At 42.7% G+C, this 144,179-nt stretch overlaps 4 protein-coding genes and 6 long non-coding RNA genes across 11 annotated transcripts in view; 2 read left to right on the top strand and 8 right to left on the bottom strand.

The window, feature by feature from the left end:
* LOC120717273 (zinc finger protein 99-like) overlaps positions 1–3,247 on the bottom strand; it is a 12,229-nt gene extending 8,982 nt beyond the window's left edge. Inside the window, exons 1-2 of the mRNA XM_040005205.1 lie at positions 3,225–3,247; positions 214–319 (exon numbers count right to left, since the gene is read on the bottom strand). Coding sequence (XP_039861139.1) covers positions 214–231 — 18 coding nt within the window. The 5' untranslated portion in view covers positions 232–319; positions 3,225–3,247. The remainder of the gene's footprint in view (positions 1–213; positions 320–3,224) is intronic.
* Positions 3,248–10,216: 6,969 nt separating this feature from the next.
* On the bottom strand, positions 10,217–23,796 carry LOC120717264 (zinc finger protein 91-like). The gene is made up of 4 exons (XM_040005189.1): positions 23,774–23,796; positions 22,171–22,276; positions 13,215–14,399; positions 10,217–11,464 (listed from the first exon to the last, which is right to left on the bottom strand). The coding sequence occupies exons 2-4, from the start codon at positions 22,186–22,188 to the stop codon at positions 10,775–10,777; spliced, it is 1,893 nt and encodes a 630-aa protein (XP_039861123.1). The 5' UTR covers positions 22,189–22,276; positions 23,774–23,796; the 3' UTR covers positions 10,217–10,774.
* A 27-nt stretch (positions 23,797–23,823) lies between these two features.
* Positions 23,824–36,801, bottom strand: LOC120717315. The gene is made up of 3 exons (XR_005692174.1): positions 36,790–36,801; positions 26,876–26,885; positions 23,824–24,015 (listed from the first exon to the last, which is right to left on the bottom strand). It is a non-coding gene; the product is annotated as an uncharacterized LOC120717315 (long non-coding RNA).
* LOC120717271 (zinc finger protein 616-like) lies at positions 30,766–40,514 on the top strand. The gene is made up of 5 exons (XM_040005203.1): positions 30,766–31,141; positions 36,280–36,374; positions 36,686–37,282; positions 38,864–39,999; positions 40,378–40,514. The coding sequence occupies exons 1-4, from the start codon at positions 30,907–30,909 to the stop codon at positions 39,425–39,427; spliced, it is 1,491 nt and encodes a 496-aa protein (XP_039861137.1). The 5' UTR covers positions 30,766–30,906; the 3' UTR covers positions 39,428–39,999; positions 40,378–40,514.
* A 10,526-nt stretch (positions 40,515–51,040) lies between these two features.
* LOC120717276 (zinc finger protein 99-like) lies at positions 51,041–81,064 on the bottom strand. Its single transcript, XM_040005210.1, has 5 exons — positions 81,019–81,064; positions 78,881–78,987; positions 53,490–53,752; positions 52,400–53,405; positions 51,041–51,976 (listed from the first exon to the last, which is right to left on the bottom strand). The coding sequence occupies exons 2-4, from the start codon at positions 78,896–78,898 to the stop codon at positions 52,418–52,420; spliced, it is 1,269 nt and encodes a 422-aa protein (XP_039861144.1). The 5' UTR covers positions 78,899–78,987; positions 81,019–81,064; the 3' UTR covers positions 51,041–51,976; positions 52,400–52,417.
* A 5,964-nt stretch (positions 81,065–87,028) lies between these two features.
* Positions 87,029–88,726, bottom strand: LOC120717311. The gene is made up of 2 exons (XR_005692170.1): positions 88,611–88,726; positions 87,029–88,234 (listed from the first exon to the last, which is right to left on the bottom strand). It is a non-coding gene; the product is annotated as an uncharacterized LOC120717311 (long non-coding RNA).
* An 823-nt stretch (positions 88,727–89,549) lies between these two features.
* On the bottom strand, positions 89,550–129,239 carry LOC120717299. 2 transcript variants are annotated; one of them, XR_005692156.1, is made up of 3 exons: positions 129,188–129,239; positions 127,402–127,508; positions 89,550–89,879 (listed from the first exon to the last, which is right to left on the bottom strand). It is a non-coding gene; the product is annotated as an uncharacterized LOC120717299 (long non-coding RNA). The 2 variants fall into 2 exon arrangements; XR_005692155.1 differs by lacking the exon at positions 89,550–89,879 and adding an exon at positions 117,546–117,875.
* LOC120717320 lies at positions 93,194–107,756 on the bottom strand. Its single transcript, XR_005692179.1, has 3 exons — positions 107,053–107,756; positions 101,806–101,808; positions 93,194–93,205 (listed from the first exon to the last, which is right to left on the bottom strand). It is a non-coding gene; the product is annotated as an uncharacterized LOC120717320 (long non-coding RNA).
* Positions 107,756–122,070, top strand: LOC120717293. Its single transcript, XR_005692149.1, has 3 exons — positions 107,756–107,769; positions 110,118–110,123; positions 121,953–122,070. It is a non-coding gene; the product is annotated as an uncharacterized LOC120717293 (long non-coding RNA).
* On the bottom strand, positions 115,035–116,952 carry LOC120717298. Its single transcript, XR_005692154.1, has 2 exons — positions 116,607–116,952; positions 115,035–116,233 (listed from the first exon to the last, which is right to left on the bottom strand). It is a non-coding gene; the product is annotated as an uncharacterized LOC120717298 (long non-coding RNA).
* Positions 129,240–144,179: the final 14,940 nt, after the last annotated feature.

Raw genomic sequence — 144,179 nt, 5'->3', positions numbered from 1 at the left:
TTTTTGCTTCTCATCCGTAAACTCTCTCCGTACTCTTTCACGTGATTCTTGCATAGGTGATAAAAGACAAAAAAATAAATATTGCTGTAAACGGTGTATATTGCAACACCACGAAACAAACGATAGCCCATAATATAAAAGACAGATATCGTCATTCGATATACATTTCATCATGTTGCACGGCCATAGATGTAACTGAGATATTTTTCTCACCTCCTGTGTTGAAGTCATCGTTTCCTCTGTAGTGGCTGAGCTGAGTCCAAATGGCTGAAACTGTTCCTCTGCTGCTCCACCAGACTCTTCTCCTCCTGTTACTCAGCTGGGACACAAAAGTATAGATATGTATTTTATCCCTGACAAGAAGAAGCAGAGCAAATAAACATTACTACACTCAGTGACAACAATACCTATGAAGCTTCAAGGTGAAACCCCAGAAGCAGCTACAAAAAGAAAGTCATCAGCTGCCTACAAGAACTTGAAAAAAGCCACTGAGCTCCCTGCATACCACCACCTTTACCCGGTGGATGCTGCACCCTGTATATATGAACTTCCATAGATACACAAAGAAGGAGTCTCACTCAGGCTCATTGGTAGCAGCATAAACTCAGCCACCTACAACATTTCCAAGCACCTCATCACCATCCTAGCTCCCCTTGTGGGGAACACACCCCATCACATCAAAAACTCTGCTGACTTCACCAACAAGGTCCACAAACTTACACTTGATCCAGATGAAACCAGAGTGTCCTTTGATGTGGTCTCACTTTTCACTTGTATACCTCCAACCGAGGCAGTGGAGACTGTCAGGAAACAACTACATCAAGACAGCTCCTTACAAACCAGAACCAGCTTCACCCTGATCAGGTCTGCACACTGTTAGACCTCTGCCTTACCACCACATATTTTAAATACAACGAGGGTTACTACAGACACAAACATGGATGTGCTGTGAGCTCCCCAGTGTGTCCCATTGTAGCCAAACTTTACATGGAGGAAGTGGAAAGAAAGGCTCTTGGCTCTTTAACAGGGACAGCACCGAGCCACATGATAGAGTGAAACAGGGTCTCACAATGGTTTCACTCAGGACCTGCTGATAATGACACACACATTTGCTCTTTTGATAAATCAATGGTCAACAGTGGGTCGATGACCCTTTCAGGGAACAACCCCCACGAGGGTTTAAATACCTGGGAGTCCACAATGCAAGAACTCCAGCAACACTTAAGGGAAGATGAACAACTTTAATAATTGACCAACGCGTTTCGGCTTGTGGCCTTCATCAGGGTCATAGTAAAACATTGTAGAAAATTGCTTAAATCAATCAAACCAATCGAAACTTCATAGATAGATCAACTGACATATAACAGGTAGGTATTGGTTAATTGGGGGCGGGCCCCACACTTTGGAAAGCTCTGGGTTAAGTCACGCTTAAGTAAATACTGGACTAGATCATTAATGATGATGACAGGGGGGAGGAGACATTATCCCCACCTGTCTCAAAATAACACGTGTGAAATACATAAGAAGAATACTATGAATATATACAAAAAAGGGACAAAAGGGCAGTATTTAATAATAAAAGGAGGTTGGTCCAGCAGTTGAATTAAAAAACAAGAGGACATCGTCACACGGGAACAGATTTGTTAAAAGGTCCTAATTTATGTCTCTAAAATGTAAAATCTCTAAAATGTAGACTTAAGACGAGCTGTCGAGAATCCTACTCCTTCTTTGGCTGAAAAAATGAATAAAATTAATTAAATAAACATTACCCATAAACATGCCATCTCACATTACCCATGCGAGAATAATGTAACTGATAAAATTAGAATAAAAACAAAAAATAAAAAAGGCTCAGTTCAGAAAAACTCATTGATAGAAAAATCCTCATTCAGACCTGTGGGGTGCAGACTCTTAAAGCGGAATATCCAAAATGCTTCTCTTTGTTTCCCGGATAAAATTAATATTACCACCAATTTGGTTTAGTTTAATGGCTTCAATGCCTAGAAAAAATAATGGCAAAATAAAATGCACGCAGGAATGAATTTTGTTCACTCAAATTCAGCTTTTCTTCACTCAAAATAAATTTCTCCTCAAAATGCAAAACTTGCACCAGCAAACTTTTTTTTTTATGTGCGCTCAGAATAGTGGCACAAAAATAACGCCATAGTCAGCCTCCAGTTAACAACAGTGGTGAGAAACTGCACTACTGAACCTCCACTGACTGAGTAACTGCAGTTTGGTGCTTCATCAGAACTTCATGGCAGGAAGTGTTTCAGAGTGGGGACAGAGACAGTTGCAAAGTTCAGCTTTAGTGAGGCTAAACTCCAAAACCTGTTTTCAGCTAATGACTCTGCTTCTGTCTGGAAAACAATCAGACGGTGAACCAACCACAAACCTAAAGACCCCACTGCACCAACCATTCACAGCTGAACAGCTCCTGCTGCGGATTCTACCAACAATGACGTGATCACAGTCTCTCCACCCTCCTTGGGTTCTCTCCATACATGACAGGTACATGACAATCGTGACTCTTACTCCCACAAAGCAACATGTTGTTTTCAAAGTGCTACATAAACAAATCATGGTTTGGTAAAGCAGGTGGACGAGAATCAGAGTCTCCATCATAAACCACAGGTGGACAAAAATAAATAAATAAAGTCCAACATTCAATCCACAACATGATTAAAAACATTCTTCTTCTCCCAAATCAAAAAGAGCTGCACATTAACCACCACAATATATTTTTATTCTCTGTGCTTTCAAATATGAACACTGTTTACTTTCGTCTGTTTCATTAGTTTTTGTTAACATCTTCCTGTGCATCACTTTACAGCAGCCACACTCATTAAAATGAGACTTTGTAGGAGTTCACTTCCTCTCATGTGTTCATCCACAGCAGCTGGACAATAAAGTTTATTGTGACCCTGATACTGCAGCAGATCGCTCTGGTTTCCTGTTATCACTTAAATAGAAACGAGGCTGTAGAGGTTTGGTGCAGGCAGAAAAACAGCTGCAGGGACAATGAAAAGACGTTTCTGCTCCAACTTCTCCCAGCATGCTGAGCTAATGGTTAGTTGGTGTTTTTCTCCAAACACTCTCTCACTCTTCTCTCAACGTGTTCACAATAAACTGTGAACAGACACCGAGGAGAGCAGCAGAAGACCTCATTCAGGAGCTAAACTCAACATGAACTGAACTCACAGTAAAGTTAGCTCGGTGCTTACCTTTAGATGAGCCCACAAACCGAGAGAAACTCCGCGATGAAGCTGCAACTCTTTCCAAACACAGGAAACAGATCAGGGAGCAGAGACCCACGTGGTTCACGCTGATCTCAGCTACGATCCAGGAGACAAGGGTGGGCAGATCGAAGCAGATATCGATCAGGACGTTGGTAGTGGTTTATGATCGATACTTCATTTTGTTTCTCTCCTCTAAGTTCACTACTTTACTCCCGTTTCATGAAAAAGCAGCTCTCTCTGCTCGGCTCCTCTCCTGCGCACACACTTTGCTCCGCCCCCTTCTTCCTGATCTGCTTTGATTCGAATCTGTTTGGACACGTGACTCGAAAAAGAGGCCGAGCCTGTTTTTTAAACGAATTACAACAAGAGAAATAACAAAAGAAAAGAAAGAAAAAGATGGCCGATGTTTTTTTTAAATAACCTTTATTTGTCAACAACAATATAAACATATAAGGCACTATTATTTATCCATGCATCTAAATATAAACGGTTGAGCATTACAACAAGAGAAATAACAAGAGAAAGAAAGAAAAAGATGCAGAATGTGAGAACATAGACACAAACAGTGTGAACAGAAAGGGAAATCATGATCCACATCTCAGATAGAGAGGAGGCCTCCTTTTAACATAAATAGAACTTATTGAATTGAAATATAAGTTTAGGGGCTTTCTTTTCATTTATGTGTTTCAGCGATGTGAGGGAAGTTGCCCTCCCCCCCCCCCACCTTCTTCAAATCCAATAAAAGTGGTACAAAACGTTTGTGCTACATTTGTGCTGGTTTGTGCTGCAAAAAAAAATTAGTTTGTGCTGCTATCATTTTAAAGATATTAAAGGAGGGTTGGCAAGATGGCGTCGTAGCGTGAACACCCGTCTCGCTGTGCTCCGGTGAGGTCCCTCGATTATCCGTCTAAAATACATGTTCACCTGGTGAAATGTTACAAATGTGCGTGGGAGTAACTCTATAATGAGTCTGGACGACTATTTTTCTAAAATGCCTAACGTCAGGTCTAAGAAAAAGACAGCTCCGGTTGTGCAAGCTAGCGACATTGTGGGTCCTATGGCGGCTGAGCCTGAAGAAGCTAACGCCAGCGACACAGAAATCTCCGCTGACGCTGAGGAAACTGGGAGTGATATCGACCCGAACATCCTTGCGGCTCTGAGTAAGATAACTGACAGCATTACAACTCTGTTGGATGTTAAAGTTGATACTGTGCTGGCCGCAATCTGTGAACAGACGTCTCGGATCCAGGCTCTGGCGACACGGGTGGGAGACGCCAAGATACGGATTTCAGGCGTGGAAGACACGGCAGGTGTATTGCAGGCGAAAGTGGCTCGACTCGAAAAACAAGTAACTGACATGGCAGACCACATGGATGATTTAGAGAACCGCAGCCGCAGATGTAACCTTCGCCTGGTCGGGCTTCCCGAGGGCACGGAGGGAAATGATGTTGTCGCCTTCGTGGAGTCATGGCTCCCCTCCTATCTCGAGCTCACAACTAAAAATGGGAAGATCAAACTAGACCGCGCTCACCGCTCTCTAGCACCGAGGCCGGGCTCCAGCCAGCGCGCCAGACCCATCATTATGAAGCTTCACAACTTTGCTGATAAACAACGTGTGATGGCCGCAGCTCGGCGCCTGGCTACGCAGCCGAACCAACCAACAGGTCGGATCAAAGTCTCCTTCTTTAATGATTATTCAGCGGCGGTAGCCAAGAAACGCAAGGCTTTTGACGAGGTAAAAAGCTGCCTGAGGAAGAAGAATGTGGATTATGCACTTCTCTACCCCGCCACACTGAGGCTGTTTGCCAACGGCAAGGAGAAGAGATTTAACACACCGGAGGCAGCTGCGTCCTACGCGGACTCGCTGCCCTGAATCCCCGTAACCACCAGAGTACTCCTTTTCTTCACACTATGCCTTATGAACCGGTGTAAGTACTTGCCGAATCTAGGCGTATGTGACTCTCTTTTTTCGTCCTCGCTGCTTATAAGCGACCAGGTGAAATCTTCCACCCCATCGGGCACCGGACGGACTGTGTTTTCGTCTATGGGTAGGCGTGAGTTATGCGCGTGCAATGCCCTTCGGCTTTCCCGACGGGCAGGAGGAGATTGGTTTTTCCCTACATGTTTAGTAGGGCTGTTGCCAAATCACTGTTCTTTGAATGTTCCGTCACACAGCTCTTTCTTGCCTTTTTTTTTCTTTTTTCTTTTTTGCTGTTTTATTTTCAACCAGGGTGTGGTGAACCCTTTGGCTCAATATGCTTTGTATGATACATGAATAAGTCTAATAATGAGTAGGCTGCAAATATGCACCTGGAATGTACGAGGGGTTCACAGCCCTATTAAGAGGAGGAAGATATTTACTTGTCTAAGAAAGGACGGTGTAGATGTTGCTATGTTACAAGAGACACATCTTGATAATAATGAGCACTTGAAGTTGCAACAAGGATTATATGGACAAGTGTTTTTTTTCATCCTTCACTACAAGAAGTAGAGGAGTGGCAGTGTTGATTAGGAAAAATGTACCTTTTGTAGTAACTGATTGCGTTAAGGATCTGAAGGGCCGCTACGTGATAGTTAAAGGGATTTTGCAAGGCCAAAATATTTTATTACTGAATGTTTATTTTCCACCTGCCCACCCAACTACCTTTCTTACCAAAATGTTTCTGGAATTAGCCCCATTTCTTCCTAACTCTACCGTTATTATTGGTGGTGATTTCAACTTAATGTTAAATCCGCTTATGGACAGATTTCCACATAGCATTGCAACTCCCTCTCCTCAGGCCAAAGCGCTTCACGTTCTATGCGACGAGTTTGGACTTGTTGATGCTTGGAGATATACCCACCCCTCCGATAAGCAATACACATTTTTTTTGGCTCCGCATAGGTCCCAAACTAGAATTGACTACTTTTTTCTCCCGAAAACTGACTTGGGTTCAGTAGTATCATGCGACATAACAAGTATAATCATCTCAGATCACGCTAGAGTAATCATGGATCTCGATCTTAAAGCTGCGCTTCATAGGTCCCGTCACTGGAGGGTTAATACCATTATTGTTAAGGATGAGGAATTTACCTCTCACTTCTCTGCCGAATTTAAAGCGTTTTTGGATATCAACACCCCCTCAGCTAGTACTGCCTCTGTTTTGTGGGAAACATGCAAAGCTTATGTGAGGGGCCTAATTATTTCGTATTCTGCGACAAAGAAGCGACAACGGATGGAGGAACAAAAATCTTTAGAGAGCGAATTGATGGATAAGGAGAAAACATATATTGCCTCCCCATCACCACCATTATGGCAAGAAATAACCGCACTCAGGTCAGCGCTGAATTGCCTTCTTACCAGAGATGCAGAGAAGAAACTTAAATACACCAGACAGCGGTTCTACGAGCATGGAGATAAGGCCGGTAAATGTCTGGCGTACTATGTTAAGAAGCGCGCAGAATCTAATACCATTGCAGCGATATCTGATGAAGGTGGCCACAAGATATATGAAAACAAACTGATAAACGACTGTGTTAAGAAGTTCTACAAAGCCTTGTACTCTTCTCAACAAGTCCCGGAGGGGGAGCAGCTGATGCATAATTTCTTTACCCAATTCGACTTACCAAATTTGTCAGAGGAACAGAAGACTGCCCTTAACAGCCCTATAACTAAGACCGAAGTGATTAAGGCTATTAAATCACTACGAAGTGGAAAGTCACCAGGGCCTGATGGCTTCTGTTGTGAATTTTATAAACAGTTTCGAGATATCACTTCCTGTCTCCTGGCTAGGACGCATTGCCCTGATCAAAATGAATGTGCTGCCCAGGCTATTGTATCCTATCCAAATGATCCCCGTCTTGTTCTCTAAGAGAGTACTGAAGGATATAAATGGTTGGCTTACCTCTTTCATCTGGAACAAGCGCAGACCCAGACTCAAGATGGCAGTGTTGCATCTTCCAAGCTCCAGGGGCGGCTTGGATCTACCTAATATTAGATTGTATCAGCTTTCTGCCCATTTAAGATTTGTGAGCGACTGGGTCAGGGGTAAAACCTCAATCTGGTCGGATATCGAGACAGCTCTGTCACAATGCAAACTGAGCGATCTATTATTCTGTAATGATTTTAACGGAATTAAGGCCCTTTGTACAAATCCTGTAACAATCAACACTCTAAAAACGTGGCGAATTGTCTGCCGTCTTGAGGGAAGATCGAGAATAACATCAACCTTTACCCCTATAATGAATAACCCTGCTTTCCCTCCGGGTTCCTCGGACCCCGGCTTTCAACGATGGTCTGATAAGAATATTAAGTCTCTTGGTGACCTTTTCTCGGGTGAGAAACTCATGTCGTTTGAACAAATTGCCAACAGTTACGGCTTGCCTAGACAGGATTTCTTTCGTTTTTTGCAAATACGACACTATATCACTCACAGTACAACCCTTGCTGAGCACCCTGAAGTATCTGATGTTGAGAAGATTTTGTTTAGGCAACAGCTGAAGGTGTCTCTGAGTTCATTTTATCATGTGCTTAATGCTTTGACTACCACTGATGCGCAGGGGATTAGAGGTGTGTGGGAGAGGGAACTGTCGGTAACCATAGATGAAGATAAGTGGGATACCGTTTGGTCTCTCGCAAAAAGGATTTCAATTTGTACTCGGACAAGAGCAATCCAATTTAAGATTTTACACAGATTGCACGTATCCCCTCACCGCAGACACCTCTTCAGCCGCTCTCTTTCCCCTGTGTGTCTTAAGTGCAAAACTGATGTTGGGACTTTAACTCACTGTTTTTGGTCCTGTTACAAGCTTCAAGAATACTGGGCTGACATTACAGGTGAACTGGGGAAAATCTTCCACGTTGATATAGAGATGGACCCTTTATCCCTGATTCTAGGTCTTCCAAGTGACCGCCTAAAAGCGGCGGCCAACAAAAGATTGTATAACACTCTAACATTTGCAGCCAGGAAAAATATCCTCTTACAATGGATCAACGATAGGACTCCCACTGTCTGTGGCTGGCGCAAAATAATTTTCGAACTGATTCCTCTGGAATACCTCACACACGTTATACACCACAGTGTGGGTCAGTTCTACGGGATGTGGCACCCCTTTTTGGACTATATTGGACCGGACCTTTCCGCTATCTTATTCAAAGGACTACTACGCACGTGATCATCACCCGGGCGCTGTAAGACTGACTCACCACCTCTTGTATGTTATATTTTGTGTTTTGTATCTTGTATTATGCCTTATTTAAGAGCTGTTGTGTACGTTTTGTGTTTGTACTGTTTTGTTGTTCTGTGTCTAATGTCGAGACACTGTCTTGTTAAAGGAAAATCTGCAATAAAAACAATGATGGAAAAAAAAAAAGATATTAAAGGAAATTTTTAGAGGTCATCGGAGGTCAACCAGCCACCCCGCATTAATTAAATCAAACAAAACTGGTGTTAATCAAGTGTGCTACGTTTGTGCTGGTTTGTGCTGCTAAAATTGTCGTTTGTGCTGCTTCTGCTTAAAGATATTAATGAAAATGTAAAGGCCAAAAGGTTAACCAGCCCCCAAACCCAAATCCCAAATCAAACAAAATTGATATCAACCATTTGTGCTACGTTTGTGCTGCAAAATATTTTGTTTGTGCTGCTATCAAGCATTGGAGGTAGTCCATAAGAGATTACAGGATCACCCCAACCTCAGCAACAGGACCACATTATTGCATTTTACTTTTATTTGCATGATTGTGCAGGGGGGGCGGGCGGGCTTTTGGAAAACAAAGGGAGGCCAAGTGAAAAATGTTTGGGAACCACTGAGTTAACCAACGATCCTCTTCATCGGTTTTATAATTCCCCCTGGGAATTTATTGAAACAAATTGCAACTCCTCCAGATCGATTAGAGCCATGGCTGAAAAGAATCTGATTTCCTGTGTACTCTTCTCATAAGTGATGATTTTCCACAACCACACAACTGAAATAATTTGGTAATATTGATTCATGTTTACGCTTCTAATTTTTCGCATTCAGTTAATTTACCAAATTAGACGGGGGATTATTCTTGTATTATGTTTAGCTATTGTCTCTGTGGTTTCCACCTTTGATGTTTAAAGTTGCTATATAGGTTGAGCTGTCTCTCATTTGTGCAGGTCACTTTGTTGAGTTATATTTTATACATTGTAGAATCCTGTGTACGGTCCCACTTAATTCTTAAAACAACTTATTTTCGTGATTGTGTATTTTTGAAGTAACCTTGTCTTTTTTGGGGTACAATAAAATCCACATTTTGAGAATTACCCCTGTTACATCCCCTGGCTAGTCTAAGGGTTTTGAAGGGACTCCCTGTCTTCTTGGCCGCTGACATCTTAGTATCTTGTTCACCAAGATTTTTCCAATGGTTAAAAGCTGAAAGACTGAGTAACATCACATGGATGTGTACTGAAAGGTTTTGATTTTTATGTTTCTACTGTTGGTGTTTTTTGTCTTTACCTTACCATATAAATGACCTCGAGGTAACTGTTGCTGTGATTTGAGGTTATATAAATACAATTAAACTGAAATTGAACTAATTTTCTCCTTCATATTAATAATAAACTATTCGTGACATTACCTGTGGATGGATTTTGTTCATTTGGTGCTACTCGTTGAGGTGCAGGTGATGTCGATGGGTGATCAGTAGATCTCTCCAGTGTGTGCCTCATGAGCTGCACATTCAGCAGTCAGTCGTCACTCTGCATTTTGTGCTTTGTCTTCACTGAGGAAACTAATGGTTTTAAATCTTGGATTAAGCAGTGTGGACAGTGACAGCTGAGCTCTCTAGGGTGTAGGGTCTTGTCAAAGGGTTGCAGACATGTTCTTTCCCAGTTGGTTTGCTGTCACATTGGTGGTATTGCCCAGTATTTCCTAGTGCCTGTTTTAGGTCAGCAGTCATGCTTGATCTAAAATAGGCCACCACTTTCTGTGCAGTTCCTCTAGGCCAGGTGTTAGTGCATGTGCAATGCACACAACATGCCTTATGGATACATGTCTGGCAGTGGCTGTCATATATTTCGCAGCATCACTTAAAAGGCAGATAATCTTTCCCTCAATGGCCCTGTACCATCAGAGACGTCTTAGCAGTTGCAAGGTTACACCTGGAGGACTCATTAACAGGGCACAGTTCAAAATGTTTAGTAGGTTTAATCAGCAATATGCAGACATCTGACAATAAAGAACGTGTGAAGGTGAGTGATTAAACAATGACTTAACTCAGGTATAAGTGCTTCTTCAGAGAAGTCTTTTCTTCAAGGAATAAGGCCTAGGAAGTAGGCTAACAGGTAGCAAGGCACTCAGGGTAAGTGCTATTCAGATAAGAGTTAAACAAGAATCAACAACTCTCCTCTCTTATTTTCTATAGGACAAACATTTTCAACATTAAAGTTTCTTTTACAGAATGAAAATCTCTCAAAGAAAAAAGAAAACACTTGATGTACACATCTATACTTGCAACTTCCCTAGTTTAACATCCAGGATTATTCACTGCAGGTCCAGAAATCAGAGCTACCTCATCAGATCCAAGTGTGACATCAGCTGACACTCTCTACAGGAGACTCCACCTGAACTCTGTGGAGCCTGATCTCAAGATGTTTAAGTCTGACCCTGAAACCAGAAGAGGATCTTTCTGTCTCGTCAGATTCATTGTGATCCAGCGATTTCAGTCCTGCATGATCACGCTGATGATTGCTCAGAGCAGATAATGAAGTGAATGTCTTTGCACATTGGTAACAGTGAAACTGTTTATTTACAGCGTGGGATCGTTTATGTTCGGAGTATGAACTGAGACTCTTGAAGCTCTTGTCACACTGGTCACAGCTGAAGTTCCCTTCAATGTGTGTATCTTCATGATCATTACAACGACTTGAATGTGAGAAGCTTTTGGCACAGTGTCTGCACTTATATGGTTTCTCTCCTGTGTGGTCTTGTTTGTGTGATGTAAGATGACCTGCAGTGAAGAAAGATGACCCACACTGGTCACAGACGTGGTTTTTAACCCCACTGTGGCAGAGTTTGTGTTTTTTTAATTCACTTGATGTGGGGAATCCTCTCCCACATTCTCTGCAGTAGTTCATTTTTTCTCCAGTGTGTCTGCGTTGATGTAGTTCTAGGCTTCGCTGATGAATGAACGTTTTTCCACAAAGGTCACAGCGAAACTCTTTCCCACCACCACAGCGGTGACGACAGGGTTGAGAACTGGATCCATCTGTGTCGCTCTGCTTCTAAACAAAGACACAAACACAGTGGAAGTCAGGGAATTCCTTCAACATCCTGAATGTCGCCTGAAAAAGGGGCTTTTTGTGTGTGTGTGTGTGTGTGTGTGTGTGTGTGTGTGTGTGTGTGTGTGTGTGTGTGTGTGTGTGTGTGTGTGTGTGTGTGTGTGTGTTAGGGGTGCAACGATACTCGTATCGATATTGAACCGTTCGATACAGTGCTTTCGGTTCGGTACGCATACGTATCAAACAATACAACATTTTTAATTTATTTTATCAACTTTCCTTCTGACGATGCTGTCTGTGTTGAGCGCTCAGTGGATCTGCGCTCGACAGTGCAGCCTAGGCGGAGTAGTCGAACGCAGATTCACTGAGCGCAGGGCAAGCTAGCGAGACAGAAGCTAAGCTCTCCTTGCAACATGGCAAATTGAACCTCCCCCACCCTCATTCAGATCTGGCCTTTGGAACTATTTTGGTCTTCATGTGACGTATGACCCTGAAGGTAAGCGCGTCATGGACAAAAGTAAAACAGTATGTCGGATGTGCCACGCAATGCTCAATTACATGGGTGGGAGCTAGTGCGTTAGCGCAGTTAGCTCGTTAACGCCGTCCAGCCCCATGCACGGGGCGATCCGCGGTAGCTCGTTAACGGAGATTTGCCGTGTTGTGGCTTTAACGTCATTTCAACGAGATTAACGCTGACAGCACTAGTGGGAACACAACAAATATGACTGCACATCTACGCCGACATCATCCTAGTGCAAAGACAAGTGGAAGCAGACAAAAACAACAAGCACGCATGCTACAAACTTTACCCGAGTCATTTAGACAGCCGTTAGCACAGGATTCTCCTTATGGGGACCTGATATGTTTAATATGCTGCTGAGAATATAGCCCAGAAGAAACGGATAGTATAGCTTTTATTTTGGAAAGAGACATTTCTCTGTAATAAACTCTCTTTACCAAAGATGAGTGATTCCTCCATCAGATATTTATTATTTTATTACTTTGTTGTTTCAGCAACATTAAATTTAAAAACTGTACTTTTGAGTTAAAATATATATTTATAATTTTAATAAATGACAAATTAAAAAAGCATGAACATTTTTTTGTATCGAAAAAATATCGAACCGTGACACCAAAGTATCGAACCGAACCGTGAACTTTGTGTATCGTTGCACCCCTAATATGTATGTATTTATGTGTATATATATATAAATTTAAAAAAATAAAATATTACAGTGAGGGGAAAGAAATTGGGTTCATGCTTGCAGTTTTGTCTTGGTATACAATATTTGAATAAAAAAACTAAACAAGAAAAGAAAACACTACATTTTTGATAATATTTGTGGTTGTTTTCTTGCATTTCTTGTACTACTTGACCACTAAAGTGGCCCTTCAATGAGATGACAGTGCCAGCAGTGGCCCACAGCTCATTTAAGTCATGTTACGTTATTCGTGCATGTATTTTGTAATCTGTAGCGGAATACATTTTGTGTGACCAATGTTGGTCACACGATACTAACCCCCAAGCTGCTCTCCAATGCATCCATCGGAGTGTGAATGTTAGATGGATAGAAAGGGGAGAAACTTTTAAAACTTTACTTTTTTCCCAACATCAGGAAAGTTTTGGGAGATCTATTTCAGATTTGACCAAATATTCTTAGATTAACTTTTCCTGTCTCGTTTAAGTTTGAAATGAAACTTAATTTACAAAATACTTCAACAAAAGTGCAAGTGCAAAAAGAAAAATACATACCTCACAGTAAGTGCACTTGTAGAGTTTCTTTCTGGTGTGAATCTGTTTGTGGACTCTCAGGTAACGTGGAGCTTTAAAAGTCTTCTCACACTGGTCACATTTATAAGGTCTCTCCTCAGTGTGGGTAAACATGTGCCGCTGTAAATGGTCGTATGCCACAAAGGTTTTGCCACACTGATCACAGAAGCAAAAATCATTTTTGGTGTGAATGCGTTGGTGAATATTACGGCTGAGTAGCCGACGAAAGGTTTTTCCACAAAAGTCGCAGCTGTACGCCTTAATTCCAGAGTGGGTAACTAGATGACTCCTTAAGCTGCTGCTGTGAGCAAAAGCTTTACCGCACTGATCACAGCTGTACGCCTTAATTCCGGAGTGGGTAACTTTATGACCTCTTAAGCCGCTGCTGTGAGCAAAAGCTTTACCGCACTGATCACAGCTGTACGCCTTAATTCCGGAGTGGGTAACTTTATGACCTCTTAAGCCGCTGCTGTGAGCAAAAGCTTTACCACACTGATCACAGCTGTACGGTTTAACTCCACTGTGGATGAGTTTGTGTGTTTTTAAGCTTGCAGCCAGGGTGAAAGACTTTCCACACTCATCACAGCTGTACGCCTTAACTCCAGAGTGGGTAACTTGATGACGTTGTAAGGTACTACTGCGAGCAAAAGCTTTACCACACTGATCGCAGCTGTACGGTTTAACTCCACTGTGGATGAGTTTGTGTGTTTTTAAGCTTCCAGCCTGGGTAAAAGACTTTCCACACTCATCACAGCTGTACGCCTTAACTCCAGAGTGGGTAACTTGATGATGTCCTAAGTTGCTACTGTGAGCAAAAGCTTTACCACACTGATCGCAGCTGTACGGTTTAACTCCACTGTGGATGAGTTTGTGTGTTTTTAAGCTTCCAGCCTGGGTAAAAGACTTTCCACACAACTCACAGCTGTACGCTTTAATTCCAGAGTGGGTAACTTGATGACGTTTTAAGTCACTACTGCAAGGAAAATCTTTACCACATTCCTCACAGCTGTATGCTTTAACTGCACTGTGGATGAGTTGATGACGTTTCAGGTCTGACTTCCTAGTAAAATCCTTCCCACACTCATCACAGCTGTATTTTTTTTCTCCCTTTCTTCTGTGAGGTTTGTCGGCCTCCTGAGAGCGCTGACTTCTCGCTCCATGTTGGTCCTGCAGTGACAGAGATACAAACAGAGGCAGTGAGTGAAATGCAGTCGTGGAACAAATGATCACTGCAGTGTTACTGAGAGTTAAAAAACTGTCTAATGTCTTGATGCATGCTCAATCATCGATGAAAATAAATCTCCAAAAGTTGATTCTGTCCTGTGGTTTTCCCAATGTTGTAAACCTGCAGTCAGCTGAGACATTTAACCGAGCTAGAAGTTAGCAAGGAGCTAGCTCGCTAGCTTCTATCTAAATATAACATACCATGTTCTGACAGAGATTTATTAAACAAATTAAAACGTACAGCTCTGCTATCACTTGAAACATAAATGAAGACAGGACAGTAAACAGCAGTGACGTTTGTTGGGTTACTGAAGTTGGGCTAACTGGTGTATAATGATTTGCTATGTGATCACTAGTGCAACAAGCTATGTTAGCATAACATAAGCAGTAAAGCTTGACGACGAACACTAATGAGTGGTGGACTTTTTTCCACTCGACAGAAGTTAATGTGAGGGTTCCCAATGGTTAGGAGTAAATGCAATCGCATGGCAGGATGCTGTAAACGGACCAAACGTCAGGAAGGAGAACAACTGAGATAATCCATCCACTACACGAGGTTAGGCATTAATATACTGCTGCGTGCGCTGGGCTGTAGCTACATCGTAAATGTTTAAAAACTGAGCTTTAAAATGAACAGTGGTAATAAAAACCGTGAGAAGGCGACAGTGATCACTGACTGTTTTTAGGGCCTTGTTGAGATTAAATAGAACAAGATGCAAAGCATTTAAACATGTTAAAAAACACAGCAGCCTTATTAAATGCAGAATACTTTGGGCAGGAAGCAGGATTCATCACTGTGGCGTGAATAAGGCACGGCGGGACCACGGAGCAACGTTCAGAGCCAACTTTATTTAATTCACGTCACACCACACCCACACCAACCCCTGAGTCCCCGTGTTTTAACACGGCGGGCGTGATTGCGGATGCCGTGCGGACGCACCTGCACGGCACCGCAAACCACGCCCCACCACATACCCCCATCGCCCGATTGAGGCCGGGGAGCAATCTGGCCGAACCTACTCCCCCCGCGAACTGGGGCGAGACTCGGCCCAAAACATCGGCGCCCCAGCCCCTAACCAAGCGACGGGGAAGCGTCCATTCTGGTGGCCGCCCGTGCATCCAGCGGCAACGGCGAAGCTGGTCCGGAGGTCGGCCGCGTAGGAAGCGGACACAGCCCCACAGGCATGGCCGTGAGCTCCTGTACACAGGCGGCTGGGCAGACGTCAGGCGCGCAGAATCGACTGGTGGCAGCGAGGCTGGTCTAGCCAGCCCACCGACCCCCGGCTTAGCGGGGCTGTCCCGCTCCTCTGCCTCCAACTCCGGCTGCGCAGGCTGCCCTGGAGCAGGGACCTCCGTCTCCTCGCACAGCTGCTCTGCCACCGCCTCCGCCGCTCCCGTTTGGAGCGGCTCCCCGCACTGCGCCTCCGCCTCCAGCAGGCACAGCCCCTCGTCCACCTCTGGGTGGAGCGACTCCTCTTCCTCCGGTAGGTGTAGACCCTCGCCCGCCTCGTCCTCCGCCTCCGATTGGAGCGGCTCCTCCACCGCTCCCGGCAGGAGCAGCCCTTCACCCGGCTGCTCCTCCTCCTCCGGCAGGCTCGGACCCCCGCGTGACTCGTCCACCACCTCCGGCTGCCGAGGTGCCCCACACGGCTCCTCCACCGCTTCACTGTCCTCGGGACACACTTGTGGGGGTGGCGCCCAGGCCCAGAGCAGCGCCACCAGCTCCCCAATCCTTTCCAGGTGGCGCTCGGACCGGTCCTGCAGCTCTTCCTGCTGGCGACGCACCTCCGCCGCCTGCTCCCGCTGGGCGGCCTCCATTTCGGCCACCCTCCGGGCCAGCTCCTCCATTCCCTGGCTCCGATACGGACCCGCTGTGCCGCCTCCTGGGTTTCAGCACCAATGTGGCGTGAATAAGGCACGGCGGGACCACGGAGCAACGTTCAGAGCCAACTTTATTTAATTCACGTCACGCCACACCAACCCCTGAGTCCCCGTGTTTTAACACGGCGGGCGTGATTGCGGATGCCGTGCAGGTGCATCCGCACGGCACCGCAAACCACGCCCCACCACAATCACATTATCACTTAAAGACTGGATACTGATCATGAGGCTAACAAGGGCTTCCCAGAGAACATCTGGATTAACACATACGGCTTCAAAGTTTTGGTGCTTTACAACAAACCTTCTCAGTCACCGTTGCCATTGGCAAGCAGTAGGCGCATAGACACCAGTAGTTTTCCCTCACTCTCTCGTCCTCGTGTGACAGATTGTGTTCATCTTCATCTAAACTAAGTGCTGGTTGACTATTTTCATTATCTCACTCGGTTCGCTCTGGTGTGAACTGGAAAGGTTGAACAGAAGCCATTTCCAGTGCGCTGCAAACTTGAACTGGATGCGGTACAACTGTATGACGTCCCTACCCAGAGTGCATTGAGAAGTAAATAACAATGGCGGCCTACTGGTAAATCGGTTTTATATAAAATGTGCTTAAAAGGAAAACATTTGGCGTATTTTAATAAGACATATTTTATTGAAGGCACAATACATATTTTAGCGCAAACATGTCTTAATAGCTGGGGTTCCCTTTAACATCTGCAGGAAGCTCTGAGTAGGGCTGGGCTATATCATACCGTTCACGGTAATACCGGTGTAATTTTGGGCAACGATAGGAAAATGAAATATCGCGATAGAATATGGGTAAAACGCACATGCGCAGTACCTTTGTTTACATACGCACATGGCGGCGATGCAGAATGAGAAGAGTGAAAGTGGATCGTTGAATAAAAACGGATGAACCAGAACTGGTTTAGCTTTCGTCCGTCAGATACACAACAAAGCACTATTTTTGGTAGCGCATGCTAGCGGGCCGTCGTTATTACCGTGTTGTTTGGAAAATACAGCACACTTAAAATCAATCCTTTGATTTTTCTGAAAGTCGACAGAGCCCCTTATAATCCCGTGTGCCTTATGTATGAACTCTGGTTGTGTTTACTGACCTCGAAACGATTTTATGTACACGGCGCTCGAAAAGCTGTCAAATGTTTCAGTACGACTTTGCTAAGCTACGAAGCCGCACCGCTTGATGGATTGTCTGAGCATTACGGCTATCGTAGGCGGAGCCTCGCGGAGTGATACGTACTGTGCTTCAACATAATGTTACCGTATTGTGTGTATGACCTCGTTTTAAGTTTTGTGGATATTATACATGGTTATGCTGAGGATATGTCGGCCAGTTTCCACTGGAAATGCCTTTTGGTTAAACTGTCAGCAAAGAATTTGCACTGTTACATTTTTATATAACTTTAATGCACATTAAAAAAAACAGCTGCTTGTTTAAGTGAAAATACATTGATGGGTTTGTTTGGTTTTTTTGCACTAATAAAGTTGTGGAGTTGTAAAGTATTTTGTCTAGTGTCAATTATATCGTAATCGCTCATTTTCAAATGTATATCGTGATAAATATTTTTGGTCATATCGCCCTGCTCTAGCTCTGAGGATGTTTTACTAGTTGCTGGTTGCTGGAGTACTTTTCTATGCCACGGTGTGCAGGGGGAGCAGCACAGGCACCAAAGGCACCCGCGGCTGCCTTTGGTGGTGCAAAAAGTTTCGTCGACACTGTTGTGTTTGTTGGGGAGAAAACACAACATACAGCACTTAATAGTCACACTACTAGCGATCAAAGATTTATGTAAATTTAACAAGTTGAATGCATTCTGTACTGTACAGGAGACACGGCACAAGATTGATTGACAATGGTCCTCAGCCAATCAGGAACATAATGGGCTGCAAAAATAAAAAAAAAATAAAAAAGAAGGAAAATTGCACAAATAAAAAAATTAAAAAAAATCTGCGAAGGTGAACCGCATTATAGCGAGGGACCACTGTATTGAAGAAATACTGATCACCGGGGAAAATCTCTTACTTTACGAAAAAATGTGAGTTTAACTGATGATATTGCTGTTTCGATGGGTGCTGATACAATTCAGAGTTGATACGCCATTTTCAGGGTCAAATTCAAGCACTTTTTATGCACTTTCAAGGTCCATTTTCAAGCTTTTCCAGCAAGTAAAAAAAGAATGCATGTTTCACTTTGTATCATCTGAGTAAGACCATGTGAAAATTAAAATAAACCATCAGGTTGATTTAAACCCCTTTATTTCCCTTGTGTTAAAACATAGAAAAATGCAACACACAAAAATACTGAAAAAGGTAATTCCCAATAACACCTACTGTAAGATGTTTAACCACGTTGCTGTCTGTATTATTGTTGAAGTCCTAATTGATCACCTCTAAAGTGTTTGTGCTAATAACATCATGTACAGTCAGACAGGCATGGAGAACAGCACTGACTGGGAGGCTTTGAACAGATGACACATTCAATTCAACATATAAGACTTTAAGAACGCACAAGCATCTACATAAAATCTATTAATCAGCGCGATCAGCAGCGAGGAAACCGCACACCCAGAGGCAGCGTTTATCACAGCCGGAGACTTTAATAAGGGAAACCTGAAGAAAGTCTCACCAAAACTCCATCAACACATCCTTTTTAACACACGTGGAAACCGGCTACTCGACCACTGTTACACCTCTTTCCGGGATGCGTACAAAGCCCTCCCCCGCGCCCCATTCGGCCAATCAGATCACTGCTCCATCCTGCTCCTGCCCGCCTACAGGCAGAAGCTGAAACAGGAAGCTCCAACCCGGAGGGCGGTGCACTGTTGGACGGACCAATCGCAGTCTGCGCTGCGGGACTGTTTTGATCACGCGGACTGGGAAATGTTTCACGTGGCCGCCAGAGACATTGATGAATACACAGACTCAGTCTGTGGATTTATCAGGAAATGCGTGGAAGATATCGTCCCATCCAGAACAGTCAAATCCTTCCCAAATCAAAAACCCTGGATTAACGGAGATGTTCGCGCGGCACTGGCGGCACGGAGCACCGCCTTTGCCTCCGCGAACACATCGGACTACAAACACGCACATTACCAACTCTGGAAGACGATCAAAGCAGCCAAACGTGAGTACAGGGACAGGGTGGAGCAACAGTTTGACAACCCGCGGAGTATGTGGCAGGGACTAAACACGATCACAGACTTTAGAGGGAAAACCAGCACACCGCAGACCACGGCCTCTCTGTGTGAGGATCTAAACGTATTCTACGCTAGATTCGACACAGCGAACACCATGAGACCGGACAGTGTGCGCACCGCGGATGACGTCAGTGCGCACACTGTGTCTGAGGAGGATGTGCGGAAGTGCTTCAGGAAGGTGAACGCACGCAAAGCTACTGGTCCGGACGGGATTCCCGGCCGCGTCCTCAGGTCATGCGCGGCTCAGCTGGCTGGAGTGTTCACGCACATCTTCAACCTTTCCCTCTCTCTGTCTGTAGTCCCAGCCTGCTTCAAAATGGCCACCATCGTCCCTGTACCCAAATCCTCCACCATCTCCTCATTGAACGACTGGCGACCTGTAGCCCTGACCCCCATCGTAAGCAAATGCTTCGAGAAGCTGGTCAGGGACTTCATCTGCTCTGCACTACCCGACTCACTGGACCCTCTACAGTTTGCATACCGCCACAACAGGTGAACTGATGATGCCATAGCCCTGACACTACACACTGCCCTGTCACACCTGGAGAAGAGAGACACGTATGTGAGGATGCTGTTTGTAGTTTACAGCTCAGCATTCAATACCATCGTTCCCTCGAAGCTGGACAGGAAACTGCAGGATCTAGGACTGAGCAGCTCCCTCTGCAGCTGGATCCTTAGCTTCCTGTCTGACAGACGCCAGGTGGTCAGACTGGGCAGCATCACCTCATCCCCCATCACACTGAACACTGGTGCTCCACAGGGGTGTGTACTGAGCCCTCTCCTGTACTCACTCTACACCTACGACTGCACAGCCACTAACAACTCCAACATCATCGTGAAGTTTGCGGACGACACTACAGTGGTGGGTCTTATCACCAACGGTGATGAGACGGCTTACAGGGAGGAGGTCAGCGCCCTGACCCACTGGTGTCAGGACGACCATCTCACCCTCAACGTCGCAAAGACAAAGGAGTTGATAGTGGACTTCCGGAGGTGCAGAGAAGTACACACCCCCATCACCATCAACGGCGCTGCTGTGGAGAGAGTGAGCAGCTTCCGGTTCCTTGGAGTACATCTGGCTGAGGATCTTACGTGGTCAGTACACACAAACAAAACAGTGAAGAAGGTGCAGCAGCGCCTCTTTTTTCTCAGGAGACTGAAAAGATTCGGCATGAGCCCCCGCATCCTCAGGACCTTCTATCACTGTGCCATTGAGAGCATCCTCACTGGATGCATCACCACCTGGTATGGCAACAGCACCGCCTACAACTGCAAAGCTCTCCAGCGAGTAGTGCGGTGCTCTGAACGGATAATTGGAGGTGAGCTTCCCTCCCTCCAAGACATCTACAGGAAGCGCTGCCTGAGGAAAGCGGGGAGGATCATCAAGGACTCCAGTCACCCCAGCCATAAACTGTTCAGACTGCTTCCATCAGGAAGGAGGTTCTGCAGCATCCGGTCCCGTACCAGCAGACTGAGAGACAGCTTCTTCCACCAGGCCATCAGACTGCTGAACACGTCATAGACACCTCAGCTTCACTACTGGAACTTTAACATTATGCACTCCACACTGTATATAAATGCCACTTGTTTTGCACATATTCAACTCTGTATATTTTATATTTTTTATTATTATTATTATTATTTTATTTTTTTTTACTATTTAATTTGTAAAAATGTGTATACACACACACACACACACACACACACACACACACACACACGAAAATATTTAGTATACACATCCAGAAATGCATACACTATTATATATTGTACATATATTTATTAGTTTCAGGTCGGCCATTCTTGTATTTTGCTCGTTTGTGTTTGCACATCTCTGTTGCTTGTGGGGCTCGCACACAAGAATTTCACTCGCATGTGCTGTGCCAGTGTGCCTGCACATGTGATGTGACAATAAAAGTGATTTGATTTGATTTGATTTAATCTGTCATCTGTGATATTATTATGTACAATTATAATGTATTGCTCATCTCCCTTAAATAAATAGGCATCATTAAAGTATGAAATATTCATATATAAAAACATATAAATGTGTCTCAGTGGGTGATAGTGCCCCACAGGCCTTAGTGTGAGCTTGAAGCCATTTATAATCTGTAAGTTGTTTAATTTGTAGGTGCTCACGACAAACAGATTTTAAATGAAAGCCGGGTAACTGAAGGCTGAATTGTGGACACACACATATTGTGTGTGTCCATCTTACGCTCTGTTAATTTTTTAATATAACAATAACAGTGCAACTAGGGCTGTGCAATATAACCAAAATCTCATATCCCGATATGACACATGTCTCATAAAAATAACGACATATATCACAAATGTGCATTTTCTGTAAATTCTTTGAATTTCACACAAGTCGACTTAAAGTTTAAGGTTCATTTCGATGGCTCTTTTTGCCTCTAAACTTTCTCTGTACCCTTTCATGTGATTCTTCCATAGGTGGGAGAAGAAAAAACAAATACTGCTATAAACAGCGCATTTTGCGACAACACGAAACAAACAATAGTGTATAATATGAAACGATAGATGTTTTTATATCGTTCATCTAATATGCATTTCATCATGTCGCACAGCCATAGATGTAACTGAGATATTTTTCTCACCTCCTGTGTTGAAGTCATGGTTTCCTCTGTAGTGGCTGAGCTGAGTCCAAATGGCTGAAACTGTTCCTCTGCTGCTCCACCAGACTCTTCTCCTCCTGTTACTCAGCTGGAACACAAAAGTATAGATATGTATTTTATCCCTGACAAGAAGAAGCAGAGCAAATAAACATTACTACACTCAGTGACAACAATACCTATGAAGCTTCAAGGTGAAACCCCAGAAGCAGCTACAAAAAGAAAGTCATCAGCTGCAACAAGAACTTGAAAAAAGCCACTGAGCTCCCTGCATACCACCACCTTTACCCAGGTGGATGCTGCACCCTGTATATATGGACTTCCATAGACACACAAAGAAGGAGTCCCACTCAGACTCATTGGTAGCAGCATAAACTCACATATTTTAAATACAACGAGGGTTTCTACAGACACAAACATGGATGTGCTGTGAGCTCCCCAGTGTGTCCCATTGTAGCCAAACTTTACATGGAGGAAGTGGAAAGAAAGGCTCTTGGCTCTTAACAGGGACAGCACCGAGCCACATGATAGAGTGAAACAGGGTCTCACAATGGTTTCACTCAGGACCTGCTGACACACACATTTTTCCACACATTGGCTCTTGTGATAAGATCAATGGTCAACAGTGGGTTGACGACCCTTTCAGTTGACGACCCCCACAAGGGTTTAAATGCCTGGGACTCTCCACCATTTGATTTTAGAACTGAAAAAGCCACTTTTGGATGAGAGGTGAAACGTTTAAAAAAGCTTACAGACGTCCAGTCACTTTCTTTCTAAGATCTTGGACTCAGAACAAAAGCTGTCCAGCTTTGTGTGTCTGTCAAAATGCTTTTTACAAATCCTGCTGGAATCAGTGTTGTTACAGCTGCAGTCAAAGCAAGATGGAAACAATGAAGAAGGAAAGTTCAAATCTACTCAGACTAAATGTCTTCAGTCAGTGTGTCAGCCTCCAGTTAACAACAGTGGTGAGAAACTGCACTACTGAACCTCCACTGACTGAGTAACTGCAGTTTGGTGCTTCATCAGAACTTCATGGCAGGAAGTGTTTCAGAGTGGGGACAGAGACAGTTGCAAAGTTCAGCTTTAGTGAGGCTAAACTCCAAAACCTGTTTTCAGCTAATGACTCTGCTTCTGTCTGGAAAACAATCAGACGGTGAACCAACCACAAACCTAAAGACACCACTGCACCAACCATTCACAGCTGAACAGCTCCTGCTGTGGATTCTACCAACAATGACGTGATCACAGTCTCTCCACCCTCCTTGGGTTCTCTCTCCATAGATGTATGAAAATACTGCAGCAGATCGCTCTGATTTCCTGTTATCACTTAAATAGAAACGAGGCTGTAGAGGTTTGGTGCAGGCAGAAAAACAGCTGCAGGGACAATGAAAAGACTTTTCTGCTCCAACTTCTCCCAGCATGCTGAGCTAATGATTAGTTGGTGTTTTTCTCCAAACACTCTCTCACTCTTCTCTCAACGTGTTCACAATAAACTGTGAACAGACACCGAGGAGAGCAGCAGAAGACCTCATTCAGGAGCTAAACTCAACATGAACTGAACTCACAGTAAAGTTAGCTCGGTGCTTACCTTTAGATGAGCCCACAAACCGAGAGAAACTCCGCGATGAAGCTGCAACTCTTTCCAAACACAGGAAACAGATCAGGGAGCAGAGACCCACGTGGTTCACGCTGATCTCAGCTACGATCCAGGAGACAAGGGTGGGCAGATCGATGCAGATATCAGGACGTTGGTAGTGAAGTATGATCGATACTTTAGTTCGTTTCTCTCCTCTTAGTCCACTACTTTACTTGCGTTTCATGCAAAATCAGCTCTCTCTGCTCGACTCCTCTTTTGCACAGACAAATGGCTCCGCCCCTTCTTCCTGATCTGCTGTGATTTGTTACTGTGCGATCACGTGACTCGACTGCAGATTTGCGTTACCGCGGTGTCGGTGGAGTTTAATAAACTCGGCCGTCTGCCATAAATGTTCCCTGTTCAATATTGTTGTAACTTTATGCAGCGTTGTACCAACTGCTGGTTTAACGTGGGTTGCGGTCAAAGTCAACTTTAGATCAAGCACAGAGGACTGAGACGAGGCTATGGTGGAGGTCGGGTCTTTTTTACTCAGCTCCCTTTCAAACACATACAATACCACAGTACCACCTACTGGTGGGAGATAGTAATAGCTGCTGCTTATTACAATATACCACAAATATCATGTGATTCTATAATAGACTGTGTCTATTTTGCTTTTTTATACGAACCCCCTGACATTGTGTTTGCTATTTTGTATTTGTATATCTGTATTTTGTGCTTTGTCAATAAAACGTATTCAAAAAAACAAAAAAAAAAAACAACTCGGCCATCTGCTCCTTGCTATCTAAAATATTAGTGATGGGATTCCCGACTCTTTTTAGAGAACCGGTTCTTTCGGTTCGACTCACTAAAAAGAGCCGGCTCTTTCGATTCCAAACCGACTCTTCGGGTTGCTTTGTTGCTTTAATTAATTTATTATTAACAATAATATAAAATTATGCACAAAAGGAATACTAAAGTAAAAAAAGTGGTCTTAGAGACAAAACACGTACAAACTCCAAAACACATTTCTAGCATGAACTGAACTTCCAAGACAGAGCTACCTAGATCACTTAAATTACACAATTGAAAGCATGAAAGCATATGTGTATTGTTTGTGTATTTATACACACACATTCATATATAGTCAAATAATTTAAAAAAAAAAAAAGTTCATTTACCTAGGTAAATGAACTTTTTAAATTTTTAAATTATTTGAATATATATGAGTGCTTCTTTTGAGTGTATTCATATAATTATTACTTTTTTTCTCTTTACCCCTGGTTTTGTGTGTTCATGTTCTGGGCCCTGTTTCAGGAAGCCGGTTTAGTGCAAACTCTGAGTAAGTATACCCTGAGTTAACGAAAACTCTGGGTTTTCGGTTTCACAAAGCGAGTTTAGATTAATTCTGAGTGAGTTACTATGACGACACACTCCGTGAAGCTAACCTGCCCCCTAGCAGGTTTACTTCAACTAACCCTGACGTTCTCCGCCTCTTTGTCAGAAACCTGACTGTAGGAAGTGTCAGACATGGCGTGCTCCTTCCTTGAAGAGCCAGTAGATGTTGAAGCCCAAATTCTCCGCAGAGCTCTCCGCCGGGAGAGAGTGATTAGAGCGCGTTCGGACATTTTATCATTTCCTGATGATTTCCTGTGTGAACGTTACCGTTTTTCAGCACAATCTATAATTTATTTGAATAACATCCTCAGGCCTAATATTACTCATGTGACACATCGCGGACATCCTCTCAGTTCTGTACATATTATTTGTATTGCACTTCGGTTTTTTGCAAACGGGAGCTTTCTGTATAATATTGGTGACGCTGAGCACGTTTCCAAGGCTACCGTCTGTCGGGCAGTCAGGAATGTTACAGTTGCACTGAAACCTCTCCTGTACTCGTTTGTGGTGTTCCCCGGTCATAGACCCACAAGATTTATCAAAGAGGGATTCCACAAAATTGCAGGTATCAGGATGAACAAAACTTAATTCATGATGTGGTGATACTTGGACTACTACTTAAATTTTACATTTATTCTCACGGTTCCCAGGCGTGATTGGCTGTATAGATGGCACTCACATTCCAATCATTGCTCCTTCAGTAAATGAAGGAGACTATGTGAACAGGAAGTCTTTCCACAGCATTAATGTACAGGTACATAGCTCCCTGTAGCATTTCAAACTAACAAATTATTTCATTATAGTAATGGATGCTAATTTGTGTTCTCTGCACTGTGGTGATGCTGCCAACATTATCACAAATGTGGAAGCCACACTCAGAAAAATTATGGTTCTTAAATGGTTCTTCAGATGTCTTCATGGTTCTTTAAAGAACCATCATACGTCAAAGAACCTTTTGATTTTGTGGATGGTTCTTCAGCTATTACAAATGGTTCTTTAAAGAACAAAGGGTTCTTCATCCTTAGCAATCTAAGTTTGATGGTGTAAATGGCATAAATATTTATTCACTATAACGAGGCTGTGAATTATACTGTGTTTTCTTTGTGTGCATGCGTGTGCGAAGGGGGAGGGCGGGTTACCTAGCAATTACCCTTTAAGAGAAGATGGTAGGAAACTGAATATTCAAATAAAAGTTAGAAATATTTGCTTAAAAATATACTGGTGGCAGGGGTGGGGGGCCAAAGCCTAAAGACCCTACTCACATGAACCTGTACTTTGAATTCTGTATGAGCTGTATAAAATACAGCTATGCATAAGTGTTTTGAATGAATAATTAGATTAGATAACTCTTTATTGTCTAATCGAATTATATAGAAATGAATAGAAATGTGACATGAGAAGGTGTGTCTTTGACTGTTCCTGCATAACTTAGTTTCGGACTAGTTGACAAGTTATGCTCCGGTCATTTGATGTTTCCAAGATAGATGTTCTTTTGTAATATAGTTAATTTTTTTGTATATTTCATTTACCCACCATCATACATCATACATACAAGCTAAGAAGAGGCCGTTATACTAACAAGAGGTATCAACGCTGGGCCAAAGTTCAGCACATGGTTAAAGTTTGTAATCCAGCCAGGGTGTAAATATCACTCAGCAGCCAGAGCTGAAGCAGGTAGCATCAACACATAAATCTACTCTACCCGGCTTAAATCACAAGAGCACCTCTGACCAAAAAGCTGTAGATTTTTCTTGTTTGCACAAATTAATCCAGAGTCACATTAACTGTGTTCACAGCTCCAACAAAATGAGGAAGAGGAGGGGGAGAAACACAATTAGGTTGAATTACAATTGGATGGAAGTTGAGGACAAGGAGAAGGAAGCTTAGGATGAGGAGGAAGAGAAGCAGCAGGAGCATCTTTAGGGCTCCCTATGATGTCATTGAGGTTTGTTTCATTAATATGGTCCTCTCACAAAGAAAGATGACTTGTTTTAGTTCACCTACTTCCTGTATTAAATAGTGATGTGCAAAACGTTGTGAAAAACCATGGAGCAGGTACGTATAGTGCATCTGCAGGTAAATGAACATCAAATCTCTAAGACAGACTGAAATCTGTATATTTATCACCCTTATGATAAAACCCACGTCAACCATTGGTTTATGGACTTTGTATTTTGAAGCCTCAACATTTTCTTTATTGCTGTTGCTATGTTGGGACCATATTAGGATGAGGGATCAGAATCTGGAGTCATGCACACTATTGTTTCATTTAGTGTGTATCCATAAGATTCGTACAGCAGATCCAAGTTGTGCCTTGAAAACAGGAAAGTCGTCTGCATAGAGGAGAACTGTAATAGCAGGCTTGTACAAAGTGAGGCTTTGTGCTCACATTTGCTGCAAACACTTGTTTTACTTCTGTCACCGTTTTGATGCAGATTTCACTTGAAATCAGGCAAGAACTGGACTTGTTTTTTATGTGTTCTTGTGAATTGATTGTGTATCGCATATGTTTGATTTGACTTTCTGCAAGACAACAGTCGTCCACTGGCCAAAAAAGTTTTCCAAATACCTCCACGTGATCTAGCCTGGATTTGGAAAAGAATAGCAAAAAAAAATCTGCTCCTCCTGCTTCAGATGCAATTTGTGTTTCTGTGTTCAGAGGCAGCGGCGAGAGGGGAGACCTCGGCTCATCCAGCTGGAGAGCCTGACCAGGAGGAGTCGAACATTAACTCAGCTCTTCCAGGGCACCCTGCAGACTCGGCTGCTGGCATCGGCGAGGGATGACGTGAACGCCAAACTGGAGTCCATCACAGGTCAACTGCAGGTATGCGAGTCAGACCTTCTGAGGAGGGTTTCACTTTTCTCTCTTCTTTATAATTGACTCTTTTCTCTCTCTTTCAGCTCCTTGTCTCAGAGTGGGAGGGATTTGAAGCACAAAGGGAGGAACTTGTCGTTTGGTTGGCTGATATGGATGTCCGCCTGAGTGAGGTTGACCAGCTGACAGGAAGCACCAGTGAAAAACTGAAACAACTGCAGGTGTGGGCTTGTTTGGATATGACATATGTTTGATATGAAACATACGTCAGAGAGATTATCCCAAACTGGACTAACAAAGGACCATGAGTACAACATGAAACGTACATTACATAGCGTAAGGCTGAAGTTTACAACAAACTTGTTGTTGAAATATTTTCACTGAACATGCAAACATCTGCTGATGAAAATGTGTTGATTTATTGGTCTGTTATGAAGCTATTTCTAATGTGTTTTATCACTTTCTGATCTTTTCTTAATTAAACAATACATGTATTAATTGTTGTGTTATCTGTAGCTATAGTATGTATGTATATATGTATGTATATATATATATATATATATATATATGTATATATATATATATATATATAGAGATAGATATATAGCAAATATATTTAATTACTGTTTAAAACACTAATATGCGACATGTATTAGTAGTGATGTTGTGCTGAGGGTTAAAATGCCTTTTTGTCTTTTGGTAACTACAAAATGACAATAAACCATTAATATATGTCTATGCTGTGCTCGTATTTATTTTACCCTACTCAAATTCAATTTATGATGCATTTTATTTTGAAAGATTTAAAATGGTTCTTTAAAGAACCACTCAAAAAAGGTTCTTTAAAATGGTTCTTTAAAGAACCATTTTTAAAAAGGTTCTTTGAAAAACCATTAAAGGTGCCCCAAAGAACCATTTCTTGATGGTTCTTTGGGGCACCTTTAAAGGTTCTTCAATGAACCGCTGAAAGAAATGGTTCTTCAAAGAACCATTGTTTGAAAGGTTCTTTGTGGCACCAAAAAAGGTTCTTCTATGGCATCAGTCTAAAGAACCACTTTTGGTTCCAGTTGGCACCTTTATTTTTCTGAGTGCAACTGCTCAGCCTCTGTGAGTGGTGGTGGTGGAGGACCCCCACCTGTTTTTCGGGCCTCCGCTTTTTTTTCTGTTGGCTATAACGGGTCACATTTGAGCATACAGAGTAAGCAAATATGTACTTGTAATGTGCTCAGATAATTTCAATAAGTGCTTACAGAGGGGAAATTAATGTAGCCTCTAACTGCAATTGATTTACATCGGACAAACAGACCAAGCACTATGGCTCATAATACAATTACACCTTACCTGTTTGGACTATATTTTTATATTTCATTTTTACTTGCTGCCAGGAACGTTTGGGGCCTGTTGGGTTGCACCTGCGCTCACATCACATCACAAAATAAAATGTATGAAATAAAAAATAAAATGAAATATAATAAAATAACGTGTTAAATGGGTGGAAATCCCTAGATCAATGTTTAAATTAACACTCACGCATTGACTCTGTCGGCTATGTTTTGCCATGCATGCTCCCTTTCTTTTGCAGCTGAGGCTGTGTTACTTTTTTTCCGCGGAATTTGCATGTTATCGGCATATGCTGCCATCAGAATTTCGGCCTCAAGCGCTGTAAAATACATTGACCGCGCCTTCTTTCCCTCCGTCTCCATGGTGACTCGCTTAATCTGTGCTCCACTAATCAGGGCTTTATGTATCCTCGTGCGCGCGCTTAACTTGGGGTTAAAGCAACTCCGCGTTGACTGAACTAATTGTTATCAGCCTTTCTGAAACCGAATATTCCGAGTTGGACAGTTCGGGGTTACTCAACCCTGAGTATCGTTTTTCACTCTGAGTTTTCTAAACCGGCTTCCTGAAATAGGGCCCTGTTCTTTTGTATACTTCATCTGTTCGTATGTTGTATACTCATTGTTTATTAAGTTCTTTAAAAAACACAACAAAAAACCCGTATCATTCAAACATATTGAATGTCGCAATGTTGGCAAAGAGAGGAAGTGACGTAATATTTGCGCATGCGTGGTAGCAATCGGGTTTCCGGTACGGATCGGGTAGCAACACGGACTGTCACTACCCGATCCGTACCGGAAACCCGATCGGTACCCCGCATGCGCAAATCTTACGTCACTTCCTCTCTTTGCCAACATTGCGACATTCAATATATTTGAATGATACGGTTAGCGCCCAGTTAGCTCCTAGCATTTCTCAACAGCTCTGCCTCCTTTTCGACTGCCCGGGACATTTAAACAATGGATAATCCGTATACAAAGAAATTCATGCTTTTCTCCTCAACAGAGAGCGTCCCCCGATTGAGCAACAACGCCGTAAAATAAGAAGAATGGCGCCTAATTACAGAGTTAATAATGCAGACTTTGTAATATCTCACGTGTAGATTCATCAGCCAGATTAAGTGTTTACTGACAATTGACAGTGATAGCGCACATCATCATCACTATTCCAACAATCCTCTCCTCACAGACAAGCATAAACACACTCGACTATCGCTAAATCAGATTTAACACACGTTTGTAATGACGATAATTCAGTTTATAATAGGGTTTATTCGCTCGGTCAGCAGGTGGCGGTATCCTCGTACACTGGGGAGTAAACTGCCATTAAACGAACAGAAGAAGAAGAAAACATCTGCACGTGCGCGGTACGGATCGGGTAGACCCGATTTGTACGGTCAGACTTTACACATGCGCAGTAAGGATCGGAGAGTCCTGATCCGTAACTTTCTTTTTATTTTTTTGTCTACATTGTACTGAAATGCTTCATTATTGCAAACATTTTAAGATATACTTGTTATTCTTAACATCTTAACAGATACTCTGAACCATAATTATCGTAAAACGCTACGACCGGAAGTAGAAACCTTTCGCGCATGCGGGGTACCGATCGGGTTTCCGGTACGGATCGGGTAGTGACACGGACGTTCAAAGCTACTCGCTGGCGTAAAATACGGGATCCTGACTTATTAAACGGCGATTTTTACGTCACTTCTTCACCAGAAGGGAAGTGTGAGGGGCTAATCGTTCCGATATTGGTTTCCATATCCTGGATTTCTCTAAAAATGATCCGAAGCCTCAGCGCGCCGCAGCCCATCCCATCATCTAAAGGTAAGCACCGAGCTAACTTTACTGTGAGTTCAGTTCATGTTGAGTTTAGCTCCTGAATGAGGTCTTCTGCTGCTCTCCTCGGTGTCTGTTCACAGTTTATTGTGAACACGTTGAGAGAAGAGTGAGAGAGTGTTTGGAGAAAAACACCAACTAATCATTAGCTCAGCATGCTGGGAGAAGTTGAGCGTTTTGTGAGAAATGAAGGCCTCACTCGTGATTGTAGCAGGAAGTAAGCTATGAAAGAAGAGAAAGAAGGAAACTGCCGTGAGGGGGTGCCAAGAATAGATTTGAAAGAAGTTCGTTACTCTCCCCCCACCCACCCATCGCCCCGCGGTACAGAGTACTGGCGACACCCACGCATTCTGCCTGAGTTGCCCGAGCACTATGGGCTCAAAATGTGGTCATAAATATTTTGTATGTGTAAAAAAGATTTGTGTGTGGACTTAGAAAAAAAACCCCTGCAAGTTACAAGTACGGATTTTGACCCTATTTTTCTTCCTTTCATCTGATTGGTCAATGTCATGTCAATCACAAATGTAACAATCCAATCAGAGAACAGATGGGTTTGGCTGTCGAGGGGCGCTTTTTTTGAACTGCAGGGCCCTGTTTCAGGAAGCCGGTTTAGTGCAAACTCTGAGTAAGTATACCCTGAGTTAACGAAAACTCTGGGTTTTCGGTTTCACAAAGCGAGTTTAGATTAATTCTGAGTGAGTTACTATGACGACACACTCCGTGAAGCTAACCTGCCCCCTAGCAGGTTTACTTCAACTAACCCTGACGTTCTCCGCCTCTTTGTCGGAAACCTGACTGTAGGAAGTGTCAGACATGGCGTGCTCCTTCCTTGAAGAGCCAATAGATGTTGAAGCCCAAATTCTCCGCAGAGCTCTCCGCCGGGAGAGAGTGATTAGAGCGCGTTCAGACAATTTATCATTTCCTGATGAGTTCCTGTGTGAACGTTACCGTTTTTCAGCACAATCTATAATTTATTTGAATAACATCCTCAGGCCTAATATTGCTCATGTGACACATCGCGGACATCCTCTCAGTTCTGTACATATTATTTGTATTGCACTTCGGTTTTTTGCAAACGGGAGCTTTCTGTATAATATTGGTGACGCTGAGCACGTTTCCAAGGCTACCGTCTGTCGGGCAGTCAGGAATGTTACAGTTGCACTGAAACCTCTCCTGTACTCGTTTGTGGTGTTCCCCGGTCATAGACCCACAAGATTTATCAAAGAGGGATTCCACAAAATTGCAGGTATCAGGATGAACGAAACTTAATTCATGATGTGGTGATACTTGAACTACTACTTAAATTTTACATTTATTCTCACGGTTCCCAGGCGTGATTGGCTGTATAGATGGCACTCACATTCCAATCATTGCTCCTTCAGTAAATGAAGGAGACTATGTGAACAGGAAGTCTTTCCACAGCATTAATGTACAGGTATATAGTTCCCTGTAGCATTTCAAACTAACAAATTATTTCATTATAGTAATGGATGCTAATTTGTGTTCTCTGCACTGTGACGATCATATGTGATGCTGCCAACATTATCACAAACGTGGAAGCCAACTGCTCAGCCTCTGTGAGTGGTGGTGGTGGAGGACCCCCACCTGTTTTTCGGGCCTCCGCTTCTTTTTCTGTTGGCTATAACGGGTCACATTTGATCATACAGAGTAAGCAAATATGTACTTGTAATGTGCTCAGATAATTTCAATGAGTGCTTACAGAGGGGAAATTAATGTAGCCTCTAACTGCAATTGATTCACATGGGACAAACAGACCAAGCACTATGGCTCATAATACAATTACACCTTACCTGTTCGGACTATATTTTTATATTTCATTTTTACTTGCTGCCAGGAACGTTTGGGGCCTGTTGGGTTGCACCTGCGCTCACATCACAAAATAAAATGTATGAAATAAAAAATAAAATAAAATATAATAAAATAACGTGTTAAATGGGTGGAAATCCCTAGATCAATGTTTAAATTAACACTCACGCATTGACTCTGTCGGCTATGTTTTGCCATGCATGCTCCCTTTCTTTTGCAGCTGAGGCTGTGTTACTTTTTTTCCGCAAAATTTGCATGTTATCGGCATATGCTGCCATCAGAATTTCAGCCTCAAGCGCTGTAAAATACATTGACCGCGCCTTCTTTCCCTCTGTCTCCATGGTGACTCGCTTAATCTGTGCTCCACTAATCAGGGCTTTATGTATCCTCGTGCGCGCGCTTAACTTGGGGTTAAAGCAACTCCGCGTTGACTGAACTAATTGTTATCAGCCTTTCTGAAACCGAATATTCCGAGTTGGACAGTTCGGGGTTACTCAACCCTGAGTATCGTTTTTCACTCTGAGTTTTCTAAACCGGCTTCCTGAAATAGGGCCCAGGTCTTTGAAGGGAATAAATGCCCTTTTACATGCCAACCCAGCGTTTTCCTTCATCACCACGAAGGAAAACAGTCTGTGGTCGTCCAAGTTTGGTGATTTTTGTGTCACAGGTCTACGTGTTTAATACAGGGACTTCCACAGCCTTTTCAACAGCGCTGCGGACCGCGGGGTGGGGGCGGGCAGCGTTTTGGTAATGACAGTCTTCATTACAAAGCTTTCTTCGTTATGAATTAGCATACATGTTTTTATTGAACATTCGAAGAACCAGCAAAAAAAACAAACTCTTGTAGAGGACATAAAGTCAGAGATAGAAAAGACAAGGAGCAGGTGCATCTAGTACAGGTAGAGCTGCTGCAAAAACCCACAGAGCCCAGCAGCCAGCGTAACAAATTCTGGATCCTTTGCTTTTAGTTAGCAGTTAGCATTAGCAGCACATCCTGCGTCCGATGTGAAAGGACTTTTATGCTGCGCGCTGTGACTCCCTGGGTCAGCCCTGACTTTGTGTTAAACTAATCCTAAAGTAATAATGGTATTTCTAACCACTGATATACCACAACTTTTTCCTTTCAACAGCTGCTGAAAGTTAGGGGACCTAGCTGCTATCGGATATTTATATAGCGATCCTCCAGCTTCAAACTGTATCACCCTTCAAGGACCTGCAGTTCAAAAAAGCGCCCCTCCGACAGCCAAACCCATCTGTTCTCTGATTGGATTGTTACATTTGTGATTGACATGACATTGACCAATCAGATGAAAGGAAGAAAAATAGGGTCAAAATCCGTACTTGTAACTTGCAGGGGTCCACACACAAATCTTTTTTACGCACACAAATCTTTTTTACACACACAAATCTTTTTTACAAGTACAAAATATTTATGACCACATTTTGAGCCCATAGATCTGCTGCAGTATCAGGGTCACAATAGACTGCCCTGCTGCTGTGGATGAACACATGAGAGGAAATGAACTACAAAGTCTCATTTTAATGAGTCTGGCTGCTGTAAAGTGATGCACAGGAAGATGTTTACAAAAACGAATGAAACAGATGAAAGTAAACAGTGTTCATATTTGAAAGCACAGAGAATAAAAATATATTGTGGTGGTTAATGTGCAGCTCTTGGTGATTTGGGAGAAGAAGAATGTTTTTAATCATGTTGTGGATTGAATGTTGGATTTTATTTAGTTTTGTGTACAGAAGACAGAAGTTTTTTCTACTTTTCATTGATCAGATTGATTTCTTTTGCTCACGTGAATATTTGAAGTTTAATGCTCATTTTCACAGGTAGACCTGAGTATAAGTGTTCATTCTATGAAATGTTGATCAGGGAGTGAACTCGGGTGTTTGTTCAGTTTTATTTCTGTAGTTGAAGTTCTACAGAAGGTCCAGGCCCATGTTTTATAATGATGGGGGGTGCTAAGGTGTTGAAAGTCTTGGGTGGGGGAGTAACAGGTCATTGTTGGTAGAATCCGCAGCAGGAGCTGTTCAGGGCTGTTTGCTAGCTGTGAATTATTGGTGCAGTGGGGTCTTTAGGTTTGTGGTTGGTTCACCGTCTGATTGTTTTCCAGACAGAAGCAGAGTCATTAGCTGAAAACAGGTTTTGGAGTTTAGACTGTGATGCTGTGCAGCTGTCGTCACAGAAGCTGATGTTACAGGACGTCACAGCATCTCTATAATAATCCAAACTGTTGGTAACAATCCTGAAAACCTGCCAGTCGGTGCAGTCCAGACACACCTGCAGATTCTCCACAGCCTCATCAGTCCACTGCTTCAGTGTCTTCACAAAAGCTTTAGAGAGTTTTTGTTTGTGCCTGTTTGCAGGGATCAAGTGAACCATGACATGGGGTCCGTTCTTCGTACCTCGCTAAGTAAGTTAGCTGGATTTGATTGTTGGCGATTTTGCGTGATCTTGGATCGTTCGGTTCCCCGAAGCTCATCCGGGACTTGCTGTCATAGCAACAGAGCCGTAAGCGTAAACCTGCTCGGTTGCCGATCAATGTTTCTACTATCGATGCGTAGCCCCTGTTAAGCCACCCAGTGATCTCACATTACTTCATCCAGCTATACTAATCGTCAACAACAGGTGTGTTCGGAGAACCGGGACAGCGAGCTCAAAGTTAGCGCGATGATTTGATCTTGGATGTAGTAAGCGAGGTACGAAGAACGGACCCATGGTCTGAGAATCCTGGTGCAGTGTGAGATGATGATCCTCTTACTATCAGCTCACCTTCAGTTTCTTAGATGTTTTCTCCAGTTTGTGTACAAACTGCCATAAAGTTCTGATGAAGCACCAAACTGCAGTTACTCACGTCAGTGGAGGTTCAGTAGTGCAGTTTCTCACCACTGTTGTTAACTGGAGGCTGACACACTGACTGAAGACATTTAGTCTGATTAGATTTGAACTTTCCTTCTTCATTGTTTCCATCTTGCTTTGACTGCAGCTGTAACAACACTGATTCCAGCAGGATTTGTAAAAAGCATTTTGACAGACACACAAAGCTGGACAGCTTTTGTTCTGAGGGTTTGGAGAGAGCCTGTGTGTGTGTCTGCATTCACTTTGTTCCTCTAACAGAAAATCAATGTGCAGATGTTGATTCCTGCAGTGACTGTTCTTCAGCCTGTAGAAACCATCCTGCAGCTGCTGGAACAAATGAATCTTCTAAATGTTGCTTTCTCTGGTTTGTGTTTGCTCTGCTTCTTTTTGTCAGAGATCAAATACATAAAAATATTCTTTTGTGTCCCAGCTGATCAGCAGGAGGAGAATCTGACGGAGGAACATTTTCAGCCATTTGGACTCAGCTCAGCCACTACAGAGGAAACAATGAGCTCAACACAGACGGTGAGGAAGAAATGTTGAACCTGTGGTCAAGTTACAAGAAAATACAAAGATAACATTTTATAAGGATACTGAAGTAAAATAAAGTAATTTTTCATACAATATATTTTTTTTCCAATGAGCAAAATATTTTCCTTATTGTCATTTTCATTACAGAGGGAGTTTCAATTCAATTCAATTTTATTTATATAGCGCCAAATCACAACAGCAGTCGCCTCAAGGTGCTTTATATTCTACAGTAGATCGTGCATTAGTAAAAAAGTTTGTTCCGTGACTGCGTTTCACTCACTGCCTCTGTATCTCTGTCATTGCAGGACCGACATGAAGCGAGACGTCAGCGCTCTCAGGAGGCCGACAAACCTCACAGAAGAAAGAGAGAGAAAAAATACAGCTGTGATGAGTGTGGGAAGGAGTTTACTCAGAACTCCAGCCTGAAATGTCATCGGCTCATCCACACTGGGGAGAGACCATTCACCTGTGACTTGTGTGGAAAGTCTTTTACCGACGCCGGAAGCTTGAAAACACACCAACTCATCCACAGTGGACTTAAACCATACAGCTGTGATCAGTGTGGCAAAGCTTTTGCTCGCAGTAGCTACTTAAAGAGTCATCAAGTTACCCACTCTGGAATTAAGGCGTACAGCTGCGACATTTGTGGAAAAACTTTCAGACATCAAGGGTATCGAAATATTCACCTACGCATCCACACCAGACATGAAGTTTACTGCTGTGATCAGTGTGGGAAACTATTTGTAACAGACACACAGTTACAACATCACATGTTTACTCACAATGAGGAGAGACCTTATAAATGTGACAAGTGTGAGAAGACGTTTAAAGCTCCACATTACCTGAGAGTCCACCAACAGATCCACACCAATAAGAAACTGTACAAGTGCAGTTACTGTGAGGTATGTATTTATATTTTTATCTTGTTATTTTAGCCTGGCTGTTTGGAACAACTCTGCTTATTCAGTTGTGTTAGCATGTTAGCAATTAGCTGGTTTCATTGCTCAGCTTAGCTCTCCACACTCTGGACTCTCTGCTCAGTTCAGTTGGTTTTCCCATTGCGCTGCACAGTCAGCAACTCGCCCAGTTCTCCATGTGTCTGTGATGTTTTGTCAACCTCAACTAGGGCTGGGCTATATCATACCGTTCACGGTAATACCGGTGTAATTTTGGGCAACGATAGGAAAATGACATATCGCGATAGAATATGGGTAAAGCGCACATGCGCAGTGCCTTTGTTTACATACACACATGGCGGCGATGCAGAATGAGAAGAGTGAAAGTGGATCGTTAAGTGAAACAGATGAACCAGAACTGGTTTGTCAAAATGCTGCAGCTTCAGTGGTGTGGAACTGGTTTAGCTTTCGTCCGTCAGATACACAACAAAGCACTATTTTTGGTAGAGCATGCTAGCGGGCCGTCGTTATTACCGTGTTGTTTGGAAAATACGGCGCACTTAAAATCAATCCTTTGATTTTTCTGAAAGTCGACAGAGCCCCTTATAATCCCGTGTGCCTTATGTATGAACTCTGGTTGTGTTTACTGACCTCGAAACGATTTTATGTGCACGGCGCTCGAAAATCTGTCAAATGTTTCAGTACGACTTTGCTAAGCTACAAAGCCGCACCGCTTGATGGATTGTCGGAGCATTACGGCTATTGTAGGCGGAGCCTCGCGGAGTGATACGTACTGTGCTTCAACATAATGTTACCGTATTGTGTGTATGACCTCTTTTTAAGTTTTGTGGATATTATACATGGTTATGCTGAGGATATGTCGGCCAGTTTCCACTGGAAACGCCTTTTGGTTAAACTGTCAGCGAGGAATTTGCACTGTTACATTTTTATATAACTTTAATGCACATAAAAAACAGCTGCTTGTTTAAGTGAAAATATATTAGTATAGTGTCAATTATATCGTCAGTTATATCGTTATCGCAAATTTTTAAATGTATATCGTGATAAATATTTTTGGTCATATCGCCCTGCTCTAACCTCAATGTTCCATCCATGACCCGTTCAACCTGCAGTGATTACTCTTTGCAATCTAACTACAGTCCACTAACTGCTATGCTAAAGAAAACAGATGGTGGAGGCTGCCCGTATACACTCCACACTATTCCTGCCCACCTTTAAGGTGCAGGAAGCTGCTAGAGTAATCTCCTGAACAATAGTTATCACCACTCAGCCAACATTGCCACATGGAGGTATAGAAAGAGAAGAATTCAAAAGCAGAAGCAATTTTTTCCCCACAAAGTCTCAAGTTTTCAAACTATTGCAACATCTCCTTTACATCTGTATGTATATAGTGGAGATGCTCTGTATCTCACTATACAACTGTGTAGTGACAATAAAGGCATTCTATTCTATTCTATGTATGTCTCTGAGCTTCTGTACTTGTATATCATTAAAATGGTGATTAAAAACGGGATAAAGATGTTGAAGCAATTCCCTGACTTACACTGTCTTTGTGTCTTTGTTTAGAAGCAGAGCGGCACAGATGGATCCAGTTCTCAACCCTGTCGTCACTGTGGTGGTGGTGGGAAAGAGTTTCGCTGTGACCTTTGTGGAAAAACTTTCAGTAATCAAAAGAGCCTAAAGCTACATCAACGCAGACACACTGGAGACAAAATGAACTACTGCAAAGAATGTGGGAAAGGCTTCCCCATACCAAGTAAATTAAAAGAACATGAACTCTGTCACAGTGGGGTTAAAAAGCATGTCTGTGACCAGTGTGGGTCATCCTTCACCATTGCACGTGATCTTAAAATACATAAACGAGTCCACACAGGAGAGAAACCATACAAGTGCAGACACTGTGACAAAAGCTTCTCACGGTCAGGTCATCGTAATATTCATGAAAATACACACATTGAAGGGAACTTCAGCTGTGACCTGTGTGACAAGAGCTTCAAGAATCTCAGTTCATACTCCGAACACAAACGATCCCACGCTGTAAATAAACTGTTTCACTGTTACCAATGTGCAAAAACATTCACTTCATTATCTGCTCTGTGCAAACATCAGCGTGATCATGCAGGACAGTGATCACTGGATCAAAAGTATTTGGCCTTTTCTCCAAGCAGCCTGAATAAATCACTTTAATGTTTTTTTTTCTCCCTCTCAAACTCATCTTACATCACAGCCACTGTGACCTTTAGTGGGCCGGCCCAGTGAAACTCCCCTTTCTGTCAGTGTAAAGAAATTACATATTTAACTGCTTTTATACACAACAAATGGGGAAAAAAACTGTCAGCATGATTGTTTGGACTTGAATTGTGAGAAATAAATTTAGAATTGCAGAAAAAGTTCTGACTGTACAGTTGTTGTTTTTAAAGAACAAGTGTCTATAGTTGAAAGTGAAAATAAACTTTTCTGTCCTTTAATTGTTTATTGCTTAATTATTGTTTTAAAGATTCTTGTTTTATTTACCCTTTGTCTCACTCTCCCTCACATGACCAGATTTACCTTGTTTCTTCTTTTGCTTTCTCGCTCCTGATTGGCCCTTAATTGCATTCACCTGGCTGTATCCCAATTCAGGGTCTGCAGCCTTAAAGTACGCAGCCTTAACGGTCCACACGGGCCGCGTACTCAAAGACCGCTACGGCCGGAAGTGCGAGGTGTTACGGCTGGTGCATTAACTTAATGCTTAGGTACCCTTAGGCTGAAGTGGAAGGGGTGAGCCGCCTTTTCTTTGGAACAGTTTTCTCCTGTTTTCCGGGTTAGGGAGCAAGGGTTAGTATTGTCATTTGTTTGTTCTGTTTCTTTCTTAGGGTTTAGTTAGTTTTCTGGTGGGACTTAGTTGGTTTTGTTTATTATTTTGGCCTGGGTTCACCCTGGAGCTATGCTTCATTACCTTCAATAAAATCACCTTTTTTTTTTTTTTTACTCACAACTGGTTTTGGATGTTTGGCTTGGGAACCAGGGCGGGGATTTGTCTCTCTCTCCTCCAACCTTATGTGCGTCTCTACACGCCTAGACTAGGGGAGTAACACGAGGCTTGTGAAATGGGAAGGTCTAGCCTCTGTTGCACTGCCCAGGTTGCCTAGCAACCATGATACTAACAGCTGGAAATGTTTCATACAGCTTTGTTTGACAGAAATGAAGGAGAAAATCTTTTATTTGTTTATTTGTTTCTACATGAGCTTTGATTTGATAAGTATCTGAGGCTGAGACCACAGGACTGTAAAACATGATTGTTGGGCTTCATTTCTGTACTGAACAGTCATTTAAGATCAGCTAGTAAATAACAATTAGCTAATGTTGTTCATGAGACTAAAGTCATCTTACTTTGGTAATGTAAATATAATATGGCCAATATTAAGGTTATTATTTCAATCATTATTAGTTATTACAGCAGTGAACATGAACTCTGTTTCAAACACTGAGCTTCAGTAAAGATTCAAGCTGACCTTATTTATATTTCCCGTCGCCTTAAATCTTCACTCAAAGACAGGTTCCTTTGACTGTGTTATATATAAGAGACAAATATTGTTCTTTTGTAATGTTGGCATTACTAAATTTGTCTCAGTGCTGACTTTAAATATCCATGAAATCATCACATTCTCTGTAAGATTAAGGTCAACTAACAATTCAATAAAACTTTATTGATCCTGAAGGTTGACCCCGATATTGTGAAATTACTAATATTGTTATGTTCAGTACTTACTTTTAAAAGTTTACTCTTTGGCTCGCTCGGGCCACTTCTGGGGTGGGGTGCCCTCGGCTTCTCGGCCTGGGGCTCGGTCACTCAGGCACAGATGGCTGCCGGCGGAGCTCACGGGCGCGTCACTGCAACTCCCCCTGGCTTCTGCTCCGCGGCTGCTGAGTGAGCCCTCATCTGGGACTCTCCTCAGCTCTTTCTGGGACAGTGGCGCGGCTGCCCCTCTGTTGGTCTTCCTTGGTCTCTTGTGTTCTGGGGGCCTCTGGATGTCTGGAGTTTTGATCTCCTCCATACCTGCTTCATGCCCTGGAGGACGGGGCTGTGGCCCCCCCCACACCCTCTTGCAGATCATTACATGAACCTTTTAAAAACAAGCGCGTCCATGCTCACAGGTGTACACACGGGTGATCACACACACAAACTACACCCTTCTTGGCTCCTGCCTCAAAGCACACTGTGTTCTGTTGATCTTATGTGCTGCACAATAATGTTTAATATTTAGTATTTACTGTCATATTCCCATATATCATTGTGATGTTGTTTATTCTATTACTCTCGTTTTCTTCTGCTTGTTTTCTTTTTTCTTTCTCAGCAGGTGATCCAGGTGATTGATATATGCATTTTTTTTCCTGCTCATTCTGTTGGTTTTTGTCTTTTGCCCTTCTCCCCCGTCCCTCTTCTCAGCTGTTTCTCTTCCCTCTTTCTTTCTCCCCTTCTTTCCCCCAGTCAAGTCTGTCCCGTATTCAGTAAGTGAAAATAAAATAAACAATAAAAGGTGAATCAAATGGACCATTACGGCAAGGCTGGGATGGTCAATTTGGTAAAGTAAATCCGTTGGGCATCTTTCTTTGCCTTTAGACAACAATTCTGATGCAAAAGAGCCAAACGGGACAGGCAAAAAAAAAAAAAAAGTTTACTCTTTGGTCCATTTTGGTTAGCAAGATTCTCCCAAACAGAGTTATGTCCCTTTGCAGCCACCTGTTTAAAACTTACACTTTTCTATATTGGTACAGATATTCTTATTTTCTGTTGATGTCTTATCCTTGCAAGTGACACTGCCCAGATACTTCATCTCTTTGTTTTTGATCTGTATATTATTTATTGCCTGCAGGGGACACTCATGCAGAGCTAGTATTTCACATTTATTAATATTCAGCTGTAGGCCAGAAGCTTTGGAGAAGTGGTTGATCACCTGTAAGGCTGAAGGAATCTGGTCCTCATTTTTTAAAAACATGGTGGTATCATCTGCCAGCTGACTGATTATCTGTTCACCCATCACAGTTAGTGTGACTGTTTTTAATCAAAATAGACAACAGCTCAGCAACCATGATGAACAGAAGTGGTGAGCTGCTACATCCCTGCCTTATTCCTCTATTAACCTCAAACCTTGAACATGTACCATGTTCTAGCAAAACAGAGCTGTTGATGTCATTATATAGCATCTCTATAACATTATAAATTCCTGTCCAAAACCAAAAGACTGCAGAGTTTTTAATATGAACGTATGTTCAACTGAGTCAAATGCTTTGTACAGGATGTACCCTCTCTCTTGGATTATTTCACTGTACTCAAGGAGGTCCCAAAATCAGCCTAATATTGTTATGAATGAGTCTTCCTTTCAAAAAACCTGATTGTGTTTCACTGATAATGTTTGAGATGCCTTTCTTTAGCCTCTCAGCCCTTTGCCAGACAGGATCTTATAGTCCGTGTTTAAGGTGATGGGTCTTAAATTTTTATCGTTACCCGATTTAGGGATCAGGGTTATCAACTCTTGTTTCATGCTTGGCATCAGTTCTTTCTTCTCTATAGATTCCTTTAATGCATCAAATAATAAGGTTCTTAGGTCCTTCCAGAAGAATTGATAAAAATTAGTAGTGAGTCCATCTGTCCCTGGGGACTTGTCTAATGCCATTTTCATGATCACTAAATCCAGTTCCTCAATTTTAAGCTCTGAATCACACAGATCTTTGAACGGCTTGTCAATACATGGGATGAGATTATGAATCTTATTAAAGAAACTATCAGAATCAGCTGCTGAATATTCTCAGGAGTACAATTTGGAATAAAAAGTGAAGACTTCCTTTTCAATCTCTCTGAAATCTTTGCATTCAGTCCCATTTATCAACAAGCTTGTGATCTGGTCAGCGGGAGAGGGGCAGGGCTCATCGGAGAGTTCAGTGGGGAGCAGTCCTGAATGCTGACATGACAATTAATGCCTTGCCATATCCCCACGCTGTATGACTGTCATGTTACAGACAGGGCAGTGAAAGTGCACCGGCATATCATTTTGTCTGTAAGAGAGAGAAAAAAAAGAAAAGTCAACAACATGTAAATGTAGTTGTACAGAATGCAATCAGTTTATCTAACAATCTGATTGTACATATTAATAAAAACAAACAACATATTGTACATATTAACAAAAATATCCAAGCCATCCTCAACAATGAAAGCAAATTGGTATAAATCATAAGAGCTGTCAAAAAATGTGGTGAACAGGAAAACATTTTTTATGAAAACACACTTTTTGTCTTGCTGATGAATGAACTGAACTGTACAATGTGAAAAGCAACTTTTAAGTCAACAAAGAGACTGCAGAAGTGCTGAAAAGAAGTGCATATTTATAACTTTAACTATGAGGTATATTTAATGCCAACATACCTTTGAAAGGCAAAGTGTCAGGTTTACATTATGTTTTCTATGTCTTATATGATTTTTGCATGGATTTGTGGAATTAACAGTTTATTTACAGGTATTAAACCTATGCAAGTGGTGCATCCAGGTTCAGATGAGGCTTTCACGGCCTATAAGTGAAGTTCACTGAACTAAAGAGAAATGTGGTTTGATGATTGTTGACATGCTCTCCAAATAGAAGTTTTTCCTCTTAGCAAGGAAATACAGGTGCAGCAGTCAGAATATTGCTGAAAGGGATCTCCTAAAAATCTTCAGAGGCCCAGTGAGAAGCAAGAACCATTCCAGGCATAGCTGACAGCCCAGTCAGTGGTTGAGGTCAAAGGTCGTGCTGCTTGGGGCCCATCGTCAGATCAGATTCCAGAGCCACAGCAAGGACCATGAAGCTGCGTTGGAATGAGAGCTGTGCCGAGGGGGATTTCCAGAGGCCAACAGAGGAGATTGTGGACAACAGACGGGCACCTGAAGGATGAGGGGAGCGTGCCAAGCTCCATCCACAGCGCAGAGGGAGTCTAAGGATGGCATCATGATTCTGTGAAAGCACAGGAACCAGAAGCTATGGTGGTGACGGCAGCAATCTCCTATGAACATCACCTAATGCTGTGCCACTGTACTATGCATACAATGACACTCTGAAGACTGCTGGGATCATAACAGCAGTAAGATAACTGGATCCAGCACGCTTTCCACACAGGGGTTTTTCTGCAGAGAGGGATGAACAGTAGAGGAGTCATAAAATCCCCCTCGCAGGACGAGGCCTGCAGCTTTGGAGATAGCTGACAGCCATGTTGACAAGCAACAAAACCACCTGGTATGTTTGAATGTCTATTCTACATACATGTTGGACTCTGGTCCTGTGGACAGTGATGGAGACAACTGGAAGAGACATTTATGACGCCCTGCAGAACTTAAAACACTCTGCAGAGAGACGTGTGATTTACATGCCTAGATGAGGAACACCACCAAGCTGGGATGTTAATTTCTCTTTTAACTATTAACAATTCGTTTGTTCACTTGTGGGATGCAGTTTACCATTGGATGAGATCAATGAGGAATAAGAGGACTGCTAATACATTTGTACTTTTACAGTAATTTAGGGTGATTGACATATGCTGTGTGTTTGCATTGACACTGTCAGACATGTGGTGATCATAACTGGGAACTTTTCTAAAGGGCGGAACTGTCAGGTTTACATTATTGGATTGTCATTTATGCTTAGAAATATCTACTCATATATGCTTAGAGTTTTATAATCAATGTCATGTTGGTAGAGGGTTGATCCTTAGGAGCCTGCAAAGACTTTGTGTGCATTCCAGAGTGTTCTGTCATTCACACCCACATCCTGGGAGCGTGGGAGAGGTCGTACCTTCTCTTATTGTTTTGTGGTAGGATAAACGTATCTATATCTGTTCTAGTCTAAGTGCTTTTTGTTTAGATGAACTGCTGGACTTCCAGACCAGCAGGTTTAAGGAAGTTGTTTACACACACACACACACAACACACAGACAAGGTACTCTTCGTTTGTATGTAGATGTCATATATGTTAATAAACCTATGTATATTCATGTAACCTCAATAAAAGAGCAGTGTTATGAGGGAGCGGACGAGACCGACTGAGGTCAAACGAAGGAACAGCGCTTGTCGTGGTTCTCTCCCTCGTATACGAGTAACACAAAGAACTTTGTCTGCTTGGTGTCTAATGCTTTTTGGTGTTGTATTAAAATTCTCTCGTTCCTTTCCTCTTGTGTCTGTGCTAGACAGACCCATCACAAAGCATTTTTAATGTGTCCATTTATATGCTCCTCGATCTTTGCCCTGACAGCAGGGCTGAAAGTGGGGCACAGAGGGCAGTGAAAGAGTCTTCTGCAACATGTTGTGCATTCCTGTAATTCTGGCTTGGAGGCAGAAATCCACATTGATATGTGCATCTAAAACAGAGAGAAAAACAGATAAACACCATATACACATTTAAGTTCAGGTTTTAGCAGAAATAACACGTTACAGTTAGCATGTAAGAGATTTGGGAGAAAATTCTTTATAAAAACATAATTTTCAAGACACTTTTATTTGTGACATACGTATCTATTGACATATAACAGACAATTTAACAAAGACTAACTAATCTGGGCAATAAAAATGCAGAACAGAATGGAATAGAGAATATTTATAAATATATAAACCTCTTCATGACAAACTTTACAATGTTGATGCTGGTGGAATGAGAGACATGAATAAAGTGCAATATGCAGTAAATGGAACAATGTGCATTGATGTTACAGATCGTGGAAAGCAGTGAAGTGAATTTGTTCATAACAAGCAAAAATCAAATACGTTTGAAACTGACCACTAAATGCTAACCAGAGGTGTCAAAAGTGCACAGTCTTACTAAAGTTTAGATACCTCGGGGGTCTGACCGTTGTTGTAACGCTAACAAAGTGCCAACGTAATCAATGTAAGCAAAGTAGATGATTCCTAGAATTATATAATTATTAACGGCGAATTTATGTATGAAAGACTCTGTGCTAACCTTTACGATCAACTTGCAAGGTTTCCGCAGTTGATGATCCATGCAGGAACGTATTTCCGCCTACTGTGGAGATCACGTGTTTCCGGCTACACACACACTACTTCATAGTTTATCTACCTGAAAAAAATGAATCATGGGGGCATTTTTGGCCTGACTGTTTGTTTTTTGTTATTTAAAAACAAAATCTGGTTCATTTGATTGGCTGTGATACAGCTCACGCACACATAAGTACGCAGTGTGGTAAGAATGAATGAAATGAATTAACAGTGCGCACTTTTTATGTAATATATGTGTTACATTTTAGATTTGGGGTAAAATCTCAAGTCTTTGAAGTAAACAGGTTCAAGCCCAAGTCATTGGTTTAAAAGTCCAAGTCAAGTCTAAAGTCATAAACTAAATGACTAAATGACATCAAGTCATGTGACTCAAGTCCAAGTCATGTGACTCGAGGCCACACCTCTGGTTGTCACTGCAGATCTTTGATGCTGAAACTAACAGAGCAATAACTGCGTTCTGATCTTCGCTGAGGTCAGCCTCGTGGTCTCAATCAATCAATGACGTAAAATCGACGTGTAAAAAGTGAGAGCGCCGATTTTACACCAGTGGGCGGCTTTAAACCCTTGCTTTCTGCCTGGCAGAAAAAGCGGCGTTCAAAGACCAGTAAAAACGTCAATTTTTCCAGAGCTCAGTGCCAACTGTGACAGCTTTTAAAATGCCATTTTCTTAACATTATTCAGGGCCCTCCCCATAATTGTCACATCCAATTACTTTCAACTGCTGTCACCCAATCAAAGAAGAAGTTGTTCAGACCACACTAACTAATCACAGATTCACCCTACTGCCAACTGATTACTTTTGTTGAGATTTTCTGTACTGCACGTAGAAGAAAACAATGACTAAAATAAAATGTGCTCAAGTTTGTTTAGATGATAGGTTGCAGCTGTAGATCTGATTTCCTGTTATCACTTCAAATAGAATTGAGGCTGTAGAGGTTTGGTGCAGGCAGAAAAACAGCTGCAGGAACAATGAAAAGACTTTTCTGCTCCAAATTTCTGCGAGCAAACGCTCAACTTCTCCCAGCATGCTGAGCTAATGATTAGTTGGCGTTTTTCTCCAAACACTCTCTCACTCTTCTCTCAACGTGTTCACAATAAACTGTGAACAGACAATGAGGAGAGCAGCAGAAGACCTCATTAGCTCGGCGCTTACCTTTAGATGAGGGATGGGCCGCACTGCGCCGAGGCTTCGGATCATGTTTGGAAAAATCCAGGATATGGAAGCCTTCTTCTTGCTCTGCCCACAGAGAGTGAGATAGTGATGTTGTCAACTTGGTGGGTAAAAATTGATAAATGCTATGAAACCGACAGCATGCCCTTATTAGGGAGAGTTGAAGGTATATTGCTCACAGAACAGTTTCAGATAGGAGAGCTTCCATGGCCTTGTCTGTGATAAAATCGTGTTTACTGTTAAATTCTCCCAATTCTTTCATCTTTGGGCTGAAGGAAGGACAACACATAAATGCACAATCAACAATCATTTTATTCCATACAATTCTCATTATTCCATACAACACTTTTGAGCATAAACCACCCGGAGGGGAGATGAGCGCGGGAGGGTGTCCGCCTGATCTTGAAGTGTCTGAGCGTTTCTCACATTCTTATACCTTCAGCCCCCCTCCAAAGTCATAAAACCTAAACATCCACATTCTTTCTCTCTCTCAGTGAGCCGAAGTTATGACCTTGGCTTCCTGTGCAGTATGTTCTGTTCTTTTCTAATCAGACAAATAAGGCCATGACTCTCTGAAAACAATATTTCTTATAACGCAGCAGTAACATGCATCATAAAACAATATCATCCATTCACAATAAGTCAGCAGTCTAATGAAACACAAATCACTTTAATAAATGTAATAGTTATCACCTTCTTCTAAGTCAGGAGAATAATGGAAACTAAAACTACATAATAATTTCACAATCTTTAATTAGGGGTATAATGTGGCATAAGATAATATAATAATCTCACACTACACAACAATAAAAAGAGACTTTATTGTGTTGGTTAAAGCTGATATCAGCATGAAAACAAAAGGTAAGGAGATAGGGAGGTGTATTCTCACCAGTGGCGGCCTGTTTGGCTAGGACCGCCACTGGTGAGTATTTACGTCCAATAATTCGAGCCTCTGCTAAAAATGATCCTTCCACCCCGCTGAACATGGTGCTTTTTAATGCCCGATCATTGACTAATAAGTCGTTCATGCTTAACGATTTTATATCTTCTAAAAAACTGGACTTCTTATTTCTGACTGAGACCTGACTCAGTGAAACTTGGATATTTTCTGTCGGAAATAAGGATCCTTTTTATTGTGCTATAGTGAATCGTCGAGCTGGCCCAAACAGCTTATTTTTGTTGGAGTTCAGCTACTTCCTGTCCTTTTTTTTTTTTTTTTTTTTTTTTTTTTTAACAGGACAAGTGTGTTTATTAACTTCCACATTCCACTTCTGGGCTTCTACAGCTTTCCGGCTGCTTCCAGCTCAGCAGACATTTTCATGCTCTCAACTTTGTGGGAACAGTTCGGGGATGGCCCCTTCCTCTTCCAACATGACTGTGCACCAGTGCACAAAGCAAGGTCCATAAAGCGAGTTTGGTGTGGGAGAACTTGAATGGTCTGCACAGTGTCCTGCTCTCAACTTAGTAGAACACCTTTGTCTTTGTGTCCTTTTTTTCTTTTCCTGGATCACCTACGTCCTGTCCTCTACTATGAGGTTGTCCTGACTGCTTTTAGTTGGGGATTTTAACCTACATGTTGATGATGACTCCAATGTCTTTGCCAGAAATTTTATCAACATTATGGTTTATTTTCATTTTACGCAGCATGTGTCAGGCCCCACATATAACAAAGGACACACACTGGATCTTGTTTTTACTTTGGGCTCGAATATTGATTTTATTTGTTCTGAGGACCCGTTGTTCTGAGTTGTTCAGAACTCGCTCTCTCTCTTTTTCTGCTGTCTCTCTCTCTCTCACCGTCACTCCTAAAACTTCTGTTTTTTTGTGGGGTTTTTTGGGTCATAAGCAGACAGTACTTACTAGAGATGGCACGATACCACTTTTTTTTTTTTTTATGTCCGATGCCGATATCATAAATTTGGATATCAGCGGATACCGATATGAATCCGATAGTGTGTTTTTAATCAATAAACTGTTTTTTAATATCTTGCTGCATTTTGTATAAGTTCAAACTCTAGTTTTAAAAAACCCTACTAAAGATATTCTGTTATACCTGTATGCAATAAATACACTGCACCCAAAATATTTCATAGTTCAGCAAAACTGATCAATCTAATAACCTTAAACCTGCACCATCCTCCCTATTCATGTATTTTAAAGAGTAAGCAGCCTAACTAATAGGATGGCAAACTGCCAGCAAAAAAAAAAAAATTAAAATAGGGAACCACCCCCCACCTCATGATGCTTAATCGACGTAATCAACTTTAATTTGATGCAGTGTGAAAAAAAATACACAGAAATCAATTATTTTTCAACGATAGTTAAATAGATTCAACATCTTTCTTCAACAGAATTGCAGACTGCACAGATGGTACCTTCCCAAAGGAAAAAGTACTATAGCTTACTAGGGTATATTAGACTTAATAGTTACTATATACAGTAATGGACTTCTATACATTTTACATCAGATTAAAACTTTGGGTGTAAGATTCAGATAATTATTTATTAAACGCTAGATATTTTAAATGAGAATAAGAAAGAAAAGTATGTCTTTGTGCCCCCTTTTCCCTGTTCATGCCCTATCGGCCCCCCTGGCTAAACTTTGCTCCGCCCCTGCACAGTTACCAGCCGTCAGCTAGAAAAAGAAATAAATTCTACCAACAGATTATCAAGCTTAAACGTGCTGCTGTTGTTCAGCTGCTGGTTTCCTCTTTCTGGTGCAAAGTGGGCGATACACAAACAAGAGAGACGGACTCGCGACAGAAAAGCCGATCAGCTGATCATTAATCAGTTTCACGATTGAAGTAGCAGCAGGAGAGGGAGGGAGAGAGAAGAGGCAGTCGCTCCATATATCGGTTGTTAAGCTTAACGTGGGAATGCTTTACAAACATTCAGAGATGAACTTGCACACGTGCTTTACTTCTCTCTGGGATAACTGAAATGACGGTTTGGTAGCGAGGCTCCAAATGCTCAACCAGACCGCCGACAGGTCTCCCACGCCACAGCTGCTCCATCACATGACGCATACAGCTCCGATGTGCTATGGTTATGAGCCGAGTTGTGCCATGTCGCAAGTTTTGTGAGGTGCTTTTTAGATATTTAATGGATCGGATTACATTTTTTATTTCTCTCCGATATCCGATCCAGTAATTTAGGTCAGTACTGGACTGATACGTAATATCGGATCGGTCCATCTCTAGTACTTACTAGCGCTGTCCTTAGTCCGCTTGTTTGTTTTGCACAAAAACTTTTCACAATAAAGCTCAAGATCCTGTTGAGACTTTTCAAAATAAACTGAATCTTGCGAAAGAGCATGAAGAGTGTTCACGGACGAGAAGCAGAAAGGAGCCGTCAGGTGCTAAAAAAAAAAAACCTTACACTGAAACGTTAGAACAGGCTTTTTCCCGCAGCACGCCGTGTAATAAATACAAAGAAAATGGCAGCCATTACAACTTCTGTCTAAAAATGTATAATTTCATGCATCTGTTAAAACACTCGACTCCAGGTACATGACACCCAGCTGGAAACACGTCACGCAAGTCGAGCTGCCCGAGATTCACAGAATTTACAGAAAATGTTACATTTTTGTGATTTATATCGTTGTCCGCACAAAAGATGCCTTATAATGGGATATGAGATTTTGGTCATATCGCACAGCTCTACCACTACTGTTTACCATTGTAAAATTATCCAAAGGAAAAAAAATAAAAGATAAACTTGATGTACATATATATACACACTTGTAGTTCCCTAACTGTAACATTTAGGATTATTCACTGCAGGTCCAGAAAGCAGAGCTACCTCATCAGATCCAAGTGTGACATCAGCTGCACTCTTTACAGGAGACTCCAGCTGAACTCTGTGGAGCCTGATCTCAAGGTTTTTAAGTCTGACCCTGAAACCAGAAGAGGATCTTCTGTCCATCAGATTGATTGTGATACAGTGATTTCAGTTCTGCATGATCACGCTGATGTTTGCACAGAGCAGATAACGAAGTGAATGTTTTTGCACATTGGTAACAGTGAAACAGTTTATTTACAGCGTGGGATCGTTTGTGTTCGGGGTATGAACTGAGATTCTTGAAGCTCTTGTCACACTGGTCACAGCTGAAGTTCCCTTCAATGTGTGTAAGTTCATGAAGGTTATGAATATCTGACTGTGAGAACCTTTGGTCACAGTGTCTGCACTTGTATGGTTTCTCTCCTGTGTGCACTCTTATGCTCTTTAAGATTACCTGCACTGATGAAGGATGACCCACACTGGTCACAAACGTGCTTTTTTACCCCACTGTGACAGAGTTCATGTTGTTTTAATTCACTTGATGTGGGGAAGCCTCTCCCACATTCTTTGCAGTAATTCATTTCGTCTCCAGTGTGTCTGCGTTGATGTATTTTTAGGCTCTTTAAATGACTAAGTTTTTCCACAAAGATCACAGCGAAACACTTTCCCACCACCACAGTGACGACAGGGATCCATCTGTGTTGCTCTGCTTCTAAACAAAGACACAAAGACAGTGTAAGTCAGGGAATTCCTTCAACATTTTTATCCTGAACGTCACCTGAAATAAAGAGCAGCTCTGCCAACTTCCACATTTTAATTTTTACATTATAACACTCAGTTTACTGGGCTGCAATAACTCTTAATTTGTAGGTAATCTACTTAATGGGAAGATTGGTGGTTTAAACCCCTGGATGCTCTACTCTGCATATCCATTGCATCCATTGGAGTGTGAATGTTAGAAATGAGAGAAGCTTTTAAACCTTTATGTTTTTGCAATATCAGGAAAGTTTCAGGAAATTTGTGTCAGATGTTACTCAATATTCTGTATGTGAAGTTTTCATGTCTCATTTAAGCTTTGAAATTAAATTTCATTCACATAATACTTCGAAATAACTGTAAAAAGAAAAATACATACCTCACAGTAACTGCACTTTTAGAGTTTCTTTCTGCTGTGAATCTTTTGATGTGATTTGAGGTAATGTGGAGATTTAAAAGTCTTCTCACACAGGTCACATTTATAAGGTCTCTCCTCAGTGTGGGAAAACATGTGCTGCTCTAAGTTTTTGTATGTCACACAAATTTTGCCACACTGATCACAGCAGCAAACATCAATTTTGGTGTGAATGCGTAGGTGAATATTTCGGTTGCCTGGCCAGCGGAAGGTTTTTCCACAAATGTCGCAGCTGTACGCCTTGAATCCAGAGTGGGTAACCTGATGATTCTGTAGGCTGCTACTATGAGTAAAAGCTTTATCAGACTGATCAGAGCTGTACACTTTAACTCCACTGTGGACAAGTTGGTGTGCTTTTAAGTTTCCAGCCCGGGTAAAAGACTGTCCACACAAGTCACAGCTGTACGGTTTAACTCCACTGTGTATGAATTGGTGTCTTTTTAAGTTTCCAGCCCGGGTAAAAGACTGTCCACACAAGTCACAGCTGTACGCTTGAACTCCACTGTGGATGAGTTGGTGTGCTTTTAAGTTTCCAGGATGGGTAAAACACTGTCCACAAAAACCACAGCTGTATGGTTTAACTCCACTGTGTATGACTTGGTGTCTTTTTAAGTTTCCAGCCCGGGTAAAAGACTGTCCACACAAGTCACAGCTGTACGGTTTAACTCCACTGTGTATGAGTTGGTGTCTTTTTAAGTGTGCAGCCTGGGTAAAAGACTGTCCACACAAACCACAGCTGTACGGTTTAACTCCACTGTGTATGAGTTGGTGTGCTTTTAAGCTTCCAGGATGGGTAAAAGACTGTCCACACAAACCACAGCTGTACGGTTTAACTCCACTGTGTATGAGTTGGTGTGTTTTTAAGTGTTCGGCCAGGGTAAAAGACTGTCCACACAACTCACAGCTGTGCGCTTTAACTCCATTGTGGAGAAGTTGGTGTCTTTTTAAGCTTCCAGCATGGGTAAAAGACCTTCCACACAAGTCACAGCTGTACGCTTTAACTCCACTGTGAACAGGTTTGTGTGATTTTAGGTGTTCAGCCAGGGTAAATGACTTTCCACACTCATCACAGCTGTATGCTTTAACTCCACTGTGGATGAGTTGGTGTCTTTTCAAGCTTCCAGCATAAGTAAAATCCTTTCCACACTCATCACAGCTGTATGGTTTAACTTCACTGTGGATCAGTTGGTGTATTTTTAAGCTTCCAGCCTTAGTAAAATCCTTCCCACACTCATCACAGCTGTATTTTTTCTGTCCCTTTCTTCTGTGAGGTTTGTCGGCCTCCTGAGAGCGCTGACTTCTCGCTCCATTTTGGTCCTGGAGTGACAGAGAAACAAACAGAGGCAGTGAGTGAAATGCAGTCGTGGAACAAACTCAACCTTCAAACTTCTTCCATTAACACTAGTTTTAAACCAAAGGTTGAAGTAGTTTCTTTTCAGTCAATACACTCGGTACAACACACGGGGTATGGGATATCACGCCTGGCTGAGGAAACCTTTATTCACGCCTTTAAGGCAGACGATCTGTGATGACGTGTGCACAGCCCGACATGCAAATATACACCCCTGTCATCACAATCATCCCTCAGTTCTTACGCTCTTCATCTCTCTGGGAAAACCTCTGCTGAGTTGGGCTAGCTAGCTGCTCCTAGTTAGCTCTATTTACTGCCCCTGTTGGTGTTATTCTCCACTGCTCAGTTGGTGCGAAGGGTGAAAGGGGGGGCGCTAATTTTGGGGGCAAGACGGCGGCAGCAGTATGCACGGTGACACGTCTGTTGACATTGCGTCAGTAAACTCTGCTAGCTTTGCTTTGGCTTTTACTAGCTTTATCCTTTTCTATGTTAGCCCAAAACACCCTTGGTCTACATGTGTACAATCACCAGCTACTTTTAGAAATCAAAGCATCGGCAGTTCCCAAAAGAGATCCTGTAACGACGCAGGGTCCTCTTCCCAATCTGACGTGGTTTCATCCAGAAGGGCTCCCGCGCTGCCATCGCTGTGGACCGGCTCTATGTGGATGGACAGCTTTACCGCGACCCCGTCATCACTCCGTGGCTGTATTAACTTCACACCAGATAAGAATCTGCTACACCAGCGGTCCCCAACCCCCGGACTTCGGACTGGAACCGGTCCGTGAGTCGTTTGGTACCGGGCCGCGAGAGTTGAGGCTCAGGTGTGAAATGTATGGTTTTTATCGGTTTTCAGCGTTATTTTGTTATTGTTTTTATCGTTAACTCGGTTTTCCTGGGTCTTTTCACGTGTGTTATGAATAAATGTTCTTTTTTTCGGTACCGGTAGTAGTTTTATTTTGTTGTATTTATCCGTGACATCTTAAAGGCCGGTCCGTGAAAAATATTGTCGGGCATAAACCGGTCTGTGGCGCAAAAAAGGTTGAGGACTGCTGCGCTACACCCTTTTCCCTATCCACTCACACTAACTTGTGTTTAACTTACCAGTATCAAATCGCATCTTAAGTGTGATATTATAGCAGAATTAACACCGTCACTCTCTGTCAATGGTTTAATTGCAGTGTTTCCGGGTTTTTTTCCTTCTCGTTTTTTTTCCTCTTTTTCCCCCTCTTGTTTTTATGCTGCTCACCCTTGTCCTTGCTTTCTTTCTTTATTTCTTTCACTGCTTTGATCACCTGCTTCCAGACTCATCCACAAACAACATCCTTTATTTCGACACATACGCACAGCACGATAATACACAGTCATGCGCTCAACGGCAGGACATTTACATCAGTCAGACAGTGCACACAGACGTACAGGCATACAGGATACACACACTTAAGCCAAGCACACTCATATTAGTAAATATGCACACACATAGTCAGACTCAGGGAGCATCTCGCCATACATTTTTTTTTCTCTCTCTCCTTCTCTTTATTTACGAACAAGTGATGTATTCTCTCCACCTGTCTAAGCAGCACACACAGCATACATCCCTAGCATACATCTATGGGTACACTGAGGTTCATTACATGGAATATAAATGGAGCTGGCTCCAGAGAAGAGAGGTTAAAAATATTTAACCCACTCAAAAAACTACAGGCAGATGTTGTCCTTTTACAAGAGACCCACAGACCTCTTAGAGGTTCGAATAAACTTAAAACACCTGAGTTTCCTAATGTGTTCTCAGCTTGTTACAATTCTAGACAAATGGGAGTAGAAATTTTAATACATAAAAATATTAATTTCACAGTACTCGATACAGTTATAGATCCAGAGGGCAGATTCTTAATCATTAAATTATCTATACTTGATAAAAAGCTATTTATTGCAAGTGTAGGCCTATATGGTCCAAATGTTGATGATCCCTCATTCTTTTACGTTTTTTTCAGTGCACTCTCTGAACACACTTGTTCTTGGAGGCGACCTCAACCTTGGACTAAATGAAGAAATGGATAGGCTCAATACAGCAGGAACTCAGCGTAATTGGCAGTCCACAAATATAATCAAACAGTATATGAGCGACTTTGGCCTTTGCGATGCATGGCGCTCCCTTCACCCCAACAGTAAGGAATATTCTTTTTTCTCACATGTTCATCACTCCTACTCTCGTCTGGATTATTTTTTGGTCAGCAGCTCACTGCTGAGTGACACTGAGATTCACCCTATAGCTGTCAGTGATCATCAGTGTTGGTCAAGTTACTTGAAAAGAGTAATCAGTAACTAATTCTTCAACTAACCGCAGCGGTCAGTTGAAGAATCTGCGAGTTTCTCTGTGAATTTCCCATTACATTGTTGCGCACTCGGAGCTTGTTTAGGGTTTTTTTTCTGTGTAACAATAAGTTTTCTTCCCACGCACAACGGACAACGGATTTAATACATCACTGGTTAAAGATGAGGACTTTATTAAATATTTTAAAAAAGAGTGGACTTCATATTTAGAATTTAATGACACTCCTGGAACATCAGCTTCTGTTCTATGGGAAGCAGGGAAAGCTGTGATGAGAGGTAAAATAGACACTCAAGCAATGGCATTGGATTCACCACTGACGCCAGGTAAACTCCAGGAAGCCCTGATAAGCATGCCTAATAATAAGGCTCCAGGTCCAGAGGGCTGTCCTGCAGAATTCTACAAAGAATTCTGGACGATTCTAGCACCAGGTTTTTACAGAACGTTGTTGGAAATCAAAGAAAAGGGCAGAATTCCATCAAATAGGAATTCTGCAAACATGAATCTCCTGCTAAAACCAGGCAAAGACCCTGTATATCCCTCAAGCTATCGTCCAATATCCCTTATAAATATAGACCTTAAAATAATCTGCAAAGCTCTCAAGGAGATTAGAGAAAACAACCCCCCTCTTAATTCATCCTGACCAAACTGGTTTCATGAAAGGTAGGCACTCATCAACAAATACACGTAGATTACTTAATTTGAAAGACTATTCATACAGTAAAAACCTTGAAACTACAATATTTTCTTTAGATGCAGAAAAAGCATTTGACAGAGTTAACTGGAAATTTCTATTTGCAACTTCACACAAATTTGGTTTTGGAACCTCTTTCGTTAACTGGTTAAAAATATTATATAATTCCCCAACAGCTTGTGTTAGAACAAATGACCAAACATCCTCCAGCTTCTGTCTCCTGAGGGGCACCAGGCAGGGATGCCCACTCTCCCCTTCACTGTTTGCAATTTTTATTGAACCACTAGCAGCAGCAATTAGACAGAATTCAGTAATTAAGGGCATAAAATGCAAGAACGTGGAACATAAAATCAGCCTTTATGCGGATGATGTGTTACTTTTTCTCCAAAACTCACAAACTAATATCTCTGGAGTGATTGAATTGATAACCTCTTTTTACAAGAATATCAGATTACTCAATTAACTGGTCAAAATCAACAGTTCTTCCGATTAACTGCTCCTTCCATAATTCCTCTTCTACTCCACTGCAATCGGGAAATATAAAATATTTAGGTATTAATGTTTCTCCCAAGCTTGCAGATCTAACTAAATTAAACCATATCCCACTTTTAAAGAAAGTAGAAGGCGATCTGGCTAGATGTAAATGTCTACCCATATCACTCATGGGAAGGGTTGCCGCTATAAAAATGGTGGTCTTAACAAAAACAAATTATTTATTCTCAATGATCCCAACTAAACCGCCACAAGATTGGTTCAGATCTCTAGATTCTTATATTTTTCCCAAATTCCTTTGGAAAAATAAACCCCCACGTATAAGCTTAAAAACACTACAAAAGACCAAGGATAAAGGAGGATTAGAATTACCTAACTTTCAGCACTACTTCTTAGCCAACAGGCTTCAATTTATCTCAGGATGGCTAAAATATACTCTCTTAGATGAACCTTGGCTAGATGTAGAACAAGCACTTTGCAATAATCTAGAGATTTCAGACCTACCATTTATCAGCTCAAACATCCAAAGACATGAATGCTTCAAAAGCGTCAGCATCAGCTCTTCTCTGACAGCATGGTGGGAGTTTCTAAAATTGACGGAGTCTTCATTAATCCCATGCAAACGTACACCTATCTGGAACAACCCTGACTTATTACAAAACAATAATATGATAAACTTTCCAGATTGGAGTGGTAAAGGAATCAAATATTTAGAACATATATTAAAAGGTAGAGAATTTATTCCATTTGACAGACTAGTTACACAATATGGGATCAACAAGAAAAGATTTTTAGAATATCAACAAATTAAATCCATAGTAAAAAAGAAATTTAAACCGGGTCAAGTTGAACTACAAACACCATCAAGTGTGGTTCAATTTCAATTTCAAAGTTAATTTATCAATCAACTTAGACCAAAACTTCTGGTCTCAGATACGCTTAAAAGCCTTTCATTTAATTAGAAATCCCAGTCTTCAATTAATTCAATACAAAACACTACATAGAGTACACTATACAGGTCATTGGATGTTCAAGATGGGCTTTACGTCTACCAACAACTGCTCACACTGCCAAACCAATTCACCGGACAATTATATCCACGGTCTTTGGTTCTGTCCACCAGTTCAGAAGTCTTGGAGCGAGATATGTGAAGACTTATCAAAGTGTCTGAAATGTAACATATACAGGGAGTGCAGAATTATTAGGCAAATGAGTATTTTGTCCACATCATCCTCTTCATGCATGTTGTCTTACTCCAAGCTGTATAGGCTCGAAAGCCTACTACCAATTAAGCATATTAGGTGATGTGCATCTCTGTAATGAGAAAGGGTGTGGTCTAATGACATCAACACCCTATATCAGCTGTGCATAATTATTAGGCAACGTCCTTTCCTTTGGCAAAATGGGTCAAAAGAAGGACTTGACAGGCTCAGAAAAGTAAAAAATAGTGAGATATCTTGCAGAGGGATGCAGCAGTCTCAAAATTGCAAAGCTTCTGAAGCGTGATCATCGAACAATCAAGCGTTTCATTCAAAATAGTCAACAGGGTCGCAAGAAGCGTGTGGAAAAACCAAGGCGCAAAATAACTGCCCATGAACTGAGAAAAGTCAAGCGTGCAGCTGCCAAGATGCCACTTGCCACCAGTTTGGCCATATTTCAGAGCTGCAACATCACTGGAGTGCCCAAAAGCACAAGGTGTGCAATACTCAGAGACATGGCCAAGGTAAGAAAGGCTGAAAGACGACCACCACTGAACAAGACACACAAGCTGAAACGTCAAGACTGGGCCAAGAAATATCTCAAGACTGGTTTTTCTAAGGTTTTATGGACTGATGAAATGAGAGTGAGTCTTGATGGGCCAGATGGATGGGCCCGTGGCTGGATTGGTAAAGGGCAGAGAGCTCCAGTCCGACTCAGACGCCAGCAAGGTGGAGGTGGAGTACTGGTTTGGGCTGGTATCATCAAAGATGAGCTTGTGGGGCCTTTTCGGGTTGAGGATGGAGTCAAGCTCAACTCCCAGTCCTACTGCCAGTTTCTGGAAGACACCTTCTTCAAGCAGTGGTACAGGAAGAAGTCTGCATCCTTCAAGAAAAACATGATTTTCATGCAGGACAATGCTCCATCACACGCGTCCAAGTACTCCACAGCGTGGCTGGCAAGAAAGGGTATAAAAGAAGAAAAACTAATGACATGGCCTCCTTGTTCACCTGATCTGAACCCCATTGAGAACGTGTGGTCGATCATCAAATGTGAGATTTACAAGGAGGGAAAACAGTACACCTCTCTGAACAGTGTCCGGGAGGCTGTGGTTGCTGCTGCACGCAATGTTGATGGTGAACAGATCAAAACACTGACAGAATCCATGGATGGCAGGCTTTTGAGTGTCCTTACAAAGAAAGGTGGCTATATTGGTCGCTGATTTGTTTTTGTTTTGTTTTTGAATGTCAGAAATGTATATTTGTGAATGTGGAGATGTTATATTGGTGTCACTGGTAAAAATAAATAATTGAAATGGGTATATATGACAGCTGGGATAGGCTCCAGCGCCCCCCGCGACCCTGAAAAGGATAAGCGGAAGCGAATGGATGGATGGATGGGTATATATTTGTTTTTTGTTAAGTTGCCTAATAATTATGCACAGTAATAGTCACCTGCACACACAGATATCCCCCTAAAATAGCTAAAACTAAAAACAAACTAAAAACTACTTCCAAAAACATTCAGCTTTGATATTAATGAGTTTTTTGGGTTCATTGAGAACATGGTTGTTGTTCAATAATAAAATTATTCCTCAAAAATACAACTTGCCTAATAATTCTGCACTCCCTGTATATCAGGAAGATGGCGCCTTTGCTCGGCTCGACGTCTACGTGCCTACCCTGTATTTTATTTTATGCTTTTATATCAGCCCTGACGTTTTATATATATGGAGCTATGCTGCTGTGATTTACGACCGTTCTTCCTTGCTCCACATCAAAGAGTCTATGAAACGTCTTAATGATGACTGGGACAGTCATAGAAAAACTTTCCCCCCACCATTTGTGCACTCTTCCACCTCACCGGATTACTTCTTGCTACCGGCGAAACGTGCCCTAAGCAATTCCAAGAAGAAATCGAGGAAAAGAAGCTGTAGGGCCGGCATCCAGGTACACATCAGACGAGCCTACAGATCGGAGATCTCCCGACTCGTCTGGAGGCGTCCCTGTTTTCTGTTGCCAGTTACCCTTCCGTATTTGATTGGAAACACGTACTTGCAGCCACTACAGCGTGGATCCTGCCCATCTGATGCTCTGGATTTTGCCGATTATCCCCCCACCACTGCGCCCTCACAGCCCGCATCGCACAACCGGTGGTTGGCCCCGCCAGTTCCGTGGCGCTGCTGGAGACCTCGCGTGCGGACACGGTGTTTGCTGTCAATTCCACTCCAACAACCTCATGGGAAACCTGCGCTGCCAGCTTTTAATCGGATTACGCTCTTGAATGCCCGCTCCATCGCAAACAAATCCTTCTCTCTGAATGAGCTCTTCACAAGGAAAAGCCTGGACTTTCTGTTTCTCACCGAAACATGGCAGAGGGATGGCGAATTTGTTCACCTAAACGAACTGCGTCCTGCAGACTGCTCTTACTTGGGCGCCCCCCGTTTAGGTCGCCGTGGTGGAGGTCTTGCTGGTGTCTTTAAGGACAGTTTCATCTGCAGAGGTATGCAAACTGAAAACTATTCTTCCTTTGAGTCGCAAACAATTAAGGTGGGCTCTATGAACATCTTTTATTGTGTTTTAGTCTATCGCCCTGTTGGCCCTGCTACTGAGTTCTTAAAGGATTTCATGGACTTCTTATCTTCTATTATCAAGCTGGAGAAAGTTTTAATTCTTGGGGATTTTAACATTCATATTGATGATGCCTCATCTAACTCTGCAGCTGAACTTCTATCTATATCTGAGTCTTTTAACTTTGTCCAACATGTCTCCGGTCCAACCCATTTAAAAGGCCATACCTTGGACCTTGTTTTTTCCTTGGGCCTCAACATTGGCAATGTGTTTGCTGAGGATGTACATTTAAGTGATCATAACTGTATCTTTGTTGAACTTAATTTTAGCTCTAAACAGACGCCTGTAAAGTTAAAAACTCATAGACGCATAATAACTGAGACTGCTGAGAGGTTCTCCATTATGTTTGACAGGTCTCCACTTTTTACCGGAAACTATGTAAATGTTCTTATTCAGTCTTTTAATAGGGAATGCACATCCAGTTTGGATCAAGTGGCACCTATTAAAACAAGCTCGGTTTTGCAAAAGAAGACATGCCCTTGGATAAATTAGACTGTCTTAAACTTAAGGAGAATATGCCGCAAAATAGAACGACTATGGAAGAAAACCAAACTTGACGTACACAGGCTCCAAAAAAAGCTCATGCTCTCCTTAAATGACACAGTGAAAACTGTTAGATCTGAATATTTTTCTAGGCTCATAACAAAAAACAAGAGAAATCCCAAGTTTCTTTTTGACAAAGTTAGTGCTATTGTCTCCCCAGATGTGGTACCTTTAGATGTACACTCTAAAGTAGATAGTAATAAACTCCTCCGATTTTTTGTTGATAAGATTAACGACATCAATGCTAAAATCTCCCCAAAGCTTTCTTGTTCTCCGAGTCAGGCACTCCCTTTGTACTCCTGGTTGACTTTTACAACTGTAACATATGATGAAATAGCAGCCCTGGTTGACAAAATGAAGCCATCCTCAAGCCCCTCAGACATTAGGCAAGGCAAGGCAAGGCAAGGCAAGTTTATTTGTATAGCACAATTCAACAACAAGGTGATTCAAAGTGCTTTACAGAGACATTAGAAACAAGAACAAATAAAAAGCATGATTTAAAATTGATTAAAACAAGCAAATAAACTAACTAACTAATTAACAAACAAACAAACAAACAAACAAACAACAGTATATAAAATCAAAACAGATAAAATCAGAACAGTAGATAAAATCAGTAGTTAAATGTAAGTTTTGAAATTTAAGCTTAAAGTGTGGATTTGGTGCTTTATTCAAATGCAGCTGAGAACAGGTGAGTCTTCAACCTGGATTTAAATAAACTGAGTGTTTCAGCTGATCTGAGGCTTTCTGGGAGTTTGTTCCAGATATAAGGAGCATAAAAGCTGAATGCAGCTTCTCCGTGTCTGGTTCTGACTCTGGGAACTGATAAAAGACCGGATCCAGATGACCTGAGGGATCTGGAAGGTTCATACTGGGTCAGGAGGTCACTGATGTATTTTGGTCCTAAACCATTCAGAGCTTTATAGGCCAGCATCAGAACTTTAAAGTCTATCCTCTGACGGACAGGCAGCCAGTGTAAGGACCTCAGAGCTGGACTGATGTGGTCCACTTTTTTGGTCTTAGTGAGGACTCGAGCAGCAGAGTTCTGAATGAGCTGTAGTTGTCTGACTGATTTTTTAGGTAGACCTGTAAAGATGCTGTTACAGTAATCAAGCCTACTAAAGATGAATGCATGGACTAGTTTTTCCAGGTCCTGTTGAGACATCAGATCTTTTATCCTTGATATATTCTTGAGGTTATAGTAAGCTGACTTTGTTATTGTCTTAATGTGTTTTTCTAAGTTTAGGTCTGCATCCATCACTACACCCAAATTTCTCGCCTGGTTTGTGGTTTTTAGATGTATAGATTGAAGTTCTCTGGTGACCTGTAATCGTTTTTCTTTGGCGCCAAAGACTATTACCTCAGTTTTGTTTTTGTTTAGCTGGAGAAAATTGTGGCACAACCAGTCATTGATTTCCTCAATGCATTTACCAAGAGCCTGTACAGGGCCTCGGTCTCCTGGTGACATTGTGATATATATTTGTGTGTCATCTGCATAGCTGTGATAGTTTATTTTGTTGTTGTTTATAATCTGTGCCAGTGGGAGCATGTAGATGTTAAACAGAAGGGGTCCCAAGATGGAACCTTGGGGAACTCCACATGTGATACTTGTCTGCTCAGATGTGAAGTTACCTGTTGATACAAAGTATTTCCTGTTTTCTAAGTATGTTTTGAACCAGTTTAGTACAGTTCCTGAAAGACCTGTCCAGTTCTCCAGTCGTTTGAGTAATATGTTGTGGGCGACCGTGGCTCAGGGGGTTGGGAATCGCATCTGTAACCGGAAGGTCGCCGGTTCGATCCCTGGGCTCCCTGTCCTGGTCGTTGTGTCCTTGGGCAAGACACTTTACCCTACTTGCCTACTGGTGTTGGCCAGAGGGGCCGATGGCGCGATATGGCAGCCTCGCTTCTGTCAGTCTGCCCCAGGGCAGCTGTGGCTACAACCGTAGCTTGCCTCCACCAGTGTGTGAATGTGAGAGTGAATGAATAGTGGTATTGTAAAGCGCTTTGGGTGCCTAGAAAAGCGCTATATAAATCCAATCCATTATTATTATTATCAACTGTATCAAATGCTGCACTGAGATCCAGTAAAACTAGGACTGACATTTTTCCACTGTCTGTATTCAGACATATGTCATTAAACACTTTGGTCAGAGCGGTTTCAGTGCTGTGGTTCTGTCTAAAACCTGACTGGAAGGCATCGTAGCAATTATTCTGTTTTAAGAAGTAATTGAGCTGTTGAGAAACTGCTTTTTCAATGATCTTACTTACATTATCCCCACTAAGCTTTTTATTAATGCCTTTGACACCATTGGTCCTTGGGTTGTGAACCTTTTTAATGTTTCTCTTCAGACTGGAGTGTTCCCCAGCTTTTTTAAACATGCCATTGTGGAACCAAGGCTCAAAAAACCCAACCTGGACCCAACACTGCTTCAAAATTTAAGACCTATCTCCAAACTCCCATTTATGTCAAAACTCCTTGAGAAGGCAGTAGCTGTCCACCTTACGGCATGCTTGGAGAAATATAACATCCATGACCATTATCAATCTGGGTTCCGTAAATTGCATTCCACTGAGACAGCACTACTGAAAGTTACTAATGATATTATGTCAGCAGACTCCGGAGAATACACAGTCCTAGTCTTGTTAGACCTTACCTCAGCCTTTGATACAGTCAACCATACCATCCTGATAAACAGACTGAGAGACCTGGTTGGGATGTCTGGCTCTGTTCTAGACTGGTTTTCATCTTATATATCTGAAAGGAGTTTTAGTGTGTCTGCAAACCAGATCATGTCGGAACCTACAGAGTTGTTGTGTGGAGTTCCTCAGGGCTCTGTGCTGGGACCTATTCTGTTTTTAATATACATTCTTTAAGTCAGATAATACAGCAGTTTCCTGAAGTATTTTATCATCTTTTTGCTGACGATATTCAGCTATATTATTCGTTTAAGCCTGCTGAAGCTCATAAGCTCTCCAATCTGATTGAATGTTTAACCAACATTAAACAATGGTTGAACAATAACTGCTTACAGCTACCGTATTTTCACGACCATAAGACGCACCGTACTAAAAGGCGCAGTCTCAGTTATGTGTGCCATTACTGTATTTAACACACACACATAAGGCGCACCTGATTATAGGGCGCATACAATTATGCGTGTTTAAAAATAAAGCGGGAGCAAAACTGAGTTTGGTACTCACATTTTTATTACCGGTAATCGTCATCATCATCAGCATACAAGTGTGCGTATTTAAAAATGAAGCGGGAGCAAAACTGAGTTAGGTACTCACATTTTTATTACCGGTAATTGTCATCAATCAAACCCATCGAAGTCCTCATCCTCTGTGTCTGAATTGAACAGCTGCACTAAATCTCCATCAAACATTCCAGGTTCACTTTCTTCACCGTCAGAGTCACTTTCTGTGCCGTGCGGCTCCTCGGAAATGATGCCGGCTTTTGCGAAAGCTCGAACAAAAGTGCCAGCAGACATGTTAGCCCAAGCATCTACAATCCATTCGCAAATTGTGGCGTAACTCGCCCGGCGCTGCCTTCCACTCTTAGTGAAACTGTGGTCCCCATCGGTCATCCATCGCTCCCACGCCGCTCGCAGCCTCACTTTGAACGGCCGGTTCACACCGATGTCCAGCGGTTGGAGTTCCTTTGTCAGGCCTCCCGGAATGACAGCAAGCTCACAGTTCATTTGTTTCACTTGTTTTTTCACATCGGCTGTGAGATGGGCACGCATAGAGTCACAGATCAACAGCGATGGTGATGCGTGGAAAAAACCATCTGGTCTCCTTACATACACCTCCCTCAGCCACTCTTTCATCATTTCCTCATCCATCCAGCCCTTTTCATTTGCCTTAATGATGATTCCTGCTGGAAACTTCTCTTTAGGCAAAGTCTTTCTCTCAAAAATCACCATAGGCGGCAGTTTCTGTCCATTAGCATGGCAGCCAAGCACAACAGTAAAAGAAGACTTTTCGTGCCCCGTTGTGCGTATCGCTACCGTGCTGGTCCCCTTCTTCTCCACAGTGTGACTCACCGGGATGTCAAAAGTGAGCGGGACCTCGTCCATGTTAGTGATGTGGCTGGGCTGGATGTGTTTGTCGGCGATGTGTTTGCTGCAGTAGGAGCGGAAGATGGCCAGCTTTTCATTATAATCCGCTGGAAGTTGCTGCGCTACCATAGTCCTGGTCCGGATGGAAAAATGGCACAGTTTCATGAAACGAAAGCACCAAGACGGACCTCCTCGGAAATGTTCAATTTTCATTTCTTCTGCTAGCGAAACCGCTTTTAGTCGAATGGTGACCGTCGAAACGCTTCTCCCACTCGTTCTTTGCTCGATGATCCACCGCTCGAGTCTTTCCTCCAACTCGGGCCACCTCGCCTTATGTCCGCGGAAACTCAGCTGCGTCTTCTTGACCTGTCGGAGCTTGTTTTCCAGCTTCCTCCACTTGCGAACCATCGATTCATTAATCTTAAATTCTCTCGTGGCTGCTCGATTTCCATGTTCCTCCACGTAGCTGATGGCCTTCAGTTTAAACTGCGCTTCATAAGCGTGTCTCTTTGCCATTTTCAGGGTTGTTAAAACAACGATGTTCCACATAATGCACATACCTGTCCTTTTATACAGGTATGTGCGATTGTCCCGGTATATACGATCAACGCCCACACTTCACCCTTTAGCATTCTCATGGTGTTCTCTACTACGTCCTCCTTACAACACACAGGGCGCACTGCACTATAGGGCGCGCCGCACTTTTTAAAGAAAATCTAAGGCTTTTATGTGCGCCTTATAGTTGCGAAAATACGGTAAACCCGGCCAAAACAGAAACTTTGATTATTGCATTAGTGCAATACCTGATATTAAACGGCGACTGGGTGACTTAGGTTCCTCCCAGAAACATAACCTTAGAAACTTGGGTGTCATTTTTGATGAAGCTTTTTCTTTGGAGGGACATTTAAATCAGACCGTAAGAACGTGCTTTTTTCACCTGAGGAACATTTCTAAACTTAGATCCATCGTGTCAACAAGTGAACTCGAGATGATAATACATGCTTTTATCTCCACAAGACTTGACTACTGTAACAGCCCGTTTACTTGTCTAAACATGAAAGGGCTAGCCCGCCTACAGGTTGTTCAAAACTTTGCAGCGAGGCTACTGACCCGCTCGAACAAGGGTGCTCATATGACCCCTGTTTTAAAGTCGCTGCACTGGCTACCAATCAGATTCATGTTCCATTTTAAAATTCTAGTTTTAACTTTTAGAGCATTACAGAGACAGGCACCCCCCTACATTGCTGATCTGATTTATACACACACCTCCACTCGTAACTTGAGGTCAGCAAACCAAAACCTTTTAGTGGTCCCCCACACTCGCTTTAAAACCCGAGGGGACCGATCTTTCCAAGCTGTTGCACCCAGATTGTGGAATGCACTTCCCCTATTTCTACAGGGTTTGGACTCAGTGGAGACCTTCAAAAAGCAGCTAAAGACATTTTTATTTCAAAAAGCTTTTAATTAGACCAGGGTTTTCATGGTGTATTTTATGACTGTATTATGTTTTTACTAGGGGTGCAACGATATTCGTATCGATATTGAACCGTTCGATACAGTGCTTTCGGTTCGGTACGCATATGTATCGAACAATACAACATTTGTAATTTATTTTATCAACTTTCCTTCTGACGATGCTGTCTGTGTTGAGCGCTCAGTGAATCTGCGTTCGACTACTCCGCCTAGGCTGCACTGTCGAGCGCAGATCCACTGAGCGCTCAACACAGACAGCATAGTCAGAAGGAAGAGCGCAGGGCACCTCCCCCACCCTCATTCAGATCTGGCGTTTGGAATTATTTTGGTTTTCATGTGACTATGACCCTGAAGGTAAGCGAGTCATGGTCTAAAGTAAAACAGTATGTTGGATGTGGCATGCAATGCTCAATTACATGGGTGGGAACTAGTGTGTTAGCGCAGTTAGCTCGTTAACGTGTTGGCCGTCTAGCCCCATGCACGGGGTGATCGGTGGTAGCTCGTTAACGGAGATTTGCCGTGTTGTGGTGTTAAGGTCATTTCAACGAGATTAACCTGAAAGCACTAGTGGGAACACAACGAATATGACTGCACATTTACGCCGACATCATCCTAGTGCAAAGACACAAACAACAAGCATGCTACTAACTTTAGCCGAGTCATTTAGACAGCTGTTAGCACATGACTCTCCTTATGCTGCTGAGAATATAGCCCAGAAGAAGCGGATAGTATAGCTTTTATTTTGGAAAGAGACATTTCTCTGTAATAAACTCTTTTCCAAAGATGAGTGATTCCTCAATAAGATACAGGGCTCGCAATATCGCTAGCCCGACGTCCTGGGGCTAGTGATTTTTTTCAGTCGGGCTACCAAAATCTATCTCTTCCCTGCCCGTCGGGCTATTGTAGGAAGGAAAAATATATGTCAATGCTTTTGCATTCTTTCAGAAATGTAGCTGGGTAATTATGTCATTGGCATCGGTGAGCCACTGTCAATATGTGACATATTGAAATCGCGTTTGAATTTGCGCTTGTTTTTTTGCTTTCCCTTTGCAATCGTGCGAACTGTGTATAGAGAGCTACAGCACTGATCTGTGAGTGATGATAATTTGCGCACCAATTCCTCTGACATCGTCTTATTAATCGTTAGCTTACTATGCAAACATGACAAGTGAAATCTCCCGCAGCTTAAACATGTGAGAGGTTGATCGCGCAGAGAATCGCTGAGCTTATGTGAGTGCGTGTGTAAAACCAGCAGGATATATATTTGACTACGATGACCTGGATGACTGAGAACCTTCACAGACAGATATATATTTTAGTTCTGCTGAGCCAAATAAGACAGGTCAGGGTGAAGAAGTGACAGCCAAAGAAAAGCTTACCACAAAACGGAGAAGCTATGACAAATCAGACTATAAGGCAAAAAGAAAGTGCAGCTTTATGGTTTCATGGACAAAATAATTTCTGTGGCTGCAATATGACGAGCTATATAACCAGGGCTGCACATAAGTGGTCCGCAGGTGCGCATTCGCTGTCAAAATAAAAAAACACGCACAAGGGTTAGGGTTAAATTTAAAAACTGTACTTTTGAGTTAAAATATATATTTATAATTTTAATAAATGACAAATTAAAAAGGCATGAACATTTTTTTTGTATCGAAAAAATATCGAACCGTGACACCAAAGTATCGAACCGAACCGAACCGTGAATTTTGTGTATCGTTGCACCCCTAGTTTTTACCTTGTAAAGCACTTTGTGACATATGTCTGTGAAAGGTGCTATATAAATAAAGTTTACTTACTTACTTACATTCCAACTTCCCCTTTAGTGTGTTTGTTGGGCAGCTTAGATAATGTCACTACAGAAAAGAATATAGCCCATATGGTTTTTACTGCCCTATGCGTAGCCAAGAAAACAGTCCTCATGAACTGGAAAAATAAAAATAATCTTAATTCTAACCAATACAGAAATTATCTATTAGATTACATTAGTCTTGATACAGCCTCTGCCACCACATCAGATCAATTGCTCTGGGCTCCTTTGATCAGCTCCATCACCTAGTGGGGAGGGGGGGGGGGGGGGGGTCATAGTTTGGTCCCACCTTCGCTGTTGTGATTGGTTTGGGGGTAGGGACAGGCTTGGGGCTAGGGCTGTGCGATATGACCAAAATCTCATATCCCGATATTAAGACATCTATCGTCCAATAACGATATAAATCACAAAAATGTAACATTTTCTGTAAATTCTGTGAATCTCGGGCAGCTCAACTTGCATGAAGTTTTTCCATCTGGGCATTGCCTACCTGGAGTCGAGTGTTTTAACTGATGCATGAAACGATACATTTTTAGACATAGGTTGTAACAGCCGCCGTTTTCTTTGTGAGTATTTATTATACAACATGCTGCGGGGGAAAGCCTGTTCTAACGTTTGAGTCTAAGGTTTATTTTTTAGCACCTGACGGCTCTTTCTTGCTTCTCATCCGTAAATACTCTGCATCTTTCACGTGATTCTGTTTATTTTGAAAAGTCTCGACAGGATCTTGAGCTTTATTGTGAAAGGTTTATGTGGAAAATAAACAAGCGGACACGCGGTGGTTTTACCATCGCTGTTGCTAACCACGAGGCATAAAAACAAGCGCTTGTCTGTCTGTAGTGTGGTTATATTAAATATAAGAGAAAGAGAGAACTTTAAGAAATTAATATAGCCACTACAGTGACCATCAAAATAATGAAAAAATATTGCCGTAAACAGTTTATTTTGCGACACCACAAAACAAACGATAGCGTAAAATGAAACGATAGAAGTTTTTATATTGTCATCCAATATAAATCGTTATATCGAACAGCCCTACTTGGGGCGTCGGGGGATTCCCCAGGAGCATCTTTGAGAACTCAACCCGGGGTTGTGGTCATGGCCTATTAAGGGCACTGTTGGCTCTTAGGTGACGGTTTCCTCATGGCTGTGTGCAGCAGGGCTAGGGGAGGGTCTGTGCTGACGGACGTGGGTTACTGACCTGGTAGCCTGGCTGCCCCTGGGTGGGTCCGGGACGGGTGTGGGGTTCTGGGGGTGCTCTGTCTCTGGGCTGGGGCCCTGGCTGGGCCTTGGGGGCTTGGGTCCCAGTTTGTGTGTTGCTGGGGTGGGTGGGTGTCTGGGGGTCCAGCCCTGGCGTAGGGTGTCGCCAGTGCATCGAGCCACCTGGGGGGCTCTTCAACTGGTGGGGGAGGCTGTTACAGCTTGCAGGAGGTCTCCTCTCTTCAGGAACTAACTCTGCAGGAGGGGGAGATATAGGAGAGGTGGAGGAAGTTCTCAGCCTGGGTGCCTATTGTCTTGTGTAGTCTGGAAGATGAGTGGATGACAGGGTGGGTGCAGTTTTCTGTAGTGGGGTCGGGTGGGCTGTCCCAGGCTCTGTGGGGCCAGGCGGCGCTGCTGAACTGGGCCCAGGTCCGGATGGGCCTGGGCAGAGTATGGGGGTGCCTACTGGGGTCAGCTGGGCCCAGGGAGGGGTCACGTGCCCCTCCCTTCCTTCCCTCCCCATCTCCAACTGCCTCCCTCTTCCCGCTCCACCACAATCACCCACACATGCAGGGCCTTAGGGTAAAGGTGTGTCACCAGGGTGCAGGGGAGGCATCCCCCCCTCTGCTCCCTTCTGGCTGTCGGTGCCTAAATTTCATCCCACAACTTAGATATCCACATTACTCACACTCTCATATCACATACATATAGGATCTTGACATCGGTGCGTTGGTGGTTCTTTGTGTCTGGGGATGTGCGTCCAGGTACACACCGGCTCACTCCTTGGTGGCTGCTTGTCGGGGACTGGAGCCTGGGGCTCACTCAGGCCACTTCGTGGGTGAGGGGCTCACTCAGGCCACTTCGTGGGTGAGGGGCTCACTCAGGCCACTTCGTGGGTGAGGGGCTCACTCAGGCCACTTCGTGGGTGAGGGGCCCTCGGCCTCTCGGCCTGGGGCTCGGTCACTCTGGCACAGCTGGCTGCTGGCGGAGCTCACGGGCGCGTCACTGCAACCCCCCCTGGCTTCTGCTCCGCAGCTGCTGAGTGACCCTTCATCTGGGGCTCTCCCCAGCTCTTTCTGGGATAGTGGCAGATCATTACAGTGGGGCAAAAAAGTATTTAGTCAGCCACCGATTGTGCAAGTTCCCCCACTTAAAATGATGACAGAGCTCAGTAATTTGCACCAGAGGTACACTTCAACTGTGAGAGACAGAATGTGAAAAAAAAAATCCATGAATTCACATGGTAGGATTTGTAAAGAACTTATTCGTAAATTAGGGTGGAAAATAAGTATTTGGTCACCTCAAACAAGGAAAATCTCTGGCTCTCACAGACCTGTAACGTCTTCTGTAAGAAGCTTTTCTGTCCCCCACTCGTTACCTGTATGAATGGCACCTGTTTGAACTCATCATCTGTATAAAAGACACCTGTCCACAGCCTCAAACAGTCAGACTCCAAACTCCGCCATGGCCAAGACCAAAGAGCTTTCGAAGGACACCAGGAAAAGTATTGTAGACCTGCACCAGACTGGGAAGAGTGAATCTACAATAGGCAAGCAGCTTGGTGTGAAAAAATCAACTGTGGGAGCAATCATCAGAAAATGGAAGACATACAAGACCACTGGTAATCTCCCTCGATCTGGGGCTCCACGCAAGATCTCATCCCGTGGGGTCAAAATGATCATGAGAACGGTGAGCAAAGATCCCAGAACCACACGGGGGGACCTGGTGAATGACCTGCAGAGAGCTGGGACCAAAGTAACAAAGGTCACCATCAGTAACACACTACAACGGCAGGGAATCAAATCCCGCAGTGCCAGACGTGTTCCGCTGCTGAAGCCAGTGCATGTCCAGGCCCGTCTGAAGTTTGCCAGAGAGCACATGGATGATACAGCAGAGGATTGGGAGAATGTCATGTGGTCAGATAAAACCAAAGTAGAACTTTTTGGTATAAACTCAACTTGTCGTGTTTGGAGGAAGAAGAATACTGAGTTGCATCCCAAGAACACCATACCTACTGTGAAGCATGGGGGTGGAAACATCATGCTATGGGGCTGTTTTTCTGCCAAGGGGACAGGACGACTGATCCGTGTTAAGGACAGAATGAATGGGGCCATGTATCGTGAGATTTTGAGCCAAAACCTCCTTCCATCAGTGAGAACTTTGAAGATGAAACGGGGCTGGGTCTTCCAACATGACAATGATCCAAAACACACCGCCCGGGGCAACAAAGGAGTGGCTCCGTAAGAAGCATTTGAAAGTCCTGGAGTGGCCTAGCCAGTCTCCAGACCTCAACCCCATAGAAAATCTGTGGCGGGAGTTGAAAGTCCGTGTTGCTCAGCGACAGCCCCAAAACATCACTGCTCTCGAGAAGATCTGCATGGAGGAATGGGCCAAAATACCAGCTACTGTGTGTGCAAACCTGGTAAAGACCTATAGTAAACGTTTGACCTCTGTTATTGCCAACAAAGGTTATGTTACAAAGTATTGAGTTGTATTTTTGTTATTGACCAAATACTTATTTTCCACCCTGATTTACGAATAAATTCTTTACAAATCCTACCATGTGGATTCATGGATTTTTTTTTCACATTCTGTCTCTCACAGTTGAAGTGTACCTCTGGTGCAAATTACTGACCTCTGTCATCATTTTAGGTGGGGGAACTTGCACAATCGGTGGCTGACTAAATACTTTTTTGCCCCACTGTACATAAAGGAACCTTTTAAAAACAAGCGCGTTCATGCTCACAGGTGTACACACGGGTGCTCACACACACAAACTACACCCTTTTTGGCTCCTACCTCAAAGCACACTGTGCGCTGTCGATCTTACGTGCTGCACAATAATGTTTAATATTTAGTATTTACTGTTATATTCCCATAGATCATCATGATGTTGTTTATTATGTTGCTTTTTTTTTTCTTCTGCTTGTTTTCTCTTTTTTCTTTCTCAACAGGTGATCCAGGTGATTGGTATACGTATTTTCTGTCTACTTATTTTGTTGGGTTTTGTTTTTTGCCCTTTGTCCCGTCCCTCTTCCCCGCTGTTTTTCTTTTCCTTTCTTTCTCTCCTTTCTTTTCCCCAGTCAAGCCTGTCCCGTATTTAACAAGTGAAAATAAAATAAAATAAACAATAAAAGGTGAATCAAATAGACCATTATGGCAAGGCTGGGATGGTCCATTTGGTAAAGTAAATCCGTTGGGCATCTTTCTTCGCCTTTAGACAATAATTCTGATGGCAAAAGAGCCAAATGGGACAGGCAAAAAAAAAAAAAAAAGAAAGAAAGAAAGAAAAAGAAAAGAAATCAAAGCATTGCATAATCTTTAGCCACCGTGTTCAACGCTCGACTTCACTGCCATCAAACATTACAGCACGATTCATTTTCTAGTTTTGAACTGCAGCTGTTTGAGTTGCACCTGAACTCTGCTGTCCCATTGTTGTGTGGCCTCATACACCGTCCTCCCAAGTTTAATAAGGATTTTATCAAAGAGTTTTCAGATTTTATTGCTGGAATTGTTCTTAAATTTGACAGTTTTTTAATCTTTGGTGATTTAAACATCCATGTCTGCTGTGACTCCAAACTTATGGTCAAGGACTTTTTAAATATTATTGACTCTTTTAACTTGACCCAGTGAGTTACCGGTCCCACGCATGAAAAAGGTCACACACTGGACTTGGTGCTTTCCCACGGGCTGGATGTGTGCATAATGGAAATATCTGAGTTGTGCATCTCCGATCATTTTCCTGTATTGTTCACTGCTGCTCGGCAGATAACTTGTGTGCCCCCTTCACGCAAAAAACGAGCGCTTGGCCTCCTAGGACCTGGCATCCACATATGTGGGCATCACATTTTGGGTTATTTAGACCAAAATACTCAATTTTGCTCTACAAGGGCCTGATATCCACTTACGAGGGCATTATACTGCTGCTGTTCTATCGACATTATAAATGAATGGACATTATACTGCTGCTGTTCTATCGACATTTTAAATGAATATCCTAATTTTTCTTAGAAACAAAAATCAGGTTAAAAAAATAAATAAAAATCTGGCAATTCTTTGTTTTTACATTCATCGGGCCCCAATACGGCCAAATATCAATGAGAAATAAAAAATGCATGCCGTGGAAGAGTTCAGCTCTTACAGTGGGGCAAAAAAGTATTTAGTCAGCCACCGATTGTGCAAGTTCCCCCACCTAAAATGATGACAGAGGTCAGTAATTTGCACCAGAGGTACACTTCAACTGTGAGAGACAGAATGTGAAAAAAAAAATCCATGAATCCACATGGTAGGATTTGTAAAGAATTTATTCGTAAATCAGGGTGGAAAATAAGTATTTGGTCAATAACAAAAATACAACTCAATACTTTGTAACATAACCTTTGTTGGCAATAACAGAGGTCAAACGTTTACTATAGGTCTTTACCAGGTTTGCACACACAGTAGCTGGTATTTTGGCCCATTCCTCCATGCAGATCTTCTCGAGAGCAGTGATGTTTTGGGGCTGTCGCCGAGCAACACGGACTTTCAACTCCCGCCACAGATTTTCTATGGGGTTGAGGTCTGGAGACTGGCTAGGCCACTCCAGGACTTTCAAATGCTTCTTACGGAGCCACTCCTTTGTTGCCCGGGCGGTGTGTTTTGGATCATTGTCATGTTGGAAGACCCAGCCTCGTTTCATCTTCAAAGTTCTCACTGATGGAAGGAGGTTTTGGCTCAAAATCTCACGATACATGGCCCCATTCATTCTGTCCTTAACACGGATCAGTCGTCCTGTCCCCTTGGCAGAAAAACAGCCCCATAGCATGATGTTTCCACCCCCATGCTTCACAGTAGGTATGGTGTTCTTGGGATGCAACTCAGTATTCTTCTTCCTCCAAACACGACGAGTTGAGTTTATACCAAAAAGTTCTACTTTGGTTTCATCTGACCACATGACATTCTCCCAATCCTCTGCTGTATCATCCATGTGCTCTCTGGCAAACTTCAGACGGGCCTGGACATGCACTGGCTTCAGCAGCGGAACACGTCTGGCACTGCGGGATTTGATTCCCTGCCGTTGTAGTGTGTTACTGATGGTGACCTTTGTTACTTTGGTCTCAGCTCTCTGCAGGTCATTCACCAGGTCCCCCCGTGTGGTTCTGGGATCTTTGCTCACCGTTCTCATGATCATTTTGACCCCACGGGATGATCTTGCGTGGAGCCCCAGATCTTGGGAGATTATCAGTGGTCTTGTATGTCTTCCATTTTCTGATGATTGCTCCCACAGTTGATTTTTTCACACCAAGCTGCTTGCCTATTGTAGATTCACTCTTCCCAGTCTGGTGCAGGTCTACAATACTTTTCCTGGTGTCCTTCGAAAGCTCTTTGGTCTTGGCCATGGCGGAGTTTGGAGTCTGACTGTTTGAGGCTGTGGACAGGTGTCTTTTATACAGATGAGTTCAAACAGGTGCCATTCATACAGGTAACGAGTGGGGGACAGAAAATCTTCTTACAGAAGACGTTACAGGTCTGTGAGAGCCAGAGATTTTCCTTGTTTGAGGTGACCAAATACTTATTTTCCACCCTGATTTACGAATAAATTCTTTACAAATCCTACCATGTGAATTCATGGATTTTTTTTTCCACATTCTGTCTCTCACAGTTGAAGTGTACCTCTGGTGCAAATTACTGACCTCTGTCATCATTTTAAGTGGGGGAACTTGCACAATCGGTGGCTGACTAAATACTTTTTTGCCCCACTGTACATATATAGATAGAAGAGCATTCAGCATTAAAAATAAAAACTGCCTTTGAGCACTGGTTTGCTCACTGGAATGAGCAGTTAACCATATAAAATTGCACGGCTGAGAGCTGTGCGATTCTCAAAATAAAGCCATAAAAAGGCCGTAGACAAAACTGCACAAATAAATGTGTGGTGACCGCTGAATCAGGGAACAGCCAAAAGTAGTTTAAGCATGTTAGTGTGGCAATATTTGTTAGTACAGCTGAGACTGCCATCCCACATGGATTTTCTGCTCTCCAGATTTCTAATTTATGATTATTACATTAACCTAAAAAGTTATTTCAAAGCCTTATTTGGACATCCAGAATACATTAAAACAGTCAAGCGCTGATGAAATGGATACCCCGATGAAAGAAGGTGGCCCCTGAGATGTGTTATATTTGCAATGTGAAGTTTGTTTGTGCCAAAACTGGAGTCCAAGGAAATACAATACAGAGCAATAATCTGTGGTGTTTGTTATAAAATCAGATCTTCTTTGAGTTTCTTATCCCATGGACCAAAAGAAGGGCAATTGCCAGTAGCTACAATCCGGAGAAAATGAGTGACGCTGGAGTGTGCTGATTACAGCAGGCTTATCACGATTGTTTTTTTTTTTTTTTTAAATTCTACTAACAAAAAAAAAAAAAAAAAAAAAAAAATTCCAACACCCAGGAAAATACCATTTTTGAAATACCTCAAGTGAAGCAAAAAACTTGCAACTTCGACAGTCACTGGTACAGCCTTTCCAAACCAGTATGAACTGAATCACACTGGAAATCAATGTTCTCTAGTTAAAAGAGTGTAAATGCACTATGAAAAGGTGAGACGTGTACTTATAGCCATAATAAAAATGATGACTGACATATCACATACTTTTTAATGGACAAATGATTCATTTGTTCTGCATGTATGAATAAGTGTACAGAAATTGAAGATGAATACTTAACAATAAGCCTGACGCTAACAAAGACCATGTAGTGCCAATATAAACTGTGTGAAAGAGAAGTGTGTGTATGAGCAGCAGTGTCTTTTACAAATGTGATTATCTTGGAAAGCTCATAACCATATCTCGTGCTAAAAGAAATATCTCCTCACTGTGTTGGGTGAGCTTGGGCTCCTATGCCAAGCAAGCTGGAGAAAATCCATAATTACGCCTGGAGTAACACCCAAGAGGAAACACAGAAAGCGGTGTGATAGGATGTGGAAGCAGGGTAAGCGTGGAGGAGCTAATGCGAGGCTAGCTGCTAACGCCAGGGGTGTCGAGCTCCAGGCCTTGAGGGCCGGAGTCCTGCAGGTTTTAGATCTCACCCTGGGTCAACACACCTGAATCAAATGATTAGTTCATTACCAGGCCTCTGGAGAACTTCAAGACATGTTGAGGAGGTAATTTAGCATTTAAATCAGATGTGTTGTGTCACGATCCTGGGTTTTTTGACCCAGCGTTTTAAGTTCAAGTTTATTTTGATGTTTATGGTTTATGTTTAAGTTTATTAGTTTAACTAAGTTCATTTGTTTATTAGTTTCTCCTTGTGTTTTTAACCACTGTTAAGTCTCCCTTATCCTTTATGCGTTTCATGTCTGCATGTCTTTTGCCATTAAGTTAATGTAGTCATGTTTCATTATGTTGCCGGTTTTATCTTGAAGAGGTCCTGTGTGTTAGGTTTATATTGTTGGATTGTCATTTATGCTTAGAAATATATACTCATATGTGCTTAGAGTTATATAATCGATTCGTCGTACCTTCTCTTACTGATTTATACTATGGAAGGACACCTACTCTGTATCTGTTTAAGTATAAGAGCCCTTTGTTTAGGTGGACCGCTGGACTCCTGGCACCAGCTTTTGGGAGTCGTTCACAGGGGTCACATCTTGACACAGATGCCACTCTTCGTTCACATGCATACCTGTGTAAGACGTCATATGTTAATGAACCTATGCATGTTCATGTAACCACAATAAAGAGCAGTGCTACAGGGGAGCTAACTGAGCGACTGGGGTTCAAGCAGAAGGAACGGCGCTCATCACAGTTGTCTCCCTCGTGCACGAGAGCACACAAGGAGCTCTGGTGACTTGCGTCTTGCTTTTGCTGATGTAGTAGAATTGTCTCGTTCCGGCGGTGGGTCTGTGCCAGACAAACCCATCACTGTGTTCCCGTGTTCATTGTGTTTAGTTTTACACTTCCCCTGTGACATCATTATGTTCATTTGTTTCAGCTGTTTCCCCATTTAATGTCACTTCTCCTGATCACCTCGTGTGTATTTAAGTCCTCAGTCTTCCTGTTTTCAGTGTAGCGTCCTCCCTCATAGCTGTGTGAGTCACTCTGTGTTTTCATGTATGATTTATTAGTTTTCCCAGTTTAGTTTTATATCATTTTCCCTTGTTTTCAGCAATAAGGCTGTGCTTTTTATCCTCAGTCTTGGTGAGTTTTGCATTTGGGTCCTCTCCTGCCTACACACAGCCATTTTGTGACATGTTGGATCTAGGACACGTCTAAAACCCGCAGGACTCCAGCACTCGAGTCCTGGAGTTCGACACACACACACAGCATACAATATACTCCCCAGATACACACACTACATTATTTAGTTATCCCCTTCTGTGAAAGGACTCCTGGTACATGTATGAGTGTGACCATTTGGACTTGAGTTTGTTTTTTAATTTAGATTTTATGTTATTTACTCATTTATTGTTGCGATTTATTACTGGCTTTTTAATCTTCTTCTTTTCTTTTTTTTTTTTTTTCTAATTGTATTGATTATTGCACTGCATATGCTGGTGAGAAACGGTATATTGTTTCAGCCTGGGTAACACCATACAAAATGACAATAAACTTCTTCAATCTTGACAAACAAGCATCAGCTGATGAAGTGCACATAGTTTCAATAAAAGTGATAGATTCTTCACCTTTTGTGTTGATGACATTTTTGTCCACTGTAGCAGCTGAGCTGAGCCCAAATGGTTGAAAATGTTCGTCTGGTGCTCCGTCGGACTCTCCTCCTCTTGCTGATCAGCTGGGACACAAAACAGATCTTTGTAACATCACAGTGAAAGATAGTACGCACCGTGCGTACTGCACGTACTTCAAGCGTGCGGTCTCTTAATCAGATTGTTAAGTGATGATGTGACGAATCCTACATCCGGGCCTAAAGTAGTCTGCGTTTAATATGGCTTTTGTGTTGTTAACATGTTTAATGTTTTGTATTTTCTTCTATTTAATCTCAAAAAGCTCCTAAAACAGTCAGTGATCACTGTTGACCTCCCTCAGCTTTTATTACCGCTAATCATTTATTTAAGCTCAGTTTTTAAAACCTTAGGATGTAGCTACAGCCCAGCCCATGCAGCAGTATATGAACGACTAACCTCGTATTGTGGATGGATTATCTCAGTTGTTCTCCTGGCTGAAGTTTGGTCCTTTTACAGCATCCTGCCATGCGATTACATTTGTTCCTGACCACCGAGAACACTCACGTTAACTTTTATCCAGTGGAAAAAAAGTTAGCTTGTTTATATTATGCTAACATAGTTGTGTCGCTAGCGGTCACGTAGCACATCATTATATACCAGCTAGCCAAACTTCAGTAACCCTACAAACGTCACTGCTGTTTAGTTTTCTGTCTTCATTTATGCTGGAAGTGATAAGAAAGCTGTACGTTTTAATTTGTTTCCAAAACCTCGCAGTCAGGACATGCTATATTGTATTTAGATAGAAGCTAGCGAGCTAACTCCCTGCTAACTTCTAACGCCGTTAAATGTCATAAATTCCGTTTTCATGGATGCCTGGATGTTAAACTCAATTGTTACACCTGGTAGAGCAGAACGCTGATCATTTTATTAAAGATGAAAGACTTTAGACAGTTTTTCTACTCTCAGTAATGCCATAGTGATCGTTTGATATATGGACCTGCAGCGGAGTTTAGGCCCAGACACGGCTAGTGACGTCAGACTGAACGACCGGATTGGGACACAGCCAGAGACAAGCCCACGGGGTTAGCATGGCGGCTAATTGTAGAGCTTGCAAGCTTATCCCCAATTAGCACCTTAAAATTTATTACTTACTTTTAAGTTAATTACTTTATTGTATACATCACATTTTAAAAGACACGTGATAACCAGTGTTGGGACTAACGCGTTATTAAGTAACGCGTTACAATAACTACGTTATTATTGTAGTAACGAGCACGGTAACTAGTTATTATTCCAAAACTAGGAATGCGTTACTCGTTACTGCCTGGAGGTCACTGCAAACTCTCGGTACCTCAGCAGAGCTGGCAATATCATCAAGGACCACTCTCAGCCCAGCAACCAACTGTTTGAACTATTACCGTCAGGCCGACGGTACAGGTCACATAAAACCAGGACAAACAGATTCAGGGATAGCTTCTTTCCCAGAGCTATCACCGTAGTAAATAAGCACAAAAACAATTGAACCTATTCCATACCGTCACTGTCATTATATTATGCTGCTATTCATACTGTCATTATATTAATGCTGCTATCCTGTATATATTGTACATACTATTGTTTGAGTACTTACGATTGTTTTTTTGTACTTTTATATTTTACATTTATATTTATTATTGAAACTTGCACCAAGGGAGTGGCACTCCAATTTCGTTGTACTCTGTACAATGACAATAAAGTCTATTCTAAATGCGTGTCTGTAGATGTGAAATAAACGTGACTGACTGAATAGATGTTGAACAGCCGTGTTCTAGCAGCTGCAATTTAAACACAGTAAAAGAGACTGGGCAGCATGGACACACACACCTTCCTGTTATCACTTAAATAGAAATGAGGCTGTAGAGGTTTGGTGCAGGCAGAAAAACAGCTGCAGGGACAATGAAAAGACTTTTCTGCTCCAACTTCTCCCAGCATGCTGAGCTAATGATTAGCAGGTGTTTTTCTCCAAACACTCTCTCACTCTTCTCTCAACGTGTTCACAATAAACTGAGAACAGACACCGAGGAGAGCAGCAGAAGACCTCATTCAGGAGCTAAACTCAACATGAACTGAACTCACAGTAAAGTTAGCTCGGTGCTTACCTTTAGATGAGCCCACAAACCGAGAGAAACTCCGCGATGAAGCTGCAACTCTTTCCAAACACAGGAAACAGATCAGGGAGCAGAGACCCACGTGGTTCACGCTGATCTCAGCTACGATCCAGGAGACAAGGGTGGGCAGATCGATGCAGATATCGATCAGGACGTTGGTAGTGGTATATGATCGATACTTTAGTTTGTGTCTGTCCTCTAAGTTCACTACTTTACTCCCGTTTCATGCAAAAGCAGCTCTCTTTGCGCGACTCCTGTCCTGCACACACACTTTGCTCCGCCCCCTTCTTCCTGATTTGCTTTGATTCGTTACTGTGCGATCACGTGACTCAGATGCCCTGAGAAAACACATTTGGGCTGCAGACAGTGAGAAAGAGGAGCAGCATGTGCAGATATTGCACATCGGTAAATAAAAACAGTAATGCGTGTAGGAATACTGTGGCAACACCACCAGTTTATAAAGACACGAAGGAGAGCAGCAAAAGAAACTCAGTGAGGAGGAGGGAGATCCCTCAGACTGGCCACTTCATTAGCTACACCTCTTCCACTACTCATTGGTTTGCATGGTTTTGAGACATAGATTAGAATTAATCATTTAACTTGAACTATCTTCTAGACTTGTCAAGCCATGCTTCGTTTGCTTTGTTGTTAACGAATAACGTTGTAGGCTCACCATAAGCTCACTGAAGGCTGAAGGTTGTAATCTCCGTTATATTTCACAGATGATGCACTGTAACTCGAACATAGTGTAAGGTAAATGTCTGTGAGCACATTGATGTAGCATCACTTTAAAAAGATTTGGACACAAGACAGATACAAAGACATGACTGAGGAGGTAGGAGGTAAACAAACACGAGGACACTAATCACAGCACACAGAGACAGACTGGATGAGAAGGGGAAGAAACAAACAAACCAGAAAATAAGAATGATAAGAATCCTGTGCAGCGCTTTGTGACCGCCTGTCTATGAAAAGCGCTTAATAAATACACTTTACTTTTTATCAAGAACCCTGTGTCTGGGTACCCGGGGTTCTTGAATAGTTTATGGACATGTGTATATTTGGTGTTGCTGTCCCTGGTTTTTTCTTTGTTTTTCTTGTTTGTGGGTGTAGGTGTGTGCAGCTGGTCAAGCTTCATCAGGAGAGCTACTTAGGAGTGTGGCTGAGTTCTCTCCGATGCTGGATCGTTGCGTGAGACTTCCTGTCAGTTTCCCAGTTAGATGTCAGTTAGTGTGAGTTTGCCATAGTGTGAAGTATTTACGGCTGTGTGCTTCCTGCAGGAGTGTGGAGACGAGAGGGCAGCAAGCACGGGTGCATGGAAACTAGAAAACAGAGTTTTAGAGCACAGACAGTGAGAGCGAACACAGCACAGGAGTGTGGGCAGCACAGGGATTCATTGTGGTTCATATTTGCAACACTGTAAATAAAGACACTGCTTCATCTGAAGAGTCCTGCATTTTGGGTCCTCCTTCTCCACATCCCCACGGTCTGTCAACACAAACTGTGACACTTTCTTACTATTCTAGATGACAGACCTTGCCGACCGTACATACAATACACAAACGTCTGACTTTAGACCCAACAGTATGCATTGTATGCAAACGGCTACCAAACAGCCATCATAATTCGTCATACAATGAGAACAGGACAAGTCAACAATTGACAATGACTAATTAATATTAAAATCTGTAACATAATGTATTGTTTGCAGTTTAGTGTGTTACTGTTGCTATTTTTACCATTTCTTCTTGGAGCAACTGTAACCCACATAATTTCCTTAGGGATTAATAAAGTATTCTGATTCTGACTCTGATCGTTTCAGGATGACCTGCCATTATCCAATGACACATCTGCTTACCTGTATCTTTTGCTCGTTTCTCCTCCTCTTCTTTTCTCTTTTTTCTAAACTGAGCACCTGATGGCTTTGAACTTTTCTTGTCCATCTTACATTGGTTTTAATTTTGCACTCCAGAATGAACACAAATCCACCAACTCGACGATCACCACAACATAACCTAGTAGACCTACACCTTAGTTCACAGATTCACTTTGTCTAAGGTTTATTTCTGGGATTTCACACAACCCAGGATTCAAATCATGAATCCATAATGGGCTTGGATTTACATCATTATGAATGCAATGTGCTGTATTTGGAAGCAGCACGTCCCCCTCCCCTTTCGACGGGTTGTGTGTGAGACATTAAATCATCAAACTGTAAATTATAAATTGTTATTGATCCCTTTATCCCGGTCCTAAAGTGTATATTTATTTTCTTACTCTTCTTATATATATTGTTTGTTTACTTGCACTGCTGTAACTGGAGCCTCGTCGACTCGTCTCTCTATATGCTGGACTGTAGCGGAGATGACAGTAAAGTTTACTTTGACTTCAGCAGCGAGCAGGCGCACCGAGGGCTCTCGCGCTCACTTTTCATGTATAGAATTCCGAAAAAACATCGGTGCAAATTATAAGTCTGCATCATGATGTCTGGTGTTTTCGTGTTTGTTGTTTTGTTTTTATTTTGTTTTATTTTGCGAGTTGGTTATTAGATGCTGCTACAGCCGTTCAGAGAATCCCCCGCCGCCCCGCCCTCTCCTCCCTGTGCCGCAAGCAGCAGGCGCACCTCGCAAACGGAGGGCGCCCTTACTCCCAGCAAATGGGCGATAGAAAACCGATCGGTGCCTGTGCCATTCCCAATACGAGCATTTTTTTTTTTTTGTCGATGCCCTTGATGCCGCATTTACACTCAGCATTTAATGTTTCCTGATAACAAATACCGTTTTCTACAGTGGGTGTTATGCTACAGCCATCAGCTGTTCATTCATCAGTGCATGTGAACAAAGTTAAACATGATGATAACCAGACTGTATACTCACTGGTCACTTTAGTAGCTCCACAATTTCGGCTGCTTATCAATCTAAATATCTAATTAACCAATGATATTGAAGAAACTCAATGCGTTAAGGCATATAGACATCATCAAGACGACCTGCAGTTCACATTGAGCATCACACTGAGGAAGAAAGGCGATTTAAGTCACTCAAGACGCTTTACAGCTTTATACGCTTATTAACATCTTATCACACTATAAAATAAATGCCAATTCAACCGATAAACAACTGCAACCATGAGCAGGTGAGGATGATCCTAAAGCCACCGCTGATGACAAACAGGAGTTATTTGATGTGCTTTCATTAATCAGGTTGTTTAAAAGTTAAACCAGAGCATAAGATGTCAAAAACACACAGAGATTAAGTTAAAGGTTGTGAAACTACATCCAGCTGGCATCCCAAGAACTGACTGTCTGCTTAGAGAAATGTCCACCATCCAGTAGTTATGGATTCTTGATCGTCTGCAGCTCTGCCTGAGGATAACATGCTTTCTTTGTCACGGTTCGCGACGCGAGCCAGGTGTAAGTTATTAAAGGACCCAGGATGCAGCACAACTGAGGTGAGGAAGCTTTATTGACAGTGAGATAACAAACAAAGGCGAGGGTGGCAAAAAACAGAACAGGGGTCCGTTCTTCGTACCTCGCTTACTACATCCAAGATCAAATGACACATCCAAGATCAAATCATTGCGCTAACTTTGAGCTCGCTATTCCGGTTCTCCGAACACACCTGTTGTTGACGATTAGTATAGCTGGATGAAGTAACGTGAGATCACTGGGTGGCTTAAAAGGGGCTACGCATCGATAGTAGAAACATTGATCTGCAACCCTTTGATTGGTCGGCGAAAATGTCGAAGGAGCGCGCTCGGTATTTTTCGGCAGCAGAGCAAGAACTCTTGATTGAGGGATTTCAGGAGTTTCAGAGTTTAATTAAAACGCAAGGGAACACTGCAAAGGCTGCAAAAGCAAGGAGAGAGGGCTGGCAGAAAGTTGCTGACAAATTAAACTCGTAAGTAATTTAATAATATTAATAATAAATTGGATTTATATAGCGCTTTTCAAGGCACCCAAAGCGCTTTACAATGCCACTATTCATTCACTCTCACATTCACACACTGGTGGAGGCAAGCTACAGTTGTAGCCACAGCTGCCCTGCGGCAGGCTGACAGAAGCCAGGCTGCCATAGTGAAGCCATACCAAATTACTATTAGAGCTGGCCTACTGGTATTATACAGCTAATATATATATTGTTTAGTATTAAGCTTTGCTTGTTCCATATTCAGTTTTTCAGCAAAACTTGTTTGAGTCCTTAAGAAAAGATTCATTCTTATATCTAGAGGAAGATTTTTTTTTCAATAAATATTAACGTTAGCCCACGAATTTGTTCCAGTTTTGAATTTTGGCCCACTGTGTATTTGAGTTTGACACCCCTGCACTAGAACATGGGAACAAGTAAAAGTGAAATATAAGAATATTCTACAGAATGGTAATATTTATCACTTATATTGCTTTTAGTCTCTTGACAAGAGACCCTGAAATAATCTGTTTGTTCATAACAGCAACCAAGAAAAGGGCAGCGCACAAAAAGACAGGTGGTGGTCCTGCACCCCCTCGTCAACAAGTTGGTTAGGTAAATAATACCCTCACGGGAATATCGATATCTCTCTATGAGCACACTGTCGCGCTGAGCTAAAGGATCCTGTCTATCCCGCAATATACGCTGAATTCTGAGAACTCTCCTTATCAATCTTGCACCTTCCGCAATGGGTGGCTCGTGTAAACGGACAGGACATGGCTGCGACAGACTTCCCAAATCCACCTTCGCTTTTATAGCCGTGGTCTCTCATCTTGATTACACGAAGTAATTTACAATTACAACTCTAAAATATGAATTACATCTGAAATAATCAAATACATGAAATAGAATGATTAATAGTACATTTCCCTTTTTTTTTTTAAGGAAATGACCTGTATGTATCTGTATGGAATCAATAAAAGGATCAAGTACTGCATTATCTTTAGTTACATTGATAATATTTATTTATGGTGAAACAGTGGTAAAATATCGCTGTTGCTTTCATATAAATGAAGTGGACATACCTGAGTGGCCGCGATCTAATCCTGTTTACATAAAGTAAACCTGCTCCCGAGCAGGTTTACGCTTACGGATCTGTTGCTATGACAGGAAGTCCCGGATGAGCTTCGGAGAACCGAACGATCCAAGATCACGCGAAATCGCCAACAATCAAATCCAGCTAACTTACAAAGGCGAGGTACGAAGAACGGACCCCAGGGAGTAACCTAAACTGGGAAAAGCTAAACAAAAACAGACCTGAAACAGACGGAGGCACGGCTGGGAGTAATTGGACATAACGGGACAAGGGGAGTGAAACTAGAAACACTGACGAGAGACACAGACCTACAAAATAAAACAAGAACTCACACATGCAAAGACACAGACTAAGAAACCCGGACTTGACACAGGAATACACAGGCAGGAAAGCCTAAATACTAAACTGGGGAAGAACAGAACCAAAACCCAAAGAAAGAGAAAACCAGAACCAAAATACATCACAATAATAGAAAACACAAAACGCTGGGTCAAAAGACCCAGGGCCATGACATTCTTACAGAAAGTGAGCAATGACAGAGAACTCACGTTTTTATGCACTGCTGGGATTGAGAGCCCTCTCCTATTTACTAAACTGGCGCTTTAACCAAACCAGCCATAAACATTGTCACAGCTGGTTGTGGCTAAGCAGTAGTCTAAAAAGGAAGGATTAAGCCTAGCTTAAGCTGCAACTGGGAAAATAGTCAAGGTTACACCTGAAGGACTCAACATTTGAATGTTTCAGATGATCAAAAAGGAAAGAAATATGACAAAGGTTACCTGGGTCAGTGGAAAATAGTCTGTAAATGGTTTCATTTGTTAAGGGTAAAAAGGTATGAAAAACAACCTGACCATGTATGGAAGCCGGCTGAAAGACCTCACACAGCAGCACATCATGCTACGATCAAAAGAAACAGCAGAGAAACAAAGTCACTGACATCAGTATGAAAAGGTTACAGAGTCATGTCTAAGGCTTTGGGACTCAAGTGAACTACGAGCCATTATCCACACTACAGGAAAAATGGAAGAGTACTCAAGCCTCCCAGGAGCAACTGGCTGACTAGAAATACTGCAAGAGTGCATCGATGACTAATCCAGGAGGTCACTGAAGAACCCAGATCATCATCTAAAGACCTGCAGGCCTTACTCAGCTTCGATAAGGTCAGAGGTCATGATTCAGCAATAAGAGATTCAATGGGGGGAGAGATTCAACAACAGAAAGGCTCATCTCACATCTACCAACAAACATCTGGATGATGTTTGTTGGAGCTGTAGTTTTTCGAGAGATTCCCGTTACACGTTACAGTCCGTTACAGTCCCGTTACACGTGGCATTAAAAGAAGATCACAGGAACAGCCTGACACAGTGGTGGTGGTGTGACGTCTTCCCAAGAACACCTCATACCAAAAAACCGATTCCAGGAAGGATTCTTGTATATGTGGAACCCTCTAACCGAGTAACTGAGCTGAGTCGACACAAGAGGAAAAGAAGCACAACTGCATGATACACAGAAGTGCTGGATCACTAATCAGCTGCTAGAGACCACTGAACCATCCGAGTTTTACTTCTTTACAGATGAGCATCCAGACCAGGACAGAGAGGAAATCTGACATAACTGAGTCAATGAAACCACAAAAAGATCAAGCTGTTTAAGGTGGTAAAACACCAAAGTACAGCCCAGACCCAGATCAGCTTGAGTTTTTATCTTTTTCTTGGATATAAAGTCACATCAGTGGTCGTTTCACATCCTGTTGATGGCTTTAGTTCATATTGAAGGTTTTCAAAATCAATGGGTGTGAAATGTTTTGATTTGTCACACTGGTCACAGCTGTAGTTTCCCCTCCATGTATGTACGTTCATGTTTGTTACGACTTCCTGACAGCGAGACACTTTTCTCACAGTTTCTGCATTTGTATGGTTTCTCTCCTGTGTGGACTCTTCCATGCACTTTAAGATGATCCGCAGTGGTGAATGAGAGATGGTTTTTGACCCCATGTGACAGAGTTAATTTTGGTTTAATTCACTTGGTTTAGGGAAGCCTCTCCCACATTCTTTGCAGTAGTTCGTTTTGTCTCCAGTGTGTCTGAGTTGATGTTGTTTAGGTTCTCTTGATGATTGAAAGTTTTTTCACAAAAGTCACAGAGAAACTCTTTCCCACTACCACAGTGACGACAGGGTTGAGAACTGGATCCATCTGTGTCGCTCTGCTTCTAAACAAAGACACAAAGACAGTGTAAGTCAGGGAATTCTTTCAACATTTTTATTTTTAATGGCGCCTGAAATAAGGAGTATCTGTGCCAGTGTCCAATTATATCTTACTGTTTACATTATAACACTCAACTTACTGGGCAACATTAAGTCTTCATTTCTAGGTAATCTACTTAATGGGAAGACTGGTGATTAAACCCCTGGATGTTCTACTCTGCATCCCACAAGATACTGACTCCAACCTGCTCTCCGATGCATCCATTGGAGTGTGAATGTTAGATAGAGAGAAAGGGGAGGAGCTTTTAAAACTTTTAAGCTTTGAAATTTAACTTCATTCATATAAAATTGTAAAACTGTTAAAAGAAAAATACATACCTCACAGTAACTGCACTTTTAGAGTTTCTTTCTGCTGTGAATCTTTTGGTGTGATTTGAGGTAATGTGGAGATTTAAAAGTCTTCTCACACAGGTCACATTTATAAGGTCTCTCCTCAGTGTGGGTAAACGTGTGCTGCTGTAAGTTTTTGTATGTCACAAAAGCTTTACCACACTGATCACAGCAGTAAACATCATTTTTGGTGTGAATGCGTAGGTGAATGTTTCGGCTGACTAGCCAGCGGAAAGTTTTTCCACAAATGTGACAGCTGTACGCTTTAACTCCACTGTGGACGAGTTGGTGTGTTTTTAAGCTTGCAGGGTGGGTAAAAGACTTTCCACACAAGTCACAGCTGTACGCTTTAACTCCACTGTGGACGAGTTGGTGCATTTTTAAACTTCCAGACTGGTTAAAAGACTTTTCACACAACTCACAGCTGTACGCTTTAACTCCACTGTGGACGAGTTGGTGAGTTTTTAAGTTTCCAGGACGGTTAAAAGACTTTCCACACAACTCACAGCTGTATGGTTTAACTCCACTGTGGACGAGTTGGTGAGTTTTTAAATTTCCAGACTGGGTAAAAGACTTTCCACACAACTCACAGCTGTGCGTTTTAACTCCACTGTGCATGAGTTGGTGTTTTTTTAAATTTCCAGACTGGGTGAAAGACTTTCCACACAAGTCACAGCTGTACGCTTTAACTCCGCTGTGTATGAGTTGGTGAGTTTTTAAGTTTCCAGGACGGTTAAAAGACTTTCCACACAACTCACAGTTGTATGGTTTAACTTCACTGTGCATGATTTGGTGTCTTTTAAAGCTTCCAGCATGGGTAAAAGACTTTCCACACAAGTCACAGCTGTATGCTTTAACTCCACTGTGGATGAGTTGGTGTCTTTTAAAGCTTCTAGCATGGGTAAAAGACTTTCCACACAAGTCACAGCTGTGCGCTTTAACTCCACTGTGCATGAGTTGGTGTTTTTTTAAATTTCCAGACTGGGTAAAAGACTTTCCACACAAGTCACAGCTGTACGCTTTAACTCCGCTGTGTATGAGTTGGTGAGTTTTTAAGTTTCCAGGACGGTTAAAAGACTTTCCACACAAATCACAGTTGTATGGTTTAACTTCACTGTGCATGATTTGGTGTCTTTTAAAGCTTCCAGCATGGGTAAAATCCTTCCCACACTCATCACAACTGTATGTTTTCTCCCCCTTTCTTCTGTGAGGTTTGTCGGCCTCCTGAGAGTGCTGACTTCTCGCTCCATGTTGGTCCTGCAGTGACAGAGATACAAACAGAGGCAGTGAGTGAAATGCAGTCGTGGAACAAACTCAACCTTCAAATTTCCTCTATTAACAGTAGTTTTAAACCAAAGGCTGAAGTAGTTCCTTTTCAGTCAATACACTCGGTACAACACACGTGGTATGGGATATCATGCCCTCACGTGTCCTGGCTGAGGAAACCTTTATTCACGCCTTTAAGGCAGATGATCTGTGATGACGTGTGCACAGCCCCAATGTGCCGCCACTGCTTCGGCAGTCAGCCCCTGATTCACTGTGCAGCTAAGAAGCTGCAGGTGGACTAGCCCTCTCCTCTGCCAGCTCAGAAGCTGTCGCAGTTCACAGGCTTTTTCCTCCAACTGGACCCCGCAATATCGAAAAACTGCCTTCCTATGTTCCCAAACTTTGTCTGAGAGCTAAGTGCATCATGTGGCAAACCTCTGTCTACCTGCATCACTGTACCCAGCTATAAACAGTATATGACGTTGGACAGCACCGACAAAACTGGCTTAGCTAACCCACTCCTTATGGAGCTGTCTCTGGCCGCTTACCTGGCCCCATCCAATCCAATCCAATTTTATTTATAAAGCACTTTAAAATACCCAGCACAGGAACAAAGTGCTGTACAGAAAATAAGTTAAAACAATAGAATAACAGAAAGCAGCAAAATAAATAAATAAAATATAAAATTAAAACAGCCCTATATTAAAACAAAAACAAGATAAAACAGCATCGAATCACCTAAAAACAACTAAAATAAAAATAAAAACCAACATCTCACGTGGTGTCAAAGGTCAGGGTAAAGAGGTGGGTTTTCAAGAGTGACTTAAAAACAGATAAAGAAGTGGCCTGTCTAATCTCTAAAGGAAGCTCGTTCCACAGTTTGGGAGCTGCTACAGCAAAAGCACGATCTCCTCTAAGTTTACGCCCAGTCCTGGGTATCTTCAGGAGCAGCTGATCAGCTGACCTGAGAGAGCGGGTGGGTGTATAAGGCTGTAGCAGCTCAGAGAGATAAGATGGAGCTAGGCCATGGAGAGCTTTAAAAGTAAATAAAAGAATTTTAAAATGAATCCTAACAGAAATGGGCAGCCAGTGACGTGAAGCTAAAACAGGGGAAATGTGCTCAAACTTTCGAGTGCCAGTTAAAAGACGAGTTGCGGCATTTTGCACCCTCTGTAGATGACTAATATATGATGCGCTCACCCCAATATAAAGTGCATTACAGTAATCCAGCCGAGTGCTAACAAAGGCGTGGATCACTGTCTCAAAGTGCTGCCGTGAAAGAATTTCTGAAGATCTGAGAAGAGGCTGCACTCCCCAGTGCTCAGCCACGTCTTGCACACACAGAGAAAATCCAGTCCTCGGGATGTGAAAAAATCCTTCAGGATAAATGTTTTGTTCGCTAGGGACCTAGCATTTACCAGGCCAATCCTGGCGGTAAGCGGCGGATCCCCATCGCTAGCCGTCCTAGAAGCCCGACACAGAGGCCGCAGGTTCCGCAGATTCACACCACGCCGGCGGGACTGGAACATCCCATCCAGGCAGATGACAGGTACCAGCCAGGTACAGACAGGTTCCAACGATCGCCGAGAGAAACAGAAGTTTGGCACCGCTCCTTGTTTTCTGGATAAGGGCTTAAGAGAATACCTTAAAGAAGCTTTCAGCTTCACCAGGAAGCCAGCCCTTCGACCCCGGCGTCAGCACTTTTGCCGGAGTGGTGGATCTGGAACACGGCACAGGTGAGCCGGGATCTCCGATATTAGCGGGGGCAAAGTTTTATGTCCAGCTTGGTTCCACTTTGCCCAGCCTTTGGCAGAAGGTCGGAGATCCAGTAGGGTTAGGCAATCATACACCAAGAGAGAGTGGGTATTTATTACAATAGTCAATAAAATCAAAACAAACAAACATAACACTGGCAGTGATAGACAGCAAGCCACATGCACCGGCGCAATCTTTTTTAAGGTTAAAAAGGTTAAGTCGGTGCAGCGCCACCGACTTAACCGACTGGATTAACCGACTGGATTATTTTCTGTTCAGCAGCTCACTGCTGAGTAACATTTCAGACACTGAGATTCATCCTATAGCTGTCAGCGATCATGCTCCTGTATCTTTAACACTAATACAGAAGAATAATACTACACCAAGTAAAAACTGGAGATTTAATACATCACTGCTCAAAGACGAAGAGTTTATCAAATACTTTAAAAAAGAATGGACTCTATATTTAGGCTTTAATGACATTCCTGGAACATCAGCATCTGTCCTTTGGGAAGCAGGGAAAGCCGTGATGAGAGGTAAAATAATCTCTTTCTCATCACATAAGAAGAAAGAAGAAAACAAAAATATTCAGGAACTAGAAAAAAAAACATCAAATTCTTAGAAAAAGCCTATGTGTCACACCAAGATCAAGAAATATTAAACAAAATACGCAAAACAAAACTAGAATTAAAAGAAATTATTAATAAAAAGACGAAAATCTTAGTACAAAGACTTTGCCTGCAAAATTATGAACACGATAACAAATCCGGACAATTTCTTGCCAACCAGTTAAAAATCAATAAAGAAAAAACAACTATATGTGCTGTTAAAGATTTATCTGGGAATACAATATATGATCCTAAAAAAATAAACATTTTTTAGGGTTTTCTATGAAACTTTATATACACCACAAATAAACCCATCTAAAAATGAAATCGATCAATTTCTCGACAACATAACTCTTCCAAAATGATTAGACACCCAAGCAATGGCACTGGATTCGTCACTGATGCCAGGTGAACTCCAGGAAGCTCTGATAAGTTTGCCCAATAATAAGGCTCCAGGTCCAGACGGCTTTCCAACAGATTTTTACAAAGAATTCTGGGTGATTCTGGCACCAGTTTTTCACAGGATGTTGCAGGAAATCAAAGAAAATGGTAGACTACCACCAAATATGAACTCTGCAAATACCAGTCTCTTACTAAAACCAGGCAAAGACCCTGTATTTCCCTCAAGCTATCGTCCAATATCCCTTATTAATGTAGACCTTAAAATAATCTGCAAAGCTCTCTCAAAAAGATTAGAGAAAATAACCCCCCTTTTAATTCATCCTGACCAGACTGGTTTCATGAAAGGTAGGCACTCATCAACAAATACACGTAGATTACTTAATTTAATAGACTACTCATGCAGTAAAAACATTGAAACCATAATATTTTCTTTAGATGCGGAAAAAGCATTTGACAGAGTTAACTGGAAATTTCTATTTGCAACTTCACACAAATTTGGTTTTGGATCCTCTTTCATAAACTGGTTAAAAATATTATATAACTCCCCAACAGCTTGTGTCAGAACAAATGACCAAACAAACATCCTCCAGCTTCTCTCTCCTGAGGGGCACCAGACAGGGATGCCCACTCTCCCCTTCACTCTTTGCAATTTTTATTGAACCACTAGCAGCAGCAATTAGACAGGCTACAACAATTAGGGGAATAAAATGTGTTACGATTCGATGTTGTCAGTGTTTTGTTTTAGGCGTGACTGTTATGTGTTTCCTGTTTTACTTTGAAGGTCTGTCTTATCTGAGTGTGTTCAGTTTACGCTTCCTTGTCTCGTCAGTTCTGATTTGCCCCAGCTGTGTTTCCCTCCTGTTGTCCATTCCCTGATTGCTCCCTCTATGTATTTAAGCCCTGTGTTTCAGTTTGTCATGGTTGCGATCTCCCCCCGTGTTGTAAATAGTTTGTTGTATATAGATGTAAATAGTTGTCGAATATAGATGTAAATAGTTGTCGATACTGTTTTTACTTGGTAGCTGTAGGGGTTTTTTGTTGGTTCGTCCTCCTTGAGAGCAGGGAGTGTGGGGGCATTTTTCCTTATTTTTATTTTCCTTATGTCGCACGCCGGTTCCCTGGGCTGGTGTGTAACAAATGTAAGAATGTAGAACATAAAATCAGCCTTTATGCGGATGATGTGTTACTTTTTCTCCAAAAGTCACAAACCAATATCTCTGGGGTAATTGCATTGATAAATTCTTTCTCAAGTGTCTCCGATTATTCAATTAACTGGTCAAAATCAACAGTTCTTCCGATTAATTGCTCCTTCCATAATTCTTCTCCTTCCCACTGCAATCTGGAAATATAAAATATTTAGGTATTAATGTCTCTCCTAAACTTTCAGAATTAACTAAATTAAACCACATCCCACTTTTAACCCTTTAAGACCTACCATAGAACCAAGTTCGCCAGAGCTTATATTATAGTTTTACATGCTGTAGTGCCATTTTTGGGAGCATTTCAAGTTGCTATACATCAATACAACCATTATAGCCCAAATTTTAATAATATGTATGCATTAAGTGCATAGTAATTACATAAATTGCAAAAAAGTACAATAAACTACAAAAAAATTGAAAATCGTTTTTTGTTTTTTTAACATATATTTCTAGTTAGAGAAATTTAAGAGGCTTATCACTCAAAACTGTAAATACAAAAAAGTTGCACAAACTAGTTTCCCACCACAGGAAATTTATTTTGAGTGTCTTCTTAGTTTTATTTTTGAAATACACCAATTTTCATATACTGTAGGAAAAACGAAAATAAATATTATAATGCAAATTTGCAAAGAAAACAGCATATGCAGGGCTTGCAAAATCGCTAGCCCCGGGACGTCGGGCTAGCGATTTTTCCAGTCGGGCTACCAAAATCTCTCTCTTCCCTGCCCGTCGGGCTATTGTAGGAAGGAAAAATATATGTCAATGCTTTTGCATTCTTTCGGAAATGTAGCTGGGTAATTATGTCATTGGCATCGGTGAGCCACTGTCAATATGTGACATATTGAAATCGCGTTTGAATTTGCGCTTGTTTTTTGCTTTCACTTTGCAATCGCGCGAACTGTGTATAGAGAGCGACAGTACTGATTGGTGAGTGACGATAATTTGCGCACCAATTCCTCTGACATCGTCTTATCAATCGTTAGCTTACTATGCAAACATGACAAGTGAAATTTCCCGCAGCAAGCTTAAACATGTGAGAGGTTGATCGCGCAGAGAATCGCTGACCGTTATGTGTGTGTGTGTGTGTGTGTGTGTGTGTGTGTGTGTGTGTGTGTGTGTGTGTGTGTGTGTGTGTGTGTGTAAAAGCAGCAGGATATATATTTTAGTTCTGCTGAGCCAAATAAGACAGGTCAGGGTGAAGAAGTGACAGCCAAAGAAAAGCTTACCACAAAACGGAGAAGTTATGACAAATCAGACTATAAGGCAAAAAGAAAGTGCAGCTTTATGGTTTCATGGACAAAAGAATTTCTGTGGCTGCAATATGACGAGCTATATAACCGGGGCTGCACATAAGTGGTCCGCAGGTGCGCATTCGCTGTCAAAAAAAAAAAAAAAAACGCGCACAAGATAAGAAGTTGCAACGTGTGTTTGCGTACATAAGATTTTCTGGAGGAGGACAGACATTTGTTTAAAACTCTTAAAGATGTCAAAGAAGCTCCTTTAAGCAATTACTGTGATGTTCCTCCACCTCCAAAGAAATGTCAGAAGGAGTCCAAACCACAAAAGAAGCACGTATTCTCGGAAAAGTGGTTGCAGGAGGTGAGCTGGCTTCAAACAAATGATGAACGCACAGAGATGTGGTGCGGAATGTGCCGTGAAAATCCCACTCTAGCGGACAAAAACAGTGTCTTTTATATGGACGCAAACGCGCATTGCAACTTCTTATCTGGTGCGCGTCTTTTATTTTGACAGCGAATGCGCACATGCGGACCACTTATGTGCACCCGTGTAAATAACATAATGTTCTGCCGGGTGTGTTGTTGGTTTTCTCTTGATTTCTGAGTCGACAAGCGCCTTTGTTACTGGGACCAGTCATTTTAAGAAAGGCCCCCATTAGAAGCCATGAGAAATGCAAGAAATGCATTATTGCTCAGTCTGCAATATCTTTCCCAGAACAAACACCAATTGCAAATAACATACTAAAAATAAACCTGAAAAATCTGTTTAGAACAGCGTACTATGTTGCAAAGAGTGAACTACCACTGGCAAAATTTAGCAGTCTTTGCAAACTTCAAAAAGCAAATGGCCTAGATCTTGGTTCCACTTGTCTCTTACCCGTGACTTCAGTGGAAATTTCAAATTCTGATCTGACACAGACTGATTCATGTCCTACACAGTTCTTACAAGTTCATAGAAATTTCTGTTCAATTAGAACCAAGTATTTGAGTTGATGATTGTAATTTTTATACAATGTTGTAATTTGTTTTTCAACAATTTTTTGATTAATGTTTTGTTTCCTTTACAATATTATACATTAAAGTATAATATTGTAAAGGAAACAAAACATCAATCAAAAAATTGCTCTCTTTTTTATTCGGGCTACTTACATTTATTTTGGGCTACCAAAAACTGAAGAGTCCCTGCCCGAAGGGCTACCAGGGATTTTGAAATTTTGAGAGCCCTGATATGCATCAAAATAAACTATTTCCAGCAGTGCAATATGAGTCCTAAGCATCCCAGAAATGACACAGAAAGTCATAAAGTCAAATATAACTTTTAAAAACACAAGTATAGGCTCATGAGGCCCTGATGGTAAAAAAACTACATTTCCGCAAAATGACGTCACTTCCAGTTTCGGGTAGGTCATGGCGGACATGGGATAGTTCACGCTGATGGATGTAGGAAGTGTTATGAACAGCTGATCGGATCGGCAAAGCGTGTTTCTGGAATATTTTGTTTTTGGTGCTGCAAGTGCTTTTTATGCAGTTTTTGCAAAGCTATATGTGGAAGGAAACTGTGACCTAGGACAAGCTGATGGCATAAGATGTAAGTACAACTCCTCCGGTTTCATATGCAAAAAAAATTATTGCGCCAGCTTACGTGGTTGCAGAGCTACCGGGATTTAAAAATAGTTACGCAAAATGGAGCGTGTCCACTCCGACCAGCTTTAAAGGGTTAAAGACAGTAGAAGTTGATCTGGCTAGATGGAAATCTTTACCCATATCACTCATGGGAAGGGTCGCCGCTATAAAAATGATGGTCTTGCCAAAAATAAACTATTTATTTTCAATGATCCCAAATAAGCCATCACAAGATTCGTTCAGATCTCTAGACTCGTATATTTCTAAATTCCTTTGGAAAGATAAACCCCCACGTATCAGCTTAAAAACACTGCAAAAGACCAAGGATAAAGGAGGATTAGATCTGCCTAACTTTAATCACTATTTTTTAGCCAACAGGCTTCAGTTCACCTCTAGATGGTTTACACACACCCTCTTAGATGAACCTTGGATAGATGTAGAACAGGCCCTATGTAATAACCTAAAAATTTCAGACCTACCATTTTTCAGCTCAAACATCAAACGACATGAATGCTTTAAAAGCATCAATATCAGCTCTTCTCTGACAGCATGGTGGGAGTTTCTAAAAATGACAGAGTCTTCATTAATCCCATGCAAACGTACACCTATTTGGAACAATCCGGACATATTACAAAACAATAATATGATAAACTTTCCAGAGTGGAGTTACAAAGGAATTAAATACTTGGAACATATATTGGAAGGAACAGACTTTAATTCGTTTGACAGACTAGTTACACAATATGGGATCAACAAGAAACAATTTTTGGAATATCAACAAATTAAATCCATAGTAAAAAAGAAATTGAATCCCAGTGAAGCTGAATTACAAACACCACCAAGTGTGGTACAATGTTTTAGTCTAGAACCCCCCAAATTATTGTCTAAAATATACAGAACACTTTCTAAAGTAGATGAATCAATATCCCTTCCTACTGCAAAATGGGAAGCAGATTTATCGATCAGCTTAGACCCAAACCTTTGGTCTCAGATATGCTTAAAAACCTTTCAATGGATCAGAAATCCCAGTTTGCAATTAATACAACACAAAATATTACACCGAGTGCACTATACTGGTCATAGGATGTTCAAGATGGGCTATACGCCTTCCAACAACTGCTCACACTGCACAGCAAATACACCGGACAATTACATCCACGCTCTTTGGTTCTGTCCACCAGTTCAGAAGTTTTGGCGTGAGATATGTGAAGACTTATCAAAGTGTCTGAAATGTAAAATTCCAGCCTCCCCTTTAGTATGCTTGCTGGGCAACTTGGATGAGGTCACTGCAGAAATAAACACGTTGTTTTTACGGCCCTATGCATAGCCAAGAAAATGGTCCTCATTAACTGGAAAAATAAAAATAATCTTAATTCTAACCAATATAAAAACCATCTAATAGATCACATTAGTCTTGATACAACATCTGCCATCACATTTGATCAATCCCTTTGGGCTCCTTTGATCGGCTTCATCACCTAGTGGGGGTGGGGGGTCATGGTTTGGTCCTGCCTTCGCTATTGTGGTGGATATGGGGGTAGGGACGGCCTTAGGACGTCTGGGGAGTCCCTAGGGACATTTTCCCTGGAGGGCCTAACCCGGGGGATGTGGCCATGACCTGGTTAGGGGCTCGGGGGGCTCTTAGATGGTGTTTCCCTTGTGGCTGCGTACAGCAGAGATGGGGGAGGGTCTGTGCTGGCGGACGTTGGTTACTGGTCTGGTAGCCTGGCTGCCCCTGGGTGGGTCGGGGACGGGCGTGGAGGCTTGGGGGTCTGGGGGTGCTCCGCCCCCCGGTCTGGGGTGCTGGCTGGGCCTTGGGGGCTTGGGTCCTGGCTGTTTTGTCGCCGGAGCTGTGGGCGGGTGGGTGCAGGGGGGCTCAGCCCCAGTGCAGGGGACCTCTGGTGCATCGGCCCAACTAGGGGGCTCTCTAACTGGTGGGGAGGCTGTTATATCTTTGCAGGTGGTCTCCTCTCTACAGGAGCTCACTCTGCAGGTGGGGGGAGCGATATAAGAGAGGTGGAGAATGAACTCAACCTGGGTGTCTATTGTCTTGTGTAGTTTGGGAGATGACTGGATGATGGGGTGGGTGCAGTTTTCTCTGGGATGGAGTCGGGTGGGCTGCCCCGGACTCTGTGGGGCTGGGCGGTGCTGCTGCGGGCCCGGGTCCGGATGGGCCTGGGCCCCCTTGCCCTGGTGGGTTCCAGAGTGTGGGGATGCCTACTGGGGTCAGCGGGGGAGCTGGCCCCAGGGAGGGGCCGCTTGCCCCTCCCTTTCTTCCCTCCCCATCCTAAGCTGCCTCCCTATTCCCGCTCTACCACACCCACCCACACACACAGGGCTTGGGGTGCAGGTATGTCACCGGGTGCAGGGGAGGCACTCCCGCTCTGTCCCCTTCTGGCCGCCTGTGCCTCAATTTTATTCTGCAACCTAGACATCCACATTACTCACACTCTCACATAACACATACATATAGGGCCTTGGGGGTGGGCACGTTTTACAGCATCCAGAGGATGGTCGGTGTACTCCAACCCACCTCTGGCGCTGGTGCCCTACCCTCAATTTTAAATGCATATAGACACTAAAGGTTTTCGGGAGGAGCCGTGCTGCTCTCTGAGAGGAAGCTAGTACCATGCTCTCCTGAGTTTTAAATGCACTTTAGAACAGCACACAGCAACACTACATATGAGCGGGCGTAGGGAGGTTTGAGGTCTTCACTCACCCCGGTTCTGTTAGCCGTCAGGGCTGGGGCGCTGGGAGGAGGTGCTGGCCGTCAGACTGGGGTCTGGGATGCGGGGCCTCCCTGCTATTGCAGATAAGGAGGTGGTACGCTTGCCTCCACCCCAGAGAGAAGGGTTACATCTCCTGGGTTTAGGTGCGGCTTGCCCCTGTGGGGGCGGGGGTAACTGAACCTGGGATATAGAGTATGTTTGGGAAGTGCGACTGTCTGTGCAGTGTCTATTTGTGTCTGTCTACACGTTGGGTGAGTGCCGAGTATTTGGTTGTGCACATGGGGTGGGAATGCACGTTTGTATCCGCGTGCGCCTGTTCGTCTGTGTCTATATGTCAGGTTGGGGCTTAGACTCAACCTCTCTGGGTACATCTCAGGCCCTCCTAAGTACGGAGGCCTATCTCCCCTCACCACACTCCCTGCCGGTGGCTGATGCCCTCAGACGTTGGTGTGTTGGTGGTCCTTGTCGTCTGGGGCTGGGCGCTCATGTATGTACCGGCTCACTCCTGGTGGCCGACTGGCGGGGCCTGGCGCCTGTGGCCCGGCTGGGCCCCTCCCGGGGGATGGGATGCCCTCAGGCCTCTGCCCTCGGGGCCTGAAGCTCGATCCTCTCTGGCACACCTGGCTGCCGGCAGAGCCCGCGGGCACGCCACTGCAACCCCCTCTGGCCTCTGCTCCGTAGCTGCTGGGTGACCTCTCGTTTGGGGCTCTACTCAGCTCTTCCCAGGAGGGTGGCACGGTTCCCCCCCTTTTGGTGGTCCTCCTTGGGTCCTTGTACTCTGGGGCCTCTGGATATCTGGGGCCTGGATCTCCTCCATACCTGCTTCATACCCTGGGGGACGGGGCTATGGCTCCCCACACTTCCTAGCAGATCGTTACATGGAGAAACCTTTGGAATACAAGCATGCTGATCCACACAGCTATGCACACAGGTGTACACACCGGTGTTCACAGACGCGGACTACACCTTTCTTTCCTGCTGCCTCAAAGCACATTGTGCGCTGTCTATCTTGCGTGCTGCACAATTTTTTTTCTCCATACAGGTGATCCAGGTGTTTTGTTTGTTTTTCTTTTCTTTTTCTTTCTTTTCTTTCTGAGCAACACCCAGGAGGAAACACAGAAAGCGGTGTGATAGGATGCAGAAGCAGGGTAAGCATAGAGGAGCTAATGCGAGGCTAGCTGCTAACCAATACAAGCCAGACGTACGGACACAGTTGCCGGCCAATGTCTGCTCCCTTGACAACAATATCAGACTGTGGAGCGCTTCTCAACACAGTGTGAGGAACGATGCTGTGGCAGGGCTTCCAACACATTATGTACTACAAGCCCCCTCCCCCAATGACAAGGGACACCAATTGTGAGTAAATGCCTCGAGCGGCTGGTCTTGAAGCACATCATGAACAGTCTCCAAATAGACCTGGATCCCCTTCAGTTTGCATACAGGACCAACCGATCTACAGAAGATGACCTCTCTCTACCACACTCCATGTTATGCTGTCACACCTGGAGAGGAATAACACCCCTCTGCCAGAGTCATTTTCATCGACTTCAGCTCAGCTTTTAACACGATCATTCTGCAGCAGTTGGAAAAGCTGATGCTATCAGGCGTGGACCCTGCAACCTGCAAATGGGTTTTCAGCTTCTTGAAAAGCGGCAACAGACAGTCAAGGTGGGCAGCCACACATCAAAGACCATCTTGTTGAGCACAGACTTTCCTCTGGGGGGTGTCCTGAGCCCGTTGCTGTTCAGTCTGCTCACACATTACTGTAAGCCAGACTCAGTGCTAATCATATTGTGAAATTTGCAGACAACAACTGTGGTTGGTCTCATCACTGATAACGACGACTTATAGAATAGATGTGGAGCAGCTTGAAGTGTGGTGTAGATCCCGTAATCTCACCAACAATGTGGACAAAACAAAAGAGATGGTGATCGATTTCAGGAAGTCTGGCAGAGATCACCACACAGACTTCACCATAGAGGGTGCTGCTGTGGAGAGGGTCAGCAGTGTTAAGTTCCTGGGTGTGCACCTTGCTGATGACCCGTCCTTCTTCATTAATACAACAGCAGTTATCAAAAAAAGCACAAAAGCGTCTGCACTCCCTCGGGAGACTCAGAAAAGCAGGACTGCACCCAATAACCATCTATTCAGCTATTAGCACAGCTATACTCTGATGCCTCCTATCCACACACACACACAGCATACAATATACTCCCCAGATACACACACTACTTAATTTAATTATCCCCTTCTGTGAAAGGGCTGATGCTACCTGTATGAGTGTGAGTATTTGGACTGGAGTTTGTTTATGAATTAAGATTTTATGTTATTTACCCCTTTTTATTGTTGTGATTTATTACTGCCTTTTTACTGTTTGTTAAACCATTTTTCTTTTTAGTTGTATTGATTATTGCACTGTAGATGCTGGTGAGAAACACTTTCATTTCAGCCTGGGTAATACCATACGAAATGACAAACTTCTTCTTGAATCCTTTTCAATCTTGACAAACAAGCATCAGCTGATGAAGTGCACAGTTTCAATAAAAGTGATAGGTTCTTCACCTTTTGTGTTGATGACATTTCTGTCCACTGTAGCGGCTGAGCTGAGTCCGAATGGTTGAAGATGTTCGTCTGGTGCTCCGTCAGACTCTTCTCCTCCTGCTGATCAGCTGGGACACAAAACAGATCTTTGTAACATCACAGTGAAACAAGAACAGAGGAAGGAGTCTTGACTGATCAGGCCCCATCATAGCTTAAAGATCTCATAGCATCACACTATCCCATTAGAGCACTTTGCTCTCACACTGCAGGCTTACTTGCGGTTCCTACAGTATTTAGAAGCACAACAGAAAGCTGAGCTTTTGTCCTCATTTGTATGTCAGTGATATATTGCTTTCATGTTTGTAAAATTAATCATTTAAATTTTATGGACAACTTTAAAGTGGATCCCACCAGGTAGTAAAATCAAGAACACACACACACTTTCCTGTTATCACTTGAAATATCGAGGCTCAAATTGTGGTCATTGTTAAGTCAAATTGTTGAATGTTGTCATTGTGGTTCTTAAATTTGTAAAGTCTTGGTTCAAACTATAGGATCAAGACATTCCTTTGTCCCCCTCCCCAGCCTCTCGAGGTTCTGGGAAGAGGCTGCAGTGTTTTATCATGAGCAAATCCCTTTTGAAGATTCTGTCTGATGTTGCTTCCTGCTTTTATGATCCTTTTGGTGAGGTCACACGCGCGCGCGCGCGCGCGCGCGCGCACACACACACACACACACACACACACAGCCTTGTGTTTGTAAGCGGGGGGGACGACGACAGATGTTCTGTCTTGATTTCGCTCTTCATGAGGAATAAGTCTCTAAACTAGCAGGGCCTGTGGGAACACAGACCCAACAGTCATAAATATTTTGTACTTGTTAATCAATGAACATTTTATTTTTGTGCATCTACAGATGAGAATTTGTCTATGTGTGTAAAAAATATTTACAAGTGTTACAAATTTTTCTGTTAATATCTGGTTACAGATACTGTTAGGATTTAAATACATATAGTCTTAATGCTTATTTGCAAAGTTGCAAAACTCAATACACAAATACGCATTTGATTTACAAGTACAAAATATTTATGACGACATTTGAGTCCATACAAATAGAAATGAGGCTATAGAGGTTTGGTGCAGGCAGAAAAACAGCTGCAGGGACAATGAAAAGACTTTTCTGCTCCAACTTCTCCCAGCATGCTGAGCTAATGATTAGTTGGTGTTTTTCTCCAAACACTCTCTCACTCTTCTCTCAACGTGTTCACAATAAACTGTGAACAGACACCGAGGAGAGCAGCAGAAGACCTCATTCAGGAGCTAAACTCAACATGAACTGAACTCACAGTAACGTTAGCTCGGTGCTTACCTTTAGATGAGCCCACAAACCGAGAGAAACTCCGCGATGAAGCTGCAACTCTTTCCAAACACAGGAAACAGATCAGGGAGCAGAGACCCACGTGGTTCACGCTGATCTCAGCTACGATCCAGGAGACAAGGGTGGGCAGATCGATGCAGATATCGATCAGGACGTTGGTAGTGGTTTATGATCGATACTTTAGTTTGTGTCTGTCCTCTGAGTTCACTACTTTACTCCCGTTTCATGAAAAAGCAGCTCTCTCTGCTCGACTCCTGTCCTGCACACACACTTTGCTCCGCCCCCTTCTTCCTGATTTTCTTTGATTCGTTACTGTGCGATCACGTGACTCAGATGCCCTGAGAAAACACATTTGGGCTGCAGACAGTGAGAAAGAGGAGCAGCATGTGCAGATATTGCACATCGGTAAATAAAACCAGTAATGCGTGTAGGAATACTGTGGCAACACCACCAGTTTATAAAGACACGAAGGAGAGCAGCAAAAGAAACTCAGTGAGGAGGAGGGAGATCCCTCATACTGGCCACTTCATTAGCTACACCTCTTCCACTACTCATTGGTTTGCATGGTTTTGAGACATAGATTAGAATTAATCATTTAACTTGAACTATCTTCTAGACTTGTCAAGCCATGCTTCGTTTGCTTTGTTGTTAACGAATAACGTTGTAGGCTCACCATAAGCTCACTGAAGGCTGAAGGTTGTAATCTCTGTTATATTTCACAGATGATGCACTGTAACTCGAACATAGTGTAAGGTAAATGTCTGTGAGCACATTGATGTAGCATCACTTTAAAAAGATTTGGACACAAGACAGATACAAAGACATGACTGAGGAGGTAGGAGGTAAACAAACATGAGGACACTAATCACAGCACACAGAGACAGACTGGATGAGAAGGGGAAGAAACAAACAAACCAGAAAATAAGAATGATAAGAATCCTGTGCAGCGCTTTGTGACCGCCTGTCTATGAAAAGCGCTTAATAAATACACTTTACTTTTTATCAAGAACCCTGTGTCTGGGTACCCGGGGTTCTTGAATAGTTTATGGACATGTGTATATTTGGTGTTGCTGTTGTGGTGGCAGATTTCTTTTCTCATATATTAATCACATATTTAATCATATTACATTAGTTATAGTAATATCACTTTCTCACTTTACTATAGTAAGAGCTCTCCTGTCACTAGTTTACATGCATGTGGAAAGTTAACACAGTGAGGCCATTGTAATGGGCGACGTTAAACAGATAGTGGGACTCCTTCTGCCTTTCAGGGATGTAAATCTTTAGGTGACGGCCAAGCAGAAAACAAGGTCATAATTCTCTCTGTGAGGGAGGAGGTATAGCCCCCCTGTGAGAGGGGCCAACATGTAAGAGTTTGTGGAATGTTCTTTGTCTGTGTGCCTGTATATAAGATGTAAGGGCGGTGGCCACAATTCACAGATGGTCCTGGTGTTTCACTGGGATGCTCTCTCCACATTGCAATGTGTTTATTAAACCCACTTCAAATCAAGCTCACTGGGTGTGTTGCAGGTTATTGTTAAATTTTCCACGACACTGTCCCTTGTTTTTTCTTTGTTTTTCTTGTTTGTGGGTGTAGGTATGTGCAGCTGGTCAAGCTTCATCAGGAGAGCTACTTAGGAGTGTGGTTGAGTTCTCTCCGATGCTGGATCGTTGCGTGAGACTTCCTGTCAGTTTCCCAGTTAGATGTCAGTTAGTGTGAGTTTGCCATAGTGTGAAGTATTTACGGCTGTGTGCTTCCTGCAGGAGTGTGGAGACGAGAGGGCAGCAAGCACGGGTGCATGGAAACTAGAAAACAGAGTTTCAGAGCACAGACATCATTAGACCATAAAACAATAAAACAAAATTAAGCAACATGGGAGAATATTCCAGTGTGTACAGCTGGATCTGGGACTGCTGCAATCTTCGATCGCGCCTCCGCGTCCACATCAGATGGGAGGTAAGCATGGGAGGAGGCGTTGGATTCGGGGGAGGGAGGGTGATAGTACGTATCAGTATCAGTGTATCAGTATCAGTGTACATGTTTCGTGCATGTGTCTGTGTGTATCCCATGTTCAGCTCACAGAAAGTGTCACCACACCCGGTTGAGCGAAGGTCAACAGTCTCCAGTGGACCCAGGTGGCCTTGAAGGAGGGACAAAGAGTTCTGTCAACAATCCTGTTATCATGGAGAATTTTTGTTGTTCCAGTCAGCTTCGACCTTAGCCGACCTTAGATAGCCGCATGAGTGAAGATGGTGAATGTTTGGGTTGAGTGCGAACAACTGCATCCAACTTTTACAGTTGGTCTAAATTTTATCACTGGTCACCAATTCTCTCAATTCTCTTAATTCCTATTCTTCTTCTCAAAGATGTTATCTATGGCTCATGGCTGTGCAATATATCTATATTGCACAGCCATGAGCTTCTCCAAGACCTTATCCATATTTTGTTCAATAACAGAGTCTTACTCGCAGCCCTGCCCATCGTCTATCGTGTCGGCCAGCCTTATGGGATTTTGAACAGCTGTAGCCGCTTCTTGTTCTTCGATAAGCCAGGTCCGAGACAGCTCCAATCAGCCAGAACACTCTTATCGTGGTTCCAAATTGGTAGATGTCGTTCAATGTCCTCCATCGAGAGTGTAGCCAGGCACACAACGCAACCGACCATCGAGTATCCGGTAGCAAACATTGTCTGCGGGACAATTGAGCTCTCTCAAACCCAGGAAGGTGTCAATTTTGTTACGGGACCAGTCGATCAAATCCATAATTCTTTAGGTTTTAGAGAACATGACTGAGAGACTCTTTGAAGGCTAGAGTTAGATGTCTAGAAGCTGCTGCTTCTAGACAAAGACATAGAAGCAGCAGCAGGGAAGATAAGGAAGGGAGGGGGTGAAAGATGGGTCCACCTCCTCCGAGAGCCAAAGAAATCTTATTTTACTGTCCCTCCTTCCCCTCTGTTTTATTTCTCCCTTTCTGTATTGTTGTCTGTCCAACTTGTAATAACTTAAAATACAATTTGGATTTGAAAATGAAATAAAAGAAAGTTAAAAAAATAAATAAACAATGATAATATAGATCAATCAAGTGGAACAATGTGGCATTGGCATATTTTCTCCACTTGAAAAAATACATCCGTTGGGCATCTTTCCTGGCCTTCAGACAAAAATTCTGATTGCTAAAGAACTGAACAGGACAGGCAAAAAATAAATAAACAAATAAAATAAAAAATAATTTAGTTAATTGTTATATTATAGCTGTTTGTGATGTTTGCAACTTTGTACTATAATAATTTATTCAATCCAGTTAATTCAGTGATTGTTTTTACTGTCTTGCAGCAACAGAGATTAATCAAATATTCTGACTCTGAAAGTTTGGGTCGACACTCTGAAATACAGGAAGTGAAATCGTAGCTCAAACCTTTTATTTGTCACGTCAAACTGTTTTCATAAGGCAAACTTAACACACGGTTTGTCATGTTATGGCTGTATGCAGGCAGGAAAAGGACCCAAACACAGACTCAACTGAGGCGGGACTGAAAGTCACAAAGCAGCTCTATTGCTGAACAGAGAAAACCATACAAAACCTAAACTGGGCAAAATCTAACAAAACATACACTGGGAGATGTAGGAACAGACACACAACATGAGAAAGGACGTAACGTCAACACCGAGAAACACAGGGCTTGAATACACTGGGGAATAACGAGGAGAATGAGACACAGAAGGGGAGCACAGCTGGGAGAAATCAGACATGACGAGACCCAAGGGAAGTGAAACTCAGTACATTCATGTAAGACACAGACCTTCAAAGTAAAACAGGAAACGTAACCCTGAGACACAGTGTTGACTAGGGGATACAACTGACAGGGGACAACTGAGAAACACAGAGACAAAATATAAGGGAGGCACAGAGAACACTAAACACTGGAAATGATCACAAACAATGTTCCCTCTAATTTTTCATGTGTCTAAGTGTTGAAAGATTTTGAGTTTTGTGTTATGTTTATTTGTAGCTTCATTTAAAGGAAGAAGAGCAGGAAAAGGGAGTGAGACATGGTGTGCAGAAAAAATGTGCTGTGACAGCCAAAAAGCTACCTCCTGTTTCAACACATAAGCTAACGGTCTCTCCTTTTAAGGAGTTGTTATTGAGTTCTGTACATGCCACACCTATTGCTGTGAAAGCTTGTTTGAGTATAAATAAAGGATGTACTGAGAGCCCGCGCGATTCTCTCTGTGTCACATCTGTTGTGCACACAGGACAGATAGTGCCGGGGCATCGCCCATGTACATGTAAAAATCTTTGAGTCTGTGTTTCTTGCCTCCTAAGAGTTTTCTCCTCACACTGAGCGAACACACAAACTCCCTGAGCGGACACTTGGACCACTGTGAGCAACAGCAGACGTGTGCACTGTGGTCACGCCAGCATCGAATCCATCCAAGTTACATGTTTATTAAAATAATCAAATTACAGCATTTACATTTATGTTAGACTACTTTTAATTAAATGCTTTAGCCCACTTACAGTGAAACTTAAAAACAATCTTGTTCATGACCTGTGTAGGATGTTAACACTATTGGAAGTAAAAATAACTTGAACTCCAATTTTGAAAACACAACTTTCTTTTTAATTTAATTTTTCTTTATATAACTCTGACTTGTATTATGAGTATGAGTCTGTGGTCTGGGAGAGAGTCCTGTAACTCTCTGTCTGCAAACCACAGTAAATAATGACCAATGTTGGGCAATTGACTACACTACACACTAACTACACAAGATTTGCGCTAAATGTCGCAAATCCATCACATCTCAAAACACGCCGTCACTCCTAAAACTTCCCTTTTCCTAAACAACTAAATGCCATGTTGCCATATCATTTTTTTGATTGGTTGACATGGTACATTTTTCGACCAATAGGAAAGGGTGGGGTTTTCGCTCACAGGCGGAGAGTGCTTTTCTGCTTGGCCGTCACCTAAGGATTTACATCCCTGATAAGCAGGAGTCTCACTATGAGTTTAACGTCTCCTATGAACTTACAATGGCATCACTGATCGTTTCAGGATGACCTGCCATTATCCAATCACACATCTGCTTACCTGTGTCTTTTGCTCGTTTCTCCTCCTCTTCTTTTCTCTTTTTTCTAAACTGAGGACCTGATGGCTTTGAACTTTTCTTGTCCATCTTACATTGGTTTTAATTTTGCACTCCAGAATGAACACAAATCCACCAACTCGACGATCACCACAACATAACCTAGTAGACCTACACCTTAGACAAAGTGAATCTGTGAACTAAGGTTTATTTCTGGGATTTCACACAACCCAGGATTCAAATCATGAATACATAATGGGCTTAGATTTACATCATTATGAATGAAATGTGCTCAACTTAGGAAGCAGCCTGTCCCCCTCCCCTTTCGACGGGTTGTGTGTGAGACATTAAATCATCAAACTGTAAATTATAAATTTTAAATTGTTATTGATCCCTTTACTCCTGGTCCTAAAGTGTATATTTATTTTCTTACTCTTCTTATATTTATTGTTTGTTTACTTGCACTGCTGTAACTGGAGCCTCGTCGTCTCGTCTCTCTATATGCTGGACTGTATGTAGCGGAGATGACAGTAAAGTTTACTTTGACTTCAGCAGCGAGCAGGCGCACCGAGGGCTCTCGCGCTCACTTTTCGTGTATAGAATTTCGAAAAAACATTGGTGCAAATTATAAGTCTGTATCATGATGTCTGGTGTTTTCGTGTTTGTTGTTTTGTTTTTATTTTGCGAGTTGGTTATTAGATGCCGCTCCAGCCAGCCAGAGAATCCTCGCCACTCCGCCCTTTCCTCCTTGCGCCGCAAGCAGCAGGCGCACCTCGCAAACGGAGGGCGCCCTTACTCCCAGCAAATGGGCGATAGAAAACCGATCAGTGCCTATGCCATTCCCAATACGAGCATTTTTTATTTTTTATTTTGCCGATGCCCGTGATGCCGCCCCCCACCACAATGCCGCCCCGGGCAACCGCCCATGTCGCCTGTATCTAAAACCGCTACTGATGACAGGGTTGAGGACCGGATCCATCGGTTTCAGTCTGCAAAACACACAATGATAGTGTAAGTCAGGGAATTCCTTGAAAACATTTATCCTGAACACCTCTTGAAATAAAGAATATAAAAGACTTTAATACTCATCCAGAGAAATCAAAGTTTTAAATGCACCTGTGTGTTTATTTTGCAGACAGGAAAAATCCTTCACTGCGCCCTACTCTCTGTATATGAAATCTGAGGTATGGAACAATACATCATCAGCAAAAGAGAGGTTTTTTTGGCATTACTCGAACCTTTCCATTTTCTTCCTTAGATGTAATGCATAATGGGATGCAAAGCTTGAATAAATAATTTTCATAGAGAAGTCTGAGTAACTTTGAGAGCATTACACAAAACACAAAAGCAAAGATTACAGTCTTAAGCAGCTCAGTCTTTATTCTAGGAATTATTTCTCACATATGATAGTATTACAATATTTTAAAATGTCAATTTGCTTATAAAATTATTGTGTAATCTGTCAAACATGTGTCTCATGATTTGTATCAAGTCATTTTGAGGTGAAAGAACATTCCTGTCACAAGGTAAAAGCTGAAACCAGTTATTGGTGAAGTGGCTTTTATATACGAACGCCTTGGTGTTCTCCTGGGTACTCAGGAGGTGGTGAGGGGAGGTCTGTGCAGACCTGAAGTAATTTGAGTAAATACAAATTACAGCTGCTGTTTTAGTCCGATGTGAAAAGGACCCCTCCTGTTCTAGTGTTGAAAGTTTCTTCCCTTTACTACTTTTATTACACGAAACTTAATTTAGATGGTTATGGGGGGTTTGTGCTGTACAGGGATGTGTCAGGTATTTCAGCATCAGTGTTTTGAAGGAGTGATTGAAGGACTGTGAGAAGTTCTGACACCTGAAGATATATCACAACTGTAGTGGGGAGGAAACACTCAGCATTTAATGTTTCCTGATAACGAATACCGTTTTCTACAGTGGGTGTTATGTTACAGCCATCAGCTGTTCATTCATCAGTGCATGTGAACAAAGTTAAACATGATGATAACCAGACTGTATACTCACTGGTCACTTTAGTAGCTCCACAATTTCGGCTGCTTATCAATCTAAATATCTAATTAACCAATGATATTGAAGAAACTCAATGCGTTAAGGCATATAGACATCATCAAGACGACCTGCAGTTCACATTGAGCATCACACTGAGGAAGAAAGGCGATTTAAGTCACTCAAGAGGCTTTACAGCTTTATACGCTTATTAACATCTTATCACACTATAAAGTAAATGCCAATTCAACCGATAAACAACTGCAACCATGAGCAGGTGAGGATGATCCTAAAGCCACCGCTGATGACAAACAGGGTGGTCAAAAGATGTGCTTTCATTAATCAGGTTGTTTAAAAGTTAAACCAGAGCATAAGATGTCAAAAAGGTTGTGAAACTACAGTGGGGCAAAAAAGTATTTAGTCAGCCACCGATTGTGCAAGTTCCCCCACTTAAAATGATGACAGAGGTCAGTAATTTGCACCAGAGGTACACTTCAACTGTGAGAGACAGAATGTGAAAAAAAAAAATCCATGAATTCACATGGTAAGATTTGTAAAGAATTTATTCGTAAATTAGGGTGGAAAATAAGTATTTGGTCACCTCAAACAAGGAAAATCTCTGGCTCTCACAGACCTGTAACGTCTTCTGTAAGAAGCTTTTCTGTCCCCCACTCGTTACCTGTATGAATGGCACCTGTTTGAACTCATCATCTGTATAAAAGACACCTGTCCACAGCCTCAAACAGTCAGACTCCAAACTCCGCCATGGCCAAGACCAAAGAGCTTTCGAAGGACACCAGGAAAAGTATTGTAGACCTGCACCAGACTGGGAAGAGTGAATCTACAATAGGCAAGCAGCTTGGTGTGAAAAAATCAACTGTGGGAGCAATCATCAGAAAATGGAAGACATACAAGACCACTGATAATCTCCCTCGATCTGGGGCTCCACGCAAGATCTCATCCCGTGGGGTCACAATGATCATGAGAATGGTGAGCAAAGATCCCAGAACCACACGGGGGGACCTGGTGAATGACCTGCAGAGAGCTGGGACCAAAGTAACAAAGGTCACCATCAGTAACACACTACAACGGCAGGGAATCAAATCCCGCAGTGCCAGACGTGTTCCGCTGCTGAAGCCAGTGCATGTCCAGGCCCGTCTGAAGTTTGCCAGAGAGCACATGGATGATACAGCAGAGGATTGGGAGAATGTCATGTGGTCAGATGAAACCAAAGTAGAACTTTTTGGTATAAACTCAACTCGTCGTGTTTGGAGGAAGAAGAATACAGAGTTGCATCCCAAGAACACCATACCTACTGTGAAGCATGGGGGTGGAAACATCATGCTATGGGGCTGTTTTTCTGCCAAGGGGACAGGACGACTGATCCGTGTTAAGGACAGAATGAATGGGGCCATGTATCGTGAGATTTTGAGCCAAAACCTCCTTCCATCAGTGAGAACTTTGAAGATGAAACGAGGCTGGGTCTTCCAACATGACAATGATCCAAAACACACCGCCCGGGCAACAAAGGAGTGGCTCCGTAAGAAGCATTTGAAAGTCCTGGAGTGGCCTAGCCAGTCTCCAGACCTCAACCCCATAGAAAATCTGTGGCGGGAGTTGAAAGTCCGTGTTGCTCGGCGACAGCCCCAAAACATCACTGCTCTCGAGAAGATCTGCATGGAGGAATGGGCCAAAATACCAGCTACTGTGTGTGCAAACCTGTTAAAGACCTATAGTAAACGTTTGACCTCTGTTATTGCCAACAAAGGTTATGTTACAAAGTATTGAGTTGTATTTTTGTTATTGACCAAATACTTATTTTCCACCCTGATTTACGAATAAATTCTTTACAAATCCTACCATGTGGATTCATGGATTTTTTTTTCCACATTCTGTCTCTCACAGTTGAAGTGTACCTCTGGTGCAAATTACTGACCTCTGTCATCATTTTAGGTGGGGGAACTTGCACAATCGGTGGCTGACTAAATACTTTTTTGCCCCACTGTACATCCAGCTGGCATCCCAAGAACTGACTGTCTGCTTAGAGAAATGTCCACCATCCAGTAGTTATGGATTCTTGATCGTCTGCAGCTCTGCCTGAGGATAACATGCTTTCTTTGTCACGGTTCGCGACGCGAGCCAGGTGCAAGTTATTAAAGGACCCAGGATGCAGCACAACTGAGGTGAGGAAGCTTTATTGACAGTGAGATAACAAACAAAGGCGAGGGTGGCAAAAAAACAGAACAGGGGTCCGTTCTTCGTACCTCGCTTACTACATCCAAGATCAAATGACACATCCAAGATCAAATCATTGCGCTAACTTTGAGCTCGCTATTCCGGTTCTCCGAACACACCTGTTGTTGACGATTAGTATAGCTGGATGAAGTAACGTGAGATCACTGGGTGGCTTAAAAGGGGCTACGCATCGATAGTAGAAACATTGATCGGCAACCCTCTGATTGGTCGGCGAAAATGTCGAAGGAGCGCGCTCGGTATTTTTCGGCAGCAGAGCAAGAACTCTTGATTGAGGGATTCCAGGAGTTTCAGAGTTTAATTAAAACGCAAGGGAACACTGCAAAGGCTGCAAAAGCAAGGAGAGAGGGCTGGCAGAAAGTTGCTGACAAATTAAACTCGTAAGTAATTTAATAATAACAATAATAATGGAGTGGATTGATATAGCACTTTTCAAGGCACCCAAAGCGCTTTACAATGCCACTATTCATTCACTCTCACATTCACACACTGGTGGAGGCAGCTACGGTTGTAGCCACAGCTGCCCTGGGGCAGACTGACAGAAGCCAGGCTGCCATATCGCGCCATCGGCCCCTCTGGCCAACACCAGTAGGCGGTAGGGTAAATTTATTATATTATATTACATTATATCCTCTTTCACATTAGAGCCACAACAGGACCCACTAGAACATGGGAACAAGTAAAAGTGAAATATAAGAATATTCTACAGAATGGTAATATTTATCACTTATATTGCTTTTAGTCTCTTGGAAAGAGACCCTGAAATAATCTGTTTGTTCATAACAGCAACCAAGAAAAGGGCAGTGCACAAAAAGACAGGTGGTGGTCCTGCACCCCCTCGTCAACAAGTTGGTTAGGTAAATAATACCCTCACGGGAATATCGATATCTCTCTATGAGCACACTGTCGCGCTGAGCTAAAGGATCCTGTCTATCCCGCAATATACGCTGAATTCTGAGGACTCTCCTTATCAATCTTGCACCTTCCGCAATGGGTGGCTCGTGTATACGGACAGGACATGGCTGCGACAGACTTCCCAAATCCACCTTCGCTTTTATAGCCGTGGTCTCTCATCTTGATTACACGAAGTAATTTACAATTACAACTCTAAAATATGAATTACATCTGAAATAATCAAATACATGAAATAGAATGATTAATAGTACATTTCCCTTTTTTTTTAAGGAAATGACCTGTATGTATCTGTATGAAATCAATGAAAGGATCAAGTACTGCATTATCTTCAGTTACATCGATAATATTTATTTATGGTGAAACAGTGGTAAAATATCGCTGTTGCTTTCATATAAATGAAGCGGACATACCTGAGTGGCCGCGATCTAATCCTGTTTACATAAAGTAAACCTGCTCCCGAGCAGGTTTACGCTTACGGATCTGTTGCTATGACAGCAAGTCCCGGATGAGCTTCGGAGAACCGAACGATCCAAGATCACGCAAAATCGTCAACAATCAAATCCAGCTAACTTACAAAGGCGAGGTACGAAGAACGGACCCCAGGGAGTAACCTAAACTGGGAAAAGCTAAACAAAAACAGACCTGAAACAGACGGAGGCACGGCTGGGAGTAATTGGACATAACGGGACAAGGGGAGTGAAACTAGAAACACTGACGAGAGACACAGACCTACAAAATAAAACAGGAACTCACACATGCAAAGACACAGACTAAGAAACCCGGACTTGACACAGGAATACACAGGCAGGAAAGCCTAAATACTAAACTGGGGAAGAACAGAACCAAAACCCAAAGAAAGAGAAAACCAGAACCAAAATACATCACAATAATAGAAAACACAAAACGCTGGGTCAAAAGACCCAGGGCCATGACATTCTTACAGAAAGTGAGCAATGACAGAGAACTCACGTTTTTATGCACTGCTGGGATTGAGAGCCCTCTCCTATTTACTAAACTGGCGCTTTAACCAAACCAGCCATAAACATTGTCACAGCTGGTTGTGGCTAAGCAGTAGTCTAAAAAGGAAGGATTAAGCCTAGCTTAAGCTGCAACTGGGAAAACAGTCAAGGTTACACCTGAAGGACTCAACATTTGAATGTTTCAGATGATCAAAAAGGAAAGAAATATGACAAAGGTTACCTGGGTCAGTGGAAAATAGTCTGTAAATGGTTTCATTTGTTAAGGGTAAAAAGGTATGAAAAACAACCTGACCATGTATGGAAGCCGGCTGAAAGACCTCACACAGCAGCACATCATGCTACGATCAAAAGAAACAGCAGAGAAACAAAGTCACTGACATCAGTATGAAAAGGTTACAGAGTCATTTCTAAGGCTTCGGGACTCAAGCGAACTACGAGCCATTATCCACACTACAGGAAAAATGGAAGAGTACTCAAGCCTCCCAGGAGCAACTGGCTGACTAGAAATACTGCAAGAGTGCATCGATGACTAATCCAGGAGGTCACTGAAGAACCCAGATCATCATCTAAAGACCTGCAGGCCTTACTCAGCTTTGATAAGGTCAGAGGTCATGATTCAGCAATAAGAGATTCAATGGGGGGAGAGATTCAACAACAGAAAGGCTCATCTCACATCTACCAACAAACATCTGGATGATGTTTGTTGGTAAATGAGACGGAAGCTGTAGTTTTTCGAGAGATTTGAGTCCCGTTATACGTGGCATTAAAAGAAGATCACAGGAACAGCCTGACACAGTGGTGGTGGTGTGACGTCTTCCCAAGAACACCTCATACCAAAAAACCGATTCCAGGAAGGCTTCTTGTATATGTGGAACCCTCTAACCGAGTAACTGAGCTGAGTCGACACAAGAGGAAAAGAAGCACAACTGCATGATACACAGAAGTGCTGGATCACTAATCAGCTGCTAGAGACCACTGAACCATCCGAGTTTTACTTCTTTACAGATGAGCATCCAGACCAGGACAGAGAGGAAATCTGACATAACTGAGTCAATGAAACCACAAAAAGATCAAACTGTTTAAGGTGGTAATACACCAAAGTACAGCCCAGACCCAGATCAGCTTGAGTTTTTATCTTTTTCTTGGATATAAAGTCACATCAGTGGTCGTTTCACATCCTGTTGATGGCTTTAGTTCATATTGAAGGTTTTCAAAATCAATGGGTGTGAAATGTTTTGATTTGTCACACTGGCCACAGCTGTAGTTTCCCCTCCATGTATGTACGTTCATGTTTGTTACGACTTCCTGACAGCGAGACACTTTTCTCACAGTTTCTGCATTTGTATGGTTTCTCTCCTGTGTGGACTCTTCCATGCATTTTAAGATGATCCGCAGTGGTGAATGAGAGATGGTTTTTGACCCCATGTGACAGAGTTAATTTTGGTTTAATTCACTTGGTTTAGGGAAGCCTCTCCCACATTCTTTGCAGTAGTTCGTTTTGTCTCCAGTGTGTCTGAGTTGATGTTGTTTAGGTTCTCTTGATGATTGAAAGTTTTTTCACAAAAGTCACAGAGAAACTCTTTCCCACTACCACAGTGACGACAGGGTTGAGAACTGGATCCATCTGTGTCGCTCTGCTTCTAAACAAAGACACAAAGACAGTGTAAGTCAGGGAATTCTTTCAACATTTTTATTTTTAATGGCGCCTGAAATAAGGAGTATCTGTGCCAGTGTCCAATTATATCTTACTGTTTACATTATAACACTCAGCTTACTGGGCAACATTAAGTCTTCATTTGTAGGTAATCTACTTAATGGGAAGACTGGTGATTAAACCCCTGGATGCTCTACTCTGCATCCCACAAGATACTGACTCCAACCTGCTCTCCGATGCATCCATTGGAGTGTGAATGTTAGATAGAGAGAAAGGGGAGGAGCTTTTAAAACTTTTAAGCTTTGAAATTTAACTTCATTCATATAAAATTGTAAAACTGTTAAAAGAAAAATACATACCTCACAGTAACTGCACTTTTAGAGTTTCTTTCTGCTGTGAATCTTTTGGTGTGATTTGAGGTAATGTGGAGATTTAAAAGTCTTCTCACACAGGTCACATTTATAAGGTCTCTCCTCAGTGTGGGTAAACATGTGGTGCTGTAAGTTTTTGTATGTCACAAAAGCTTTACCACACTGATCACAGCAGTAAACATCATTTTTGGTGTGAATGCGTAGGTGAATGTTTCGGCTGACTAGCCAGCGGAAAGTTTTTCCACAAATGTGACAGCTGTACGCTTTAACTCCACTGTGGACGAGTTGGTGTGTTTTTAAGCTTGCAGGGTGGGTAAAAGACTTTCCACACAAGTCACAGCTGTACGCTTTAACTCCACTGTGGACGAGTTGGTGTTTTTTTAAACTTCCAGACTTGTTAAAAGACTTTCCACACAACTCACAGCTGTACGCTTTAACTCCACTGTGGACGAGTTGGTGAGTTTTTAAGTTTCCAGGACGGTTAAAAGACTTTCCACACAACTCACAGCTGTATGGTTTAACTCCACTGTGGACGAGTTGGTGAGTTTTTAAATTTCCAGACTGGGTAAAAGACTTTCCACACAACTCACAGCTGTGCGTTTTAACTCCACTGTGCATGAGTTGGTGTTTTTTTAAATTTCCAGACTGGGTAAAAGACTTTCCACACAACTCACAGCTGTACGCTTTAACTCCGCTGTGTATGAGTTGGTGAGTTTTTAAGTTTCCAGGACGGTTAAAAGACTTTCCACACAAATCACAGTTGTATGGTTTAACTTCACTGTGCATGATTTGGTGTCTTTTAAAGCTTCCAGCCTGGGTAAAAGACTTTCCACACAAGTCACAGTTGTATGGTTTAACTTCACTGTGGATGAGTTGGTGTCTTTTAAAGCTTCTAGCATGGGTAAAAGACTTTCCACACAAGTCACAGCTGTGCGCTTTAACTCCACTGTGCATGAGTTGGTGTTTTTTTAAATTTCCAGACTGGGTAAAAGACTTTCCACACAAGTCACAGCTGTACGCTTTAACTCCGCTGTGTATGAGTTGGTGAGTTTTTAAGTTTCCAGGACGGTTAAAAGACTTTCCACACAAATCACAGTTGTATGGTTTAACTTCACTGTGCATGATTTGGTGTCTTTTAAAGCTTCCAGAATGGGTAAAATCCTTCCCACACTCATCACAACTGTATGTTTTCTCTTCCTTTCTTCTGTGAGGTTTGTCGGCCTCCTGAGAGCGCTGACTTCTCGCTCCATGTTGGTCCTGCAGTGACAGAGATACAAACAGAGGCAGTGAGTGAAATGCAGTCGTGGAACAAACTCAACCTTCAAATTTCCTCTATTAACAGTAGTTTTAAACCAAAGGCTGAAGTAGTTCCTTTTCAGTCAATACACTCGGTACAACACACGTGGTATGGGATATCATGCCCTCACGTGTCCTGGCTGAGGAAACCTTTATTCACGCCTTTAAGGCAGATGATCTGTGATGACGTGTGCACAGCCCCAATGTGCCGCCACTGCTTCGGCGGTCAGCCCCTGATTCACTGTGCAGCTAAGAAGCTGCAGGTGGACTAGCCCTCTCCTCTGCCAGCTCAGAAGCTGTCGCAGTTCACAGGCTTTTTCCTCCAACTGGACCCCGCAATATCGAAAAACTGCCTTCCTATGTTCCCAAACTTTGTCTGAGAGCTAAGTGCATCATGTGGCAAACCTCTGTCTACCTGCATCACTGTACCCAGCTATGAACAGTACATGACGTTGGACAGCACCGACAAAACTGGCTTAGCTAACCCACTCCTTATGGAGCTGTCTCTGGCCGCTTACCTGGCCCCATCCAATGCAATCCAATTTTATTTATAAAGCACTTTAAAATACCCAGCACAGGAACAAAGTGCTGTACAGAAAATAAGTTAAAACAATAGAATAACAGAAAGCAGCAAAATAAATAAATAAAATATAAAATTAAAACAGCCCTATATTAAAACAAAAACAAGATAAAACAGCATCGAATCACCTAAAAACAACTAAAATAAAAATAAAAACCAACATCTCACGTGGTGTCAAAGGTCAGGGTAAAGAGGTGGGTTTTCAAGAGTGACTTAAAAACAGATAAAGAACTGGCCTGTCTAATCTCTAAAGGAAGCTCGTTCCACAGTTTGGGAGCTGCTACAGCAAAAGCACGATCTCCTCTAAGTTTACGCCCAGTCCTGGGTATCTTCAGGAGCAGCTGATCAGCTGACCTGAGAGAGCGGGTGGGTGTATAAGGCTGTAGCAGCTCAGAGAGATAAGATGGAGCTAGGCCATGGAGAGCTTTAAAAGTAAATAAAAGAATTTTAAAATGAATCCTAAAAGAAATGGGCAGCCAGTGACGTGAAGCTAAAACAGGGGAAATGTGCTCAAACTTTCGAGTGCCAGTTAAAAGACGAGTTGCGGCATTTTGCACCCTCTGTAGATGACTAATATATGATGCGCTCACCCCAATATAAAGTGCATTACAGTAATCCAGCCGAGTGCTAACAAAGGCGTGGATCACTGTCTCAAAGTGCTGCCGTGAAAGAATTGGCTTTATTTTTGCCAGCTGCCTGAGGTGAAAGAAGCTAGATTTTACCACTGCCTTAATTTGACTGTCAAGCTTCAGTTCACAGTCCACTTTGACCCCCAGGTTTGTGACAGTTGGCTTAACATACTGTGCCAGGGAATCTACATACACATTGGGGGTCTCAGTGGGGCTGCCAAAAACCATCAGCTCTGTCTTTTTATCATTGAATTTTAAAAAGTTAACAGACATCCAAGCCCTAATGTCATCGAGACACTGAAGTAATGGCTGTGTGAGGTATCTGCCTTTTTTCTTTAGAGGGACATAGATCTGACAGTCATCAGCATAAAAGTGGAAAGGAATGCTGTGCTTTCTCAGTACAGAACCAAGAGGAAGCAGATATAAAGAGAAGAGGAGGGGGCCTAGAACTGAGCCCTGTGGGACACCACACAAGAGGGGAGCGGAGGACGACACATAGTCACCGAGGCTGACACAAAAAAGTTCGCCCCGCCAAGTAGGACCTGAACCACTCCAGTGCTGTGCCCCTAATGCCCACCCAGTGCTCCAAACGAGAGAATAAAATGGCATAATCCACGGTATCAAACGCAGCTGTCAAATCTAAAAGCACAAGAACAACACAGTCCCCAGCATCAGTCGCTAAAAATATGTCATTAAAAACTTTTAAAAGGGCTGATTCAGTGCTATGAAAGGCTTTAAAACCAGATTGGAAAACCTCTAACACATTTTGCTTTTCCAGGAAGGCCATTATTTGGCTGTAAACTACCTTTTCAAGAATTTTGGAAAGAAAAGGTAGTTTGGAGATAGGCCTGTAATTTGCAAGAACCGTAGGATCCAGAGCAGGTTTTTTAATCAGGGGTTTGACAACTGCATGTTTAAAATCTTTAGGGACGACACCTGATGACAGTCAGACTATGGTATACCAGCTCAAGAACCAAAGGACCAACTGTAGGTAACACCTCTTTTAAAAGTTGAGGAGGGACAGCATCATTTGGAGACCCTACAGACTTAAAACGACCAACAGTCTCCTTTAAAAAGGACAGAGTCACAGGCTCAAACCTGTCAAAGACAGCAGAGCAGGAAACAGAGACTGAGAGGTCACGAGCACAAGGAGAGATTTGATGAAAAGTGTTCAGCAGTGGAGGAGTTAAAAACACGACAGTGCTGAACAGCAGCGCGAGGTTTAACTGAGGCACAGGCAAGAGGAACTTCAAACATCACAGGACTGTGGTCATAAAACACAGCATCACAAATCTATGTTAAAAACAGAAAAGCCATGAGATAAAACAAGATCAAGTGTGTGTCCACGTTCACGTGTGGGACCTGTCACACATTGCACCAGATTAAACGAATCAATAAGGTTTAAAAAGCCCTTCACCATGGGCATATCAGGACAACACACGTGAATATTAAAATCCCCAACAATACGAACACGATCATATTTTGGCAGGAATTCAGCCAAGAAGTCAGCAAAGTCCTTATAGTATTTTGGAGGCCGATAAACCACCGCACACAACACTGTGTGAGAGCAGCCCAACTCAAACAGACAGTTCAAAGCTGGTGAACGACGGGGTTGATAGCTTCTTACATTTAAAATGACTTTTAAAGATCGTAGCTATTCCTCCTCCTCGGCCCAACATATGTGGGGAATTAGAATAACAGCAATCGCCAGGTAGAAGATCTGAGAAGAGGCTGCACTCCCCAGCGCTCAGCCACGTCTTGCACACACAGAGAAAATCCAGTCCTCGGGATGTGAAAAAATCCTTCAGGATAAACGTTTTGTTCGCTAGGGACCTAGCATTTACCAGGCCAATCCTGGCGGTAAGCGGCGGATCCCCATCGCTAGCCGTCCTAGAAGCCCGACACAGAGGCCGCAGGTTCTGCAGATTCACACCACGCCGGCGGGACTGGAACATCCCATCCAGGCAGATGACAGGTACCAGCCAGGTACAGACAGGTTCCAACGATCGCCGAGAGAAACAGAAGTTTGGCACCGCTCCTTGTTTTCTGGATAAGGGCTTAAGAGAATACCTTAAAGAAGCTTTCAGCTTCACCAGGAAGCCAGCCCTTCGACCCCGGCATCAGCAGTTTTGCCGGAGTGGTGGATCTGGAACACGGCACAGGTGAGCCGGGATCTCCGATATTAGCGGGGGCAAAGTTTTATGTCCAGCTTGGTTCCACTTTGCCCAGCCTTTGGCAGAAGGTCGGAGATCCAGTAGGGTTAGGCAATCATACACCAAGAGAGAGTTGGCATTTATTACAATAGTCATTAAAATCAAAACAAACAAACATAACACTGGCAGTGATAGACAGCAAGCCACATGCACCGGCGCAATCTTTTTTAAGGATAAAAAGGTTAAGTCGGTGCGGCGCCACCGACTTAACCATGGAGTCGGCATCACACCATTCATGCTTTTCGGCATCACACCATTCATGCTTTTCTTCAAAGATGGCTTGGAGATCGAAAAATGCTAACTACCTGGAATTACATCTGCTGTTCACCTGACTGCTGCTTCCAAAATGGCCTACAAAGCAGACTGGAGGAGCACTACCTTGCATCATGCCTGAACAGAAACATTGTCCAATTTCTTAAATATTCACATTACGGCCCACAGAACCGCTCCCAAACCTGGGGGGTGAATCAAACATGATTAGTCACCAAATACAGTTTTTAACCTTTTCTTTTTTGGCTTTTGCAGTGTTTGATTTTTGTCCCAGGATTGGCCCAGTTTTTGTGATTGAAACAAAAAGGCTTGGACAGCGAGCACAGCTCTGACTGGCTGAAAGAAGACGTTTGTTTTCCTTCTGACTGCATACTGTTTTAGCAACAATCCATACAGGTTGGCATCACCAGACCCCTTTGAGTTTGGGTTGTGGTTGCATTAAATAAGATTCCATCTACAAAAAAGACTTACGGTTTAATTTGAAAATGAATAAAAACGAGTACAAAAGAAAAAAAAAAAAACTCGTCTGGATTATTTTCTGTTCAGCAGCTCTGATGAAAGATTTTTAATTTTGTGATTATGCTTAAGTTGTAGCTTCATTTAAAGGAAGAAGAGGTTGCGAATTGGAGCCAACACAGGGAGAGAGAAATTGAAGCCATATGTGGAATGTGGTGACATCCGGTTTTAAACAGACAGACTGGCGCTCCCCCTCTCTTTCTCCTTTTAAGGAGTTCCATACATGACACTCCTACTGCTGTGGAGACTTGCTTTAAGTATAAATAAAGGACGTTCTGGATGGCCTGGGTGGTTTTTCTGTGTCTCATCTGTTGTGCACGTCAGTGCAAAGCAGATCGGACCGTTGACTGCCCATGCGCATGTAAAAAATAGATATCTGAGTTGTGAGTTTCTTTATCTTCTAAATAATTTTCTCTTCACAAGCTCATTGCTGAGTAACATTTCAGACACTGAGATTCATCCTATAGCTGTCAGCGATCATGCTCCTGTATCTTTAACACTAATACAGAAGAATAATACTACACCAAGTAAAAACTGGAGATTTAATACATCACTGCTCAAAGACGAAGAGTTTATCAAATACTTTAAAAAAGAATGGACTCTATATTTAGGCTTTAATGACATTCCTGGAACATCAGCATCTGTCCTTTGGGAAGCAGGGAAAGCCGTGATGAGAGGTAAAATAATTTCTTTCTCATCACATAAGAAGAAAAAAGAAAACAAAAATATTCAGGAACTAGAAAAAAAAAAAACATCAAAAAACATCAAATTCTTAGAAAAAGCCTATTTGTCACACCAAGATCAAGAAATATTAAACAAAATACGCAAAACAAAACTAGAATTAAAAGAAATTATTAATAAAAAGACGAAAATCTTAGTACAAAGACTTTGCCTGCAAAATTATGAACACGATAACAAATCCGGACAATTTCTTGCTAACCAGCAAAATGGGAAGCAGATTTATCGATCAGCTTAGACCAAAACCTTTGGTCTCAGATATGCTTAAAAACCTTTCAATGGATCAGAAATCCCAGTTTGCAATTAATACAACACAAAATATTACACAGAGTGCGCTATACTGGTCATAGGATGTTCAAGATGGGCTATACGCCTTCCAACAACTGCTCACACTGCACAGCAAATACACCGGACAATTACATCCACGCTCTTTGGTTCTGTCCACCAGTTCAGAAGTTTTGGCGTGAGATATGTGAAGACTTATCAAAGTGTCTGAAATGTAACATTCCAGCCTCCCCATTAGTATGCTTGCTGGGCAACTTGGATGAGGTCACTGCAGAAATAAACACGTTGTTTTTACGGCCCTATGCATTGCCAAGAAAATGGTCCTCATTAACTGGAAAAATAAAAATAATCTTAATTCTAACCAATATAAAAACCATCTAATAGATCACATTAGTGTTGATACAACATCTGCCATCACATTTGATCAATCCCTTTAGGCTCCTTTGATCGGCTTCATCACCTAGTGGGGGTGGGGGGGTCATGGTTTGGTCCTGCCTTCGCTATTGTGGTGGATATGGGGGTAGGGATGGCCTTGGGGCGTCTGGGGAGTCCCTAGGGACGTTTTCCCTTGAGGGCCTAACCCGGGGGATGTGGCCATGACCTGGTTAGGGGCTCTGGGGGCTCTTAGATGGTGTTTCCCTTGTGGCTGCGTACAGCAGAGATGGGGGAGGGTCTGTGCTGGCGGACGTTGGTTACTGGTCTGGTAGCCTGGGTCCGGGACGGGCGTGGAGGCTTGGGGGTGCTCCGTCCCCCGGTCTGGGGTGCTGGCTGGGCCTTGGGGGCTTGGGTCCTGGCTGTTTTGTCGCCGGAGCTGTGGGCGGGTGGGTGCAGGGGGGCTCAGCCCCAGTGCAGGGGACCTCTGGTGCATCGGCCCAACTAGGGGGCTCTCTAACTGGTGGGGAGGCTGTTATATCTTTGCAGGTGGTCTCTTCTCTACAGGAGCTCACTCTGCAGGTGGGGGGAGCGATATAAGAGAGGTGGAGAATGAACTCAACCTGGGTGTCTATTGTCTTGTGTAGTTTGGGAGATGACTGGATGATGGGGTGGGTGCAGTTTTCTCTGGGATGGAGTCGGGTGGGCTGCCCCGGACTCTGTGGGGCTGGGCGGTGCTGCTGCTGCGGGCCCGGGTCCGGATGGGCCTGGGCCCCCTTGCCCTGGTGGGTTCCAGAGTGTGGGGGTGCCTACTGGGGTCAGCGGGGGAGCTGGCCCCAGGGAGGGGCCGCTTGCCCCTCCCTTTCTTCCCTCCCCATCCTAAGCTGCCTCCCTATTCCCGCTCTACCACACCCACCCACACATGCAGGGCTTGGAGTGCAGGTATGTCACCAAGGTGCAGGGGAGGCACTCCCGCTCTGTCCCCTTCTGGCCGCCTGTGCCTCAATTTTATTCTGCAACCTAGACATCCACATTACTCACACTCTCACATAACACATACAAATAGGGCCTTGGGGGTGGGCACGTTTTATAGCATCCAAAGGATGGTCTGTATATTCCAACCCACCTCTGGTGCTGGTGCCCTACCCTCAATTTTAAATGCATATAGACACTAAGGGTTTTCGGGAAGAGCCGTGCTGCTCTCTGAGAGGAAGCAAGTACCATGCTCTCCTGTGTTTTAAATGCACTTTAGAACAGCACACAGCAACACTACATATGAGTGGGCTTAGGGAGGTGTTGGGTCTTCACTCACCCCGGTTCTGTTAGTCGTCAGGGCTGGGGCGCTGGGAGGAGGTGCTGGCCGTCAGACTGGGGTCTGGGATGCGGGGCCTCCCTACTACTGCAGATAAGGAGGTGGTACGCTTGCCTCCACCCCAGAGAGAAGGGTTACATCTCCTGGGTTTAGGTGCGGCTTGCCCCTCTGGGGGCGGGGGTACCTGGACCTGGGATATAGAGTATGTTTGGGAAGTGCGACTGTCTGTGCAGTGTCTATTTGTGTCTGTCTACACGTTGGGTGAGTGCCGAGTATTTGGTTGTGCATATGGGGTGGGAATGCACGTTTGTATCCGCGTGCGCCTGTTCGTCTGTGTCTATATGTCAGGTTGGGTCTTAGACTCAACCTCTCTGGGTACATCTCAGGCCCTCCTAAGTACGGAGGCCTATCTCCCCTCACCACACTCCCTGCCGGTGGCTGATGCCCTCAGACATTGGTGTGTTGGTGGTCCTTGTCGTCTGGGGCTGGGCGCTCATGTATGTACCGGCTCACTCCTGGTGGCCGATTGGCGGGGCCTGGCGCCTGTGGCCCGGCTGGGCCCCTTCCGGGGGATGGGATGCCCTCAGGCCTCTGCCCTCTGGGCCTGAAGCTTGGTCCTCTCTGCCACAGCTGGCTGCCGGCAGAGCCCGCGGGCACGCCACTGCAACCCCCTCTGGCCTCTGCTCCGTAGTTGCTGGGTGACCTCTCGTTTGGGGCTCTACTCAGCTCTTCCCAGGAGGGTGGCACGGTTCCCCCCCTTTTGGTGGTCCTCCTTGGGTCCTTGTACTCTGGGGCCTCTGGATATCTGGGGCCTGGACCTCCTCCATACCTGCTTCATACCCTGGGGGACAGCGCTATGGCTCCCCACACTTCCTAGCAGATCGTTACATGGAGAAACCTTTGGAATACAAGCATGCTGATCCACACAGCTATGCACACAGGTGTACACACCGGTGTTCACAGACGTGGACTACACCTTTCTTTCCTGCTGCCTCAAAGCACATTGTGCGCTGTCTATCTTGCGTGCTGCACAATTTTTTTTCTCCATACAGGTGATCCAGGTGTTTTGTTTGTTTTTCTTTTCTTTTTCTTTCTTTTCTTTCTGAGCAACACCCAGGAGGAAACACAGAAAGCGGTGTGATAGGATGCAGAAGCAGGGTAAGCATAGAGGAGCTAATGCGAGGCTAGCTGCTAACCAATACAAGCCAGACGTACGGACACAGTTGCCCGCCAATGTCTGCTCCCTTGACAACAATATCAGACTGTGGAGCGCTTCTCAACACAGTGTGAGGAACGATGCTGTGGCAGGGCTTCCAACACATTATGTACTACAAGCCCCCTCCCACAATGACAAGGGACACCAATTGTGAGTAAATGCCTCGAGCGGCTGGTCTTGAAGCACATCATGAACAGTCTCCAAATAGACCTGGATCCCCTTCAGTTTGCATACAGGACCAACCGATCTACAGAAGATGACCTCTCTCTACCACACTCCATGTTATGCTGTCACACCTGGAGAGGAATAACACCCCTCTGCCAGAGTCCTTTGCATCGACTTCAGCTCAGCTTTTAACACGATCATTCTGCAGCAGTTGGAAAAGCTGATGCTATCAGGCGTGGACCCTGCAACCTGCAAATGGGTTTTCAGCTTCTTGAAAAGCGGCAACAGACAGTCAAGGTGGGCAGCCACACATCAAAGACCATCTTGTTGAGCACAGACTTTCCTCTGGGGGGTGTCCTGAGCCCGTTGCTGTTCAGTCTGCTCACACATTACTGTAAGCCAGACTCAGTGCTAATCATATTGTGAAATTTGCAGACAACAACTGTGGTTGGTCTCATCAATGATAACGACCACTTATAGAATAGATGTGGAGCAGCTTGAAGTGTGGTGTAGATCCCGTAATCTCACCAACAATGTGGACAAAACAAAAGAGATGGTGATCGATTTCAGGAAGTCTGGCAGAGATCACCACACAGACTTCACCACAGAGGGTGCTGCTGTGGAGAGGGTCAGCAGTGTTAAGTTCCTGGGTGTGCACCTTGCTGATGACCCGTCCTTCTTCATTAATACAACAGCAGTTATCAAAAAAAGCACAAAAGCGTCTGCACTCCCTCGGGAGACTCAGAAAAGCAGGACTGCACCCAATAACCATCCATTCAGCTATTAGCACAGCTATACTCTGATGCCTCCTATCCACACACACACACAGCATACAATATACTCCCCAGATACACACACTACTTAATTTAATTATCCCCTTCTGTGAAAGGGCTGATGCTACCTGTATGAGTGTGAGTATTTGGACTGGAGTTTGTTTATGAATTAAGATTTTATGTTATTTACCCCTTTTTATTGTTGTGATTTATTACTGCCTTTTTACTGTTTGTTAAACCATTTTTCTTTTTAGTTGTATTGATTATTGCACTGTAGATGCTGGTGAGAAACACTTTCATTTCAGCCTGGGTAATACCATACGAAATGACAAACTTCTTCTTGAATCCTTTTCAATCTTGACAAACAAGCATCAGCTGATGAAGTGCACAGTTTCAATAAAAGTGATAGGTTCTTCACCTTTTGTGTTGATGACATTTTTGTCCACTGTAGCGGCTGAGCTGAGTCCGAATGGTTGAAAATGTTCGTCTGGTGCTCCGTCAGACTCTTCTCCTCCTGCTGATCAGCTGGGACACAAAACAGATCTTTGTAACATCACAGTGAAACAAGAACAGAGGAAGGAGTCTTGACTGATCAGGCCCCATCATAGCTTAAAGATCTCATAGCATCACACTATCCCATTAGAGCACTTTGCTCTCACACTGCAGGCTTACTTGCGGTTCCTACAGTATTTAGAAGCACAACAGAAAGCTGAGCCTTCAGCTTTCAGGCCCCTCTGCTGTGGAACTGGCTTCTAGTGTGGATTTGGGAGACGGACACCCTCTGAAACAATGGTACTCATGGCCATTGATCAGTGGTCTTTGACCAATGGTCATGAGAATTTGCATATTAATGATCCAGGAACTTACCTCAGCCCATTGTTCATTCAGTGGGCTAGTTTCAGTTATTGTGCAAATGTTCTGTTTATAAGGTTGGAAACCTGCAGTCAGCTGAAGAAGTCGCTTGGATGAGTGATGAAATGTTTGTCCCACTAAAAAAACTACGTCCAGAACAAAAGATTTTATGAAAATGTTTTTAAATGAGAAAGCATTTTAAGCATATTCCCCGCCAAAAATGAACAAATTCTCTCCATCAATAAATATTTGACACTCAGGGATTTTTTTTACCTAAAATTTACTCACTGCAGGTTGAGTGTTGACTCAAAATGACTTTAAATCATCCAGGAAAGTCTATAAAAAAAAGATCAAAGCTTATCGCTCTACAGCCTGATAAAGGACACGTGTATAATGTGTCTATGGATGCGAAATAAACATGATTGACTGAATAGATGTTGAACAGGTGTGTTCTAGCAGCTGCAAAAGAGACTGGACAGCATGGACATGGACACACACACACACACACACACACACACACAGCACCTTGTGTTTGTAACGGGGGGGGGGGGTTTACGGTGGGAGGTGCTTGTGTTGTGTCTTATTGTGTGAACTGTAACAGTTTGTCAATAAAAAGGCTACGAGGACAGCTGCTCTTTGAAGGATTTGGGCTAGAGACAGGTGGAGCGTGAGCTCCACTGCCTGCTTCTGACCAAAGCCTTTCCTCGTTAGCGAGTTAAAGACCGGTTGAAGATGTTCTGTCTTGATTTCGCTCTTCATGAGGAATAAGTCTCTAAACTAGCGGGGCCTGTGGGAACACAGACCCAACAGTCATAAATATTTTGTACTTGTTAATCAAATGCGTATTTGTAACTTTGTAAACTAAAATATGTGAACATTTTATTTTTGTGCATCTACAGATGAGAATTTGTCTATGTGTGTAAAAATTATTTACAAGTGTTACAAATTTTTCTGTTAATATCTGGTTACAGATACTGTTAGGATTTAAATACATATAGTCTTAATGCTTATTTGCAAAGTTGCAAAACTCAATACACAAATACGCATTTGATTTACAAGTACAAAATATGTATGACGACATTTGAGTCCATACAAATAGAAACGAGGCTGTAGAGGTTTGGTGCAGGCAGAAAAACAGCTGCAGGGACAATGAAAAGACTTTTCTGCTCCAACTTCTCCCAGCATGCTGAGCTAATGATTAGTTGGTGTTTTTCTCCAAACACTCTCTCACTCTTCTCTCAACGTGTTCACAATAAACTGTGAACAGACACCAAGGAGAGCAGCAGAAGACCTCATTCAGGAGCTAAACTCAACATGAACTGAACTCACAGTAAAGTTAGCTCGGTGCTTACCTTTAGATGAGCCCACAAACCGAGAGAAACTCCGCGATGAAGCTGCAACTCTTTCCAAACACAGGAAACAGATCAGGGAGCAGAGACCCACGTGGTTCACGCTGATCTCAGCTACGATCCAGGAGACAAGGGTGGGCAGATCGATGCAGATATCGATCAGGACGTTGGTAGTGGTTTATGATCGATACTTTAATTTGTTTCTCTCCTCTAAGTTCACTACTTTACTCCCGTTTCATGCAAAAGCAGCTCTCTCTGCTCGACTCCTGTCCTGCACACACACCTTGCTCCGCCCCCTTCTTCATGATTTTCTTTGATTCGTTACTGTGCGATCACGTGACTCAGATGCCCTGAGAAAACACATTTGGGCTGCAGACGACTCCTCTCCTACACACACACTTTGCTCCGCCCCTTTTTCTGTTCTGCTGTGATTCGTTCGTGTGACACAGCTGAGCCGAGAGAACACATTTGTGCTGCTGAGTAGTGATGGGATTTCCGGCTCTATTTAGAAAATGGCCTGTATGGCCTGTATTTATATAGCGCTTTATTAGTTCCTAAGTACGGTGGCTCCTAGAGACAAAGCATGTACAAACTCCAAAACACTTGCAAACTCCATAACACTCCAAACACAAAATACGGATGGTCTGTTTATGTTTTGATCAAGAGCCTTTTTTGAGCAGCTGAAGAGGAGAAGTCTATCTTATGGCCAACCTCTGGCTGTATATTGGTCATATTACCCAGCAAAACCCAGTATGCAGGTTCATCTGTAACAGTCCTTGTGCCACAGATCAACACTGTTGCTTCTACATTAAACAGAAGAGCAGCGACATGGCTGCAGGTCTCTGCGACTCCGGCCTTACAGGTGCAGCGGGCGGCTTCAACCTTCCCTGTGATGCTCACAATGACCTGTGGCTGCAATGCTGGTTGATTCAGTCTTTGAGAGTGCAGGACCTGAAACCACACAGACAAAGTTCAAAAACAAGAACTATGATCCAAGGCCGACATAAATGTGTTTTATCTACTTTATCATAAATGTAACAAAGTGTTTAGAAAGTTAGCACATACATGTCATTTTTCATTTCTTTATGTGTCCATCTATAGAACGCTGCAGGTTATAGTGTAAATCTGCCTGTTCTCTGTCAGAAACCTGCCTGCAGAAAATGAACCTAAAGTATGTAATGCAAGGATGTCATCACTTTAGAGATGGAGAAAGCATAAAGTGACAATTATGAATCACTTAATATGATAAGGAGATTCTGCAGGTCATTAATCAAAGTATAAAATTAAAATAAAATGTATTTTTAGTGACACGGGATACAAATATGGAAGCAAGATGTATAATTAGGATTATTTATAATAAATATGAATAAATCATTGCAATTTCTTTAATCATAAAGAATAACTAAATCCTTCAGGACAATGTCACATCAATGCACTGAACTCACTATGTTATCCCTCTAACAGCCTCCACATGTTCTCACTGTAATTTTCCCTCATGAATGAATTTATGCTGCACTAATGTGAATGTTTGCAGGGAAATCAAACGCATTTCACAAGCAGTACTCGAGCTGACTTACCTTTGTTTGAATGACGACTTGTACACACTGACTCCACAGACAAGGTACGAAAATATGTCAGGCTACGTCAGTAGCGGTTGGTCTTCAGGGTTTCTACTCCACGGCCGTATTTCATATGGGTCCACATTTCCAATGCACGCTATTTTCTGCAAGTACCGCCACTTCGCCTCTGGACGCAATCGGTCTCTATCCGATTGTTCAGTGATGACATGACGAATCCTACTTGAGAGAGAGAGACAGTAACAGAGATGGGCAGTAACGCGTTACTTGTAATGCGTTACTGTAATCCGATTACTTTTTTCGAGTAAGGAGTAAAGTGAGGGATTACTATTGCAAAAACGGTAATTAGATTACCGTTACTTTCCCGTAGGAACGCTGCGTTACTGCGTTACTAAAACCGTGATTTTTTTGCAAGAATGTCTCATGACAGTGATGTAAGCAAGTGCGACGTTCGTGACAACAGCTGTGTGCAGATCAACAATGGATCATATATCGAGTATGGGAGAGAATATGAGCGTGCAGCGTTTAAAGCGTGGAAGTACTGACCTTACTTTAAGTTTGATTCCATAAAAAGTGACAAAAACATTAGCGTCCATTAGCATTGTGCGTGGGAAGAAAACTTCTTTTTACAGCAAAAAAACCCCCCTAAACTTCCAAGCAAGCTCTGAGTGCGCTACCACGTAATGGGAAATTCACAGAGAAACTGCCGTATCGTTCCACTGACCGCTGCGGCACACCTGCACCGGGGTAAACCTCCGCCTACGCCACTCCTGCTTTACAGGTGAAAATAGAGCAAAAGGACTGCTAGTCTTTGATGTTATTTATTTTCTGCTGTGTTTTACTTGCATCTATTTGAAAGACTGAGTGTAAACACACACAAAAAAAAATTATGTGCTGGAATGTGCAGAAAATAGGTTTAAATATTAAACAAGTCAGAGAATGTTGCATATAATTACATTTTTGCTTGATGCATAAAGTTAAAAGATTAAAACTAATAAAACAAGTTTTAAAAAGAGACTTTTCCATTTGATTACATTTTGTATGATGGATTATGTAGAAAAAGTAGAATTGGGCTGAAAGATCTATCGCTTTATCACCTATTCAGGTTGTAAATCGTGTTTTTAAAAAGTAACCAAGTAACTAAGTAATTAATTACTTTTGAAAATAAGTAATCAGTAAAGTAACGGATTACTTTTTTGGGAAGTAATCAGTAATTAGTTACTGATTACTTTTTACAAGTAACTTGACCAACACTGCTTGTAAATGACCCAGATTATTTATCTTATTGATATTTTTCAAACAGTTAAATCCCTGAACGAATTATACCTTATAATATAGATTAGACTCTTATTTTGAAATTCGGAACGGGAAACTTCCGGGAAGGAAGATCGTACTGCTACCGCTTGCTGCAGAAAAGGTTAATGAGAAGGTTATCATTTTCCATCTATCTTTAAATTAGCATCTAGCTAGAAGGCGAACAGGTATGTTTTTTGTGTTGTACTTGTTGTTTACATTTCGGACAATTTGTATATATATTACTTGATTGTTAATAAGTTTATGAGTGATCTAGTAGGCTGATGCTAGCACCTCCTGTGCCTTTTCTCTGAATTAATTAGCATAACGGAAACGTGGTTATATCAAGTGAATGTTTATTTTGTTTTATGTTATGATTACAGCTCTTACGATGTGTCTATGGTAATTTGTGAATAAATGGGTTGGAATACCCCACCATGGTCCATCCGTAATGATCATTGAGTGCATCGTCTGAATAAAGTCCGGCTGGAATGCTACAGTAAGAGCTGATCCCCTGCATCATCCTGCTGCCACTCTGCACCACGGAACCACAAGGACGAGTCACGGAGCTGTGTTGCTATTCGTCTGGGATTGACAAGACATTTCACGGAGCAACTCAGCGCCATTCTATGGGTCTTCTAGACAGAGACTTTATAATCATCATGCAGCTGGCTTAATGGTTTGATGTGACGGTCAGAAAAGGTATGGAACATTTCATTCTAATCGACAAGGAAAGGACATTCATTCTCATCAGTGGTGGTTAAAGGGAGAGAGAGAAGGTCGTCAACTACTGTGGACATCTGCTGCATTAAGACACAACGGACATGAAGTAATAACAAGTAAAGTAGTTTTGTTTATTGGTATTTACCACCACTACTGTTTATTTATCATTCTTTCTACTGACCCAAAAGGGGGTGAAAGAGGGGCATTTAGTTCAATTTGTAACTGTACAGTAATGGTGTATTGATTTGTGTTTAGCATAAGAGGTTTACTTTACCACATCAGTTTGCAACAGCTAGCACGTTGCATTCATTATTTTATACATTTCTTCTCAATGTTGTGTTGGTTATCTGCCTCTATTTCAACTTGGTTTAAAGTGCAAAGATTCTCCTCCCTTCTGTCAATGCAGCCTGTAAGTTATAGTAACCACAAGCAGCTCATTAACTAAAGCCTGCAAATTAGATAAGTAAATAACGTAAACATGAAGGAAATGGAGACTCCCTCCTCACAAACAGAACTAGGGCATCAGATAGTTGACCTGCAGAATAAAATCAAAAGGCTTAAGGTGTCTCTTGAAGTTTTCCCAGTTTTAATGACTTCGCCGCATTTATGGCGACAGAGGCAGAGATCGCTTGCAATCCAATCACCTCAGCTTATGCCCTCCGCAGCTCTGAGTCGAGCACTGCAAAACAAGGCAGCAGAGACCCTAAGAGGAACAAGGCAAGCGTTCTAAACACACAGACTGAGGCTGACACCGAGAGGCTCAAGCCAGTTAAAGGAAAGGCCTCCTTGTGCTTTGTGTCAAGATAATCAGCACAGACTACATGGATGTCCCAAGTTTATTGCTAAAACTCTGGAGGAGCGTTGAGATTTTGTCAGAGAACATCCCACTTGTTTACACGATAACAACTATGTAAAGAAGGAAAGGGTCCTGCCACAGGAAACCACTATCCTGAGCAACGCCGGCCAAACGGAGGCTGCTACAACTTCAATGTCAGTGATTACTGGACAGCCAACTAACACATCAATGATTGTGCCTGTGTGGGTGTCAAAAAAGGATGAGGGAACTGAGAAACTGGTTTACACCCTGCTGGACACACAAAGCGACACGGCATTTGTTGACCAGGAACTGAGTGATGTACTAAAGGCAGATTCCTGTCCAGTTAAGCTGAAGTTAACTACTATGATCGGACATGACGTGATCGTAAAGAGCCAAAGAGTCTCAGGGCTTTGTGTTCTGGGTTATCGCTCTTCCCTCCTCATCAACCTTCCTCCTGCTTATACCAAGGATTGCATACCAGTAAACAGAGCCCATATCCCAACATGCGAGACAGCTAAAAGGTGGAATCATCTCTCCAAGGTCATAGAAAAGATTCCACCTCTACAGGACTGTGAGGTTGGTTTATTGATAGGCTATAACTGTGCATGAGCAATGGCACCAAGAGACGTCATAACGGGAGGAGACGATGAGCCTTACGCAATTCATACCGACTTAGGATGGAGCATAGTTGGTGCTGCGTCGACATGCCCTGACACTTCAAGTACGGCGGGACAGTGCTTCCGAGTTGCAGTCAGGGAGCTCCCACCAGTCACCCCGGCAGATGCCATTCACATTCTAGAGTCTGACTTTAAGGATGCTAAGGAAGACGGCAAACCAGTGTCTCAGGAGGACATCCTGTTCCTGGACAAACTCAAGAACCACATCAAAAGGAACAGTCTAGGTTACTACGAGATGCCGTTACCATTTAAGGAGAGACCTACCTTACCTGACAACAAACAGCTTGCAGTCATGTGTCTGAGCCATCTAAAGAGGAAGCTGTTAAAGGATGAAGGGTACAAAGAACACTATGTCAAGTTCATGGAGGAGGTCATAGAAAAGGGTGATGCAGAGGAAGTCCACGATGATGGGAAAGAGGGCGAAAAATGGTACATACCTCATCACGGTGTATTCCACGACAAGAAGCCAGGCAAACTGCGTGTGGTGTTCGACTGCTCTGCCAAATACCAGCGAACCAGTCTGAATGATCATCTGCTCACTGGTCCTGACCTGATGAACAATCTCAACGGCGTACTCCTTCGCTTCCGGTTGCACTCCACTGCATTGATGTGCGACATAGAGAAAATGTTTCACCAATTTCATGTGAGGAAGTCGGACCAGGATTACCTGCACTTCCTTTGGTGGAAGAAAGGAGATCTCGGTGCACAACCCCAAGAATACCGTATGAGGGTGCATATCTTTGGCACAGCCTCATCACCTGGTTGTGCGAACTACGGATTGAAGCATTTGGCTACAGAAAATAAAGACCAATACCCATTAGGCTCTCAGTTCATTCTGAGAGATTTCTATGTTGACGATGGAGTCACAAGTACAGACAGCTCAGAGAAGGCTATCAAGTTAGCAGAAGAAGCCAGAAGACTTTGTGCCCTGTATGGTCTTAGGCTCCACAAGTTTGTGTCCAACGACAAAGCTGTCCTGGAAAGCATACCAGCAACTGAATGTGCATCAGACATTAAAGACCTCAACCTTGCCTTTGATAACTTACCTTCAGAGAGAGCGTTGGGTATCCAATGGCACGTCGAATCAGACTGCCTGAAGATCAGCACCAACCTTAAGAAACAGCCTGCAACGCGTCGAGGCATATTGTCCATTGTTGCATCCCTGTACAATCCCTTGGGTCTCATAGCCCCTTTTTTGCTCATTGGAAAGGAAGTGCTGCAGCAGATGTACTGCCATGGAACAGGTTGGGACGACCCTCTAACCAACGAACTTCGTCCACGGTGGGAGAAATGGAAAAAATGACCTCAACAACTTGGAGAGGATAAATATACCCCGAAGTTATGCCCCGGAAGATTTCGGAAGGGTTATCAAACGTGAGTTACATCACTTCTCCGACGCAAGCACTACTGGCTATGGACAGTGTTCATATCTGAGGCTTAGCAATGAAGAAGGAGACATCAACTGTGCACTAGTCATGGCCAAATCTCGCGTCGCCCCAACAAAGGTCACTACAATCCCAAGATTAGAGTTGACGGCTGCAGTCATCTCTGTGAAAACCAGCAATGTTTTGAAGGAAGAACTTGGATATGCAAACATTGAAGAGCATTTTTGGACCGATTCCAAGGTTTACTAGCGTACATCAATAACGAGGCTCGACGTTTTCACACATTCGTAGCCAACCGTATCCAGAAGATACATCTCTACACGAATCAAAGGCAATGGAGATACGTCCCTACCGACCAGAATCCTGCGGATCGTGCTTCTAGAGCATAGGTGTCAAACTCTGGCCCGCGGGCCAAATTTGGCCCGCAGCCTAATTACATTTGGCCCGCGAAGCCATACCAAATTACTATTAGAGCTGGCCTACTGGTATTATACAGCTAATGTATATATTGTTTAATATTAAGCTTTGCTTGTTCCATATTCAGTTTTCCAGCAAAACTTATTTGAGTCCATAAGAAAAGATTCATTCTTATATCTGGAGGAAGATTTTTTTTTAAAATAAATATTAATGCTAGCCCGCGACTTTGTTCCAGTTTTGAATTTTGGCCCACTGTGTATTTGAGTTTGACACCCCTGTTCTAGAGGTTGTTTCGTCAATGAGCTAATATCCTCGAACTGGTTTACCCACCCTGCATTTCTATGGGAAAAGGGAGTTGACCTCTCAGAAGAGGTGGCTCCGGAACTCAGTCGGAGATCCAGAAGTTAAGGAAACACGGACTCTAAACACGGAAACTGTAGAACAAGATTCTCTTACTTATCAGCTGGCAAAGTTCTCGTCCTGGACTTGCGCCATCTGTGCAGTGGCTCGCATTCTTCGAAGGATCAACAAGGATAAGTCAATTGGCCTCTCTACAGTGCAGGAAAGAGAAGAAGCCGAGCGCCTCATCATCAAAGATCTGCAGAGACAAACATACTCGAAGGAAGTGTGGCTATTGAAGAAAGGTTGTCAGCTGCCACCTCATAACAAGCTACATCACCTCAACCCCTTCTTGGACAACAATGGTGTGATTAAGGTGGGAGGTCGACTCTGTGATTCAAACCTTCCTCTCTCAGTCAAACACCCTACCGTCATTCCAAAGGAACATCATGTTACAAGGATGATCATAGCATACTGTCATGAAGAAGTCAAGCATCAAGGCAAGGGGATGACTCTCAGTGCAATTAGGACAAGAGGTCACTGGATACCAGGAATTGGTAGGACGGTTGCATCCTATCTTCGCCGATGTGTAGTTTGTCGGAAGCTTCGGAGACGGACAGAAGAACAGAAAATGGCCGATCTCCCTCCAGAGCGAGTAAATCCATCTCCACCCTTTACCTACTGTGGAATGGATTGCTTTGGACCCTTCTATAGCAAGCAAGGACGTAGTGTGCGAAAACGATATGGTCTCCTTTTCACCTGCTTCTCCTCCAGAGCCATCCATATTGAAATGCTGGAGGATCTATCTACAGACTCATTCATAATTGGACTGCGCTGCTTCATTGCTATACGTGGAGCCGTGCGCCAGATCAAATCTGACCAAGGCAGTAACTTCCTAGGAGCCAAGAATGAACTGCAGGAAGCCCTCGCGGAATTAGATGGTGATAAACTGACGAACTTCCTTTCTAAGAAGCAGTGTGACTTCATCCTAAATGCTCCGGGTTCAAGTCATGTTGGTGGAGTGTGGGAGCGTCAAATTAGAACAGTCAGGAGTGTTCTCAACGCGACCCTTGACTCTCACCTGGAAACATACCTGATGCGTCCCTCCGAGCATTCTTCTATGAAGCAATGACGATAGTTAATAGTCGTCCTCTCACTATTGAAAACCTACATGATCCCAACAGTCTTGAGCCACTGACACCAAACCACTTACTTACCCTGAAGTCTACCATGGCCCTTCCTCCCCCCGGCAAGTTCATAAGGGAAGATATGTATGCGAGAAAGAGATGGCGCCACGTACAATATTTGGCCGAGCAGTTCTGGAGCCGGTGGCGAAAAGAGTACTTGGCCAACATTGCCTTTAGACAACGCTGGCACACCCCAAAGAGAAACCTGCAGATCGGGGATATAGTCATAATGAAGGATGAAGACTTGCCCAGAAATGAATGGAGGTTGTGAAGAGTCGTAGAGACTACAATGGACAGAGATGTACTGGTTCGGAGAGTGAAGCTCTGTCTAGGTGACAGGAGACTTGGCAAAAATGGTGAACGTCTCACTAAGCGGTCAGTGCTCGAACGGCCAGTTCAAAAACTAGTCTTATTGTTGGAAAATGACTAGTTCATTCCTTGCATACTATGCTTCTGTTGTTTGGTCATTATTTGTATTATGAAATCATTTGTGTTCTCTCTTCCTATGGTTATGGAGTTATGATGTTTGTTACACTAATGATTTGGAGGGAGTGTAAATGACCCAGATTATTTATCTTATTGATATTTTTCAAACAGTTAAATCCCTGAACGAATTATACCTTATAATATAGAGTAGACTCTTATTTTGAAATTCGGAACGGGAAACTTCCGGGAACGAAGATCGTACTGCTACCGCTTGCTGCAGAAAAGTTTAATGAGAAGGTTATCGTTTTCCATCTATCTTTAAATTAGCATCTAGCTGGAAGGCGAACAGGTATGTTTTTTGTGTTGTACTTGTTGATTACATTTCAGACAATTTGTAAATGTATTACTTGATTGTTAATAAGTTTATGAGTGATCTAGTAGGCTGATGCTAGCACCTCCTGTGCCTTTTCTCTGAATTAATTAGCATAACGGAAACGTGGTTATATCAAGTGAATGTTTATTTTTGTTTTATGTTATGATTACAGCTCTTACGATGTGTCTATGGTAATTTGTGAATAAATGGGTTGGAATACCCCACCATGGTCCATCCGTAATGATCATTGAGTGCATCGTCTGAATAAAGTCCGGCTGGAATGCTACACTACTTCCGGGCCTAAAGTAGTCTGCGTTTAATCTGGCTTTTGTGTTGTTAACATGTTTAATGTTATGTATTTTCTTCTATTTAATCTTAAAAAGCTCCTAAAACAGTCAGTGATCACTGTTGACCTCCCTCGGCTTTTATTACCGCTAATCATTTATTTAAGCTCAGTTTTTAAAACCTTAGGATGTAACTACAGCCCAGCCCATGCAGCAGTATATGAATGACTAACTTCGTATTGTGGATGGATTATCTCAGTTGTTCTCCTGGCTGAAGTTTGGTCCTTTTACAGCATCCTGCCATGCGATTACATTTGTTCCTGACCACCGAGAACACTCACGTTAACTAATTTTTTTTGCAGCACAAACCAGCACAAATGTAGCACAAACGTTTTATACCACTTTTATTGGATTTGAAGAAGGGGGGCAACTTCCCTCACATCGCTGAAACACATAAATGAAAAGAAAGCCCCTAAACTTATATTTCTATTCAATAAGTTCTATTTATGTTAAAAGGAGGCCTCCTCTCTATCTGAGATGTGGATCATGATTTCCCTTTCTGTTCACACTGTTTGTGTCTATGTTCTCACATTGTGCATCTTTTTCTTTCTTTCTCTTGTTATTTCTCTTGTTGTAATGCTCAACCGTATATATTTAGATGCATGGATAAATAATAGTGCCTTATATGTTTATATTGTTGTTGACAAATAAAGGTTATTTAAAAAAAAACATCGGCCATCTTTTTCGAGTCACGTGTCCAAACAGCATCGAATCAAAGCAGATCAGGAAGAAGGGGGCGGAGCAAAGTGTTTGTGCAGGAGGGGAGTCGAGCAGAGAGAGCTGCTTTTTCATGAAACGGGAGTAAAGTAGTGAACTTAGAGGAGAGAAACAAACTAAAGTATCGATCATAAACCACTACCAACGTCCTGATATCTGCATCGATCTGCCCACCCTTGTCTCCTGGATCGTAGCTGAGATCAGCGTGATCCACGTGGGTCTCTGCTCCCTGATCTGTTTCCTGTGTTTGGAAAGAGTTGCAGCTTCATCGCGGAGTTTCTCTCGGTTTGTGGGCTCATCTAAAGGTAAGCACCGAGCTAACTTTACTGTGAGTTCAGTTCATGTTGAGTTTAGCTCCTGAATGAGGTCTTCTGCTGCTCTCCTCGGTGTCTGTTCACAGTTTATTGTGAACACGTTGAGAGAAGAGTGAGAGAGTGTTTGGAGAAAAACACCAACTAATCATTAGCTCAGCATGCTGGGAGAAGTTGGAGCAGAAAAGTCTTTTCATTGTCCCTGCAGCTGTTTTTCTGCCTGCACCAAACCTCTACAGCCTCATTTCTATTTAAAGTGATAAGAGGAAGGTGTGTGTGTTAACACACGCAGCTGAAACTGCAACTGCTAGAACACACTTGTTCATTATCCGCTCAGTCAATAACATTCATCCATTTCACAGACATGTGTCCTTTATCAGGCTTTTTTTGTCTATAATTTGTCAAATGCATCTTTCCCGGATGATTTTAAGTCATTTTGAGTCAACGTTCAAGTTGCAGTCAGTAAATTCTTATTGATGGAGAGAATTCTTTTTTTCATAATTTTTTTAAAAATCCGAGTGCATGTTAAGAATATTCTTAAAAGTATCTTGATGAATACTCGTTGTAATGTCGTGACTATTGATCAGTGGTCATGAGTACCATAGTTTCACAGTTACTATTCCTAAAAGTAAAGAGGGCGTCCGCCAAATCCAAACTGTAAATATGATGGCTTTAAATTCAATCCTGGGACACGTCCCTCTCACGTTCTTGTCTCACTGTGATGTTACTGTTTTGTGTCCCAGCTGATCAGCAGGAGGAGAAGAGTTTGACAGAACACCAGGTGAACATTTTCAGCCGTTTGGACTCAGCTCAGCTGCTACAGTGGAAATAAATGTCATCAACACAAAAGGTGAAGAACATATCACTTTTATCAGAATCAGAAAAACTTTATTTATCCTCAAGGGGCAATTAACAAACAACCGAGCAGCATACGTTGAAGATAAGGACAATAATAACAGGCAATAGGAGTGAAATAATAAATACACAGAATATACAGTATATACAGTTTTAAAATTACAGTTTTAAAAATTAAAGTGACTGAAAGGTGAATAAATAACAGTAAGTGACAGCTTTTGTTGAAACTGTGTGCACTTCATCAGCTGATGCTTGTTTGTCAAGATTGGAGAAGTTTCAAGAAGAGGCTTATTGACATTTTGTATGGTGATACCCAGGCTGAAACGAAATACAGTTTCTCTCTTTTTTTTCCTTTTTTGCCTGTCCCATTTGTTTCTTTTGCCATCAGAATTATTGTCTGAAGACAAAGAAAGATGCCCAACGGATTTACTTTACCAAATGGACCATCCCGGCCTTGCTGTATTAGTCTATTTGATTCACCTTTGCTTTTATTGTTTATTTTATTTTCACTTGCTACACACGGGACAGATATGACTGGGAGAAAGAAAAGGGAGAAAGAAAGAGGGAAAGAAAAACAGTGGGGAAGAGGAACTGTGATAAAGGGCAAAAAACAAAAACCAACAAATCTATATATATATATCTATCAATCAATCACCTGAAATACAGTTTCTCACCAGAATCTACAGTGCAATAATCACTAAAATTAAAAGGAAAATGGCTTAAAAAAGAAGAGTAAAAAGGCAGTAATAAATTAAAAGGGTAACTAACAAAACATCTAAATAAAAAAACAAAACAAAAACTCAAGTCTAAATAGTCACGCTCATACAGGTAGCAACAGTCCTTTCACAGAGTATTGTGTGCATCTGGGGAGTATATTGTATGCTATATGTGTGTGTAGACAGGAGGCATCACAGTAAAGCCGTGCTAATAGTTGAACGGATGGGGAGGTGATGCAGTCCTGCTTTTCTGGGCCTCCTGGGGGAGTGGAGATGCGTTTGTGCTTTTTTGATAACTGATGTGGTATTAATAAAGAAGGACAGGTCTTCTGTTTTGTCTTCATTGTTTATGAGATTATGGGATCAACGCCACACTTCAAGCTGCTCCACATCCATTCTATAAGTGGACTCATTGTTTTCAGTAATGAGACCAACCACAGTTGTCTTTGAACTTCACAATATGATTAGCACTGAGTCTGGCTTACAGTAATGTGTGAGCAGACTGAACAGCAACGGGCTCAGGACACCCCAGAGGAAAGCCTGTGCTCACCAAGATGGTCTTTGATGTGTGACTGCCTGTTGTCACTTTGTCAGGAAGCTGAAAACCCAATTGCAGGTTGCAGGGTCCACACCTAATAGCATCAGCTTTTCCACCAACTGCTGCAGAATGATCGTGTTAAAAGCTGAGCTGAAGTCGATGAAAAGGACTCTGGCAGAGGGGGTGTTCTTCCTCTCCAGGTGTGACAGCATAACATGGAGTGTGGTAGAGAGAGGTCATCTTCTGTAGATCGGTTGGTCCTGTATGCAAACAGAGATTGACAGACCACATGACTTTCGCGCATTGCATGTTGGGTACGAGTGGCAACAAAATCTAAACACTGCATCAAGCGCTAGTATTTCCAGCACCGATAATCATTAATTCTGCGGTTTTAATCCCTACTTGCATTTTATTTGCCCCCAAAAACAGTCATGTACAAAAAAACAGAGAACACGGCAGGTCCGTACAAAGACAGACTTGAAAAAAAGGAAATCTTTCATCACGCACATATTTATTATTATATGGTCCTAAGTGTGAGTGCATACACTCACAAAATGTTTAGTAATTTCAGATCCCTGCAACAAGCCCAGGTCCAGTTTACTTTGGTGATTTGGACTATTCCATTTCACAGATGTGTTTTTTTTTTTCTTTTATCTCCTGTACAGGCCAACACAATCTATTTGTCGTTTCAGGTTGTAGTATTACACAACTTTCAGATCAAATAGAAATAAAATGAGTGTTTCGTAATTTGTTCAATTCTCTTTATTTATAACTGGCATTATTGTTTCATTCTATTATAGAATCTTACAAGAAAGAGGCAAAATTGTATTCAATTGTGCTTTATTAGCTGCTTCGGCAAAGAAACAAATCAACAATGCAAAAAACTCCCAAAAAACATTGCAAAACAACATACTGGAAAACAGTTATTCATCACTTGATTGCTTCAATACAACACTTGGGCACATATATGCAGAACTTTTCGTGGCTGTTTTGATATCGCTCTCTCTCTTAACCGATCAAATGTCGCTATGGTAACTGCTTTAAACTCGGTCTGACCCAGGTTGATAGAGGGCGCCAGTCTGGATCACATTCCAGCATTTTGTAGGCTGGTTTTCCTACAAAACACAACAAACATTAGCCCGCAAAGCCACAGTGAACAAAGCAGCATAGCCCAACAAATTCAATTCAAATCAATATAAGACTTATTTGTAACCTACATCAACAATTATGTTATGATAAATTACGTAATAACTACAACAGAAGACTTACCTTTGTGGAAATGCTTGGAGTGTTCTGGGACGTTATATTTGGTCTTCGAATGGCTGCAATCCAGACCATCCATCGGCTCTTTGTTACTTTGGAAACATGGCTTGAACAATTTCTCTTCCACGACATAATCCGATAAAAGCGATCTTTTTACCCGTCGGCTTCCCGTGGCCGTCATGCGACCGGCTATTGCAGTTAATAATACAACAGCTTCATGCCATTTTTGTTTTCTTTTTATCGCTGTGTGACTGTTTTCATGTGAAAGCCTGCGTGCGCTAGTACCGCTTGCCACGCGTTCCCAGAATCCTTTGCGGTTTTACCCCGGAATGACGAATGACGTCACATTTTAAAACTCTACTGAAGGGGATCCAGGTCTATTAGGAAACATTCCATGATGTGCTTCAAAACCAGCCGCTCGAAGCATTTACTCACAATTGGTGGCCACAGGCCGAAACTCTATCGTTCCGCCTTATCTTCGGGGGAATGGGCTTGTAGTCCGTAATGTGTTGGAATCCCTGCCACAGCCATCGTGGGTCCTTGCCGCATCTAACGTGGCTGTCCATTTTTTTTTGGGCATTCAGCCTCTTTGCTTCTTTAATCCCTTTTGACAGGTTCTTCCTCGCTAGACTGTAAGCTGCAGTATTCCCAGATTTAAAGGCTTTGTTACGAGCTCTCAGTAAAGGGCGAACCTCCCCGGTTAACCATGGATTTTGGTTGACTTGCTACTTCATGGTTTTGACCACTGTCACATAATCTATACGATTATTAATGTAGTCAGTGACAGACAAGAGTATTCCTGGAGGTCACTAATGTTGTTGAATGTTGTTGGTTGGTCGCAAAACAGTCTCAGTGCAGAATTAGCTCCTGGTGGGCAAATTCTAACTTCTCTGACCACTGGCTGGTCCTGCTTAGAGCAGGGCAACATGACCAAAAATATTTGTCACGATATAATTTGAAAATTTGCAATAATGATATAACTGACGATATAATTGACTTTAGACAAAATACTTTACAACTCCACAACTTTATTAGTG

The sequence above is a fragment of the Simochromis diagramma genome, unplaced genomic scaffold (genome assembly GCF_900408965.1).
Source record: "Simochromis diagramma unplaced genomic scaffold, fSimDia1.1 OVJJ01000097.1, whole genome shotgun sequence".
In the NCBI taxonomy this organism is placed as follows: domain Eukaryota; kingdom Metazoa; phylum Chordata; class Actinopteri; order Cichliformes; family Cichlidae; genus Simochromis; species Simochromis diagramma.
This window is presented reverse-complemented; position numbering and strand designations above follow the sequence as displayed.

What these genes read in the sequence shown, in the direction of transcription:
- LOC120717264 (XM_040005189.1), bottom strand. An exon ending in ACAAGTGCACTTACTGTGAG is followed by an intron (nt 11,465 to 13,214) that starts GTATGTATTTTT and finishes GTCTTTGTTTAG; the next exon opens with AAGCAGAGCGACACAGATGG.
- LOC120717276 (XM_040005210.1), bottom strand. An exon ending in AGCTGTGATGAGTGTGGAAA is followed by an intron (nt 53,406 to 53,489) that starts GTCATTTACCCT and finishes CTTGTGTGGAAG; the next exon opens with GTCTTTTACCCATGCTGGAA.
- LOC120717271 (XM_040005203.1), top strand. Translation starts at nt 30,907, where the DNA reads ATGCGGGGTACCGATCGGGTTTCCGGTACGGATCGGGTAGTGACACGG. An exon ending in GCCCATCCCATCATCTAAAG is followed by an intron (nt 31,142 to 36,279) that starts GTAAGCACCGAG and finishes TTTGTGTCCCAG; the next exon opens with CTGATCAGCAGGAGGAGAAT. An exon ending in CAATGAGCTCAACACAGACG is followed by an intron (nt 36,375 to 36,685) that starts GTGAGGAAGAAA and finishes CTGTCATTGCAG; the next exon opens with GACCGACATGAAGCGAGACG.